Source organism: Ovis canadensis, chromosome 2, assembly GCF_042477335.2.
Source record: "Ovis canadensis isolate MfBH-ARS-UI-01 breed Bighorn chromosome 2, ARS-UI_OviCan_v2, whole genome shotgun sequence".
Classification (NCBI taxonomy): Eukaryota; Metazoa; Chordata; class Mammalia; order Artiodactyla; family Bovidae; genus Ovis; species Ovis canadensis.
Genome location: NC_091246.1, coordinates 99,418,977 through 99,563,155, shown reverse-complemented (window position 1 = coordinate 99,563,155; position 144,179 = coordinate 99,418,977).

Genomic DNA, 144,179 nt, shown 5'->3' with positions numbered 1-144,179 from the left:
ACAGGAGGGCCTAGAGGAGCCATTCCACATTGAAGGTCAGGAAGGGCAGTGGGAGGAAATAGCCCTCATCCAAGGTAAGGAGCAGTGGCTGTGCTTTGCTGGAGCAGCCATGAAGAAATACCCCACGCCCAAGGTAAGAGAAATCCAAGTAAGATGGTAGGTGTCGCAAGAGGGCATCAGAGGGCAGACACACTGAAACCATGAATGAATGGTAGACTTTTCTCTTTTTCTATTTTCTACCAGATAACCCAGTAGTGAATATTCTTAGTGGTAAATTTATTTAGATTAAGTGTTCAATTTAAATGTATTGTACTCATAATACAGAACTGTTTCTTTTAATGATTTTTTAAAATGTGACATTGAACAATTATCAGAAAACAGGAAAAGAACAAAAATGTGCTCAATTTTATTCCTCCACTGCATTAGTAATACATAAGATTCAAAGGGTGACTGATTCTTTGTTTTTCTCTCACATTTATGTTTAGAAAACATGATTTATCTAAGGACATAATAAAGTTAGACCTCCTTCATTGAATTTCCATTTTTTAAAAGAAATCAACAAGCGTGTTCCCTACTTTCATTCTGATTTGTACATTATTGCAATAAAATGGGATACTGGGAATAATTTTAAATCTAGATTTTAGATGGTCTCTTATAAGTCCTTTACTGAAATCAATGGATAAAATGATGGAGATAAAGTAGTACAATTTTTTTATGCTAACAATTTAGTAATTTATCTTATTCATCTTCTGCTTTATTAGATTCTTAGGGAAAATATAAAATTTAAAGCAACATGATCTGTCAGACTCTTTGATCAACTGATCCACTGTTTAGGTTGCTTCATCCTGCAGAATACAAAATGACAGCCCACAGTGATAGAATCCATGATAACCATACTGAATATTGCTTTTGATATGCATGTGGGAGGAAGCTTTGTAAATTTAAATGAAAACATCAATCCTATGTTAGCAAGATTGAAGAACAAAAATCTCCAATAAAGTGCAATATCTTTGTGAGTCCTCAGAATGTGATTTCCAGGCAATCAAATGGCATATTTTTATATTTTATCTGCATTATTCTTTGTTGTTATGACAGGTTTAATATATGGGCCAATGGACTTTAGGTTTCTACACATGAGAAGAATTTTATTGCTGATTTAATCATACAACAAATATTAGCTCAATTTTCTTTTGTTTTTAGTTGTGATTTGGTAAATTGAAAGACAATATACTGGAAGAAGATAAAAGGTATTTTAAACAAATGTTTCTTATACTGCATGAATCAGAAAGTAAAACAAGACTACAGTAATCGTTTAAAAAGACTGGCTCAGTTGTTTACTCCAGTTTTTTCTTAGAAATTACATTTTTCCTCAGAATCCTGAAGTCATTACATAATCCCTTGTATACTGCAGACAGCCTGGTGGCTTTCTCATCCCCTTCTTTAACCTACTGGATGTAGATTCCTATCAGCTGTAGGAGTAAAAATGTAGAACTGTGCTCACTATTGTTACAATTTAGACCTGAGTGATATTGCTGCTGTTACCCATACCACAATGGAATGCTCTTAGAGCAATTCCTAAGACTTCTAACACTGCCACCAAGTTGTCCTCAAGTTTTCCAGAGAGAGAGTTAGTATTGTTCTTGCTGACTCTGCTTTCATTCCTTTTGCGGTGTTCCTAAATAAGTCCATGAGGATCACATGAGAGGTCTAAGGGAATTGATAACCATGTCATGCTATATTAGAATTATGCTTTTCTTCTGGCACATTGTTGCTGAACTGAAATCTGTTCACTGTTACCTCTTCCCACTTAAATCACTTTTGTATGCTTATTTGTTAATTGTGAAAGTAAAATTACTTATTAAATGAAAAATTAAATCCATTGTACTTGATCCTCTAATCATCTTGGTAGATCCAAAGTTTTGCATTACTCATGGTGAAAAACCTTAGGATCTAAATGAGAACTTTTTTTCTTTTTTAATATCTTGTGTCATGAAAGATTGAAATTTAAGCTCACAGTTCTTAACCTAAGTGATCATAAAATGGAATAGAAGTTCCAGTAAAAAAAAAAAAAAGTCATTTTAGATCTTTGCAATTCTTATTCTACTCTCTCAGCTTCTTAGATTCCCTACAGGTGTTTCTCTGCAAAGTTTTCTTTATGAAATTGTGAATTTCATGATGAAACTAACCATATCTTATTTATCACTGAATTCTCAAAAGCCTTGGACAGTTCTTGATTCATGATATACACAAGAAATACGAGTTGAATACATTTATGAAATATTGGAATGGAGCCTCGGTTTGAATTAAAATTATCTGTAACAGGATTTCTCAACCATGTCACAATTGACATTGGGGCTACAGATATTTCACTGTGAGGGGATGTTCTGTGCATTTCAGGGTATATGGTAGCACTTCCAATTTCTACCTAATTACTAAATTTTAGGAGACAAAATCATCCTTAATTGAGAAACACTGATCCATAGATATATTTGCATCAATATATCTATTTATCTACCATGTGTATAGTCCATTTCTACAGCCAAAGTTCACAACTGTCATGATTTCTGCTATTGCTGGTATTATCTTTCAGTCTTCATAATAAATTTATCATCTTTCAGTAATTTTTGTTCATTCTATTTGGAGACATCCTTGGAGATTTTGAAGAAAACAAATAGGATAGCAATCCTGTGTGATAATCTACTTCATAAATTATTATATTTTCAGAAAGAATTCATTAGACCTCTGTTTGGAATAACAAGCTTAGAATAATTCTCTTATTAAAAACAATACTGAAAAACCAATATCAGCAATTATAAACTAGTAATGTGAACAAGAGAGAATATTACATAGAGGATTACTGTACTCAGTAATCGTTATATGCCTGTAAATCTTTAGAATATTTAGTTTATATTAGTTGTAACTGTTATATCTGTCAATCTCTAAATGAATACTCTTTATTGTAGTTAATAGTAAAATCTTCCTTGAAAAGTATAGTTTTTAAATGGAATGATTTTCTGTTTTGTACATTTTCAAGTTTAAAACAGAATATAGTGCAGTGAAAACACTAGAGGATTGAACACTTGGATTAATTTCTTGTTCTTTCACTAGTTTCTAGTTTAGAAAATTATTAATCTTCCTTGGTTATCTATTACGTTTTAAATGTTACAATGATTAAATAATTTAAAGGAGCAATCCCCAACCTTTTTGACATCAAGGACCAGTTTTGCATGGAAGACTGTTTTTTTTTGTTTGTTTTTCTTTTTTTCCCCACAGCCTGGGGGTGAGTGAAGATTTCAGGGTAATTCAAGTGCATTACATTTATTGTGCACTTTATTTTTGTCATTATTACATTGGCTCCACCTCTGATCATCAGGTATTAGATCCTGGAGGTTGGAGGCCTTTGCTTTAGAGGATACTTTTTTCTTTTGAGGTCAAATTATATGACCTCTAAAGTTCTACTTCTGAAAATTAGTGTGAGGTTCTCTGTAGATCACCCTTAAGCAAAACAAGTATAGCTGGTTAAAGTATTGCAAAAAATAAAATTTCTCTGAAAATTTTCTTATGAGTTTATGACAAATAAAGAAGCATTTACTCAAGGAAATCTACTTCAACTTAATAAAAATTGTAAGGGACAGTACCATTGGAACTGTCTCTCTGTCTAAAGTGTGGGTGACATTTAGAGAAATAAGCCACTTTTCTTATCTCTAACTCCAGAGCCATGTCTCAGAGACTTTTTTCTCCAGAGTAGAATATAAGCCTTAAGCTCTTGGGTTTACTTTAAAGGAACTGGTAGTATTTGAAGCAAAGTCTTAGGGAAGTTCAAACCTATAGCTACTCTCAAGAAACAAAACACAAAGATGGGAAGAGGGCTTATTGGGAAAGAATTAAGGGGAGGTTCATGAGAGGGCAGAAAGTAAACTATCAGCCCATTAGTTTAAAAGAGAGGGCCAGGGATATAAATAGCTAAGAAGAACCATCCTGGTTTCAGAGAATCCTACAACATTGTGCACAAAATCGTCCCATGCAAAGGAAACCAAATTTAAGTGAATCAGACTGTGGAGCAATTTATGTCAGGTAATGTCAAAAACATTGGAGCAATCATCTGGTGGTTGGTGGAACCTAACACTGAGTATGATCAGGAAGTGAGATGGTCTAAGAGAATTTTGCTAAGACCACTGTCATCCCAGTCCCAGGTGACAGTGTGCATGGCAAAGGCTGTGCCCAGGGTGGTAGTAGATAATTTTAATAAAAAGAGCCCAGCCTGTCATAAATAAAGAATGAGAGTAAGTTCTATCCAAATGGATTAAAATTATGAAACATGCTATAAGAAAGGGAAGTGTGATACATACCCAGGAAAAGTAGCTGGCAGCAGAAACTGCCAGTAAGAGGGTGCTGATGTCAGATTTAACAGGCAAAGACTCCAAAGGAGCTACTACAAATACATTTTGAAGTACTAAATGGAACCAAACTCAAGGAAGTGAGGAAGGTGTGATGATAATGTCTCATCTCTAAGACTATCCAGAAAAAGATAGGCATTACAAAACAGAGCCAAATGGAAACTATGGAGTTGAAAAGTACAATAACTGAAATGGAAAACTCATTAGAGGATCCCAGTAATAGTTTTTGACCTGACAGAAGAAAGCAATAATTTTATGAAAACTGATGGATATAAGGTATGTAGCCTGAAGAACAGAGAAAAAAAAATGAATGATGAAAAATGATCAGAATCTGAGTACAGCAACATAGCTACATAGTCAATAATGGTGGACGCAGGGAAAATAATGAAGTATCTATTGGCATACTCTAAAATTTCCGTGGAAGGAAACATCACTCTACAGCTAAGTGAAAGGAACCTCAACATTCTCTTTTATTTGAGTACATAGGTCTTGTTTTTTAAATTATAAAAGTGAGACTGTCCTTCAACAATTAAAAATTATGAGAATGCAGCCTAACAGTTACATATTTATTTTAAAATATTAGAAAATAGAAGTAAATATTTTTACTATATCTGGGAAAGAAACACTTTCAATGTGAAAATTGTGTAGCACCAAAATTTTGCCAAATATTAGGAAAGCAACGTTTAGTGCTAAAGAGACCTCCAGTATAACCAATATCTAAGGAAGCTGTGAGGGACTTCCCTGGTGGCTCAGATGGTAAAGCGTCTGCCTACAATGTGGGAGACCGGGGTTCAATCCCTGTGGTTGGGAAGATCTCCTGAAGAAGGAAATGTCAACCCACTCCAGTACTCTTGCCTAGAAAATCCCATGGACGGAAGAGCCTGGTAGACTACAGTCCATGGGGTTACAAAGAGTTGGACAGGACTGAGTGACTTCATTTTCACTTTCAAGGAAGCTATGAGTATATTTCTACAAGCTTTTCTGTGATTAGGGTCAAAAGTTCATTTTTCTCTTACTGTCTTTACCACTAAGCCTTTTAGAGTATTGTTTTTAGTGTAACAATATTCTCTATGATACTTGGTCCATGTAAGGCAAAATTACAGAAATAAATATCCTGAGAAGGAAACTATATGTACTTATTAAAAGAAGACTTAAAGTGAAAAACATTTTCAAAAATGCATGTCATGTGTCAACATCCTATTCATTTCCTTTCAGAATGGCTTGCTACCTCTTACTACAAAATAAGACAGAATATGGACAAAATACAAACAGAATTCTGTACAGAATTTTGCTACCCACAAAATACAGGCAGAATCCCTCTCTATATGGTATTCCCTAGGAAGTTATTTTCTCTTATTTTCATGAATGCTTGGGGACATCAACATTGAATGTTTTTATAAAGTTCCCAAGTTTACTTGTGGTTCTCATTGATAAAGATATTAAAATGTTATTTTGAGAAGATACAACTCAGCAAATGGTACAGAAACATGTAAAATAGATTACAAGAGCCGATTAGCCTTTAATGAAGCCCAGCTAAACTAGATAAGTTGTAATAACATTTCCCTATAGCCACATTTTGAAAGGTTGGGGAAAAGAACTACAATCATACCAAAGCAAAACAACAGATTCAGAGTCACAGTAAATGCCTTAGGAATATTGCTCCTAGGTAAAATTATGCTGGCTACTAGGCTAATTTCAACTTCTCTTCTAGTGTGATTATGATCATGAACTCTGATTTTAAATACAGCATTGCACTCTCATCTCTAATTTATTACTCTCAGTATTTACTATCACTAGTCTTAATTTGATGTCATCCAAAGAAAAATTCTCCTTATTCAGAAAACCCAAGGCAAATTAATTTTCTTTTAGATACAATTTTATTTAAAGATCATTATTTTTGGTTTTGAATTTTCACGTGGGATAAAAATAAAAGTAACAGCAACAGTGAAAACAGTGTCAATATAAATGTAATTCTGTGAATAATGAAAAAGGAATCTGAGTTCATACAGGGTATAACAAGATGCTGTAAAGATCAAGCCACAGGGTCAGACTTACCTGAAGTTTAAATCTCTGTTTTACTATTTATCTACGCTGAGAACTGGGACAAGCTATTTAACATCTCCCATTCATGAGTTTCTTAATTTAGAATGTGTTAATGATACCTACATTACTGGCTTGTTGTGAGGATTTATTCATTCTGTAAATATTTATTAAGAGTCTATTATATGCCTAGTGTAGTTCTAGCTAAAGGGCATATAAAAACAAGTAAATGTAGATCTCAAAGAGCTTATAGTCTCGAGCAGCAAGAAATAAAATGTAAACAAATCTATGAAATAGCAACTATGATTGATATACACATAGGCTCAGTAGATCCACCAAGAAGGGTTCTTTTCTTCTAAAATAGCTTTTCAGAATAAATGATATATCCTCCACAAGAAATTAAATGGGCTACAAATAGAAACCTGCTGAATCGTAGTTGTGCTTGTAAATGACAGTGTTCTTACGGTACAACTTCAAGGTTTTACAAGGGGATGGAGCTGGGATCATGTCGAGATTGTAACCTTAAATTCAGGGAGGAGCATGGGAATGAGGGGAGCATGCAGAAAGAGGACTTGATGCCAAGATTCACATAAGGACTGTCAAGAAGAAAAAGGGATGCAGAAACTTATACCTTATCACAAAGCAAAGGGAGTAAGAAAGAAGGAACATCAAAGTGAAGGTTTGAAAACTAAGGACAAGTAATAAGGTTCAGAGCACGGACATCTCCCCACGTTCCACACACACACACCTTGAAATATTATTAAGGTAGAAAAAATATAAATATGGATGGGCAACAAACATGTAGGTATAGAAAAGTATTGCCACCATAAATCTCCTATGAATACATGTGCAACAGTCATGCTTCTGAGGAAGAAAAATCCAAGATACTGCTTTTAACTAAATGTTAACTTTTGGCTGCCCTAACAGTGAAATTAATCTTCATGCTGTGCTCCTTTATTTAGGTCAGCCTTTTGCATCATCACAGATATGTTGGGAAGAATACAGAGAGATTGCAAAGACTTCTTTCATTTAGCATTTTTATGTATTAGGCCAACAAATCTGGATCATTTCCCCTTGTTAAAGAGAGGTAAACATCTTGTTTTTCAAATAACCTAGCAAAAGGATTTTGATGTAAATGATAATTATCTTTGCAAAGCCTGAGAGCAAAGTAAGAGAGGTCAGTGAGAAAACCTGCAGTAATTCATATCTCCACCTTAGTTTTCAAAAGCCATATATGTAATTGGTGATTCATGTAGGAAAGGACAAAAGATTGTCAATAACTCACTGTCCAAAGCCAAGACTTTGTAAATGACTGTCTTTTTTTTTCAATTAGAATTGTCTTTTACTCTAATGTGAAACAGGTAGATCCAAGTCTGTATTAAGTAATTTAAAGTCACAGAGCAAGACTAAACAAGTAGATTCTAATAAAAGTAAGATTAAATAGCTACGGATTAAATAAAAGATAGATAATATATGTATGCATGCATCCATATATGTATGTAAATATATGTTTTCAAAACAAGGCTAGGGTCCCAGGCATTATGTATAGAGATGCAGTCAGCTCAGTCCTCTTAGTAGTGGCTTAATGGTTTAGTCAGGTAAAACTGCAACATTTCAGTGAAAATTTCAAAGCAGCTTTCATCATTAAAGCCCCAAATGTTACTAGTTTTCGTTGTTTTGGTGCTGGTGGCACATTTTTCCTTTTCCACAGAGATACAGGTGAGTTATTGTTTAGGCGCTAAGACACATCCGACTCTTTTTGACCCCATGGTTTGTAGCCTGCCAGGCTCCTCTGTCCATGAGCTTCTCCAGGCAAGAATACTGGAGTAGGTTACCATTTCCTTCTCCATATTGGTGAGTTATTTAGTGGCTAATTTCCTTTAGATAATTTGCCTTTTTGAGTTTATTTTTGTTTTCCTTCTTTGGCTTACATATAGCATTTTGCTTCCCTTGGTGGCTCAGACGGTAAAGAATCTGCCCACAATGCAGGAGACCTGGGTTCAATCCCTGGGTTGGGAAGATCCCCTGGAGAGGGAACAGCTACTCACTCCAGTATTCTGCACTGGAGAATTCCATGGACAGAGGAGCATGGCAGGCTACAGTCCATGGAGTCATCAAGAGTCAGACAAGACAGAACAACTTTCACTTTTCACAGCATTTGGAATGAAGCATTTTAGGATCAACGCACAGTCTGTGGTTAGCATGTTTGTTTGTTTATAATTATTAGGAGGTTTTATTGAACCCATATGCCTTGACCCTCCTCCAAAAAACTTAGCTATAAATAGTACCTTCATTTGATAGCTCTTTGCAGATCTTAGGAACTTAATTCTTTTGTTATATTGCTTTTGTATAAAACAAAATTATTTTTGTTACTTAAATGTATGTTCTAATTATCATTATTTTTAAGTTCTCAGCTTTACTCTGACTTGCAGTGTTAAATGAGACCTAAAAAGAATCAGTCTGTGACTTTTTCATTGAGTTATAGAAGAGATAAGGACTTTAAATGTGGAAAACAGTGGCAAAGCCACAATGATTCTGATTTTATGAAGAAATTATTCCTTTAGCCCCTGCTTGTCTAATAGATGGGGTTCCCTTGTGGCTCAGTTGGTAAAGAATATACCTGCAATGCAGAAGATGTGGGTTCGATTCCTGGATCGGGAAGATCTGCTGGAGAAGAGATAGGCTACCCATTCCAGTATTCACTGGCTTCCCTTGTGGCTCAGCTGGTAAAGAATCCACCTACAATGAGGGAGACCTGGGTTTGATCCCTGGGTTGGGAAGATCCCCTGGAGAAGGGAACAGCTACCCACTCCAGTATTCTGTCCTGAAGAATCCCATGGGTTGTCCATGGGCTCACAAAGAGTTGGACACAACTGAGTAACTTTCTGCTCTTAAATTACTTTTAGACCCTCAAATAAAAGATTTCTATCATAAACATTGACAAAGTGAAGCATTTTGAAGTTGGATCTTTATCCTCCAAAAAAACTATAGAATCTTTTTCAGTAATGAAGCTTAGATTTTATTTATGTGAGTGTAGTCTAATCGTTGAATTTTAATTAATATTCTTTATAATAAATGAGCATTTGATATATGATAAATTAGCTGAAAACTTCACACAAGTAAGTAATTTTAACTGATGCTGTCTTTTCATGTCAACTTTATTCCACATTAATTTGGATACATAGATTTATTTTCCTTGAGAAATATAGAATATTAGAATTTATATTTTTGAAAGTTCCGTGCCCTTGGTCCACCAGCTTTGACTACTCAATGCTCTCTTCTTCATTTTTGACCTAAAACATCATCTTTAAGAGTTTTAGCATGTTTCTTTTATTTTTGCCTATAGGAAATAGCATTTGCATGGTGGCTGCTGCTGCTAAGTTGCTTCAGTTGTGTCTGACTTTGTGCGACCCCATAGACGGCAGCCCACCAGGCTCCCCATCCCTGGGATTCTCCAGGCAAGAACAATGATGTGGGTTTCCATTTCCTTCTCCAATGCATGAAAGTGAACAGTGAAAGTGAAGTTGCTCAGTGGTGTCCAACTCTTAGCGACCCCATGAACTGCAGCCTATCAGGCTCCTCCGCCCATGGGATTTTGCAGGCGAGAGTACTGGAGTGGGTTGCCATTGCCTTCTCCGCATGGTGGCTATTTTAGGTATAACTATAACTTCTTGTTTTCTACCAATGTAAATTCTAAACAGCTAGGACTTGAAAGTGGATAGCCAAGGAAAAAGATTCAAGCCAGAAGCTAACAATAAGTCTGGTCATACTAATTAAGGTTGGATGAAGTAGAAATTACTGCCTGAGAAGGCCATAGGATCTCATCTATCTTCAGGAATCTCAAGGTCTTAGGCATGGTGTGTCTTGTGGGGCTGTTAGTGCTGGAACTATGAACAGATATTTTCAAGGTTCCTAGGTTAGAAAAGACTCTTTAGCCCTGAATGAAATTATTTTTGACCTGACATAGTTGTCCCAAAAGAGTATTGTTAAAGTGAAGAGATTGTTTTGAAATCCCCTTTGTTTCAAGGACTCTACACTTCTCAGCAAATCTTACAAAACACCACAATTATCTGGGGAACTCCATTGCTTTGACCCATTGAGACCTCGCGTCCTTTCAGAACCAGTTGTTTTGACTTATCTCTCTTCTATAAGAACTGAGGTCTAGTTGCATGAGATTCTTGATAGGTATTTCATGTTGAGTTTCAACGCAAAGAGATAGGGCTAGTAAAAAAAAAAATGAGAAAAAGTATTTTTTCGGTGAGAGGTTAGATGTCTTTCTTCTTGTGTTATATAAGTAACCATCTATGGCGCTTCTAATTTATGTCTAGAGAGTAATTCAAATGCCGTACTTGTACCCAGTAAGAGTCACACACTATGAGAAAAATAAATCATTTTATGCCTCTGTTGCTAATTGATTGCTTTTCCACTGTCCTCTTCCATAACAAAACAAAATGCTGCTGCTAAGCTACCTTTTAACAGGTAGAGGGCTCCCTCCTGTGGGCAAGTAGCTAAAGCGGTATCCATGGCAACAAACTCCAAACCCTGACATCAAACAGTGGCTTAGAAATCCCAAAGTTATGTTAGAAAATTAAAAGAGAAAATGGAAGATAATCTAGGAAAGAGAAAAATGAGCCTGGAAAATAATGGTGAGAGGGACTTTAAAAAAATCAGTGGAATAATTGCTAGAAGGAAGGATGAAACAGGACCAGAAAAATGTATGTCAATTAGATAATAGGAAGGGGATGGAAGGAGAAGAGAAGGGAAGAATGTGGTGACATATTAACATAATCTGTTATAAAATCTGTAACCATGACACAGTCATTCAAAGACATGATAAATATTTAGAAATGTGAAAAAATAGTGCAATGAATACATTAAATATTAGATAATTGCCAGCATTTGTGTAATGCTTTCCACGGTATGGACCACTGTCTCATGCTACCCCATCATATTTCCTCACATGAACTCAGAAGGAAATATTCTCATTTTTATCACTGGTGATATAATCATTGTACTCATTTTACTAGTAAGACTCAGGCACTAAGAATAATAGCAGTGTCTATTCGAAAATGTCATAACAACTGATAATTATTATGATCCTACTATATGTCAGGGACTGGGCTCAAAAGTGGCTTGATATCTATTTAAATCCATGTGACAAGCTAATAGTAGGTAGTAAGTAGAAAGAGTCATATCAAAGGAGCATGTTTGGTATGTTTGATATCTAGTAAGGAGACTTGTGATTAAGAGAAAAGAATGGATGTATACCAGGGAAATAGTTACAGAAAAACAAAGTATTTAAAACAAGTAGGTTTATAGGCCATTGTAAGGTGTTTACTTCAATCTGAGTAACTGTAAAATCTGTGAAAGGTTGTATGAAGAGTAGGGACATGATATGATATACACTTAGAATTTATCCTCTAATATGTGAAGAATAGATTGTAAGGGTCAAATGTAGAAACCTGGGTACCACTTGGAAGAATGCTGAAAAAAATCTTAAGGAATGTTGATGGTACCTTGGATGTGAATAATTTTGGTTGGTGTAGGTGGAGAGAAAGGATAATTTCTAGATGTATTTTCAAAGTATATACAACAAGACATGCTAATGGATTAGATGTGAAGTATGAGAACAAGAGAGAAGAGAGGAATTGCTTCAAAATTGTGGCCTGGAGGCCTTTAAAAATGGAGTTTTCATTTACTAAGATGGGGAAAATAATGTGAATAACAGGTTTAAGGAGACAGTTGTTCACTTTTTTGACATATTAGTCTTCCTGTAATCCCCTGTAGTGCTCAATTGCTCAGTCATGTCTGACTCTTTGTGACCCCATGAACTGTAGCCTGCCAGGCTCCTCTGTCCATGGGATTTTTCAGGCAAGGATACTGGAGTGGGTTGTCATTTCCTCCTCCAGGGCATATTCCCAACCTGGGGATTGAACCCACGTTTTCTGCATTGGCAGGTGGATTCTTTACCACTGTGCCACTTGGGGAGCCTGCTTTTGCCATATTAACTAGTCTCTCTTAGACATCTGCCTTAGTATGGAATGTCCAGTGATCAGAGCCTGAACCTGGTATTTGCATGTTAATACGTTGTTAGGGAATACAATGATTGAGAAGCAAATATGAGGGAGAGAGAGGTAGGAAGGAGCAACATGCATCAGATGCATAACTGAGTTGGCCACCTACTGGATCAAGCATAAGCAATAGCTCAATTGTATAGAATTTCCAACAGGTCAGATATAACAGAACACTAGAGACAGGAAGTCCAGGAGGAGGAGAACAGGAAAGGAATTTATCCACCAAAACCCTGACTCCCATCACAGGTTTACAGGCACTAAAACCACGTTGGTTTATACTTCAGTGTCAGCAGGGAACTCAAGAGTAGAAAACAAAGCAGATCACAAAAGGCAAATGCAAAAGTGCTATCTATCTAGTTTTTCCAGGTGCAGTCTGTTGCCTCAGCCAGTGGCTGAATTAAGATTAAATTTATCCCGTAACCAAGGCAAGACAGTTGGCCAAGGCTCTTCAGTATTCTGGCCTGGAGAATCCCATAGACAGCGGAGCTTGGCAGGCCATGGTCCATGGGGTTGCAGAGAGTCAGACATGACAGAAGCAACTAAGCACACACTGTATACAGGTAAAAGGATGACATGATGTGAAATGAAACACTAGAAGTATTTATGTAATATTCAGTTGTAGATATTAGGCAATTAGAAATATAAGCATGAGGAGATAAGGCTATGTATATGCATTAAAGATAGATTTGACTACATAAACACTAGTCATTTATCTGTGGTTAATATGGGTCAGAAAACAAAGAAATGAGAATGAGAAAAATATTTGCAACAGAAAAGGCAAAGTTTTCATATATAAAGAGACCAAATGAATTAATTGAAAATGCCCCCAGTAGAAAAAAAAACTGGAGAAAAATAAATAAATACAATTTAAAAATAAACACATGAAAAAGATTCATTTGATACCCTCCTGAGGATGTGTGATGTCACCACACTGAGTATTTGAACCAGACACTTAAATGTTAGATTTTAGATGAAGGGAACTATGTGCTTTTATATTTTAAGTAGTGAATAAAATATTGATGAAAAAAGCAATGAATTATGATAAATTACTAGGCATATGGAAAGTTATTTTCTTAAAAATATAGATTCATAGCTCATGCTGTAATATATTTTAAAGTAATTGAATATGTCTCAGTAGCCTTAAGAGTTGTGTGTATGTATGTATGTGTGTGTGTTTTATTTTTGATTCCTGAATTCTCAGAAAGGCTTTTAATTTTGATCCTCAGAGATTTGAGCTTGAAAGACAGCTAGATAATGGCTTTCTATTGCCAATTCATTTTTCTCTTTGTTTCTTTTTTTTTTAATCTTTAATTCTTACATGCATTCCCAAACATGACCCCCCCCTCCCACCTCCCTCCCCATATCAACTCTCTGGGTCATCCCCATGCACCAGCCCTAAGCATGCTGCACCCTATGTCAGACATGGACTGGCGATTCAATTCTTACATGATAGTTTACATGTTAGAATTCCCATTCTCCCAAATCATCCCACCTTCTCCCTCTCCCTCTGAGTCCAAAAGTCCGTTATACACATCTGTGTCTTTTTTCCTGTCTTGCATACAGGGTCGTCATTGCCATCTTCCTAAATTCCATATATATGTGTTAGTATACTGTATTGGTGTTTTCCTTTCTGGCTTACTTCACTCTGTATAATCGGCTCCAGTTTCATCCATCTCATCAGAACTGATTCAAATGAATTCTTTTTAACAGCTGAGTAATACTCCATTGTGTATATGTACCACAGCTTTCTTATCCATTCATCTGCTGATGGACATCTAGGTTGTTTCCATGTCCTGGCTATTATAAACAGTGCTGCGATGAACATTGGGGTACATGTGTCTCTTTCAATTCTGGTTTCCTCGGTGTGTATGCCCAGCAGTGGGATTGCTGGGTCATAAGGTAGTTCTATTTGCAATTTTTTAAGGAATCTCCACACTGTTCTCCATAGTGGCTGTACTAGTTTGCATTCCCACCAACAGTGTAGGAGGGTTCCCTTTTCTCCACACCCTCTCCAGCATTTATTGCTTGAAGATTTTTGGATCGCAGCCATTCTGACTGGTGTGAAGTGGTACCTCATTGTGGTTTTGATTTGCATTTCTCTAATAATGAGTGATGTTGAGCATCTTTTCATGTGTTTGTTAGCCATCCGTATGTCTTCTTTGGAGAAATGTCTATTTAGTTCTTTGGCCCATTTTTTGATTGGGTCGTTTATTTTTCTGGAATTGAGCTGCATAAGTTGCTTGTATATTTTTGAGATTAGTTGTTTGTCAGTTGCTTCATTTGCTATTATTTTCTCCCATTCAGAAGGCTGTCTTTTCACCTTGCTTATATTTTCCTTTGTTGTGCAGAAGCTTTTAAGTTTAATTAGATCCTATTTGTTTATTTTTTCTTTTATTTCCAGAATTCTGGGAGGTGGATCATAGAGGATCCTGCTGTGATTCATGTCTGAGAGTGTTTTGCCTATGTTCTCCTCTAGGAGTTTTATAGTTTCTGAGAAACGCAAACTTTAAACGATACATTAGATCAGTTAGACCTAATTGATATCTACAGGACATTTCACCCCAAAACAATGAATTTCACCTTTTATTCAAGTGCTCATGGAACATTCTCCAGGATAGATCACGTCCTGGGCCATAAATCTAAACTTGATAAATTCAAAAAAATTGAAATCATTCCAAGCATCTTTTCTGACCATAATGCATTAAGATTAGATCTCAATTACAGGAGAAAAACTATTAAAAATTCCAACATATGGAGGTTGAACAACACACTTCTGAATAACCAACAGATCACAGAAGAAATCAAAAAAGAAATCAAAATATGCATAGAAACTAATGAAAATGAAAACACAACAACCCAAAACCTGTGGGACACTATAAAAGCAGTGCTAAGAGGAAAGTTCATAGCAATACAGGCATACCTCAAGAAACAAGAAAAAAGTCAAATAAACAACCTAACTCTACAACTAAAGCAACTAGAAAAGGAAGAGTTGGAGAATCCCAGAGTTAGCAGAAGGAAAGAAATCTTAAAAATTAGGGCAGAAATAAATGCAGAAGAAACAAAAGAGACCATAGCAAAAATCAACACAGCCAAAAGCTGGTTCTTTGAAAGGATAAATAAAATTGACAAACCATTAGCCAGACTCATCAAGAAGCAAAGAGAGAAAAATCAAATCAATAAAATTAAAAATGAAAATGGAGAGATCACAACAGACAACACAGAAATACAAAGGATCATAAGAGACTACTATCAGCAGTTGTATGCCAATAAAATGGACAACGTGGAAGAAATGGACAAATTCTTAGAAAAGTACAATTTTCCAAAATCACAAGCACGGAAATTGAAACGGTAATCAGAAATATTCCAGCAAACAAAAGCCCAGTCCCAGACAGCTTCACAGCTGAATTCTACCAAAAATTTCGAGAAGAGCTAACACCTATCCTACTCAAACTCTTCCAGAAAATTGCAGAGGAAGGTAAACTTCCAAACTCATTCTATGAGGCCACCATCACCCTAATACCAAAACCTGACAAAGATGTCACAAAAAAAGAAAACTACAGGCCAATATCACTGATGAACATAGATGCAAAAATCCTCAACAAAATTCTAGCAATCAGAATCCAACAACACATTAAAAAGATCATACACCATGACCAAGTGGGCTTTATCCCAGGGATGCAAGGATTCTTCAATATCTGCAAATCAATCAATGTAATTCACCACATTAACAAATTGAAAAATAAAAACCATATGATTATCTCAATAGATGCAGAGAAGGCCTTTGACAAAATTCAACATCCATTTATGATAAAAACTCTCCAGAAAGCAGGAATAGAAGGAACATACCTCAAAATAATAAAAGCTATATATGACAAACCCACAGCAAACATTATCCTCGATGGTGAAAAATTGAAAGCATTTCCCCTAAAGTCAGGAACAAGACAAGGGTGTCCACTTTCACCGCTACTATTCAACATAGTTCTGGAAGTTTTGGCCACAGCAATCAGAACAGAAAAAGAAATAAAAGGAATCCAAATTGGAAAAGAACAAGTAAAACTCTCACTGTTTGCAGATGACATGATCCTCTACATGGAAAACCCTAAACACTCCACCAGAAAATTACTAGAGCTCATCAATGAATATAGTAAAGTTGCAGGATATAAAATCAACACACAGAAATCCCTTGCATTCCTATACACGAATAATGAGAAAGTAGAAAAAGAAATTAAGGAAACAATTCCATTCACCATTGCAACGAAAAGAATAAAATACTTAGGAATATATCTACCTAAAGAAACTAAAGACCTATATATAGAAAACTATAAAACACTGATGAAAGAAATCAAAGAGGACACTAATAGATGGAGAAATATACCATGTTCATGGATTGGAAGAATCAATATAGTGAAAATGAGTATACTACCCAAAGCAATTTACAAATTCAATGCAATCCCTGTCAAGCTACCAGCCATAATTTTCACAGAACTAGAACAAATAATTTCAAGATTTGTATGGAAATACAAAAAACCTCGAATAGCCAAAGCAATCTTGAGAAAGAAGAATGGAACTGGAGGAATCAACTTGCCTGACTTCAGGCTCTACTACAAAGCCACAGTCATCAAGACAGTATGGTACTGGCACAAAGACAGACACATAGATCAATGGAACAAAATAGAAAGCCCAGAGATAAATCCACACACATATGGACACCTTATCTTTGACAAAGGAGGCAAGAATATACAATGGAGAAAAGACAATCTCTTTAACAAGTGTACTGGGAAAACTGGTCAACCACTTGTAAAAGAATGAAACTAGATCACTTTCTAACACCATACACAAAAATAAACTCAAAATGGATTAAAGTTCTCTTTGTTTCAAACTAAAATATGTGTAACTTGGTCAAAACCACATTTTAAAATTGCGAACATAGTGAAATTCAGCTCAGTTTAGTTCAATATTTATTAAGCATATGATGTTTTTGGTTTAAATATGTTAGCATTGCTGCCAAAAATTCTTTTAACTTTGGCTTTTGCTATACTAGCCAGGACACTAGCTAATAAGTTACCTCACTTTCTATACTTCAGTTTCCTCATCTTTAAACTCAAAATAATATATACTACCTATGCTTATACCTGGCACAAAGTAAATGATATGAAATCTTATAGATTTTGAATATTTAATGATAATATATATATACTTTATGCCTAGCACTAGAAGATGCTCATAGAATAATAACTTACTATAGTTTTCTGACTTGGGGATGAACCCTATACCACCTGAATTACAGCTATTTTATTGGAACACAGAATAAGGCTACCTAAAGTTTCTTTCCTTGGAGTAGTCTTAAAAACTCAGATTTATAAAACTGTATCTCCAACCAAATGTTGGATTGGTAAGAGTGATGTCATGCAGTATCTAAGTTAAAGAATACTCTAATACTGAATAGGTGCTTATAATGAGGTAAACTAGCTCCTTTCCTTCTCCCCTTGAGATGTATTCTTTCTTTATTTGAAAGAGTAGTACCACTTCCATTTTCTAAAATTTGGTTACTGGCTTTAAGGAAACCAATCCTTACCCACTCATCTTATTTATATAGTGGGGAAACATTGAATCTGTAAGTCTGTGTACTCATTATAAATAGAAACTTAGCCTACATTGTCCTGCCGGGACAAATTCACTATATGGGGTGATTCATATTTGTTCATTTTTATTTGTTTTACTGCTTTGGATATCTTCAGGAGAAGAAAATCTTCCTTGACTCAGAGACAAAGCATCAGAAAATATGGAAGGATTATTTTGAGTGCATCATGCTATATAATTCAAATATTCTTACTTTTCTCCTAATTTGTAGAGTCCAATTAAATAGAAATAACAATAATTTAGAGAATGGAAGAAGAGTATTCTTCTTGCATACTGAAATGCCAGTTTGAGAACATGGAAACTGAGTATTAAATGAGGATATAAGAATATATTTGGTTTATATATGCAGTAAGAAGCAAGTGTATTAGTAAATGGTCAATATAAGGCACTGAAGATTATTTTGGGTCTTGAACAATGCAGCCTACTTTGGATTAATGAGAAATATCAAAGTACCAATGTGGAAGTGTCACCCATTATTGGGAATATAAAAAAAAAAAACACAGAAGAGCATGCTTTGAGGGAATTGTAAGGATTAATATATACAAATCTAGAAGAGAGAGTGAGATGAGAGGACTCCCCACTTAGTAGTACACGAGAGATTTACCTTCCATGACTTTCTGAACCAAGTCAGGAAGGATTTCAGAGAAGATAATGTTCTCATAACTTCATGAGTACGATCAGTAAAGGAGAAATTTTTATTGTTACTGTGTCTCTACTGAAAATTAATTTTGAAGCGTCCTGTTAAGTGTGAATCACTTTTAAAAAATCACAGACTTTCTCATCTTCAGCATTTTACCTTTCTACCTTTGTTTTTAAATAGTAAAATAGTATTCTTTCTGAATTATTAAGCTTTAAAATGAAACAATATTTGGGGATGGAAGAATTGAGAAGTTTACCTCTTATGAGTGGATAAATCAAGAATTACTACTTTGGCCACAAAATTAAGTTACCAGATTTTTAAACTTTGCTGAAAAGGAACTCATCCTTTCCATAGGCAGGTGGTAGGGGTGGGGAGAAAATGTTGGATTCAAAATTCAAATAGTTTGGGACATAGAGAATCCCAACTGACTATGGTTATTCTTTCTTCTTCAAAATCTTATCTCGTGAGTTAGAACAATTAGCCAAGTGAACGGTTACCCAGGTTTGGATTCCTGACCAACTGTAATGGGTCAAATGATATCATAGAAATATTGACCAGATGCTTAGAGAGCACAATACAGTGTCCAATAGCTTGAGCTCATTCATATAAGACATTTATTCAAAGGCTTCAGATTCACTTTATCTTTTTTTTTTTAATGCCTCCTTAAAATGTGCTGCTGATTTCTCTTGGTGAGAGAGAAATTGTTGCCCAAATCATATGAATTTCTAAACACAATCACTTGCTAAAATACCCATTGTTTAGTATCAGAATGATAAGCTTTGATGAGTGATGATGTTATAAAGTTAATACATAATTATTCAATTCTACTTCTACATTGTTTCCTAAGAAGTGTATCATCTTGGGTTTTCAGACCTATGCATAAATAGACTTCCATGGAAGGATGAATAGCATTTTTTTTAAACTTTACAATATTGTATTGGTTTTTCAATACATCAACATGAATCCACCACAGGTATACACGTGTTCCCCATCCTGAACACCTCTCCCTCCTCCCTTCCTGTACCATCCCTCTGGGTCATCTCAGTGCACCAGATCAGAGCATCCAGTGTCATGCATCGAACCTGGGCTGCAATTCATTTTATATATGATATTATACATGTTTCAATGCCATTCTCCCAAATCATCCCACCCTCTCCCTCTCCCACAGAGTCCAAAAGACTGTTCTATACATCTGTGTCTCTTTTGCTGTCTCGCATACAGGATTATTGTTACCATCTTTCTAAATTCCATATATATGTGTTAGTATACTGTCTTGGTGTTTTTCTTTTTGGCTTACTTCATCTGTATAATTGGCTGCAGTTTCATCCACCTCATTAGAACTGATTCAAATGTATTCTTTTTAATGGGCGAGTAATACTCCATTGTGCATATGTACCACAGCTTTCTTATCCATTCATCTGCTGATGGACATCTAGGTTGTTTCCATGTCCTGGCTATTATAAACAGTGCTGTGATGAACATTGGGGTACATGTGTCTCTTTCAATTCTGGTTTCCTCAGTGTGTATGCCCAGCAGTGGGATTGCTGGGTCATAAGGCAGTTATATTTGTAGTTTTTTAAGGAATCTCCACACTGTTCTCCATAGTGGCTGTACTAGTTTGCATTCCCACCAACAATGTTAGAGGGTTCCCTTTCTCCACACCCTCTCCAGTATTTATTGCTTATAGACTTTTGGATCACAGCCATTCTGACTGGTGTGAAGTGGTACCTCATTGTGGTCTTGATTTGCATTTCTCTAATAATGAGTGATGTTGAGCATCTTTTCATGTGTTTGTTAGCCATCCATATGTCTTCTTTGGAGAAATGTCTATTTAGTTCTTTGGTCCATTTTTTGATTGGGTCGTTTATTTTTCTGGAGTTGAGCTGCATAAGTTGTTTGTATATTTTTGAGATTAGTTGTTTGTCAGTTGCTTCATTTGCTATTATTGTCTCCCATTCTGAAGGCTGTCTTTTCACCTTGCTTACAGTTTCCTTTGTTGTGCAGAGCTTTTAAGTTTAATTAGGTCCCATTTGTTTATTTTTTCTTTTATTTCCAGTATTCTGGGAGGTGAGTCATAGAGGATCCTGCTGTGTTGTATGTCAGTGAGAGTTTTGCTTATGTTCTCCTCTAGGAGTTTTATAGTTTCTGGTCTTACATTTAGATCTTTAATCCATTTTGAGTTTATTTTTGTGTATGGTGTTAGAAAGTGTTCTAGTTTCATTCTTTTACAAGTGGTTGACCAGTTTTCCCAGAACCACTTGTTAAAGAGATTGTCTTTTCTCCATTGTATATTCTTGCCTCCTTTGTCAAACATAAGGTGTCCATAGGTGCATGGATTTATCTCTGGGCTTTCTATTTTGTTCCATTGATCTATATTTCTGTCTTTGTGCCAGTACCATACTGTCTTGATGACTGTGGCTTTGTAGTAGAGCCTGAAGTCAGGCAGGTTGATTCATCCAGTTCCATTCTTCTTTCTCAAGATTGCTTTGTCTATTCGAGGTTTTTGTATTTCCACACAAATTGTGAAATTATTTGTTTTAGCTCTGTGAAAAATACCGTTGGTAGCTTGATAGGGATTGCATTGAATCTGTAGATGGCTTTGGGTAGTATACTCATTTTCACTATATTGATTCTTCTGATTCATGAACCTGGTATATTTCTCCATCTATTAGTGTCCTATTTGATTTCTTTCACCAGTGTTTTATAGTTTTCTGTATATAGGTATTTGGTTTCTTTTGGTAGATATATTTCTAAGTATTTTATTCTTTTCATTGCAATGTTGAATGGAATTGTTTCCTTAATTTCTCTTTCTATTTTCTCATTATTAGTGTTTAGGAATGCAAGGGATTTCTGTGTGTTGATTTTATATCCTGCAACTTTACTGTATTCATTGATAAGCTCTAGTAATTTTCTTTTGGAGTTAGGGTTTTCTATGAAGAGGATCATGTCAACTGCAGACAGCGAGAGTTTTACTTCTTCTTTTCCAATTTGGATTCCTTTTTTTTTCTTTTTCTGCTCTGATTGCTGTGTCCTAAACTTCCAGAACTATGTTGAATAGTAATGGTGAAAGTGGGCACCCTTGTCTTGTTCCTGACTTTAGGGGAAATGCTTTCAATTTTTCACCATTGAGGATAAAGTTTGCTGTGGGTTTGTCATATATGGCTTTTTATTATGTTGAGGTATGTTCCTTCTATTCCTGCTTTCTGGAGAGTTTTTATCATAAATGGATGTTGAATTTTGTCAAAGGCTTTCTCTGCATCTATTGAGATAATCATATGGCTTTTATTTTTCAATTTGTTAGTCTGTTATATTACATTGATTGAGTTGTGGATATTGAAGAATCCTTGCATCCCTGGGATAAAGCCCACTTGGTCATGATGTATGATCTTTTTAATGTGCTGTTGGATTCTGATTGCTAGAATTGTGTTAAGGATTTTTGCATCTATGTTCATCAGTGATATTGGGCTGTAGTTTTCTTTTTTTGTAGCATCTTTGTCAGGTTTAAGTATTAGGGTGATGGTGGCCCCATAGAATGAGTTTGGAAGTTTACCTTCCTCTGCAATTTTCTGGAAGAGTTTGAGTATGATAGGTGTTAGCTCTTCTCAAAATTTTTGGTAGAATTCAGCTGTGAAGCCATCAGTGCCTGGGCTTTTGTTTGCTGGAAGGTTTATGATTACAGTTTCAATTTCCGTGCTTGTGATGGGTCTGTTAAGATTTTCTATTTCTTCCTGGTTCAGTTTTGGACAGTTGTACTTTTCTAAGAATTTGTCCATTTCTTCCACGTTGTCCATTTTATTGGCACATAATTGCTGATAGTAATCTCTTATGATCCTTTGTATTTCTGTATTGTCTGTTGTGATCTCTCCATTTTCATTTCTAATTTTATTGATTTGATTTTCCCTTTGTTTCTTCATGTGTCTGGCTAATGGTTTGTCAATTTTATTTATCCTTTCAAAGAACCAGCTTTTAGCTTTGTTGATTTTTGCTATGGCCTCTTTTGTTTCTTTTGCATTTATCTCGGCCCTAATTTTTAAGATTTCTTTCCTTCTACTAACCCTGGGGTTCTTCATTTCTTCCTTTTCTAGTTGCTTTAGGTGTAGAGTTAGGTTATTTATTTGACTTTTTTGTTTGTTTGTTTCTTGAGGTATGCCTGTATTGCTATGAACTTTCCCCTTAGCACTGCTTTTACAGTATCCCACAGGTTTTGGGTTGTTGTGTTTTCATTTTCATTCGTTTCTATGCATATTTTTATTTCTTTTTTTTATTTCTTCTGTGATTTGTTGGTTGTTCAGCAGCGTGTTGTTCAGCCTCCATAGGTTGGAATTTTTAATAGTTTTTCTCCTGTAATTGAGATCTAATCTTACTGCATTGTGGTTAGAAAAGATGCTTGGAATGATTTCAATTTTTTTTAATTTACCAAGGCTAGATTTATGGCCCAGGATGTGATCTATCCTGGAGAAGGTTCCGTGTGTGCTTGAGAAAAAGGTGAAATTCATTGTTTTGGGGTGAAATGTCCTATAGATATCAATTAGGTCTAACTGGTCTATTGTATCATTTAAAGTTTGTTTCCTTGTTAATTTTCTGTTTACTTGATCTATCCATAGGTGTGAGTGGGGTATTAAAGTCTCCCACTATTATTGTGTTATTTTTAATTTCCCCTTTCATACTTGTTAGCGTTTGTCTTACATGTTGCGGTGCTCCTATGTTGGGTGCATATATATTTATAATATTTATATCTTCTACTTGGATTGATCCTTTGATCATTATGTAGTGTCCTTCTTTGTCTCTTTTCACAGCCTTTGTTTTAAAGTCTATTTTATCTGATATGAGTATTGCTACTCCTGCTTTCTTTTGGTGTCTATTTGCATGGAAAATCTTTTTCCAGCTCTTCACTTTCAGTCTGTAGGTGTCCCTTGTTTTGAGGTGGGTGTCTTGTAGACAACATATATAGGAATCTTGTTTTTGTATCCATTCAGCCAGTCTTTGTCTTTTGTTTGGGACATTCAACCCATTTACATTTAAGGTAATTATTGATAAGTATGATCCCATTGCCATTTACTTTATTGTTTTAGGTTTGAGTTAATACATCCTTTTTGTGTTTCCTGTCTAGAGAAGATCCTTTAGCATTTGTTGGAGAGCTTGTTTGGTGGTGCTGAATTCTCTCAGCTTTTGCTTGCCTATAAAGCTTTTGATTTCTCCTTCATATTTGAATAAGATCCTTGCTGGGTACAGTAATCTGGGCTGTAAGTTATTTTCTTTCATCACTTTAAGTATGTCTTGCTGTTCCCTCCTGGCTTGAAGAGTTTCTATTGAAAGATCAGCTGTTATCCTTATGGGAATCCCCTTGTGTGTTATTTGTTGTTTTTCTCTTGCTGCTTTTAATATTTGTTCTTTGTGTTTGATCTTTGTTAATTTGATTAATATGTGTCTTGGGGTGTTTTGCCTTGGGTTTATCCTGTTTGGGACTCTCTGGGTTTCTTGGACTTGGGTGATTATTTCCTTCCCCATTTTAGGGAAGTTTTCAACTGTTGTCTCCTCAAGTAATTTCTAAGGGTCTTTCTTTTTGTCTTCTTCTGGGATACCTATGATTCGAATGTTGGGACGTTTAACACTGTCCTGGAGGTCTCTGAGATTGTCCTCATTTCTTTTAATTCGTTTTTCTTTTTTCCTCTCTGTCTCACTAATTTCTACCATTCTATCTTCTAATTCACTAATCCTATCTTCTGCCTCTGTTATTCTACTATTTGTTGCCTCCGCACTGTTTTTGATCTCATTAATTCCTTTATTCATCATATATTGACTCTTTTTTATTTCTTCTAGGTCCTTGTTGAACCTTTCTTGCATCTTCTCAATCCTTGTCTCCAGACTATTTATCTGTGATTCCATTTTTATTTCAAGATTTTGGATCATTTTCACTATCATTATTCAGAATTCTTTATCAGGTAGATTCCCTATCTCTTCCTCTTTTGTTTGGTTTGGTGGGCATTTATCCTGTTCCTTTACCTGCTGGGTATTCCTCTATCTCTTCATCTTGTTTATATTGCTGAGTTTGGGGTGTCCTTTCTCTATTCTGGCAGTTTGTGGAGTTCTCTTTATTGTGGAGTTTCTTCACTGTGGGTGGGGTTATACAGGTGGCTTGTCAAAGTTTCTTGGTTAGGGAAGCTTATGTCGGTGTTCTGGTAGGTGGAAATGGATTTATTCTCTCTGGAGTGCAATGTAGTGTCCAATAATTAGTTATGAGATGTCAATGGTTTTGAAGTAACTTTGGGCAGCCTGTATATTGGAGCTCGGGGCGGTATTCCTGTTTTGCTGGAGAATTTGTGTGGTGTGTCTTGCTCTGGAACTTGTTGTCCCTTGGGTGGTGCTTGATTTCAGTGTAGGTATGGAGGCATTTGCTAAGCTCCTGTCAATTAATGTTCCTTGGAGTCAGGAGTTCTCTGGTGTTCTCAGGGTTTGGACTTAAGCCTCCTACTTCTGGTTTTCATTCTTATTTTTACAGTAGTCTCAAGATTTCTCATTCTATATAGCACCATTGATAAAACATCTAGGTTAAAGATGAAAAGTTTCTCCACCGTGAGGGACACCCAGAGAGGTTCCAGAGTTACATGGAGAAGAGAAGAGGGAGGAGGGAGTTAGAGGTGACCCAAATGAGATGAGGTGGAATCAATAGAGGAGAGAACAAGCTAGCCAGTAATCACTTTCTTATGTGCACTCCACAGCTGGACCACTCAGAGATGTTCACGGAGTTATATAGAGAAGAGACGTGGGACGAAGGAGACAGAGGTGGCCAGGAGGATAAAAGGGGAGAATCAAAAGGAGAGAGACAGATCCAGCTAGTAATCGGTTCCCTAAGTGTTCTCCATAGTCTGGGACACACAGAAATTCACAGCGTTGGGTAGAGAAGAGAGGGGATAGGGAGGGAACACAGGCGAACTGGTAGAGAAAAAGGAGAGTCCAAAGAGGGAGAGGGCAGTCAAGCCAGTAATCTTGCTCCCAAGTAAAACTGCGTACTGAAGATTGGGTTCTTAAAGGTACAAAATTGATAACAAATAACAAAAAGCAAAGATTAAAAATCTAGAATAGAGTTTGGAATTTCAAAAATATAATATTAAAGAAAAGAAAAAAGGAAGAGGAATAAAAGTCACAAAAATTATAATATATATATATATATATGAAATTTGCTTTTAAAATATAGGGTCTTTTTTTTTTGCAAGGTAATAGTAGGTTATAAAAGTGAAAATTAGAGTAATAGAGGACTTAAAAATTTAAAAAAAAATTAAAAAAAGGAAAGAATGATCATAAAAATAGTAAAAATATATCTTAGACTTTCTCTGGTGTTGTTGTGGATATTGTGGCGTCAGTTCGTTTTCGGATAGTTCCTTGGTCCGGCTTATATTTCTCAAGATCTATAGGCCCCTTCCTATATAGTCGGTGCTAATGACAGGGTTTTAATATATTGCTCCTGTCACTTCCAAGGCAGTTCCCTCTGTTTTAGCTTCTTCTGTTTGCTGGTCTCTTCAGTGTCTGATTTCCACTCTGACACAAAGGGGACAGTGGTGGACATTTTTTTTAGGCTCACTTGTTCAGTTGCGCTGTGGGGAGGGATAGATGCTGCAAACAAATAACACTGGTGTGTGCTCGCAGTGTCTCAGCCACACTGGGCCTGCCCCCACTCACAGCTCGTGTACCCTTCCTAACCACACTGTTCAGACTCTAGGTTGCTCCACCGGGAACCGTCCAAGGCCGGCCTTGGGCTGCATGCACCTCCCAGGTCTAGGCCGCTCATGTTCAGGCACTCGGGTAGTCCTCAAATGTGCAGACTCGGTTGGGCCTTGTTTTGTGCCCTTCCCAGGTCCGAGCAGCTTAGGTGATAAGGTGTTTGGCAAGCGAGGTCTCTGCGACTTATCGCCTCTCCCGTCCCTGCTGCTCAGTTTTCTGGGTGTGTAACCAGTTCACCTTCTCAGGTGGATGTTGACCATCCAGAACCCCAAGAAGTCTTAGCAAGGAAGCCTGCTTACAGTTTTGTAGATAATGTCTCTCTGGGGCTGCGATTGCCCCCTTCCGGCTCTGGCTGCCTGTCACCAGAGGGGGATGGTCTGCAGCAAGCTATCTCTATTCAGTCCTTTGTTCTGTGTGCTGGCCTGGCCATGTCTTAGGTTAGGGCTGGCTTTTTGTGTGGTAGCTATCCCACAGTCTAGTTTGCGAGCCCAAGTTAGTTCGCTCAGTTTGCCCTCGGGGCATTCAGGCCAGATCCTTACTCTAAGCAATGAAGCCTGCACCTCCCCAGCCCAGCCCCCGCTTGCAAGTGGTGGGTGCAGGCATCTGCACTGCTTCTCCATTGAGGGAGTTACCACTGGGGTCATAATTTGTGGGTTTTAATTATTTATTTTTCCTCCCTGTTATGTTGCCCTCTGTGCTTCCAAGGCTTGCCACAGACTCGGCAGTGAGAGTGTTTCCTGGTGTTTGGAAACCTCTCTTTTTAAGACTCCCTTCCCAGGATGGAGCTCCACCCCTACCTCTTGTGTCTCTTTTTTTTCTCTTTTATATTTTTCCCTACCTCCTTTCGAAGACAATGGGCTGCTTTTCTGGGTGCCTGATGTCCTCTGCCGGCATTCAGATGTTGTTTTGTGAAATTTACTCAGCGTTTAAATGTTCTTTCGATGAATTTATGGGGGAGAAAGTGGTTTCCCCGTCCTATTCCTCCGCTATCTTAGGACTGCACCCTGAATAGCATTTCTTTATGAAATACATTGAAAGGAATTTTACATCTTATAGATTTGCTAAATGAGAGTAGGCATACGTGGCTCTAGTAATCACTATTTCTCTAGAGAAACAGGAGGATGTGAGATAAATCTAAAAATAAATATTAAGTAATTTTCTCATGTGATTTTGAAGGCTGGAAAGTCCAAAATCCACAAGGTAGGCTGGCAGGCTGGAGACTTAGAAAAGAGTTGCTATTGCAGCTGGAAACCAAAGGCCATCTTATGGCTGAAATCCCTCCCTCCAGAAAGTCAGGCTTTTTCTAAAGGCCTTGAAACTAATGAATATATGATATAACATACATAACTGGTATTTTATAAATTCCATTCTCAATTTGTTTGTTACAGAGATATATAAATGCCCTTGACTTTAGGTACTGACTTTATAACTTGCTGCTTAATTTCTTGCTAATTCTACTACTAGAGCACTACTGTGAGTGAGTGAAGTCGCTCAGTCGTGTCCGACTCTTTGCGACCCCATGGACTGTAGCCTACCAGGCTCCTCCATCCGTGGGATTTTCCAGTCAAGAGTACTGGAGTGGATTGCCATTTCCTTCTCCAGGAGATCTTCCCAACCCAGGGATCAAACCCAGGTCTCCCGCATTGCAGGCAGACGCTTTACCATCTGTGCCACCAGGGAGGACTAACTAATACTACTAGAATTAAAACACTTTTTGTTAACTCCCTTAGGACATTGTGGTAGATGATTGGATTCCCTGTGATTAGAATCAGTTTTACTTTCTCACTTTCTACACATGTACACACACACAGACACACACACACACACACCGGTAGGTAGGTAGGTAGGTAGGTAGATTGATTCATATAAATTATATACATGATAGGTTTCTCTCCTGGGCATAGGTGAGCTCTCCCTACTATCTCAGGACCTGGAGTGCTCAGATGCACCTTTGCTGTTCACCTTGCTGAATCCCTATTTTCAGAGTGAGCCCTTGATGAAGGCCTGTGGGAAACTGGTAATGAGTGAGCACAAATTCTTCAGAGCATCAGACTCTTCTAGAATCTAAGCACTCAGGCCAGTCTACTCTCAACTTTAAACAATTGTAAAACATTCAGCTAGTTTCTCCTAATTCCTAATGATGGCAGCTTCCTTTTTTCCCCACTGTTTTGCAGAGGACAAAGCAGCAGTGGATCTCTTTTATCCTGGAAGATGATCATTTTTGGATTTTTATTTCTTTACAGTTTACTTAGATTCTTGGAGCTTTTATAGATTTAAGTAAGTCTGTAATTTTAGGTGTTATCTGCTTTGTTCTTGCTATGGTATAAGAGAAATTCCATTTCAACTTACTACTTTGAAAGCAGAAGCAGAAGCATCCTTATATGTCAGTGTCTATTTGGTCTGTCAAAGACCTTTGTGGGCTCTCAGCTGGTAAAGAATCTGCCTGCAATGAAAGAGACCCTGGTTCAATTCCTGGGTCCGAAAGATCCCCTGGAGAAGGGATAGGCTACCCACTCCAGTATTTTTGGGCTTCCCTGCTGCCTCAGCTGGTAAAGAATGTGCCTGCAATGTGAGAGACCTGGGTCTGATCCCAGGGTTGGAAAGATCTCCTGGAGAAGGGAATGGCTATCCATTCCAGCAGTCTGGCCTGGAGAATATACAGTCCATGGGGTTGCAAAGAGTCAGACACAACTGAGCAATATTCATTTTCACTTTGTAGGCCCATTAGCTTTGCACAATAATTCCATTCAGTCTCTTAATTTTTACCAGTGATTTTCTTTTTTTGATGCAATTATATATAATGATAAAAATATACTTGTGTGTGTTTGTGCTGTCACTTTAGTTGTATCTCTTTATGACCTCTATTACTATAAAACAATAAAAAAAAACATTTCAATGTTAAATGAGATGAAATGTTTGATATTAAATGGTATTTGTTATCCCTCATTAAACTGTGAGGTGTTTCAAAATGGATCATATTATTATTGATAGAAGAATAGCATATATCAGCAAAACATAATATAATAGAGACTCTAGAAATAGTATCACTATATATCAGAATTAAGATATCACAAACTTGTTCATGGAATTTTTTCAGAAAATGTTAAGTGTTTAACTTATAGGCTGACTCAAAAAAAAAAAAAAAACCCTCCAAAATTGGAATCCTGAATGTGAGAGACAAGCATAGAAAGAAAAGGAAAAAAAATATGGGAGAGAAAAGACTGTAAACATTCACTACATGTGGCAAGATCATAATTTTGCATTTGTTTAAAATTTCATGTATTTGTTCATATACTAAAAGTATGCTAAACCCACTGAGAATAAGAGTTCTAGAACTAAAAATAAAGGTGGCAGTTCCATAGGAAGTGTGTAGCAGATGTTAGGGAAAGCCAGCTTCATATGAGCAAAAATGGGATTTACATGTATAAGAAGAAAGCTATGAACACAGAGCAAATACTTGGCAAACCAGTATTCAAAACAGGATTCTGTGGTTTCAAACTTGATTGTTTCCATTGCCCTGTACTGTTTGGTACAGATTGTGAAGTGGACTGCTCTTCGATTGTATATGTCTAGCACAGTGACCAGATCCACTCAGAAGGTCTGAGAACTGAAGTCCACAACTAGAAGATCACTGGTTCTTAACAGCTTCTTGGCAGGTGGTTTAGCCTCTCACAGAATTTCAAATATCTCACTTAGAATCACATCTTCCCTGACTGCATCCCTTAAGTTCCTCAGTTCAGTTCAGTTGCTCTGTCATGTCCGAATCTTTGCAACACCATGGACTGCAGCACGCCAGGCTCCCCTGTCCATACCAACTCCCAGAGCTAACTCAAACTCATGTCCACCGAGTCAGTAATGCCATCCAAACATCCTCTGTTGTCCCATTCTCCTCCTGCCTTCAATTTTTCCCATCATCAGGGTCTTTTCTAATGAGTCAGTTCTTCACATCAGGTGGCCAAAGTATTGGGGTTTCAGCTTCAGCATCCGTCCTTCTGAATATTCAGGACTGATTTCCTTGAGGATAGACTGGTTGAATCTCCTTGCAGTCCAAGGGATTCTCAAGAGTCTTCTCCAACACCACAGTTCAAAAATATCATTTCTTTTCCATTCAGCTTTCTTCATGGTCCAACTCTCACATCTATACATGACTACTGGAAAAACCATAGCTTTGACTAAGTGGATATTTGTTGGCAAAGTAATGTCTCTGCTTTTTAACATGCTGCCTAGGTTGGTCATAGCTTTTCTTCCAAGGAGTAAGTGTCTTTTAATTTCATGGCTGCAGTCACCAACTGCAATGATTTTGGAGCCCCCCAAAATAAAATCTCTCACTGTTTCCATTTCTTCCCCATCTATTTGGCATGAAGTGAGGAGGCCGGATTCCATGATCTTTGTTTTCTGAATGTTGAGTTTTAAGCCAAAACTCCTTAAGCTCCTACTACATTGCTAAGTACACTTGGCTGGAGAAAAAAGTAGGGAATTTAATCACACTGAAATTATTGCCAGGTGGTAGCTCAAAAAGTTCAAAGAGATTATGTGTGTGTGTATGTGTGTTGGGAAGTGATATTCTTTGCACAGTGAGGATTATCAGAAAAGCTGTTTTTGTTTATTCATGGGTGGAGTAAGGGGACACAAAGGAATCTCTTTATGAACTCTTAGGAGAAGTAGTCTAGTTTAAAAGAGAATGAGGCAGAAAGACGGAGTGAAGCTTTGAGTGAAATTACAATTCTCCTCTGTTCAGGTAAAGAGTACAATGAACAGACTATTCTCAGATGAGAAGAAGTGGATCTTTAGCATTATTAATTATAAAGCAAGAAACCATTGATCTAGAAACACTTAACACTATTTATTCTATAAAAAACTGTTGCCTATTCATATATGTGGACAACGTGGAAGAAATGGACAAATTCTTAGAAAAGTACAATTTTCCAAAACTGAACCAGGAAGAAATAGAAAATCTTAACAGACCCATCACAAGCACGGAAATTGATACTGTAATCAGAAATCTTCCAGCAAACAAAAGCCCAGGTCCAGATGGCTTCACAGCTGAATTCTACCAAAAATTTCGAGAAGAGCTAACACCTATCCTACTCAAACTCTTCCAGAAAATTGCAGAGGAAGGTAAACTTCCAAACTCATTCTATGAGGCCACCATCACCCTAATACCAAAACCTGACAAAGATGTCACAAAAAAAGAAAACTACAGGCCAATATCTCTGATGAACATAGATGCAAAAATCCTCAACAAAATTCTAGCAATCAGAATCCAACAACACATTAAAAAGATCATACACCATGACCAAGTGGGCTTTATCCCAGGGATGCAAGGATTCTTCAATATCCGCAAATCAATCAATGTAATTCACCACATTAACAAATTGAAAAATAAAAACCATATGATTATCTCAATAGATGCAGAGAAGGCCTTTGACAAAATTCAACATCCATTTATGATAAAAACTCTCCAGAAAGCAGGAATAGAAGGAACATATCTCAACATAATAAAAGCTATCTATGACAAACCCACAGCAAACATTATCCTCAATGGTGAAAAATTGAAAGCATTTCCCCTAAAGTCAGGAACAAGACAAGGGTGTCCACTTTCACCACTACTATTCAACATAGTTCTGGAAGTTTTGGCCACAGCAATCAGAGCAGAAAAAGAAATAAAAGGAATCCAAATTGGAAAAGAAGAAGTAAAACTCTCACTGTTTGCAGATGACATGATCCTCTACATGGAAAACCCTAAAGACTCCACCAGAAAATTACTAGAGCTAATCAATGACTATAGTAAAGTTGCAGGATATAAAATCAACACACAGAAATCCCTTGCATTCCTATACACGAATAATGAGAAAGTAGAAAAAGAAATTAAGGAAACAATTCCATTCACCATTGCAACGAAAAGAATAAAATACTTAGGAATATATCTACCTAAAGAAACTAAAGACCTATATATAGAAAACTATAAAACACTGATGAAAGAAATCAAAGAGGACACTAATAGATGGAGAAATATACCATGTTCATGGATTGGAAGAATCAATATAGTGAAAATGAGTATACTACCCAAAGCAATTTACAAATTCAATGCAATCCCTATCAAGCTACCAGCCACATTTTTCACAGAACTAGAACAAATAATTTCAAGATTTGTATGGAAATACAAAAAACCTCGAATAGCCAAAGCAATCTTGAGAAAGAAGAATGGAACTGGAGGAATCAACTTGCCTGACTTCAGGCTCTACTACAAAGCCACAGTCATCAAGACAGTATGGTACTGGCACAAAGACAGACATATAGATCAATGGAACAAAATAGAAAGCCCAGAGATAAATCCACACACATATGGACACCTTATCTTTGACAAAGGAGGCAAGAATATACAATGGAGTAAAGACAATCTCTTTAACAAGTGGTGCTGGGAAAACTGGGCAACCACTTGTAAAAGAATGAAACTAGATCACTTTCTAACACCGCACACAAAAATAAACTCAAAATGGATTAAAGATCTAAATGTAAGATCAGAAACTATAAAACTCCTAGAGGAGAACATAGGCAAAACACTCTCAGACATAAATCACAGCAGGATCCTCTATGATCCACCTCCCAGAATGCTGGAAATAAAAGCAAAAATAAACAAATGGGATCTAATTAAAATTAAAAGCTTCTGCACAACAAAGGAAAATATAAGCAAGGTGAAAAGACAGCCTTCTGAATGGGAGAAAATAATAGCAAATGAAGCAACTGACAAACAACTAATCTCAAAAATATACAACCAACTTATGCAGCTCAACTCCAGAAAAATAAACGACCCAATCAAAAATGGGCCAAAGAACTAAATAGACATTTCTCCAAAGAAGACATACGGATGGCTAACAAACACATGAAAAGATGCTCAACATCACTCATTATTAGAGAAATGCAAATCAAAACCACAATGAGGTACCACTTCACACCAGTCAGAATGGCTGGATCCAAAAATCTGCAAGCAATAAATGCTGGAGAGGGTGTGGAGAAAAGGGAACCCTCCTACACTGTTGGTGGGAATGCAAACTAGTACAGCCACTATGGAGAACAGTGTGGAGATTCCTTAAAAAATTGCAAATAGAACTACCTTATGACCCAGCAATCCCACTTCTGGGCATACACACCGAGGAAACCAGAATTGAAAGAGACACATGTACCCCAATGTTCATCGCAGCACTGTTTATAATAGCCAGGACATGGAAACAACCTAGATGTCCATCAGCAGATGAATGGATAAGAAAGCTGTGGTACATATACACAATGGAGTATTACTCAGCCGTTAAAAAGAATTCATTTGAATCAGTTCTGATGAGATGGATGAAACTGGAGCCGATTATACAGAGTGAAGTAAGCCAGAAAGACAAACACCAATACAGTATACTAACACATATATATGGAATTTAGGAAGATGGCAATGACGACCCTGTATGCAAGACAGGGAAAGAGACACAGATGTGTATAACGGACTTTTGGACTCAGAGGGAGAGGGAGAGGGTGGGATGATTTGGGAGAATGACATTCTAACATGTATACTATCATGTGAATTATTGAATCGCCAGTCTATGTCTGACGCAGGATGCAGCATGCTTGGGGCTGGTGCATGGGGATGACCCAGAAAGATGTTATGGGGAGGGAGGTGGGAGGGGGGTTCATGTCTGGGAATGCATGTAAGAATTAAAGATTTTAAAATTTAAAAAATAAAAATAAATTAAAAAAAAATAAAAATAAAACTCGTCTCTAGTAAATATCACATTTTATTGCCCAAAAAGTTCTGTACTGCCATAAATTTACTACTGATGAGGGATGTAGGCAATTAGATGCCTTCATTTATGAAGATAGAAATTCCCCACCTACTGCCCAAATTCTAGGTCTTCAAGTAGAGGAACAGCTAGCAGAGACTTCGTATTTTCATCTGTCATTTTTGTTTTGTATTTGTCATTTTAATCCACTTAGAAAAGAAGATGGAAGAGATTGCAGAGGGAGGCAAGAAATCATTCATCCTGACCCTAGCTTCTGTATCTCAGGACAGTAGAGGGCAATGCGGTATGCCTGATATATGTTTACACTGAGGTGTCCTGGAGATTTAAGCTACTCTTTTGCCTTTGCAGTTTTAATGCAATGCCTTGTCCATTTATTCAGTACTGAAAGACACCAATAGAAAAAATAGTTTTAATTAAAGTAACAAAAGAATTATTAAGACAGCATTTATGCATTCATTGTGTCGATTCAAAGCATACTATTTTTTAAATTTTAGTGCAAACAAGAGCCATTTTAATGAATAAATTTACATTTAAAATTCATATAAAACATGTAACTAGCAATACCTGCCTAAAGTAACTCACTGTCTGTGGAGGTAAAGTTTCCAGCAAAACAACTATTTCTCAGGAAAAATAAAACAATAGCCAAGGCAGGAAAGCATTCAGACTGTATTATATAGAAATGTAGTGAGTGTTTAAGGTAGCAGCAATTTAAAAGGTCGAAAATTGGGCTTTGTTCTTAAGCGTGTAGTAAAGTCAGGCTGAACAGATGGAATCCCATCTGCAGGGTGTCTATATATCTGTGGAGGGATGTTCTGTAATGTGCTGATACATCAAAACTATAAATAGAAAGCTCGGTAAATTAGTTCACCTTTTACCCATTTTTAGCAAGTTGAAAATCTTAAAAATCTCAGCTAAATGGGAAAAGGAAAAGGGTATCTATTCTTCTTAAGGTCTGGGGTCTTCTCTGAGAGTTGAATCAAAATGTTTACCATGATCTCTATCGTAGCTTTGTCTGTGAAGTTAAGATGATAAAAGAAGGAAGGAAAAGGGGAGAGAAAAAGTCAGATACTTCAAAAGAGTTAGGGTCAAGAAACTCAAAGTGTCTTCTACCTGGAGAAAAATATTAATTGCAAAACTCTAGTTTATTTATACGGTAAAATGATACTATTTGTTTTAAAATTTTTCTGCCAATTTATGTTATTTTTATTAGGTGGATTGAAAAACCTATTTTCTGTCAATGGATGAGGAATTTATGTTTGCATATAACTCTTAAAATTAAGTATATTCAAAGATAATATTTTTTGTAAAAGATCGCTCCAGTTTCATACAGAGGTAATCTTTGACAATTTTATTTTTTTCTAGGGAAACAAACAAAATGATTAACACATTATAGGAAAACTTACAGTGCAAAAAGATTTCTTTCATATCCTATAATTGCTAATATTACTTATGTGTATCTGCAAGTAGGCTGCATGACCTTGAACAATTTACTTAAGCTCTCTTTATCTCAGATTCCTCAAATGCAAAAAGAAATTATGATTATACTTACAATAATCTCATAAGGATTTTATGAGAATTAAATAAGTTCACATGTGTAAATCACTTAGAACTGCAACTGCTATATAATAAGTGTTCAATGAATATTAGGTATTACAATATAAACAGTTCTCATTGTAGACCAGACAGTAACTTTCCCAGGTGGCTCCCAGGATGGTGCTAGATAGACATTTGTTACCCCTCCAATCTAAAAACTGTTTACTGTATTTAAATATTTTTGTGTAAAGTTCTTATTATAAGACAGATATACCATGGGCACCTGAAATTAAGAATTTACAGGGCTGTTTTGACAGTAATCTTAGCATCTGCTAGTTAGATCCCTGCTATATTCTTGGCTTTCCTTATTACTTTGGCTAAGGGAATAAGAAACATTACATGGTTTTTCCTGGGTTTGGGGGCTTTTGAAAAAATATTATCTTTTCAAAAAATCAGTCTTGCTTCTCTTCCCTTAACGTCCTCCAGTCTCTCCTAAATTTATTAAGTTAACCTTCTCTTTTTCTTCTGTCTACTCTTGATGCCTTTTCCCTTGCTCTTTTACAATAGATTCTTCCTGTGGTCAATACTTTCCACACAACAGGCACAATTATTCCTTTTTAAGGATAAGAAAAATGAGGCTCAGAGAGTGCAAGTGTACTTATAAATTTGAATGTGGGCCTATTTGACTTGAAATTTGTGCTTTGCCAACTCTGTCAATACATGACTACAAAGGACTCTATTATTCTAACCCTATTGAAAACAGAAAGGTTGAGGAATGGGGTTAACTTTATCGTCAGGCAAACCAATGTACTGGGATAGGCATGTTATGTCCCAAATATCTCATTTCTTAAAGTCTTGGGCTTCCTTCGTGGCTCAGATGGTAAAGAATTCACCTGCAATGTGGGAGACCTGGATTCAATCCCTGGGTGGGGAAGATCCCCTGGAGGAGGGCATGGCAACCCACTCCAGTATTTTTGCCTGGAGAAGCCCATGGACAGAGGAGCCTGTGGGCTACAGTCCATGGGTTCGCAAAGAGTCGAACACAACTGAGTGACTAAGCACAGCACACAACACCCTTTCTTAGACAGTAGTATTGAAACTGAGGCTCATGAATGCAAAAAATTATCTTCATTGCTTGTGTATAATGTGTGGGGTAACTGATTTAAATTGTTCAGAAGATCGACTTGAAAATCCATTGGGAATGCTTACATTCAAATGGTAATTAATGTTTTAATAAAAACGTAGAAATCTCTTAGGAAGCCAAGCCATATCTTCCAATTGGTTCCAAAAAAGTAGAGTATGGAAAAGGAGAGATATAATTTGTATTAACCATTACCCTCAAATAAAAAAGAAAACAGCATATCCTAATTTCTGTATTCTATAAAAGTTACAGTGATCCTAAAAATTAGGAAGCAAGAGGAAATTACATATAATACAAATTGAACTATTTCATCCAGGAAATAGTCTCAAACACCTATGGATGGAAGGGACTATGATAATAGGAATTTCTGTAAAGTTTACTTATTCCCAAACTGCACTGAATATGAAATTTTTTCATAGAGCTTTCCAAAAACACAGGTACTCGGTTCAGTTCACTTCAGTTGCTCAATCGTGTCCGAATCTTTGCAACCCCGTAGACTGTACCATGCCAGGCTTCCCTGTCCATCACCAACTCCCAGAGCTGACTCAAACTCATGTCCACCAAGTCAGTGATCCCATCCAACCATCTCATCCTCTGTCATCCCTTTCTTCTCCTGCCTTCAACCTTTCCCAGCATCAGAGTCTTTTCCAATGAGCAACTTTGGAATAGGAGTCAGTTCTTTGCATCAGGTGGCCAAAGTATTGGAGTTTCAGCTTCAGCATCAGTCCTTCCAGTGAATATTCAAGACTGATTTCCTTGAGGATTTAGTGGTTGGATTTTCTTGCAGTCCAAGGGACTCTCAAGAGTCTTCTCCAACACCACAGTTCAAAAGCATCAATTCTTCGGCGCTCAACTTTCTTTATAGTCCAACTCTCACATCCGTACATGACTACTGGAAAAACCACAGCTTTGACTAGATGGACCCTTGCTGGCAAAGTAATGTCTCTGCTTTTTCGTATGCTGTCTAGATTGGTCATAGCTTTTCTTTCAAGGAGCAAGCATCATTTAATTTCATAGCTGCAGTCACCATATGCAGTGATTTTGGAGCCCCCCAAAATAAAGTCAGTCACTGTTTCCATTGTTTCCCCACATATGTGCCATGAAGTGATGGGACCAGATGCCATGATCTTAGTTTTGTGAATGTTGAGTTTTAAGCCAACTTTTTCACTCTCCTCTTTCACTTTCATCAAGAGGCTTTTTAGTTCTTCTTGGACCACACTACAAATCTACTGAATTAGAAATCTTATTTACAAATAAAATTTGTGAACAAGTACATTAAAAAAATGTTTTTAATTGGAGGACAATTGCTTTACATAATTTTGTTCCTTTCTGCCAAATATCAAAATAAATCAAACATAGGTATACAAATGTCCCCTTCTTGATCCGTCTTCCCATCTCCTTCCTCTCTATGTTGTTACATGATTCAGGAAACTCAAACTGGGGCTCTATAACAAGCAGACCTTTGAACAACTGTTCTAGACTATGACTCACTAACATTTTCAAAAATGCAAAAAAAGAATGTTTTGATACATTTATTTCACAACAGTTTGAAGAACAGGATTATAAACTAGATGACAACAATAAATATTTCTGTCATGATATATTATTGTCATACTATGAAAAATATAGTGCATTTTTGAAGTAAGTTTTGGAGAGGTTGGGATGAATGAAAACAAGTGAACTTCAAAACTTAGTGACTAGAATGTTTCAGAGAGTTCATTCAAACATTTTAATAAGTATTAAAGAATGAACACTCATATATTTCTGACTCAAAATAATGCTTAGGTTTTTTCTTTATTATATTATTTGATTGTATTTGGTAAAACATAGATTTGCTCTGATTTCAAATGTCATAGACTTTTACAACACTGTGCATTAGCTGGGAAGTTTCAAGTGTGATTTCAATAAAATTAATTAATTTACTGGACCCTGGCTTAAGTGACAAGATCACAAAACCTTTTGAAAATAGAAAAAAATACATTTCTAAAATCTTATTTATTGGATTCCCTTGATTCTACTGTTTTATTTACATTTTGTCTGAGGCTTGCTCAGAGCTCCATTCAGCTTTGCTAATGAATTACTAATGTCCTTAATCAAGTATATCATGAAAATAGCATCATAAAACAAAATCTCCCTTAGATGATAACTGGCTTCAATTGTTTTAGAAGCAAACATTTATTTAATAAACACAATGCATTTGTTGTCAATATTCACCAAAGCAAATCAAAGGAAGTTGATAAAAGTTTGTCACAAGTTTTCATTTCTATGAAATCCTTCTGTTTTTTTGTTTAGCACAGTGTAACCTACATATAGAAATGTTCATAGAACAAACAGCAGAATTGTTTCACAAAACACTCATGTACATGGTGCTAGTGGTAAAGAACCCACCTGCCAATGCAGGAAACATAAGAGAGGTGGGTTCCATCCCTGGGTTGGGAAGATCCCCTGGAGAGGGAATGACAACACACTCTAGGACTCATGTCTAGAGAATCCCATGAACAGAGGAGCTGATGGGCTACAGTCCATGGGGTCAAAAAAAGCTGAACATGATTGAAGTGACTTAGCATGCAAACATGCATGCAATCACCACTTCAGACAATAAATGAAACATTTGTAGGCAACTTTACTTCTACAATTGCCCCAACCTGGTAACAACATTTCTCTCTAAAGATAATCAGTATTCTGAAATCTATGGTAACCACTACCTTATTTTAATGTACATTTTTTAAACCTATAGATGTTTTATGAAACAATATGGATTACTTTTGACTTGTTGACAGAAAAATAAATAGGGTGCAAGATATTTCTCCAGCAAATATATACTCTCATGGGTAAGAGAAACTCCTGTGGGTAAATTCTTTCACTATGTCCTGAATCTTTGCACTAAAAGCAGAAACTCAGAGAGCTTTGATTTTGTTTTCAGTTCAGTTCAGTTCAGCCGCTCAGTTGTCTCCGACTCTTTGCGACCCCATGAATCGCAGCACGCCAGGCCTCCCTGTCCATCACCATCTCCCAGAGTCCACTCAGACTCACGTCCATCGAGTCCGTGATGCCATCCAGCCATCTCATCCTCTGTTGTCCCCTTCTCCTCCTGCCCCCAATCCCTCCCAGCATCAGAGTCTTTTCCAATGAGTCAACTCTTCACACGAGGTGGCCAAAGTACTGGAGCTTCAGCTTTAGCATCATTCCTTCCAAAGAAATCCAAGGGTGGATCTCCCTCAGAATGGACTGGTTGGATCTCCTTGCAGTCCAAGGGACTCTCAAGAGTCTTCTCCAGAACCACAGTTCAAAAGCATCAATTCTTTGGCACTCAGCCTTCTTCACAGTCCAACTCTCACATCCATACATGACCACTGGCAAAACCATAGCCTTGACTATATGGACCTTAGTCAGCAAAGTGATGTCTCTACTTTTGAATAAACTGTCTAGGTTGGTCATAACTTTTCTTCCAAGAAGTAAGTGTCTTTTAATTTCATGGCTGAAATCACCATCTGCAGTGATTTTGGAGTCCAAAAAAATAAAGTCTGACACTGTTTTGACTGTTTCCCATCTATTTCCCATGAAGTGATGGAACCGGATACCATGATCTTCGTTTTCTGAATGTTGAGCTTTAAGCCAACTTTTTCACTCTCCACTTTCACTTTCATCAGGAGGCTTTTTAGTTTCTCTTCACTTTCTGCCATAAGGGTGGTGTCATCTGCATATCTGAGGTTATTGATATTTCTCCTGCCAATCTTGATTCCAGCTTGTGTTTCTTCCAGTCCAGCGTTTCTCGTGATGTACTCTGCATATAAGTTAAATAAGCAGGGTGACAATATACAGCCTTGACGTACTCCTTTTCCTATTTGGAACCAGTCTGTTGTTCCATGTCCAGTTCTAACTGTTGCTTCCTGACCTGCATACAGATTTCTCAAGAGGCAGGTCAGGTGGTCTGGTATTCCCATCTCTTTCAGAATTTTCCACAGTTTCTTGTTATCCACACAGTCAAAGGCTTTGGCATAGGTAACAAATCAGAAATAGATGTTTTTCTGGAACTCTCTTGCTTTTTCCATGATCCAGTGGATGTTGGCAATTTGATCTCTGGTTCCTCTGCCTTTTCTAAAACCAGCTTGAACATCAGGGAGTTCACGGTTCATGTATTGCTGAAGTCTGGCTTGGAGAATTTTGAGCATTACTTTACTAGCGTGTGAGATGGGTGCAATTGTGCGGTAGTTTGAGCATTCTTTGGCATTGCTAAAGAATGGAAACTGACCTTTTCCAGTCCTGTGGCCACTGCTGAGTTTTCCAAACTTGTTGGCATATTGAGTGCAGCACTTTCACAGCATCATCTTTCAGGATTTGAAACATCTCAACTGGAATTCCATCACCTCCACTAGCTTTGTTTGTAGTGATGCTTTCTAAGGCCCACTTGACTTCACATTCCAAGAATTCTGGCTCTAGATTAGTGATCACATCATCATGATTATCTGGGTCATGGAGATCTTTTTTGTACAGTTCTTCTGTGTATTCTTGCCACCTCTTCTTAATATCTTCTGCTTCTGTTAGGTCCAGACCATTTCTGTCCTTTATCGAGCCCATCTTTGCATGAAATGTTCCCTTGGTATCTCTAATTTTCTTGACAAGATCTCTAGTCTTGCCCATTCTGTTGTTTTCCTCTATTTCTTTGCACTGATCGCTGAAGAAGGCTTTCTTATCTCTTCTTGCTATTCTTTGGAACTCTGCATTCAGATGCTTATATCTTTACTTTTCTCCTTTGCTTTTCACCTCTCTTCTTTTCACAGCTATTTGTAAGGCCAGGAGGCTTCAATTGCTGGAGTTGTGTTAGTCTTCCTTTGGGATCACTTATCTAAAGTGTGAGAGAGCTGATTTGCCAGATTAACTAACTCTGGAATGAACATAATGTCCCATTCCATCCTGCTCCTTTTTACTAGAAAGGAAAAGTCCCAGTTCAACCCATTAGTAAACATAGAGGTAGGAGCCACCTTGGTTGAATCATCATCTGGAGATAAGCCAGAATTTTCTTTAAAACTGATCTGAAATCAATTGTAGTAATTATGTATAGGTTCATCTGATTTTTTGTGCACAAACCTAAACCTAGAGTTTGTTCCAACCAACAGGCTTTGGAAAAGTCCTGGAAATTACTCAATGAATTACCTACTAATTGTGCAAGCTTCATCATGTAGTTAAGATGTCAGGTTGGTCTCCTAGTGTAATGCTGCTACTGCTGCTACTGCTAAGTCACTTCAGTCGTGTCCAACTCTGTGTGACCCCATAGACAGCAGCCCACCAGTCTCCCCTGTCCCTGGGATTCTCCAGGCAAGAACACTGGAGTGGGTTGCCATTTCCTTCTCCAATGCATGAAAGTGAAAAGTGAAAGTGAAGACACTCAGTCGTATCAGACTCTTAGTGACCCCATGGACTGCAGCCTACCAGGCTCCTCCGTCCATGGGATTTTCCAGGCAAGAGTACTGGAGTAGGTTGCTTAATACTAGAGACCTTTCAGGATCTTCCCAATTTGTGATTTTCATCCAATGCTGAGCCTGAACTTCACCAACCAGTGTATGAAATAGCTGATATAAGTCAAGAGAAACCAGGTTGATAAGTTTGAATGACTTTATTAAATTCCTCTTCAAGTCTTTGAGGATCTTCAACTACTTTTGGAAAATCTTTGACCGTGGTTCACAGTTCAGTTTTAGTCCAGACACTATAAACAATTAAGAGTTTAACCTCTGGATCCTCAGAAGACTTCATTTTAAGGAGACAGGCTATGGTAAGTTCAAATGAAAAAGTAGTGGGGACAGTTTCAGAGAACAGGGAAAATTTGGCTGTAGAATTAGTATGAGGTAATTGAATGCATAGAGGAGGCATAGGCAGTGTAGAAGGGGAGGAGGAAAATGGTGTTGGAGGAGGAGTCTGGTCATGAGGATCTAAAGAAGAGAGACAGATGGTAACAGAGGTAGAGCCCGAGACAGAACAAATAAAAGGAAGCTGAAGCTTTGTGAGCCATTTTATCTTTCTTTAATCATTTGCTTGCCTCAGTTAATCTTAAAATATTATTTTGTGTAGAGGCAATTTTAGACTTCTGATAATATTGGGAAACCTCAAAATACCAATAAAAATAAGCATTCCACTTATTACTGGAAAATTTTGAGCTATTTTAGTCAAATTCAATTTTTAGGAAATTAAGTTTGGGTATTTTAAAAGCCCCCTATAATAGTCACTGATATTCAAAATTGCCTTTGGTCAGGTCATTTCATTTAAGTTAGAAATGCATATGAGGAAGAATTATTGTAGACTAAAGTCCCTGAAGGTAGGGTGCCCTAAAAGTATTTAAATAACTGGGATCCCATTTCTTAGAGGTTTATTACTATAGAGTAAAAGAATAGCTTAAACAGCTTACAACTCATACAGCTCAGTTTAAACTGCTTGCAAGCTGATACCACCCAGTTCTAAGGATGCAGCTTGGTCTCAGGGGAGCCAAGTCAAAGGATTTCCAGCCACTTTCTGGAGAATAGCCCCTACTCCAAAGGAATGGGTCAGTGACCGAAAACCTGGCATAGTTTCCTTGAATCAGCCCCTATATCTAAAGGAATCAGCCAGCGGCTTCTCAGCCAGTTTCAGTTGAAATAGTATAATCTTGAAATCAGATCTAAGTCCCTAACAAGCACTCACAGACAGAAAAAACAAAACCTTAAAATAGTCCCTGAATAAAGCCTAGGGAGATTCAAATGCTAAAAGGACACACTCTCAGATGCAAGAAAGAGACATACCATCAAATTTCAGAGTTAGCAAGAAAAATCAGTGAGCTCAATGGGTTCAATTTGTAGATATTTTAGCTGTTTGTTCACCACACCTAGAGTCTTGAGTCTTCTCTGGTCCCCATATGGGCCACCAAAATGTCCTAAAACAGATTGCTGGATATGTTTCCAGCAAAGATGGATTTCTTTGGAATCGGCAGAGACTTGCAATTTGGGTTCGGCAACCATGGTGAGTCATGTTCAAGTCCCACGTAGAAAGGAAGGGAGAACTCTTTTATAGAGGGGAAAAGGAATTGGAAGGGCTATGGTAAAGAAAGAGTCCATGGATTTTCACTGACTGAGTCTTTGCCTGGAAAGAAAAGTCTTTCTTCCTGTTATCATGCTTTGCTATGGCCATAGGGTGTGAGAACTCCCCTTTCTGGCCTCCCAGCTTTAATTAAGGTTTCTCTTTTCTACAGACTGTGTGTGTGTATTGCACAAAAAACAAATTATAATATGGCATGTATTCTTTTGTGATAAGATTCTATCACTCAAAATTTGTGCTTTTAAAACTCAACCATGTTTTCGTATGTAGTTGTAGTTCATTAATTTTCATTGCCTGTATTTCTTTATGAATATAAAGCATCTTATAGTTTGTACTGCCAATAGGCAGTTGGGTTTATGGCTTATGCAGATTTTTACTTTATGAATAATGCTGCTAACAATACATGTCTTCTGGTGCATGCATGGATTAATTTCTCTAGGGAATACACTTAGGAGTATAATTGCAAGATCATGGCATATGCCTACTGCATGGGAATGAGGTTTCGATTCTAACAATAAGCAAGTTATTGTATACCCTGTTTGTTAATGGCATGGAGCTCAATAAGGGTGAGTTCCCAAAGCCTCCCATATCTCTGACCAACTGGCTAGAAGTCCAGAAATGTTTGCACAATCTCAATCAAGTTTGAAAATACACTGATACAGCTCAAAGAACTCAGGAAAGTTCTATATTACAGTGGTAGTTTTATAGTAATGGATACAAATCGGGATCAAATGAAAGGACAAGCAGGACAAGGAATAGGAGTTTCCCCACTGTAGAGCTTCTGTGCCTTCTCACCATAGAATCGGATTGCCTCACCCTCTCAGCACATTGATGTGGTTACCAGGCAGGAAATTCCACTAAACCTCAGTGTTCAGAGTTTTTGTTTTGTCAGTTTTATTATATAGGCATCATTGATTAACTCATTGGCCACATGACTGAAACTGAGCCCCCCTCTTCTCCTCCCCTTCCTGAAAGTTGAGCTGGCTCAAAGCCCCAACCCTCTAGCCATATGGTTGGTCTTTCTGGTCACAAGCCCCATCTTAAATTGGCTGATTATCATAAACTCAGATATGGTTAAAGGGGCTCATGAATAATAAAGAGATTCCCACCAACTGGGAAAGGTCCAGGATTTTAGAAGCTGCACCAGGAACTCAGAACAAAGACCAAAGGGTTTTTTTTTTTTTTTCCATTATTTAACACTTATTTTGTACATAGATTCAAATTATTATTGAAGGTAATTGACCAAGCCACTCTCTCACAAGCTTTTTATGAGTCTTTTCCCTTCATAAACAAAACTTGTTATTGCTTTTTTATTGCTTTTTTTATTTTCTTAAAATTCCACTGATTTATCATAAACTCAGATATGATCCAAAGGGTTCATGAATAATAAAGACATTCCCATCAAAGGTCCAATGGCATCAGTTGTGGTTTTAATTTATTTATGTATTTATTTTTGTTCTTGCCTTATTGCAAATAGTTTTACTTCTATTCATACAGCTGGAAACTTTTTTTTTTTTAACAATTGTATATATCACACTAAGGGCCATATTGATCTTGTAGTCAGCTAAAGGGTTTCTCCGGTGGCTCAGTGGGTAAAGAATCTGCCTCCAATGCAGAAGATGCGAGAGACATGGGTTTGATCCCAGGATTGGGAAGATTCCCTGTAGGAGGGCATGACAACCCGCTCTCCTATTCTCGCCTGGAAAATGCCACTGACAGAGGAGCCTGTAACTCTACAATCCATCCGTTCAGTTCAGTCGCTCAGTCATGTCCAACTCTTTGTGGCCCCATGAACTGCAGCACGCCAGGCCCCCCTGTCCATCACCAACTCCCGAAGTTCACCCAAACCCATGTCTGTTGAGTTGGTGATGCCATCCAACAATCTCATCCTCTGTCATCCCCTTCTCCTCCTGCCCTCAATATTTCCCAGCATCAGGGCATTTTCAAATGAGTCAGCTCTTCGCATCAGGTGGCCACAGTATTGGAGTTTCAGCTTCAACATCAGTCCTTCCAGTGAACACCCAGGACTGATTTCCTTTAGGATGGACTGGTTGGATCTCCATAGGGTTGCAAAAAGTTGAATACGGTTGATGCAACTCAGTAGCCATACACACAGTCAGCTAAAACCCCTGTTTCTCATCAGAAATTCCCTTCTTTTTATTTTCACAGGTGACATTTTGCACTTAAATTCAGGATTTAACAATAACCACTCCTATTTTGCAGATGGAGATGCAGACTCAGGGAAGCGAAGTCTTCCCTGTCTTCTCTGTCTTCATCTCCAGTCTTTTCTCTGCCTCCTTTACATGCTCTTTAGTTTTCTGTTTACTTGTTCTCCTTACTCAGAGTTTTACATTTCTATGCTGGCTGATTCCATTGTGTTCTTTTTCTCTTTTTTTAATTGAAGAATAGTTGATTCACAGTGTTGTGTTAATTTTAGGTGTACAGCAGAGTAGATCAGTGTTTTTGCAGATTTTATTCCATTACAGCTTAACTCAAGCTAGCGTGTATAGTTCCCTGTGCTATACAGTAAATCCTTGTTGCTTATCTATTTTTTATGTAGCAGTTTATATCTGTTAATCCCATATACCTAATTTGCCCCTTCCCCTCCCCTCTTGTCATTGGTAACCACAAGTTTGTTTTCAACTTTTGTGAGTCTGTTTCTGTTTTGATTAAATGCATTTGTATTATTATTGAGATTCCAACTATTAATGATATCATATAGTATCTTTCTCTATTTTCTGATTTACTCCAAAAAGCATAATATTCTCTAGGCCCATTTATGTTGCTCCAAATAGCAATATTTCATCCTTTTTTTATGTCTGAGTAGCATTTCATTGTATGTATGTGTGTGTGTATGTACATACATATATTCTTAAGCTAATTGATGGTCACTTGGGTAGTTTCTGTGTCTTAGCTATTGTAAGTAATGCTGCTCTCTACATGGGGGTGCATGTTAGGGGTACATGTGTCTTTTAAAATTACTATTTTCATTTTTCCAGATATAAACCAAGGAGTGTGACTGCTAAATCATATGTTTGTTCTGTTTTTAGTTTTTAAGGAACCTCAATAATATTTTGTATAATGGTTGAACCAATTTATTTTCCACCAACAGTTTACAAATCGTTGCCTATTCTCCGCACCTTCTCCAATATATTTTTTTTTTATTTGTAGGCTTTTTGATGATAGCCATACAGACAAGTGTGAGGTGACATTTTGTTGTGGTACTGATTTCTTTTTCACTAATAATTAACAACAGTGAACATCTGTTCATGTGCCTTTTAGCCATCTGTATGTCTTTTTTGGAAAACTGTTCAAATCTCTTGCCCCTGTTTTATTGTATTCTCTGTTTTTATGGTATTGAGTTGTGTCAGTTGTTTATCTATATTGAATATTAATCTCTTATCTGTTGTATTACTTGCAAATATTTTCTTCTATCCTGTAGGTAGTCTTTTCATTTTGTAGATGGTTTCCTTTTCTATGCCAAAGCTTTTAAGTTTAGTTAGGTCTACTTGTTTATTTTTGCTTTATATTTGTGGCCTTAGGAGACTGATCCAAGAAAATATTGCTGTGATTTATGTGAAAAAGGGCTTTCCTATATTTGTTTATAGCTGAGGAAATATTCTAAAATTATTGTCAACTAGATGCATTTATTTGAAATTTTGTACATGTCTTACTAAAGCATCCTAATATTTCATTAGAGTGTGATAGGTGGTATGGCAGGCACCTCTATGGAGAAGAAAAAAAAAAAAAAAACATCTGTTACAAATATACTGTTTCACTGTGCTTTCCTCTGAAAGAGCAGACTCTATATTTCCCAGTGTGGTGGATTTTTTTTTAATCCAGTGGGTATTATTTCCTCTAGAATATGTTCTTTTATTTTATCTGATAGTTGAAAAAGTGGATCTTTGGAGGGGGTTCTTTTACAAACAGGATATTTCACAAGGCATCTTTTAAAAAAATTTACATTAATAAACTTGTGTTTATAATATACAGAAGGTTGGAACAGAAACTTAATGGAGCAAAATGTGAATGATAGCAACAATCATAAGTTGTATTGTGAAACTGTGATCAATTTAGAGCTCTAACAACTTCACACTGTGATGTTAATTGTATCACTCTCTAAAAGCATATTGATATGTCTCCAATCGATGATATGCTAATAAATATAATATCTTCTTGTATTAACCCATTAATCATTATTATAATGCTCATCTCTATCTTTTGTTATTGACTTGTTTAACAATCTATTTGATATGAGTATTCAGTTCAGATCAGTTAAGTCACTCAGTTGTGTCTGACTTTGTGACCCCATGAACAGCAGCATGCCAGGCCTCCCTGTCCATCACCAACTCCCAGAGTCCACCCAAACCCATGTCCACTGGGTCAGTGATGCCATCCAACCATCTCATCCTCTATCTTCCCCTTCTCCTCCTCCTCTCAATCTTTCTTAGCATCAGGGTCTTTTCAAATGAGTCAGCTCTTCACATCAGGTGGCCAAAGTATTGCAGTTTCAGTTTCAACAGCAGACCTTCCCTGAACACTCAGGACTGATCTCTTTAGGATGGACTGGTTGGATCTCCTTGTAGTCCAAGGGACTCTCAAGAGTCTTCTCCAACATTGCAGTTCAAAAGCATCAATTTTTCGGTGCTCAGCTTTCTTTATAGTCCAACTCTCACATCCATACATGACCACTGGAAAAACCATAGCCTTGAGTAGGCAGACCTTTGTTGGCAAAGTAATATCTCTGCTTTTTAATATGCTGTCTGGGTTGTTCATAACCTTCCTTCCAAGGAGTAAGTGTCTTTTAATTTCATGGCTGCAATCACCATCTGCAGTGATTTTGGAGCCCCAAAAATAAAGTCTGACACTGTTTCCACTTTTTCCCCATCTATTTCCCATGAAGTGATGGGATCAGATGCCATGATCTTCGTTTTCTGAATGTTGAGCTTTAAACCAACTTTTTCACTCTCCTCTTTCACTTTCATCAAGAGGCTTTTTAGTTCCTCTTCACTTTCTGCCATAAGGGTGGTGTCATCTGCTTATCTGAGGTTATCGATATTTCTCCTGGCAATCTTGATCCCAGCTTGTTGATGCATCCAGCCCAGCTTTTCTCATGATGTACTCTGCATATAGGTTAAATAAGTAGGCTGACAATATAGAGCCTTGACATACTCCTTTTCCTATTTGAAGCCAGTCTATTGTTCCATTTGAAGCCAGTCTGTCAGTTCTAACTGTTGTGAGTATTGCTACCTTCTTTTGTGTCCTTTCATTTCGCATGAAATATTTTTTATTCCTCCATTTTTAGTTTTGGTATTTTTTTGCCCTGAAGTGATTCTCTGGTAGGCAGCATATTGAAGGTTCTTGGTTTTTTACCTAATCAGCCATGCATGTCTTTTGATTAGAGGATTAATTTATTGATATTTAAAGTTATTATTTGTTGGTATATACTTCTTACCTTCTTATTTCTTGTTCTTAGGTTGTTTTGTACAAAGTTATTCTTTCTAAATTTCATCTTTTTTACCTGTCCCTGTTGTGATTTGGTGATTTTCTTTTGTAGTTCCCTTCTTTTTGTATCTATCATAGGTATTTTTAAATTTTATTTTATTTTATTTTATTTTTTAAATTTTAAAATCTTTAATTCTTACATGCATTCCCAAACATGACCCCCCCTCCCACCTCCCTCCCCACAACATCTCTCTGGGTCATCCCCATGCACCAGCCCCAAACATGCTGCACCCTACGTCAGACATGGACTGGCGATTCACCAATACAGTATACTAACACATATATATGGAATTTAGGAAGATGGCAATGACGACCCTGTATGCAAGACAGGAAAAAAGACACAGATGTGTATAACGGACTTTTGGACTCAGAGGGAGAGGGAGAGGGTGGGATGATTTGGGAGAATGGGAATTCTAACATGTATACTATCATAGGTTTTTGATTTGAGATTAATATATGTTGAACAGAGATCGCCAAGATCTACTGGATCATAGAAAAAGCAAGAGAGTTCCAGAAAAACATCTATTTCTTCCATATTGACTATGCCAAAGCCTTTCACTATGTGGATCACAACACACTGCGGAAAATTCTGAAAGAGATGGGAATGCTAGACCCCCTGACCTGCTTCTCGAGAAATCTGTAGCAGGTCAGGAAGCAATAGTTAGAACTGGAGATGGAACAACAGATCGGTTCCAAATAGGAAAAGGAGTCCGTCAAGGCTGTATAATGTCACCCTGCTTATTTAACTTATATGCAGAGTACATCATGAGAAACGCTGGACTGGATGAAGCACAAGCTGGGATCAAGATTGCCTGGAGAAATATCAATAACCTCAGATATGCAGATGACACCACCCTTATGGCAGAAAGTGAGGGAGAACTAAAGAGCCTCTTGATGAACGTGAAAGAGGAGAGCAAATGAGTTGGCTTAAAGCTCAACATTTAGAAAACGAAGATCATGTCATCCAGTCCCCCCACTTCATGGCAAATAGATGACCAACATGGTAAACAGTGGTCAGCTTTATTTTCAGGGGCTCCAAAATCACTGCAGATGGTGACTGCAGCCATGAAATTAAAAGACACTTACTCCTTGGAAGAAAAGTTATGACCAACCTGGACAGCATATTAAAAAGCAGAGACATTACTTTGCCAACAAAGGTCTGTCTAGTCAAGGCTATGATTTTTCCAATGGTCATGTATGGATGTGAGAATTGGACTATGATGAAAGCTGAGCACCAAAGAATTGATGCTTTTGGACTGTGGTGCTAGAGAAGACTCTTGAGAGTCCCTTGGACTACAAGGAGATCCAACCAGTCCATCATAAAGGAAATCAGTTCAGTCCTGAATATGCATTGGAAGGACTGATGTTGAAGTTGAAACTCTAATATTGGCCACCTGATGCAAAGAGCTGACTCATTTGAAAAGACCCTGATTCTGGGAAAGATTGAAGGCAGGAGGAGAAGGGGACAACAGAGTATGAGATGGTTGGATGGCATCACCAACTCAATACACATGAGTTTGAGTCAGCTCCGGGAGTTGGTGATGGACAGGGAGGCCTGGTGTACTGCTGTCCATGGGGTTGCAAAGTGTTGGACACAACAAGTGGCTGAACTGAAATGACCCATATTTATATGTATAATCATAATATATGTTTATATAAATTTATATAAATATTTCACTTCAAATGCATTCTAAAAGTAATTTTTTACTCTTTCCCTCCACATTTTGTGTTTTTGAAGTCATATTTTACATTTTCATGCTTATCTCTTACTGTTTATTACAGTTATGTTTGCTTTTACAACTTTTTGTTGTTGTTTAGTCTATGTACTAGCTTATTTAAGTAATCTTTGATTCTTACTATTTGGATTTGCTATTGATATTTTTCCCTTTCCTATAGATTTGTGCTTATTTTCTGTTTAGCAACAACCCTTCATCATTTCTTTAATGATAAATTTAATTTTTATAATTTCTTTTATTTTTTTCTTGTTGAAAGGATCTTTCTCCTTCTATTATAAATGATAGTTTTGCTGTGTAGAGTATTCTGGGTTGCAGCTTTTTCACTTTTAGGACTTTGAATATATCCTAACACTCTTTTGGGCTTCAAAGTTTCTGCAGAGAAATCACTTGATAGTCTTAATGGGGGTTTCCTTGTATATGACTCTGTTTTTCTCTTGCTGGCTTTATAAATCTCTCTAACTTTTGCCATTTTAATTTTATATGTCTTGGTGTGTGTTATTTTGTATTCATCTTGTTTGGGACCCTCTGTGTTTCCTGTATGTGGATATCTATTTCCTTCTTTCCGTTTGGGAAATGTTCGGCCATGATGTCTTCAAATATGTTTTCTATCCTCTTCTGTCTCTTACTGGAACCCCCTATTATGTTTATTGGCATGTGTTATAGTAGCCTATACATAAAATTTTTTGCTTTCTTTCCTTTTTTTTTAAGTTTTTCTGTCTATGGTTCTGTTTGGATGATTTGCATTATTCTCTCTTCTAGATCTCTCTTCTAGATCACTGATGCACTCTTCTGTGTCATTTTATCAACTATTAATTGCATTTAGATGGTTGCTTATCTCCGAAATGAAATTATCAATTTTTGATTCAGTCATCTTTATAGTTTCTAGTTCCTTGCTGAAATGACCTCTGTTTATATTGATAATCTTTCTTTTCAGTTAGCATTTTTATTCCCTACTCTTAAAATTTAGAGTCTGGTAGACTATCTCTGTGTCATTAATTTTTTTTTTCACACGTTTTCTCTTGGTATTTTGTGAGTATTTTCTCTACCTTTTCATTTTACTTTCCATCTCTATGAATTTAGGTGAAACAGTTATCTCTTATGATCTTGAAGGGCATTTATATGTGGGAACATCCCTATGTGGACTGTGTGTGCCCAATGTCTTTGGTGTGGATGCCAGCCACATCTTCTCTCAGGATGTGTTGGCCACTAACACCTTGATAGGAAGTGTGGTTGGTACTGGAGCTGCTAAAGCCTGAACAAAGTGTGAGAGTCAACTTCCCATCTTTTCCATGTCTATTCCTACCCTTTTGGGGGACACGGTCTCTTTCCCAGTTATTAGAGTATAATCCTTGTGTGTTGGGCTTGAGCAGATTCTGTTACCTGTAAGTGTGGAAATTTTTCCTCTTCCACACTTTGCCCCAGATGAGGGGAGTGCTGAAGTAAGTGAGGATTGTGTGCTCACTGATGTCTGATGTGCTGCCTGTGAAAGTGTCTGTGGCTCCGCTCAAACATAGCCCCAAATAGCATGAGTTTTCCTTTTCCCTGTTATGATCATGCCAGATCCAGTGCAAGATTGTGGCACAGAGTGGGCAGAGTCGAAGTGTTTGCTTAAGTGAGAGTGTGGCTGCTGGAGCTGGAGGACTGCTCTGTTGACAGCAGAGGTCTGGGCTGCCTCTGTGGTGCTATTCGTGTTACCACCAGTAGTGGCCCCCCCTGCCCCACCAAGACCACCCCACACACCTTGACCCTCTCAGCTTTGCCAGATTTAGTCTTTTCCAGGATTTGACTGTCCCAGATCCCACACTGCGCTGTGTCGTGAAATGAGTGGGGCCGGGGTGTTTGCCTGGCTTGGGTTGGGAAATGCGGTTGAACTACAGCATCTAATGCAAAGCTCTCTGTCCTGTCTGTTGGCAAGCCAGCACTTGTGCTTTTCCCCTGCTTACTCTCTAGCATGAGTGTCCATCCCATGCACTCTTCTTTTTGCTTCAGATTCCCTCCCAAAAGAACAGGCGTAAACTTTTGCTTTTTTCCCCTATCCTACCCAGATACATGGCAGTCTTTCTTGCAACCTTGGTTGTATGGAAATTCTGCCAGTTTCCAGTTAGTTTTCCAGGAGAATCATTCCACATGTAGATGTATCTTTGATATGTTTATTGTGGGAGGTGAGCTCCATATTCTCTTATTCTGCCATCTTGATCCCCCTTATATTTTTCTGTTTATTAATGAAATTCTATACCTTTACATAGATTTAATGTCTCTTTGGGTATCTTCTTTCATTTTTGTAGAACACTGATCAAATTTTTTTTCTTCTCATGTATTTGTTCTATGATTTCTGTCTTTTAAGAATTGATTTGCAGGCTTTATATATTGATTATTTTTATATGTCAAATACTCCGGTTGTAAATTATTTTTAAGTTTTGTGTGCTCCAAACATATTTGTCAATACTGAAGGTTAAATTTAACATTGTCTTTAGTTGAACAGAAGTTCTAATTTCAGTATTGCTAAATTTGTTAATTTTTCCTTTTGTGCATTTTGTGATTTGTCTAAAGATGTATGTTCCTAGTCTTCATGCATGGATATAATCCTGTATTTTTTTTTACATTAAAATTGTTTTTTGTTTTACTTTTTACATTAGCATAGTAATAGAAGTAAATATATATATATTACATACATGGTCATGATATTTTTAATATGCAAAAAAAATTATAAGTTCAATCATTCATCAAACAGACCCTGCTCCTCATATCCATGCCGTATCAACTTTCATGATAGCTTTAGTGTCATACATGGATTGCTTTGCTTCTGGTCACTATTTTTTATTCCATTGATTATTTTATCAACACTTTGACTAATGCAGTTTTTTTCTTTTACTTTTTTTACAATTTGAAGATTGTCTTGGGCATTTTTGACCTCTTATTTCAACATAAATTTTAGAATTTGAATAAATTCTAAATATGAATATTTATATGCACAGATAATTTTGAGATTTGGGGGGGGTTTGCAAAAAAAATTACAGCTTTATATTATTGTCTTCTGAATATAAAAATTGAATATCTCTCTGTTTTTAACGTTAAATAATCTTCACTATCCCATTGAAAATTTGAGGTAATTATGTGATTTTTTTTTCAGAATTATCCTTGATTATCTAGGCTTCCATTATTTGTAGCAAAAGTTCCAATCTAGTTCTATAAAATTGTTTGGATTTTAAATACATTTTATACTATTCTTTCTACTCCATTTTTCAAACTTCATTTTGTTGAATAAAAGCAAATCTGGACTTAGAGAAGGGTTGAAAGTAAAAATGTTAGTCTTTCAGTTGTGTCCAACTCTGTGACTCCATGGACAGTAGCCCGCCAGGCTCCTATGTTTCTAGAATTCTCCAGGCAGGAATACAGGAGTGGATTGTCATTCCCTTCTTCAGGGGATCTTCCTATCCCAGGGATCAAACCCAGGTTTTCTGCATTGCAGATGGATTCCTTACTGTCTGAGACACCAAGATGTCCTAGATAAGGAGAGACTTTATTTAAAAGTGAGACTTTTGCAATATAGGGAGAATATATTATCCCTGATATAGGGAGAATGCTGTATCAGAAATTGGCAAGTGTCTCAGAAACAAACCGAAAAGGGTTTTTTGTTTGTTTGTTTGTTTATTTGTTTTTTATATATAGAGAGGGGATGGGCAATGCTTCAGCAGAAATATTTAAAGTGAAGTTGGGTAAGCAAAGGAAAATGACCAGTGGGGCCTAAGAGAAAAAGTATCTCACTGTGGTTAATCACTTAGAATAAGTACACATCGTGCTTTTTTCGTGCTTGCCCAGACTTTGAGGGAAGCAAGGTCCAGCAAATTGTAGTTGAGTGGAAAAGCCTGACTAAGGTTTAAAGTGAAAGTCATTCAGTTGTGTCTGACTCTGTGACCCCATGGAGTATACAGTCCATGGAATTCTCCAGGCCAGAATACTCAAGTGGGTAGCTTTTCCCTTCTCCAGGGATCTGGAGATCCCTTCAACCCAGGGATTGAACCGAGGTCTCCTGGATTGTAGGTGGATTCTTTACCAGCTGAGCCACAAGGGAAGCCCAGGAATGCTGAAGTGGTTAGCCTATCCTTTCTCCAGGGGATCTTTCCAACCCAGGAATCAAACTGGGGTCTCCTGCATTGCAGGCAGATTCTTTACCAACTGAGCTATCAGAGACTAAGATTTGGTGAAGACTAAACAGAAGCTTAAAAAAAAATAGACCTTTGTGAACACCTGGTTGTGTGTGTCTTTCTGATCATTCTTAATAATTATTCATAACCATTCTTCTCTTATAGCATACTGATTTACTATTATTCATTCACAACAGTGTTCTCACCAAGGCAGTTAAGGAAATATCCTGTGTGCTGTGGAATGCAGGGGCAAGCAAAATCTACTCTATTGCAAAGGACTTTTGTATCCTATGGAGAAAATCCATCTGACTTTATCCAGAGTGGAAAATGGGGCAGGGAGGCAGAGCAAGAAGTTGTATAAATGACCCCAGAGATCAGCTTGAGAACAAAAAGACTGAACAAGGTGTATTACTTTCCATTTAGATATAATTATATCTAAACTGCTTCACATTTTCGAAACCACCGTTCTCTCAGTAGACATGTAAGTTAATGTACATGTACATGTAAATCACAGAGTAAAAACAATTGAGTCCAATGCTCTTTAGTAATACAGAATTCCCAGTAAGTGGAGTATCAACAGTCAATGGGCTTTACATGTGTGATGAAGTAATTTAAAGAAGATTTCTTCCCTTTGCTATTTGTAAGTGCTTTCTTAAATTTAATTCAATTCATAAATTATAAATCTCTATATATACATATATATGCTGTCTCCTCTTCAGTTATATTTCTATGATAAAATAATAGGTTATCTTCAAACAAATATCATTTAAATAGCTAGAGTGGTATAGGATTTTGCATTTTTTAACGAATTGGGATTCTAATGATTTATGATGTTAGAAAATAATTCTGTAGCAGTAGTAAATAAATGTTTTTTTCTAACTGATTACCGACCTACTAGGTATAGAAATTCAGTGAAAGAAAATAACATATAGGTACATATTTATGGATTAAGAAACTATATGGTTGGTGGTTTTACCAATCAGGAGAGAACACTGGAAAAACATTGTTTTGAAAGGCTAATAGATTGTTGCAATAATGGACTTAGAACTCAAAAGAATATAAAGGAAGTCAAATAATGGAAAATATGAAATTAACCATGGAGCATAAGTAGTGAAATGAATAAGAATATAAGAAGAAAAAGAGATTGTAGTTTTAGGAAACACTCAAATGTTAGAAAACTGGGGATCTTGAAAGAAATTGAGCCAAAGTCTAATCAGGAGAAAATCAGGAATGCTCTTTTGATTATAACAGACCCAAAGAAGTTCATAGCATCACTGATGAAATTTTTAAAAGGATCAAAGACAAAATAAGGCAATCCTAAAGGAAATCAACCCTAAAGTCATTGGAAGAACTGATACTGATGCTGAAGCTCCAATACTTTGGACAACTGATTCATAGAGCCGACTCTCTGGAAAAGAAACCCTGATGATGGGAAAGATTAAGGGCAGAAAGAGAAGGGGGTGACAGAGGATAAGATGGTTGGATGGCATCACCAACTCAGTGAACATGAGTTTGAGCAAACTCCAGCAGACAGTAAAGGACAGGAAAGCATGGCTTGCTGCAGTTCATGGGGTTACAAGAGTTGGGCATGACTTAGCAACTGAACAACAACATCATCATAAAGTTTCATAACGTCAAGACTCTAAAAATAAGGATTCTGTCACCCAATTGTGGCCAAACTATTATAAAAGTATTCTGAAATTTTAAAATGTTTTATCCACACTTGTTAGAAACTTGACCTTACATGAAGAGATTAATATAGAAGTGCTTAAAGAAAATAAATCTGAAAACAGACAAGTTAATTTTTATAGCGTGAGTGCATATTGACCTATTTCTGATGTGTTTGAGTATCTGAATCATTCTAAAATATAATAGTACTTTGATAGTTGAATAGGTTATTTAGTAATGTTTTGTCTCTCTCTCCCTGAGGTCATATATATTCAAAGATTTCCCTGGATTGCATACATCTGTGCACCAAATTTTATAAAATGTAGCAACGATAATAATTTTTCCAAGATGTTTCTAAATTACTTATATTTTCCCTACTGAAATAATAAAAGACCAAAGCTTTTAAATAAAATCATTTCTCCATTTAAAACAAGGTAATAATATTACACTTGTAATAAGTCATAAGTTGGAGAAAAAATTTTATGCCAGGTCTTCTCTTTTTCAAGCATAGTGGACTGATCTCAATCTGTGTTCTTTTGACTATAATTTATATGTTTCTGATTAGCATCAGGAATGTAGGAAGCAGTTCAGTTCACTTCAGTAGCTCAGTCATGTCCGACTCTTTGAGACCCCATGAATCGCAGCATGCCAGGCCTCCCTGTCCATCACCAACTCCCAGAGTTCACTCAAACTCATGTCCATCGAGTCACTGATGCCATCCAGCCATCTCATCCTCTGTTGTCCCCTTCTCCTCCTGCCCCCAATCCCTCCCAGCGTCAGAGTCTTTTCCAATGAGTCAACTCTTCGCATGAGGTGGCCAAAGTACTGGAGTTTCAGCTTTAGCATCATTCCTTCCAAAGAAATCTGAGGGTTGATCTCCTTCAGAATGGACTGGTCGGATTTCCTTGCAGTCCAAGGGACTCTCAAGAGTCTTCTCCAAGACCACAGTTCAGAATCATCAATTCTTTGGCTCTCAGCTTTTTTCACAGTCCAACTCTCACATCCATACATGACCACAGGAAAAACCATAGAGGACTAGACAAAGTAATGTGTAGTTTAATAAGGAATTATGCCCTCTGAGGTTATATATTTTTCAGGGCTGTTTTTTTGAAGAGAAACCCATTCTTTTCCTGGAGTTACTTCTAGGTTCACTGCCACTGTGTTGAAAAGACACCCTACATTTGTAGCACAGTTATTAAATTTTCATCTCTAATTCCCCATGTTTGTAATATAGGTCAAGGAACCATCACATGTGAGGTCACAGAATATTGTGATAAAACAGCCCCAAATATATCTTGGTCATAAATCTCATCATTGATTTTGAATGATATTTCTAACCAAACACAGAGCACACATTGATTCATTTGTGAGGTTTCTTTAGATTCATTATCTGGCAGGAAGCTGTGCCATACAGTAGGGGCATGTTTGAAGCCCCTTCCTCTCTCCTACAATATATTATTTTTAAATTTCTTTTCTTTAATTTTTATTTTTACTTTATTTTACTTTACAATACTGTATTGGTTTTGCCATACATTGACATGAATCCGCCACAGGTGTACATGAATTCCCAATCATGAACCCCACCTCCCACCTCCCACCTCATATCATCTCTCTGGATCATCCCCATGCACAAGCCCCAAGCATCCTGTATCCTGCATTGAACATATTTTAAAATTTCAAACTTGTTTTGCTATTCCTGGCATCTAAATGATTTGGAGAAACTGCTTATTTATATACAGAATCGCTCCTTAATAATTTTATAAAATTATGTGCTGTGCATCTGCCAGTAAGATGAAGGGTTGGTTTCCTACCGAATGTTCTTCTCCTCTTGATCATGTTATCATAGTTTCATTGCTGCATATTTTCACTTCCATCTTGCAATTTGAAAGAAAATGAAATGACTTTAATAAATAGTTAAAGTAAGACTAGCTAATTTTTCATCTTTTCAATCAGTATAGCAGTTCAAAACCATAATAGACTGTGTGGTTATTATGAGAGAGAGAACTCTGCCATTGCTACTTTCATTTGACCTCACGGTTCTCCAGTGTTCCTACTTACTTCTTGTAAGACATTTGACCTTCATGATATTAGAAGCAACTCACTTGCCCTAAGAATACACCGGAAGTATCCCAAAGCCCCAAATTCTTTCTAAAGAAGGTATCAGTTATACCCATAACTACTCTATCCACTGTCTAATTATTATAACCATTTATAAATACCCAATCTCTCAACTCAGATATTTAACAATATCCCTATAGTAAACATCCAAGCCAATCTAGAATATAAAAGTACTTTAATAGTTGAGTAGGATATTTAGAAATATTTAATCTGTCTTGCATGAGATTATATATGTTCAGTGATCATCCTGGATTGTGTATATCTGTTTATGCAGTAAATTGTATAAAATGTCGCCATAACAATACTTTTTCTAAGATTCTTTTAAATCATCTATATTGCTCACGGTAGATTTATTTATTATAGATGCATAGGCCCAAGATTTATCATGATGCACTCACTTTATTCTACTTTGCTTGTATGATTTATTTCAAGAGTGTGTGAATTCTTAACAGGTATTTTACATTTCTGTGAGCATCATTCTTGCTTTCACATAGGAAATTTTGTAAAGTTTTGAATAAAGGTGAATTTATTAAAAATAAGAAAATCACAAAAATTGTAAGTAAGCCCAACTTGCAAGTAATGCTATAAAGGAATATTAATATATCTCTTTGGAAATACTTTTATAACTGAGAACTATTGTTTATCCATTTTAAAGATGATATAAGGATATGCAATTAATATTTCAATGAAACCATTAGAAACTCTTGCTTTTCTTCTCCTGGTTTCATTTAATTTTGGTAAAGTCAAAATTCTTTGCTTTTTGTTTTTCATGAAAACACTGAATTGTGTCCTTCTCTTTCCTTGTTCCTCTTTAGTCCCTGTTACTCTTTGGTACTTGGAAGTGATCATGTTTATTTCCTGCCATTTGTTTCACCTTCTGCCACTGTTAATTTAAAAACAATTTATTTGATCTGAGAAAATTAAAATTCTCTCCAGTAATTTGTTAACGTCACAGATCCTTTGTTTTCCTCTTATAATTCACATATGCCAGTGTTCAATTTTATTTTTCATTGTTAATTATATCTCAGTAATTCTCAAGATCCAATTAAATCATATATATTATATATTATGAAACTGGAATACTGAGGGGGGCGGTCCTAAGATGGCAGAGGAATAGGACGGGGAGACCACTTTCTCCCTCGCAAGTTCATCAAAAGAACATTTCAACACTGAGCAAACTCCACAAAACAACTTCTGAATGCTGGCAGAGGACATCAGGCACCCAGAAAAGCAGATCATTGTCTTGAAAAACAGGTAGGAAAAAATATAAAAGACAAAAACAGAGACAAAGGAGGTGGGGAGGGAGCTCCGTTCCGGGAAGGGAATCCCGTCCCAGAAAGGGAATCTTAAGAAGAGAGGTTTCCAAACACCAGGAAACACTCTCCCTGCTGAGTCTGTGGCAAGCCTTGGAAGCGCAGAGGGCAACATAACAGGAAGGAAAAATAAATAAATAATTGAAACCAACAGATTACAAGCCCAGCAGTAACTCCCCCAGTGGAAAAGTAGCACAGATGCCTGCATCCGCCACTAACAAGTGGGGGCAGGGCAGGGAGGCGCGGGAGGCGTGGGCTGCAGTGCTTTTTAAGAATCGGGCAGGAACGCCCCGCACATAACCAGAACAAACTAACTTGGGCTAGCAAACCAGACTGTGGGATAGCTACCACATGAAAAGCTTGAACAGAAGACACCGCCAGGACCGTGAACAGAACAAATGACAGAATAGAAATAGCTGGCTGCAGACCATCCCCCGCGGGGGACAGGCAGCCAGAGCCATAAGGGCTGGAAGGGGGCAATCGCAGCCCTGGAGAGACTTTACCTACCAAACTGCAAGCAAGCTTCTTTGCTAAGACTTCCGGGGGTTCTGGACAGTCACCATCTGCCTCACAAGGGGCTCCAGTGGTACACCCAGAAAACTGAGAAGCAGAGATGGGAAAGGCGATAAGTCGCAGCGACCACGCTCACCAAACACCTGAGCTACTCGGACCTGGGAAGGGCACAAAACGCAGTCCCAACCGAATCTGTACCTCTGAGGGCTACCTGAGTGCCGAACCTGAGCGGCTTAGACCGGGGGAGGTGCATGCAGCCTAGGGCTGGCCTCAGATTGTTCCTGGCAGAGCAACGTAGAGCCTGAGCAGTGTGCGCTGCCAGCAGGGGCAGGCCCAGCGGGGCTGAGACACTGTGTGCACAAGACAGTGTTATTTGTTTGCAGCATCCCTCCCTCCCCACAGAGCGACTGAACAAGTGAGCCTAAAAAAAAAAAAAAATAAGTGTCCACCACCGCTCCCCCTGTGTCAGGACGGAAATCAGACACTGAAGAGACCAGCAAACAGAAGAAGGTAAACAGAGGGAACCGCCTTGGAAGTGACCCCACACTGCCCACAACACCAGAGAAACGGCCAGATATATCTTTACTATTTTTACAATCATTCTTGTTTTGTTTGTTTTTTTGTTGATATTGTTGTGTGGTTGTTTTTTCTTCTTCTTTTTTTTTCTAACTTTTTAAAATTGTTAAGTCCTCTATTTATCCTTTAATTTTTATTTCTATAACCTACTATTACTTTAAAAAAAAATCCTATTTTTTTAAAGCAAACACCATATATAGTCTATGTGTGGTTGTTGTTGTTGTTGTTTGATAATTCTTGTGGCTTTTTATTTCTTCTTCTTTTCTTTAATATTGTATTTTTGATAATCCAATCTCTACTCTAGATTTTTAATCTTTGCTTTTTGTTTTTTTGTTGTCAATTTTGTACATTTAAAAACCCAAACTTCACTACCCAATTTTACTTGAGAGCGAGATTACTACCTTGAGCACTCTCTCCTCCTTTGGACTCTCCTTTTTCTCCACCAGGTGGCCTCTGTCTCTTCCCTCCCCCTTCTCTTCTCTACCCAACTCTGGGAATCTCTGTGTGTTCCAGACGGTGGAGAACACTTAAGGAACTGGTTACTGGCTGGATCTGTCTCTCTCCTTTTCATTTCCCTCTTTTATCCTCCTGGCCACCTCTGTCTACTTCCCCCCTCTCCTCTTCTCTGTAAAACTCCATGAATACCTCTGAGTGGTCCAGACTGTGGAGCGCACATAAGGAAGTGATTACTGGCTAGCTTGCTCTCTCCTCTTCTGATCCCACCTCATTTCATTCAGTCACCTCTAACTACTCCCTCCCTCTTCTCTACTCCATGTAACTTAGTGAACCTCTCTGGGTGTCCCTCAATGTGGAGAAACTTTTCATCTTTAACCTAGATGTTTTATCATCAGTGCTGTATAGATGGAGAAGTCTTGAGGCTACTGTAAAAATAAAACTGAAAACCAGAAGCAGGAGGCTTAAGTCCAAATCCTGAGAACATCAGAGAACTCCTGAATCCAGGGAACATTATTCAATAGGAGCTCATCAAACTCCTCCATGCCTACACTGAAACCAAGCACCACCCAAGGGCCAGGGCCAACAAGTTCCAGAGCAAGACATACCACACAAATTTTCCAGCAACACAGGAACACACCCCTAAGCTTCAATATAGAGGCAGCTCAAAGTACTCCAAACCACTGATGTCTCATAACCCATTACTGGTCACTCCATTGCACTCCAGAGAGAAGAAATCCAGCTCCACACACCAGAACTCGAACACAAGCCTCACTAACAAAGAAACCTTGACAAGCCACTGATACAACCCCACTCACAGTGAGGAAGCTCCATAATAAAGAGAACTCCACAAATTCCCTGAATATAGAAAGGCCACCCGAAATGCAGCAATATAATCAAAATGAAGAGACAGAGGAATACTCAGCAGATAAAGGAACAGGAGAAATGCCCACCAAACCAGAGCAAAGAGGAAGAGATAGGGAATCTACCCGAGAAAGAATTCTGAATATTGATAGTGAAAATGATCGAAAATCTTGAAATCGAAATGGAATCACAGATAAATAGCTTGGAGATGAGGATTGAGAAGTTGCAAGAAAGGTTTAACAAGGAACTAGAAGAAATAAAAAAGAGTCAATATATAATGAATAATGCAATAAATGAGATCAGAAATACTCTGGAGGCAACAAATAGTAGAATAACGGAGGCAGAAGATAGGATTAGTGAATTAGAAGATAGAATGGTATAAATAAATGAGTCAGAGAGGAAAAAAGAAAAACAAAAGAAACAAGGACAATCTCAGAGACCTCCGGGACAATATGAAAAGCTCCAACATTCGAATTATAGGAGTCCCAGAAGAAGAAGACAAAAAGAAAGACCATGAGAAAATCCTTGAGGAGATAATAGTTGAAAACTTCCCTAAAATGGGGAAGGAAATAATCACCCAAGTCCAAGAAACCCAGACAGTTCCAAACAGGATAAACCCAAGGTGAAACTCTCCAAGACACATATTAATCAAATTAACAAAGATCCAACACAAAGAACAAATATTAAAAGCAGCGAGGGAAAAATAACAAATGACACACAAGGGGATTCCCATAAGGATAACTGCAGATCTTTCAATAGAAACGCTTCAGGCCAGGAGGGAATGGCAAGACATAGTTAAAGTGATGAAAGACAATAACCTACAGCCCAGATTACCGTACCCAGCAAGGATCTCATTCAAATATGAAGGAGAAATCAAAAGCTTTACAGACAAGCAAAAGCTGAGAGAATTCAGCACCACCAAACAAGCTCTCCAACAAATGCTAAAGGATCTTCTCTAGACAGGAAACACAAAAAGGATGTATAAACCAGAACCCAAAACAATAAAGTAAATGGCAATGGGATCATACTTATCAATAATTACCTTAAATATAAATGGGTTGAATGCCCCAAACAAAAGACAAAAACTGGCTGAATGGATACAAAAACAAGACCCCTCTATATGCTGCCTGAAAGAGACCCACCTCAAAACAAGGGACACATACAGACTGAAAGTGAAGGGCTGCAAAAAGATATATCATGCAAATAGAGACCAAAAGAAAGCAGGGGTGGCAATACTCATATCTGATAAAATAGACTTTAAAACAAAGGCTGTGAAAAGAGACAAAGAAGGCCACTACATAATGATCAAAGGATCAATCCAAGTAGAAGATATAACAATTATAAATATATATGCACCCAACATAGGAGAACCACAATATGTAAGACAAATGCTTACAAGTATGAAAGGGGAAGTTAACAATAACACAATAATAGTGGGAGACTTTAACCCACTCACACCTATGGACAGATCAACTAAACAGAAAATTAACAAAGAAACACAAACTTTAAATGATACAATAGACCAGTTAGACCTAATTGATACCTATAGGACATTTCACCCCAAAACAATGAATTTCGCTTTTTTCTCAAGTGCTCACAGAACCTTCTCCAGGATAGATCACATCCTGGGCCATAAATCTAGCCTTGGTAAATTCAAAAAAAGTGAAATCATTCCAAACATCTTTTCTGACCATAATGCATTAAGGTTAGATCTCAATTACAGGAGAAAAACTATTAAAAATTCCAACAAATGGAGGCTGAACAACACGCTTCTGAATAACCAACAAATCACAGAAGAAATCAAAAAAGAAATAAAAGTATGCATAGAAACAAATGAAAATGAAAACACAACAACCCAAAACGTGTGGGACACTGTAAAAGCAGTGCTAAGAGGAAAGTTCATAGCAATACAGGGATACCTCAAGAAACAAGAAAAAAGTCAAATAGGTAACCTAACTCTACACCTAAAGCAACTAGACAAGGAAGAAATGGAGAGCCTCAGAGTTAGTAGAAGGAAAGAAATATTACAAATTAGGGCAGAAATAAATGCAAAAGAAACAAAAGAGACCATAGTAAAAATCAACAAAGCCAAAAGCTGGTTCTTTGAAAGGATAAATAAAATTGACAAACCATTAAAAGTAGAAAAAGAAATTAAGGAAACAATTCCATTCACCATTGCAACGAAAAGAATAAAATACTTAGGAATATATCTACCTAAAGAAACTAAAGACCTATAAATAGAAAACTATAAAATACTGATGAAAGAAATCAAAGAGGACACTAATAGATGGAGAAATATACCATATTCATGGATTGGAAGAATCAATATAGTGAAAATGAGTATAAAAACCTCGAATGCCAAAGCAATCTTGAGAAAGAAGAATGGAACTGGAGAAATCAACTTGCCTGACTTCAGGCTCTACTACAAAGCCACAGTCATCAAGACAGTATGGTACTGGCACAAAGACAGAAATATAGATCAATGGAACAAAATAGAAAGCCCAGAGATAAATCCACACACATATGGACACCTTATCTTCGACAAAGTAGGCAAGAATATACAATGGAGTAAAGATAATCTCTTTAACAAGTGGTGCTGGGAAAACTGGTCAACCACTTGTAAAAGAATGAAACTAGATCACTTTCTAAAATCACACGCAAAAATAAACTTAAAATGGATTAAAGATCTAAATGTAAGACCAGAAACTATAAAACTCCTAGAGGAGAACATAGGCAAAACACTCTCAGACATAAATCACAGCAGGATCCTCTATGATCCACCTCCCTGAATTCTGGATATAAAAGCAAAAATAAACAAATGGGACCTAATTAAACTTAAAAGCTTCTGCACAACAAAGGAAAATATAAGCAAGGTGGAAAGACAGCCTTCTGAATGGGAGAAAATAATAGCAAATGAAACAACTGACAAACAACTAATCTCAAAAATATACAAGCAACTCCTGCAGCTCAATTCCAGAAAAATGAACGACCCAATCAAAAAATGGGCCAAAGAACTAAATAGACATTTCTCCAAAGAAGACATACGGATGGCTAACAAACACATGAAAAGATGCTCAACATCACTCATTATTAGAGAAATGCAAATCAAGACCACAATGAGGTACCACTTCACACCAGTCAGAATAGCTGCAATCCAAAAGTCTGCAAGCAATAAATGCTGGAGAGGGTGTGGAGAAAAGGGAACCCTCTTGCACTGTTGGTGGGAATGCAAACTAGCACAGCCACTATGGAGAACAATGTGGAGATTCCTTAAAAAATTACAAATAGAACTGCCTTATGACCCAGCAATCCCCACTGCTGGGCATACACACCGAGGAAAACAGAATTGAAAGAGACACATGTACCCCAATGTTCATTGCAGCACTGTTTATAATAGCCAGGACATGGAAACAACCTAGATGTCCATCAGCAGATGAATGGATAAGAAAGCTGTGGTACACATACACAATGGAGTATTACTGAGCCATTAAAAATAATACATTTTAATCAGATCTAATGAGGTGGATGAAACTGGAGCCGATTATACAGAGTGAAGTAAGCCAGAAAGAAAAACACCAGTACAGTATACTGAAACATATATATGGAATTTAGAAAGTTGGTAATGATGACCCTGTATGCGAGACAGCAAAACAGACACAGATGTGTAGAGCAGACTTTCAGACTCTGAGGGAGAGGGTGGAATGATTTGGGAGAATGGCACTGAAACATGTATACTATCATGTAAGAAACGAATCGCCAGTCTATGTTTGATGCAGGATACAGGATGCTTGGGGCTGGTGCACGGGGATGATCCAGAGAGATGATATGGGGTGGGTGCTGGGGGGTGTACATGTTTGGGAACTCATGTACACCCATGGTTGGAGAAGGCAATGGCAACCCACTCCAGTACTCTTGCCTGGAAAATCCCATGGACAGAGGAGCCTGGTAGGCTTCAGTCCATGGGGTCATGAAGAGTCAGACACGACTGAACGAATTCGCTTTTACTTTTCACTTTCATGCATTGGAGAAGGAAATGGCAGCCCACTCCAGTGTTTTTGCCTGGAGAATCCCAGGGACAGGGAAGCCTGGTAGGCTGTCATCTACGGGGTCGCACACAGTCAGACACGACTGAAGTGACTTAGCAGTAGCAGTACACCCGTGCTGTATTCATGTCAGTGTATGGCAAAACCAATACAGTATTGTAAAGTAAAATAAAGTTAAAATAAAAATTAAAAATTAAAAAAAAAGAAACTGGAATACTCAATTATTAGAATATTAGTGTGTTATTAATTATTATAGTTAACTGCTGCACATAATCTGTTCACTAGTCTCAGGTGAATCTCCCTGCAAGAGGTCACTGTTTAAACGAAGTCAGTAGGTAGAGTCACAATAAGATGTGTTACCTTTAGCCTAGAGTTGGCTCGTCTTGTAAAGCAATAAATAGACTGTTTTAGTTTGACTCTGTGTCAGGATCAATTTGATAATTCATAAGTGATCTGTTAATAATTCTACATAGAATTTTACATTCATCTTTATTATCAAATATATATGTATATTTAAGAAAATTCTAGGCAGGGGCAATATTATTATTTATACTTTTTTTCATAATTTATCTTTTAGGGCAGCAAGATAATTTAGGAAATATTTCTTGAACCATGCTGTTTATTAGATTCATCTAGTTTTTTTCTTTCATCAAAATATACATATCCAGGCCCTTTCTTGCCTTAATATAATAATATCAACAACAAAAAACTTTTGCTGTTTTCCTTAGTTTCATATATATATATGTATATGTGCACATATACAAATATATATATATATATATGATATTTTATATATTCACATGTGAAGAGCCAACTCACTGGAAAAGACCCTGATGCTGGGAAAGATTGAGGCCAGCAGGAGAAGGGGGTGACAGAGGATGAGACAGATGGATGACATCACCAGCTCAATGGACTTGAGTTTGATCAAGCTGTGGGAAATAGTGAAGGACAAGGAAGCATGCTGTAGTCCATGGGGCAAATAGTTGGCCAGGACTTAGCAACTGAATAACTATAACTATAACTATAACTATAACTAACTATAACTATATATATATATATATATATAGTAGATTCAGTAACACATTTTCCAAAGTATTATTTATCCGTTTAGTTTTGATTAAGAAATAATGATGTGATTAAGCAATATTGATGTGATTAAAGCCTAGCTTATAGTCATAGCTTCCATGTTACATTCCAGTAATTAATTTACTTTTGCTAGTGACCCTTAACAGTTTCTTAAACTGTTAAACTAAACTTAAGCTTAAATTCTGGGCTGAGAACACCTAACTATGTTATCATCTACCCTTCTCATCTCTTAAGTCAATTAATTCACTGATTTCTGTCAATTTTTTCAACATATTTGCTAAATATTATTTCCCAGTTCCATCTTTCATGTATTCATGCTGACTTGGGCTCTGATAATCACAGGTAGAGTGTATCTCTGAACTCCTCATCTCTAATTTCTCCCCATGATAATTTTCACTGTATTCCCACAGAGGTAAATCTTTCTAACATTTATATTCATGATGTTATTAAATCTTTAGATCCAAAAGTTCAGTGGTCCCAAGCTATCTACTCATGATAGAGCATATGCCTTAATCTTCATAACCTAGGCTTGACTTAACTTTGCTTTTTTTTGCAGTCTTAACCTCCTAGTCCAGCTATTTTAATCTATCTACTTACTACTTCCTAATTTTCTGTGTCAGGTATTTCTTCCACATCTCTGTTCATTTCTCTTTCTTTCATACTCCCAAATTTCCTAAACTTCCTATCCACTGTTTTCACAATTAACAGTTATTGTGTGGGCTTCATAATTGCCCAAATTAAAAGCTGTGATATCTGTCTTGAAAAGAATCATTTATGAAGAATTTACATTTCTTTACTATATTGTTCTTAAATTAAAGCTCTTAACTTCCTTCAAAACAAGCTGTATGGAAATTTAATATCAAGTCTTATAAAGGTGGTTAAGAGGGTGCTCTAAGGTTCATTCTCCATAGTATCTCACAAAATGCTGAGCCTATCTTATGTTCAAACAAACAAACCAAAAAAAAAAAAGGCGGGGGGCAAGCAATTCTGTAGTCATTACTGAATGCACACGACTCTTAAGACCTTAATGCTGCTGTTGAGTGTCGTTCATAGGGAATGAAAATTACAGGCAGGCTGGATGCATCTTACTAGGCTAAGGACCCCTTACAGTCCAATATTTTACACCCCAATTTCTACCCATCTTCACCTCCACAAATTCTGACTTTTGGTGTTCAACTCTTTGGCTTATTATTGGGTATCCCCTCCTTCTGCTCTAGTCTGAAAGCTGCCTTCAACCAATAAGCTCTTTTAATTATAAGATTCAACCTACTATAAATATATTTTTGTTTCATTGCAGTTGTTATTAAAAATCTGTGATCACAGTCATATAAAAATGCAGTTCTGAAAAGAAATCTCATTAATCCCAGGGGGATAAAGCTGATTAGAGAGAGTGGAAATGTATAAACCACATACTATATATACTTAACAAATATACTGCTAAACTGCAAAATGATTTTAATGACCTGGATAACTGATGAGGTAGTTTCATGCTTTGAGTCATACATTCTGCAGTGTGAAATTAAGTCGGCCTTAGAATCACAACAGTTACTGGAGGTGATGGAATTCCAGCTGAGATCTTTAAAATCCTAAAAGATGATGTTGTTAAAGAGCTTCACTCAATACGTCAGCAAATTTGGCAGGGGTGGGGAACTAGTGGCTACAAGACTGGAAAAGGACAGTTTTCATTCCAATTCCAAAGAAAGCAATGCCAAAGAATGTTCCAACTACTGCACAACTGCACTCATTTCACATACTAACAAAGTAATGCTCAAAATCCTTCAAGCTAGACTTCAGCAGTATGTGAACCAAGAACTTCCAGATGTACAAGCTGGATTTTAAAAACGCAGAGGAACCAGTGATGAAATTGCCAACATTCATTGAATCATGGAGAAATTAAGAGAATTCCAGAAAATATCTACTTCTGCTTCCTTGAGTATGCTAAAGTCTTTGCTGGTGTGGATCACAACAAACTGAAAATTCCTAAAAGAGATGGGAATACCAGACCGCTTTACTTGTCTTTTGAGAAACCTTTATGCAGGTCAAGAACTAGACATGTAAAAAGGGACTGATTCAGAATTGGGAAAGGAGTACATCAAGGCTGTATATTGTCACCTTGCTTATTTAACTTATATGTGAGTACATCATCTGAAGTGCTGGGCTGGATGAAGCACAAGCTGGAATCAAGATTGCCAGGAGAAATTTCAAAGCCCTCACATATGTAGATGATAGTACTCTAATGGCAAAAAGTGAACAGGAACTAAAGAGCCCCTTGATGAAGGTGAAAGGGGAGAGTGAAAAAGCTGGCTTAAAACTCAGCATTCATATAACTAACATCATAGCATTTGGTCCGATCACTTCATAGCAAATAGAAGGGGAAGAAGTAGAAGCAGTGACAGATTTTATATTCTTGGCCTCCAAGATTACTGCAGATGGTGATTCCAGCCCCCAAATTAAAAGATGCTTGCTGCTTGGAAGAAAAGCTATGACAAACCTAGAAAAGCTATGATATAACTACACAAAGTATTAAAAAGCAGACATATCACTTTGCCTACAAAGGTCCATAAAGCCAAAGGAATGGTTTTTCCAGTAGTCATGTACGGATGTGAGAGTTGGACTATAAAGAAGACTGAGCACCAAAGAACTGATGCTTTAGAACTGTGGTGCTGGAGAAGACTCTTGAGAGTCCCTTGGACTGCAAGGATCAAACCAGTCAATCCCAAAGGAAATCAACCCTGAATATTCATTGAAAGGACTGAAGCTGAAGCTCCAATACTTTGGCCACCTGATGAGAACAGCCAACTCATTGGATGAGACCTTGATGCTGGGAAAGATTGAAGGCAAAGAAGGGGGTGGCAGAGGATGAGATGGTTAGATAGCATCACCAACTCAGTGGACATGAATTTGAGAAAACTGAGATATAGTCACACAGAGTTGGACACGACTGAAGTGACTTAGCAGCAGTTGAGATATAGTAGAGGCAAGAGGAGCCTGACCTGCTGCAGTCTTTATATCCAAAGAGTTGGATACAACTTTGTGACTTAACAACAACATACCTTACGAAAAATATAAAAGGAGTTTTCTTTGATTTCTGAGCTATTATAGTATATCTAGCTTGTTGATAATTATTACAAAATTCTCAAGTCCTTGTGCAAATTTTTGCATCTTCTATCAAATTATTTTAGATACAGCTCTTCATAAAAGCCTATTATACAGTAAAAAGTGATTGGCTAACTATGGTCATCTGGTTTTGAACATCGCTTTGATTTGCTAACACAAAATAAAAGTGTGTGTTACTGTAGTAGTTCACATGTGTCTACAACTGTGTGCCTTAAGGTAAATACAAATTATTTTAAAAACCTAGTAGTAATATTAGGAATAAAATTTGCTTGCTTCAAGCAGAATAACCATGGCTCTCTCCTATTTTACTTCAAACTTAGACATATTAAAAAATATATACATAAATAAAGTATGTAAAACATATTTTTTGTAAATTTTGCATATTAATATACATATACTTTAATAAGATTAGAAATTACAAAAGACAGAAGACAGAAATTACAAAATAGAAAAAGAATTGTTCATGATTATTTTTACATTGGTTTCAAATGATGTTCATTTACCCAAGATGATGTTTTATTTCACGTCCTAAGAATAATAAATAAGATAATGATATATGCCACAAAATGATTTTTGCCAGTGAAACTTGATTTAAATTGGAGAGTACAAGAAACACAAGATTCAACATGAAAGCAAAAACAGAATTTATGACAAGCTCTTCTATATATAAGAATAAATTGGTCTGTGCCAACTGTACAGAATGTTTTTCATATAAATGATAACGGTGTGAATAAGTAATGGTTTTCTAGATAACTTATGCTTTGTACTGGGAATAGCTTGTATTTATAGTCATTATGTATCAAGAGAAATGAAACAGTACATGCAGTGTTGGTAAATGTGTACAATTTATTAGTTTGGTCATGAATTCAATTTGTTTGTCATATTGACTCAACACAGTATGCTTGGTTTATGCAAAGACTATTAGTCTGGAAGAGAAGCAGGGTATATATGTTCTTTTGAATTTAAGTTCAGAATTAAAACCTTCTATTCTGATCTTTTTTTACCAACAATGAAATATATAACTTCTATTCTTATAGAAAGTTGCCCTCACCATGAAAAAAAATCAGAAAACCTAATGTAAAATAATCAAAATATATTTTGTGAAGACTAATATTAGGCTCCTATATGTAACTATATGCTAATTGGTACTAATTAATAAAAATCACTTTTAAAATGCTGTGCTTTTTTTTCCTCTTTACTTTCTTCTAGTATATGTAGCTTTATTTGCTAATACTTTAAAGTCATTTGAAAATGTAATTCCTTGTAAGAATGAGCCATATCAAGAGGTACCTCAAAAGAATTCAAATCCCATCCTTACTCAATTAAATGAATACTTTGAAGAGTTTTACATCTTTTATAATGTGATCACACATGAAGCAGATCATAAGTCATTTAGATTACAACCGCAAACTTTATCTTTTAATTAATATTCTAGAAATTAGTTTATAAAGAATATTTTGTTTAAAAATAATCTCCTAAATTCTATCAATAAAGTATGAGGGGATTGGAATATGAGGAACAATATATTCAGTATAATTAAAAATAAGCTTTTAGTTCAATTATGGATATTAATTGTAGATAACAAACCTCCATCTGCATTTCAAATATTACCTGAAAATTTTGCTTCTGGTTTGGCTGAGTAGCTCCTATCAAAACTTTTCTGTATATAGCAACCGAAAATCTGGGACTAGGGGACCTTGATGAAGGCACCAGAGAGTAATAAAATAAACAGAAAGTAGAAGAGAGTTACATATCCACCCCCAGGTGGCCCCAGTGGTAAAGAATGAGTCTGCCAGTGCAGGAGACATAAGAGATTCAGGTTCAATCCTTGTGTCAGGGAAATCTCCTGTTAAAGGGCCTGGCAACCCTTTCTAGTATTCTTACCTGGAGAATCTCATCAACAGAGAAGCCCCATAGGTGGACTACAGTCCATTAAGTCACAAAGAATTGGACATGAAGTGACCACGCACAGACACACACACACATACACATATGCCAAAGAGAGTTAACTTTTGACTGAAGAAAATAGCATTGAGTTTCTCTTTTTCATGGCTGTTATTCTGAGAGCAGGGACAAGTGGGCATTATTCGAGGCACTTAAAACTCTAATGGGCAGCCCACAGTCCTGCTGGCTTGAAGAACCAGAGGAGAGAGTTTGAAGCAACTACAACTATAGGGAAAAATAAAACTGGGTGAAATCTCAGCTAGGGGAGTTTCCACAAAAGTGTAAAAGCCAGAGGATGAGAGCAACAAGTCCTGTGCACAATCCCTACTCAAATGTCTAATTTCACCTTGAACCATGCGCAAGTGAGACTAATGTCAAATAGCCCAGGAAAAAGAACTCAATTGCAGTTGGAGCTGCCATGTATCAAAAAGATGTGTTTTGTAGTCTGAATTCAGCCTGTTTAAAAAGTGAATATTATTGGGAAGACCATACTAGAATCTAGATTTTCTACAATATATTATTCACAGTGTCCAAGGTACCATACAGAGCTCCTCAACATACAGAGGGATAAAAAATAAGCAAAATATGGCCCATTCTCAAAAGAAAAGAATAATCAGTAAAGACCAACCCTTCGATAACCAAGATGTTAGAATAAGTTGACAAGGATTTCCATGCAGCTACTGTAATGGCGCTCAACATCAAAATTAAAATATGCTTTTAACAAGTGAAAACAGAGGACATCTCAACAGAGCAAGAAGAAACTATGAAAAGCAGAAATTGTAGAACTGAGAAATACCATATCTGAAATATCAGCCAAGTCAGAAAATGCATAAATCCCAGATCTATTACAGCACCCAAAGCTTATTGTTTCTTCTGATAACAGTAGAAACACTTCATATGATCCCAATTGAACTTTATTAATATGATAACAGTGACAGTGTTAGCCACTCAGTCATGTCCGCCTCTTTGTGACCCCACAGACTATAACCCTCCAGGCTCTTCTGTCCATGGAATTCCCCAGGCAAGAGTACTGAGTGGGTTGTCATCCCCTTCCCCAGGGGATTAATGTGATGAACTTATTCTAAAGTTGCTTTATGGAAAAAATTGCATAAAAAAGGAAAATAAATATGTACTCATGTCCCCTGCATCATTTAGGACAATGAAGAAAGGCAAATTTACCAGTTCTCTGTTTAAGTTAAGTTCATCTGGCAAATAGCTCAGGCAGTCTATTAAGTCATTTTTGCTTCAGTACAAAGAGAAATCTCAGTAGATTTCCTTGCCAAATATTTATCTCTTTTGGCATATGTAGACAACCAATTAGCTGTGCTTCTGCTCCAGGCCATGGCTCTGCTCCTTGTGTTGTTTCATTTTAGGACTTAGCCTAAATAAATTTTAAAAAAAAATTCAAAATTTAAAGTAAAATAAAACATGAGACTGCATGATTGAGGGAGGATATAGCAGATGGTTTTTGAACTGATAGAGAAGAGCAAGCAAAAACTAGCGACAATAGCAAAATGTATCAGAGAAATCCCAGGACTTGGAGTAAAAACCATGCCACCAAATACATGTATCCAAAGATCATAGTATCAGTGCCAATATGAATATCCATGCACTTGGGTAAATAGAAAATTTATAGTTTTTTTTTTCTTCTAGGTCAGAATGTCCTATGTAATTGATGGTGCGTTGAAATAGGTTGCTGATTTTCAAAACAGCCTAGATACAAGCTTCCAGTTTATTATGGTAATGAGACTGAGATTTTGTGAAACTGAAGGGTGTGCTGTATTGTCATTTTTTTGTGCTAGACTAAATGATAGGATGTGTCACAAGACAGACATTCTAAAATTCAGCTAGGCAAACTGGCCCTATCTTTCAAATATCTCCAACAACCACCAAACAAAAGTTAGAGCTGTGATGAATAATATGCTACTTGCAAGGGTCACATAAACCTCTCAGATCAGAAGTTCATAAGTCTTGGCTTTGTCATAGGAGCAGGGTCCCTATTATAAAACTTGCCCTGGATCACAAGCAAATGAAGAGTTTCTCTCCATGAAAGCAGAGAAGCAGTCAGTGTAGTTCTAGGAAATTTTTTCTTCACACTTAATGCGTGTTACCCTAGGGATTTAAGTAAGCCCTTCTCACATATTTGACAAAAAAAGCTTTTCTCTTCACTGATCAACTTGAAAAAATATTGCTTACATCACTTGATTTATATATCCTGTATATTTCTTTAATTATTTTTACAATTCTTTCTATAAAACTAGTATAGAAGCTACTCAAGGGAATATATCCCTTCATGATTTCTATATCTCTCTTAGCTCTAAACAATCATATGCTGTCCAAAACAGGGTAATAATTTGATGCATTGGGTTGGCCAAAAAGGTCATTTGAGTCTTTCTGTAAGATGTTTCATATATATGTAATGTGTATGTATTTATATGTATACATAAAATTAAATATTAGCCAAAAAGAATGGCATTTTACCATTTGCAGCAACATGGATGGACCAGAAGGTATTAAGTGAAATAAGTCAGAGAAAAGAAAAAAAAAAAAAACTTTTGATTTCACTTCTACATGGAGTCTAAAAAACAAACTGAACAAATAAAAACACAGAAACAAACTAATATTTACAGAGAACAATCTGGTGATCACCAGAGGGAAGGGGATTGAACTGGCAGATGAAACTAGGAGAGAGATCAAAAGGTACAAATGAAGGTCATAAACTGGATTAGATATTAGTAAACAATGAAGAGCTCAAAAAAGATATCATTTCTGAGAAAGATGAAAATTGGCTAATATACAGTTAAGAGTTTTTATAATAAGTTAACGATTGAAAGATGTAGAAAAGGAGATAGGCTGGCTTTATAGAGGATGCTATAGTCTGCTACTTAAATGTCATTAACTTTTGTCCCTGTTTTATCAGTATGTTTTGTTTTATCAAGAATCTTAATTTATAACCCCCAAATTCTTTAATTTTTCTCCCATAAGTTAGCTTTGCTTTATAGCCATCTCCTTGACACTGAGTGGGCTTGTGACTGCTTTGAAAAATAGAGCTGTTTGGCAGAAGTTATACTTCTGACATGAAAGACCAGGTAGCTTCTGACTGGTTCTCTTAATGTCCTTGCTCTGGGGAAACACAGCCACTATTTTTAAAGTTTGATTGCTCTGAGATGAACACAGAAAAAGACAAGTACTGGCACTCTTGGCAACATCAGCAGATGAGTCGGGTTGGCCTCAGCTAAGCGTTCATGTTAGGGAGTTAATTTGAACAAGTCTAGACCAGCCTTCAGATGACTCCTGCTCCAGCCAACATCTCAGTGCACCAATAGGAGAGACCCCAAGTGACCTTCACCCTGCTGGATGTTCTGACCCAGAAAATTGTGGTTTCCTTAGCTGTTATTTTATACCTCTACATTTTTGGGTTATTTTTTATGCAACAAAAAAATACCTGGAACTTTTTACCATGCTTTGGATTTAACATTTGTTTCTGCTTTTTTTGTGTACCACCCAGGTGTAACAATTTACATGCAAGGAAACCAAGACAAAAAGAGATTAAGTTACTTATGCAAAGTCTTATAGCTAGTCTAGTACAGGAGCAAATGAGTAATGTACCTAAAGTACTTGTGTTTGATACATAGTAGTTACAAAGTTAGAATTAGGCCATTACTATATCTGTTATTTTATTGATGATGATAATTATAAATAATTATGATTTAAATTGAGGCATTGACATTGGAAAAGAAGTTATAATTGTACATCAGGCTGCAATTGAGACTACTTTGCTGAAAACCTTCAAAAAACCTGGCACCTCCCTTAAATTGTTGAAATAAACAGATAATGGCCTTATGCTATTTGAAATACTTTATAAGAAAATCTGGAAATGGTCCCTCCCTTAACATGCTGAAATTAGCAGACGAGAGGCAGTCAGAGCATGTGTTTCAGTTTGGGCTTTGCCTTTAACTTGGGCGAGTCCCAGAGCTTTGTTGATTCTGGGTTTCTTCATCTATAGAATGAGAGAACTAGATCTCAAGATAATATCGTATCTCTTTCAGTTCAGTTCAGTCACTCAGTCATGTCCAACTTGTTGTGACCCCATGAACCACAACACGCCAGGCCCCCTGTCCATCACCAACTCCCGGAGTTTACCCAAACTCATGTCCATCGAGTTGGTGATGCCATCCAGCCATCTCATCCTCTGTTGTTCCCTTCTCCTCCTGCCCCTAATCCCTCCCAGCATCAGGTTCTTTTCCAATGAGTCAACTCTTCACATGAGGTGGCCAAACTATTGGAGTTTCAGCTTTAGCATCAGTCCTTCCAATGAACACCCAGGACTGATCTCCTTTAGGATGGACTGGTTGGGTCTCCTTGCAGTCCAAGGGACTCTCAAGGGTGTTCTCCAGAACCACATTTCAAAAGCATCAGTTCTTCAGTGTTCAGGTTTCTTCACAGTCCAACTCTCATATCTCTTTAGCTTTTTTTAATTTCCAAAATTGTTTTGAGAGGAAATATTCCTGGAATATAAAGAACATTAAGCCACTTCTTGCTCATGGCTGGTGAATTTTCAGGAAATTATAGGAGCTTTGAGAACCGAGGAAGTGTTGGTCTGCCATTGACAATGGGAAAGAAGTGAAGTGATGCAAAGACAATCCCTAAGAAACACTTTAGCTTCACTGCTTTCCAGTGTTCTGATACTTCTCGGAGCCCTCTGAGTATAAATCAAAATTTCTTGAGCCTGGGAGACCTTGTTAGTGAATTCTACAGATGAAAGTTTTAGTAAAACTATGTTACTGCACAGGTCACAAACCCACAGTCAGCCTTGTCTAGAAGAGAGCACAAGAATATGCCATTTAACCCTCTTACTTGACTGAGATAGGAAGAGAGATCCAAAGATAACTGATTTACTACCAGGGAGTCCGGTAGTAAGGTTCACAGAAAGATCTAGAACCTAGAAATAGAACCTAGGGATCTTTATAACTTGAAGTTATATAATTCTGAAGCAGTGAATCATAAAGAGCTGGCTGGGAGAAAGGCCAAGAAAACTAAAACATTCTACCAGACATCCCAAATGAAAATAGAAAATAAGGTGGGAAAAAGGAGTGAGCTTGCTCTACAAACAAATTGTACTGACAAATGTCCTGTTCCATACATATCCAAATGTATTTATGCCTCTATGACATGTTTTTATAGAATAGGAGTCAGTAATTTTTTTCCCCTTAGGGGCCAGATAGTAAATATTTTTAGCTTTGTGGGTTATATGGTCTCTCTTGCAAATATTCAACTCTGCCTGTGTAGCCTGAAAGCTGCAATAACAATTCATAAGTGAAGGAGCATGGCCTTGTTCCAATAAAGCTTTATTGACCAAAATAGGCAGCAGGACAGATTTGGCCCACAGGCAATAGTTTGCCAATATAGATAGGTTTTCTAAGAATTACATATGGTAAATACCTGATATAACTCAATAACTCATTCTTATCTTATTATCCTGTTGTAGAAGTACAGTTATAATTCGCATTTCATTGCAGCACTTAGCAGATCTTACTTTTTTCTTTTCTTTTTCTTTTTTTAACAAATTGAAGGCTTATAGCTATCATGCATTGAACTACTCTGTCAGAGCTATTTTTTTCCCACTGTATGTGCTTCAGTTCAGTTCAGTTCAGTCGCTCAGTTGTGTCCAACTCTTTGTGACCCCATGAATCGCAGCACACCAAGCCTCCCTGTCCATCACCATCTCCCGGAGTTCACTCAGACTCACGTCCATCGAGTCCATGATGCCATCCAGCCATCTCATCCTCTGTCGTCCCCTTCTCCTCCTGCCCCTAGTCCCTCCCAGCATCAGACTCTTTTCCAACTCTTCGCATGAGGTGGCCAAAGTACTGGAGTTTCAGCTTTAGCATCAGTCCTTCAAAAGAAATCCCAAGGCTGATCTCCTTCAGAATGGATTGGTTGGATCTCCCTGCAGTCCGAGGGACTCTCAAGAGTCTTCTCCAACACCACAGTTCAAAAGCATCAATTCTTTGGCGCTCAGCCTTCTTCACAGTCCAACTCTCACATCCATACATGACCACTGGAAAAACCATAGCCTTGACTAGATGGACCTTAGTCAGCAAAGTAATTAGTCTCTGCTTTTCAATATGCTCTCTAGGTTAGTCATAACTTTTCTTCCAAGGAGTAAGCGTCTTTTAATTTCATGGCTGCAATCACCATCTGCAGTGATTTTGGAGCCCAGAAAAATAAAGTCTGACACTGTTTCCACTGTTTTCCCATCTATTTCCCATGAAGTGATGGGACCAGATGCCATGATCTTCCTTTTCTGAATGTTGAGCTTTAAGCCAACTTTTTCACTCTCCACTTTCACTTTCATCAAGAGGCTTTTTAGTTCCTCTTCACTTTCTGCCATAATGGTGGGGTCATCTGCATATCTGAAGTTATTGATATTTCTCCCGGCAGTCTTGATTCCAGCTTGTGTTTCTTCCAGTCCAGCGTTTCTCATGATGTACTCTGCATATAAGTTAAATAAGCAGAGTGACAATATATAGCCTTGACATGCTCCTTTTCCTATTTGGAACCAGTCTGTTGTTCCATGTCCAGTTCTAACTGTTGCTTCCTGACCTGCATACAGATTTCTCAAGAGGCAGGTTAGGTGGTCTGGTATTCCCATCTCTTTCAGAATTTTCCACAGTTTATTGTGATCCACACAGTCAAAGGCTTTGGCATAGTCAATAACATTTTGGTAATTCTCACAGTACTTCAAACCATTTCATTTTATTATAATTTTATAGTGCTCAGTGACTTTTGATGTTACTATTGTAGCTTTTCTTTTGAGAGGGGGGATAAACTGCACCCATAAAATATGAAAAAAATCAGTAAATATTAATGAGGTTTAAGGAAAGAAAATGTCTCCATAATTTAACATTGCAAGTTGAAGCAATAAGTGCTGATGTAGGAACTGCAGCATGTTTTCAAGAAGATCTTGCTAAGATCATTAATGAAGATGGCTACACTAACAACAGATTTTTACTGTAGTGGATCAGCTATATATTGGAAGAAGATGCCATCTAGGACTTTCATAGGTAGAGAGGAGCAGTCAATACTTAATTTCAAAGAGCAGGCTGACTCTTTTGTTAGAGGTTAATGCAGCCAGTGTCTTTAAGTTGAAGTCAGGGCTCACTTACTATCCCTCAAATTTTATAGCCCTCAAGAATTATGCTAAATCTACTCTGTGCTCTACAAATGGAACAACAAAGCCTACATACATGACAGCACTTCTTTTCTTTTCACACCACAGTTTACTGAATAGTTTTAAGCACATTTTTAAGACCTGATGCTCAGAAAAAAATATTCATTTTACAGTATTAGTGCTCATTGACAATGCATTTGGCCACCCAAAGTTCTGATGGATACATATAAGAAGATTATTATATTCATGTCTTAACAAAATATCCATTTTGCAGCCCATGGATTAAGGAGTGATTTATATTTTCAAGTGTTATTATTTAAGAAACACATTTTGTAACGCTGTAGGTGCCATAGATAGTGATTCCTCTGATGGATCTGAACAGTCAGTTGAAGCATTTCTGAAAAGGATTCACCATTGCAAGATGTTATTAAGAACATTCGTTCAAATTCATGAGAATAGGTCAACATATCAATATTAACTGTAGTTTAGGAGACGTTGGTTCCTACCCCCGAACCCCAGATGTATTTATGGGGTCCAAGACTTCACTGGAGGAAGTAACTGCAGATGTGGTACAAATAGCTGGAGAACTAGAAATAGAAGGGGAGTCTGATAATGTTGCTGAATTGCTCCAATCTCATGATAAAACTTTAACAGATTGTTAAAGTTGCATCTTTTTCTTTTTACACCTGTATTTGTTACAACTTTTAAAGCAGAGTGTGATTTGAGATCTATATTTCAATTCAGCAAACTTGCTCTGAGTTAGGATGAGCAAAGAAAGTGGTTCCTTGAGATGAAAACTACTGGTGAAGATGCTGTGAAAATTGATGAAACTACAAGAAAGGATTTAGAATATTATAAAAATGTGGTTGGTAAAGCAGTAGCAAAGTTTGAAAAGATTGACTCCAATTTTAAATTATAGTGTTGTGTTGTTGCTCCGTCACTAATTTGTGTCCAACTCTCTGCGATCCCATCAGGGGTAGCATGCCAGGCTCCTCTGTCCTCCGCCCTCTCCAGGAGTTTGTTCAATGTTCTACTGTGAGTAAAGGATATCAGACATCATTGCATGCTAGAGACAAATTATTCATGAAAGGAAGAGTCAAATCATTGCATAACACTTCGTTGTGGTCTGTTTTAAGATATTATTGCAGCCATCCCAACCCTCAGCAACCACCACCATGGGCAATCAGCAGCCATCAACATTGAGGCAGTTCCCTCTACCAGCAAAAAGATTGACTTGCTTAAGTCTTAGGTGATACTAAGTATTGGTTAGCGACAAAGTATTTTAAAATTTCTAATTGGAGGATAATTGCCTTACAAAATTGTATTGGTTTCTACTGTATCATGAATCAGCTATAGAAATACATGTATCCCATCCCTCTTCGACCTCCCTTCTGGCTCCCCTGTTCCAGACCTTTAAGTCAAGAAAGTACAAGGTATGTACATTGTTTCTTTAGACAAAATACTATGGTACCCTTAATGTACTACAGTATAGTATAAATATACCTTATATATGCACTGGGAAACCAAAATATTTGTGTTTCTTTATTGGGATATTCACTTTCTTATTGTGGTCTAAACCTAGATCCACCACATCTTTGAGGTATGCCTGTTCAGTTCAGTCACTCAGTCATGTCTGACCCTTTGTGACCCCATGGACTACAGCACACCAGGCCTCCCTGTCCATCACCAACTCCCAGAGCTTGCTCAAACACTTGTCCGTCAAGTTGGTGATGCCATCCAACCATCTCATCCTCTGTCATCCCCTTCTCATCCTGCCTTCAATCTTTCCCAGCATCAGGGACATTTCCAATGAGTCAGTTCTTTGCATCAGGTGGCCAAAGTGGAGTTTCAGCTTCAGCATCAGTTCTTCCAATGAATATTCAGGACTGATTTCCTTTTGGATGGACTGGTTGGATATTATTGCAGTCAAAGGGACTCTCAAAAGTCTTTTCCAACACCACAGTTCAAAAACATCAATTTTTCAGTGCCCAGCTTTCTTTATATTCCACACTCACATTCATACCTGGCTACTGGAAAAACCATAGCTTTGACTAGATCGACCTTTGTCAGCAAAGTATTGTCTCTGCTTTAGCTTTTCTTCCAAGGAGCAAGCAGCTTTTAATTTCATGGCTGCAGTCACCCTCTGCAGTGATTTTGGAGCTCCTCAAAATAAAGTCTTTCACTGTTTCCATTGTTTATCCATCTGTTTGCCATGTAATGATGGGAGTGGATGCCATGATCTTAGTTTTTTGAATGTTGAGTTTTAAGCCAGGTTTTTCGCTCACTTCTTTCCCTTTTATCAAGAGGCTCTTTATATCCTCTTCACTTTTTGCCATAAAGATGGTATCATCTGTGTATGTGAGATTATTGATATTTTTCCTGGCAATCTTGATTCCAGCTTGTGCTTCATCCAGCCTGGCATTTCACATGATGCACTCTGCATATAAGTCAAATAAGCAGGGTGATAATATTCAGCCTGGAATACCACTTTCCCAATTTGGAACAAGTCTGTTGTTCCGTGTCCAGTTCTAACCATTGCTTCTTGACCTGCATGCAGATTTTAAGGCAGTTAAGGTGGCAGTTAAGATGGTCTGGAAAAATAAAAACAAGAGAGTTCTAGGAAAACATCTGCTTTATTGATTATGCCAAAGGCATTGACTGTGTTGATCACAACAAACTGTGGAAAATGCTTCTAAGAGATGGGAAGACCAGACCATCTTACCTGAGATATGCCTGTAATCTTGTATAATTGTCATACACTTTGAATATTTTAAGATGCATTCATTTATACACAAACACATCCACACATACATTTTATTTAACAAGTCTCATGCGTAGAAAATGTAAAGAAAAATTTAAAAATCTATTGTCTCTTTGTATTCAGATAAACAAACAGGGAAAGAATGCAATGCACTGTGTCCTGATGAGAGAGATGCATATCTGACATTAAGTGAAAGACTGGATAAGGTTTAATTGAAGAGATGATACTTGAGCTAGAGTTTGATATTTAGGTAGGAACTTCTCTTAATAACTAAGAATAATGGTATTTTTCAGGAATAGATATCACCATTTATAAATAAAGGAACTTTTGTTATTATAAATCCTGTAAATCTCAAGGCTGATTTGTTGAACTGAGTTGTGATACTTTCCTTGGCTCTATTGTTTTAAAATTATCTTCCTTGTCAGTTTTTGCCAAAATTTAGTCTCATCTTGGTTCCTCATGAAACTCATTTATTCATCATTTCAAAATTAAATAGATTCTGGTGTGGTAGGAAATTCTTTTTTAAATAGCAATTTAAGTTTGGAACCTGGAGAAAGAAATGCAAACCACTCCAGCATCCTTGCCTGGAGAGTCCCATGGACAAAAAAAAGCCTGGTGGACTGCAGTCCATTGGATCTCAAAGAGTCGGGCACAACTGAGTGACTAACACTTCAGTTTGGAAATGCTCTTGACTGAAGCCTTTGAATGAGACAAGAATCATTGATACTATTATTAGTGTCATGAAATACTTTTCTGCATATACCTTACTTGCTATTAATGTACATAAACATCATTATACACTGGGTAGCTGAACTTGCTCTTCCCACTTTATTCAAGCAGTCTTCATTGTGGTGTACTTATGTGATGTTGTAGCATTAGTGATTTCTTTTGACAGGGAAGGGGAGATAGGTTTCATAGCAGATGTTATCACTGATTGTTAGCAGCTATGTGGTTTATTGTCTTAAAATTCTTCTAAACTTTCTCAAAGCTCAGTGATGAAGAATGATTTAAGAACAATTTCACAACAAATGCAGGAAGGAAGAGTGGTAGCAAAGGCTTTCACATTCTTGCAGCTTGTGGTTCACATGCATCTTTACTGTGCATGCACGTTCTCTATTTTCTATTTTTACTCTGTCTTTGATCTCACACAAGGAACAGTGGCTTAGAGTTTCTATGTTTTCACGTGGTTGTATACTTTGGGTACTAATGACAAGAAGATACTTGATAATTGGTAGTACTGGGTTTCCCAAGTGGTTCAGTGGTAAAGAATCTGTCTTCCAATGCAGGAGACACAGGTTCAATCCCTGGGTTGGAAAGATCCCCTGGAGAAGGAAATGCAACCCACCGTCGCAGAGCCGGACACGACTGAGTGACTGAACTGAACTGAACTGAACTGTAGTATTCTTGCCTGGGAAATCCCATGGACAGAGGAGCCTGGTGGGCTACAGTCTATGGAGTCACAAAGAGTCAGATATGACTCAGCAGCTGAGGACATATGCACACACTTCATGATACCACCATGTAGCTTACCAAATTCAAACATCGACTTCTAGCATATTTGTGTTTATGTTAGTTATATATTGACTTATATTCTAAGTAAATTTTTTAAGTCATACCAAGTGAATACTAAATAGTGAATAGTTTTATGTTTGATATTCTTCATAAAACCTCTAGCAGATTTCTTCTTGAATATTGTTTAAAAAGAAAGTTCCAAATCAAGAAGGAAGAAAATACCCTGATATTTGTAGTCAACATGCCAACACATGACATAGGAACTCAGGTAGGCAGCCAATCTCTCACAGGTAATAAATGAAGATAAGCTGTACCATCTAGAGTGTCCCCAGAGGAAGATTGAATGGAAGCATTGGTGGCCCATCTTCTTTAGGTAGGGATTCTGTCTTAGATTACATCTTTACTTTCTGTCTGTTTTATTGGAGCTTTGAATGTCCCCAAGTAGTTCATTTTGAATTTATCTGACTGCCTCAGGAATTTCAGTACAGAATGAATCAAAATCAGTGAATTCATCTAAGTAAATCATGTTCAATCATATTTCAGCTGATAAAAGAGAAAAAGGAGGATCAATGAGAACTTATCTCATAGTCTTAGACCATTCAGTGAAGAAGATTGTAGCTTTCAATAAAGAGCTCATTTTAAGCATGAGCATTTAAGACAAACTATCTTACAGATGAAAAATGCATAGAGCAAGAAAATGTAAGAACCCAATTGGAAAATGTTTCAGGTTTTACTACAGTGCTAAAGTGTTTCAAGAAACATAAGAATGAGTTGTCATCAGTCTTCATTATACTAACAAATAAATTAAACCCTGTGATGTTTATCTATAAGTTTATCATCTTAACTTCTCAAGGTAGTGCATCACATAGCTCTATCAATTTTAAGCTAATCTGATTATACCAGATAATGTTTTTCTTTTCAAGGCATTATTATAAAATTTTAGAATCTTAGGGAAAGAATTTTAGATATTTCATAGGCTCACAAAATATGTACACAAGCTTAAATTTGTTTATTCAGTCTCCCAGTCATGTCTGACTCTGCGACACCATGGAATACAACATGCCAGGCTTCCCTGTCCTTCACCATCTCCCAGGGCTTGCTCAAACTCATGTCCATTGAGTCTGTGATGCCATTCAACCATCTCATCCTCTGTTGTCCCCTTCTCCCTCTGCTTTCAATCTTTCCCAGCATCAGGATCTTTTCCAGTGAGTCAGCTCTTTGCCTCAAAATGGCCATACATTTTCATTATCATCATGAATATAATTTGAACCTATTTGGGCAGGTGTAGTTGTATGTCCCTAAAACTGCCATAGGATGACATCATTTTCTGTTATTGGGTAATAATTTTTGAGGAACATCTCTAGGAATGAGACATTTTGGTTTTGATATGAACAGTGTTGGTATAAAATTTTCTTATTGATCTGTCAAGTAACTTAACCAAAAAAATCCATTTAAGGCAGAAATTTATAGGAGAAACTACAATATATTTTAATTTTTTGTTGTTGCTGTTTTTCCAAGCACATGACACACTATGTGATTGCCTGGCAGAAAATATATACCAATGAAGATTTTTGCAAAGTCCAGAATAAACATTTATTATAGAGATAAAGGTTTCAGGCCCAGAAAAAATTAAGAAAGTTACCCTAAGTGACACTGCATGAAGATTCTAAATTGATTGGAGGAAAAATAAAGATTATTTGACCAAAGCTTTCCTCTATAGTATATTTGACTTAGAAAAATAAATTATTTGAATTAAGTATTCCTAACTACTACATGTGGCTTCCAAGGAGTCACAGTGGTAACAAATCCTCCTGCCAGTGCAGGAGACACAAAGGACGCGGGTTTGGTCCCTGGGTCAGGAATATGCCCTGGAGTAGGAAATAGCAACCCAATCTAGTATTCTTACCTGGAAAATTCCACAAACAGAGGAGCCTCTCAGGCTACAGTCCATGGAGTCGCAAAGAGTCAGACATGACTGAGCACACACACACACGCACACACACACATACACACAACTACTATATGATATCTTTATAGGACATTTTAGCTTTCTTCTTTTTAATAGTCCCAATTGTATAGTGGATTTTATGGCAGCTATCATGAGATAATATTGTTTTCTAAATACGGTAATCCATTTTTCAATAATCAAACTGTGACTGGAAAAATGATCAACTTTGCAGACTTCATTTTTGAGCCATTCTGTTGATATATATATAACACAACCAGGGTCTAAAGAAAATGAAAATGCAATTTTCCAAAGAGTTTAATTATATAATTTAGTATATGACAAGCTATACATAGTGTTTGGATTTCTATCTCTTATCTTACCATTAATGATACTGCCTGAGATGCCCTTTTGTAAAAACACCTATTTTCCTCTTAAGTGAACTAATCTGGAGCAAATCTATTAGATATGTTCAGTCATTTTTCTTTCTTACTGCTGGTTTTGCTGCTAAATTAACCCACTCAATAGATTGCACATATCCCATTCAGATTATTATTCATAGCTTTTGAATTTATTCCTTGGCCTCTGCAGCTTTTATTTTCCTTTCCTACACAGTGTAGGTACTGGTCTATAATTGTATTAGAAACCTTGATGCCCCAGTGGTCATATTGACTGATAATGGTTTAAGAATTTCTGTGATTTTTAAAACATTTCTTTCTGTACATTGAATAGCACTCATATTTGAAAACATTAAAAGACTTGTTTCATTTTGCAAGAGCAAGACTAAAAATAAAACTGTGGCTGATATGAATATTTGGTTGTACTGACTGAAAATTCAAGTACCAAAAAGTTGTTATATGGCAGATCATTCATTTTAATGGCATTAAAACATGTTATCAGATAATAGTCAAAATATTATTATTATAGATTTGATATTGCGACACTACAATACTGAGAGAGTTTGATCCACTACTTGGGAGGGAATGTGGATATATAACTTCTCTAGGGTATGTTTTCTCAGTCATATTTGACTCTTTGCGATCCCATGGATGCGAGCCCACCAGGATCCTCTGTCCATGGAATTTTCCAGGCAGGAATATTGGAATAGGGTGCCATTTACTATTCCAGGGGATCTTCCTGACCCAGGGATCAAACCTGAGTCTCTTGAGTCTCCTGCATTGGCAGGTGGATTTTTTTTTTTTTTTTTTACCACTGCACCACCTGGGAAGCCCTAACTTCTCTAGAGCTAGTGAGAAGAGGAGAGAGTTTAGAGGGAGCATATTATATACCACATGTATTTTCATCATAAATGTCTGCCTTGACCAGAGGAATTATCCATAGCTCAGACAGACAGACAAAGCATGACTTTAGAGTAAAGATGACCTGTACTGAAAACCAGGTTCATCAGGTAATTAAGTGAATGGCTATGGACATGTTTAATTCCATGAGACTATTTTGCCTTTTTATTTTTTTGGCTCTGCTGGGTCTTCATCACTGTGCAGACTTTTCTCTAGTTGCAGCAAGCAGGGGCTAATCTAGTTGCAGTGCATGGGCTCAATAGTTGTAGTTTCTGAGCTCTAGAGCACATATTCAGTAGCTGTGGTGCGCAGGCTTAGTTGCTCTGTGGCATGTGGAATCTTGCTGGACCAGAGACAGAACCTGTGTCTCCTGCATTGGTAGGCAGATTCTTTACCACTGAACCATCAGAGAAACCTAAGACCCAGTTTTATTGTATGTTAGATTGGGATAAATTTTTCAGCATATGGAATTGTTGCTGGTATTGTTATATCTAACATAGAAAGGATTTAATCTTTGATGAGCATCTTTGATTTTTGTTTCTAGGCCAGAGAAGTTTAACATAAAGAGCAATTAAGCTCTGATAAAGAGCAATTAAGCTCTGATAAGGGGATGGGAATACCAGACCACCTGACCTGCCTCTTGAGAAATCTGTATGCAGGTCAGGAAGCAACAGTTAGAACTGGACATGGAACAACAGACTGGTTCCAAATAGGAAAAGGAGTATGTCAAGACTGTATGTTGTCACCCTGTTTATTTAACTTACATGGAGAGTACATCATGAGAAACACTGGACTGGAAGAAACACAAGCTGGAATCAAGATTGCTGGGAGAAATATCAATAACCTCAGATATGCAGATGACACCATCCTTATGGCAGAAGGTGAAGAGGAACTAAAAAGCCTCTTGATGAAAGTGAAAGAGGAGAGCAAAAACGTTGGCCTAAAGCTCAGCATTCAGAAAACGAAGATCATGGCATCCGGTCCCATCACTTCATGGGAAATAGATGGGGAAACAGTGGAAACAGTGTCAGACTTTATTTTTCTGGGCTCCAAAATCACTGCAGATGGTGACTACAGCCATGAAATTTAAAGACTCTTACTCCTTGGAAGAAAAGTTATGACCAACCTAGAGAGCATATTTAAAAGCAGAGACTAATTACTTTGCCGACTAAGGTCCACCTAGTCAAGGCTATGGTTTTGCCAGTGGTCATGTATGGAGGTGAGAGTTGGACTGTGAAGAAGGCTGAGCACTGAAGAATTGATGCTTTTGAACTGTGGTGTTGGAGAAGACTCTTGAGAGTCCTTGGACTGCAAGGAGATCCAACCAGTCCATTCTGAAGGAGATCAGCCCTGGGATTTCTTGGGAAGGAATGATGCTGAAGCTGAAACTCCAGTACTTTGGCCACCTCATGCGAAGAGTTGACTCATTGGAAAAGACTCTGATGTTGGGAGGGATTAGGGGCAGGAGGAGAAGGGGATGACAGAAGATGAGATGGCTGGATGGCATCATTGACCCGATGGACATGAGTCTGAGTGAACTCCGGGAGTTGGTGATGGAGAGGGAGGCCTGGCATGCTGCGATTCATGGGGTCACAAAGAGTCAGACACAACTGAGCAAGTGAACTGAACTGAACTGAAGGGCATGGCCATAAGCTACAAAGACACTCTATATTGTACCTTAGGACTCGGGAAGGGCACCAAAGGCAGGGAAGACTTGAAAGGGTCCCCTCCCAAGGCTGGAGTTCAGACCTTGTTGCAGAGGTGTAGCTCAACCCCTTGGATAGCAGGGACGTTTTCTGGTATCCCCCAGTTAGAGCTAGCTTGCTGTTGCTGGGCAAGCAGAAAGCAGCTCTTGGAAAGTCATGTGGGGCGTAGCCAATCAGGAACTGGTAGCTTAGGTGTGCAGAGAGTCAATGCATAGGAGGAACCATCCACACAGGCCTCCAGAGAAAGAAAAGCTGCCAGAGTAGGCAGGAGGGACTTTATGATGCTGGTGTCCATGTATAGAAAGTGGTGGAAAGGTGATCATCAGGCCAGGCAGAGTTCTTGGTGAACAAATCAGTATTCCCAAGATTTCTCACACTACAACACAGGCCCACTGCACAAGAGGAATCCTTCCTTCTGCCACGTCCTTGTATTTGCCATCCTAAGAATGCTGAGCATTGTGATCACTGTGAAAAAGATGCTTAAAGGGATGCTGTCCATTTGGGAAGGAGAGCCTGCATCTAAGAGGCTAGGTACTGATAACTGGAACTCTAGGAGGTTAATACTTGAATGGTCCTTTTGTACAAAGGAGTGCCTTTAGAATGGCTCTAGTCTAGAAAGACTGAAATTGTATTTAAAGTTTACATATTATTATTACATACTACATATTATTATTTAAATAATATGTAACGAATGGTTTAAATTCAAGGAACTTTGAAAATCCTAATTCTTCCCTTTCCACTAATTTTCCCCACTTAGTTTATCCTCCTTCTTCAGGCTCATCCTATTTTATTATCTTTTGTAGTTGTTCAGTTGTGTCCAATTCTTTGCGACCCCTTGGACTGTAGCACACTAGGCCTCCATATCCCTCACTATCTCCTGGAGTTTACTCAAGTTCATGTCCATTCAATCAGTGATGCTACCCAATCAACTCACCATCTGCCCCTCTCTTCTCCTTTTGCCTAAGTCTTTCTCAGAATCAGGGTATTTTCAATGAGTTGGCTGTTTTACCATCTAGTTACAGCAATTTTTAAACTGTTTAAGCTGCCAAAACCATTTACACTCTTATCTGATTTTCTTAAAAATTCTCCCTGAATAATAAAAGATGAACTTTGCCCCTTGGAGTTTCTAACATGCACAGCCTCAGAGATTATTCTGGAACATGACAAAATGTCAGAAGTATCCTATTTGGTGAAAAGTAAAAAAGAAAGTTAAAATCAGTCATGTCCAACGCTTTGCGACACCATAGATAGTAGCCCACCAGACCCTTCTCATCCATGGAATTCTTCAGGTAAGAATACTGGAGTGGGTTGCCATTCCCTTAAATTAATATGAATAAATATTGAAAAATGGCTTTTAAAGGAGAAAATAATATTTTTATTTGGCAAATAAGAATATAATTATTTAGAAATGGGTGTGTGGAGTTGCTGCTGCTGCTGCTAAGTTGCTTCAGTCGTGTCCAACTCTGTGCGACTCCATAGACAGCAGCCCACCAGGCTGCCCCATCTTTGGGATTCCCCAGGCAAGAACACTGGAGTGGGTTGCCATTTCCTTCTCCAATGAATGAAAGTGAAAAGGGAAAGTGAAGCCACTCAGTTGTGTCCGACTCTTAGCAACCCCATGGACTGCAGCCTACCAAGCTCCTCCTATGGGATTTTCCAGGCAAGAGCACTGGAGTGGGGTGCCATTAGGGTAGTACTAATACTCTTGCTCTGCTGATTGTCTCATTCTAGTTATGCATATGTCATGCTGGGATACAAGGAGAATAAAACATATTCAGAGGATATTGACCAGAATAATGAGTGAATCATGAAACCATGTTAATGTAAAAAATTTACACTTTGAAAATACATGCCAAAACTTTTATTGATAAAAATTATATTCTGTCTGGAATTCACTTCATAAAAGTTAAAGTTGTTTGGATAGGTGATGATATTAATGAAACAGCTTGACCCATGCTTTGTTGCTTCTGTTTTTGAGATAATTTTCATTGGAGTATTTTGGAGCTTTACAATGTTGTGTGAGTTTCTGCTGTACAGTAATGTGAATCAGCCATATGTAAACATATATACCCTCTTTTCTGGATTTTCTTCCCTTTTACATCACCACAGAACATTGAGTAGAGTTTCCTGTACTATACAGTAGGTTCTTATTAGTTATCTGTGTTATACACAGTAGTGAATATATGTCAATCCCAATCTCCCAATTCCTCCCACTCCCCCAACCCTTTGGTGTCCAAAAATTTGTTATCTACATCTGTGTTCTACTTTACAAATAGATTCATCTGTACCATTTTTCTTTATGTGTTAATAAATGGTATGTATTTCTCTCTTTCTGACTTACTTTACTCTGTATGACAGTCTCTAAGTCCACCCATGTCTCTGCACATGGAACAATTTTATCTCTTTTCATAGCTGAGTAATATTCCATTATGTATAAATATCACATCTTCTTTATCTATTACTCTGGTGATGGACTTTGGGTTGTTTTCATGTTCTGAATGTTCTAAACAGTGCTGCAATGAACACTGAAGAGTGGGTATCTTTTTGAATTATGGTTTTCTCTGGGTATATACCCAGAAGAGAGATTCCTGGGTCACGAGGTACTTCTGTTTTTAGTTTTTTAAGGAATCTCCGTAATTTTCCTTAGTGGTATCAATTTACATTCCTACCGACAGTGTAAGAGTGTTCCCTTTTCTCCACACCCTCTCCAGAATTTATTGTCTGTAGATTGTTTGATGATGGCCATTCTGACAGATGTGAGCTGATACTTCATTGTAGTTTTAACTTGCATGTCTCTAACAATTAGTAATGTTGAGCATCTTTTCATATGTCTGTTGGCCATCTGTATGTCTTAAGTTGAAGAAATGTCTATTTAGGTTGTACACCCATTTTTAGATTGGGTTGTTTGTTTTCTTCATATTGAACTGCATGAGATGTTTGTATATTTTTGAGATTAATCGCCTGTCAGTTACTTCATTTGCAAATATTTTCTCCCATTCCAAGAGTTGTATTTTTTCTTGTATATGGTGTCCTTTGCTGAGACTTCCCTTGTGGCTCAGATGGTAAAGGATCCATCTGCAATCCAGGAGACCCAGGTTCAATCCTTGGGTTAGGAATTTCCCCTGGAGAATAGAATGGCAATCCACTCCCGTGTTCTTGCCTAGAGAATACCATGGCCATGGCGTTGCTAGGAGTTGGACTAAACTGCGTGACTATGCCTTCACATTTACTCTGCTGTGCAAAAGTTTTTAGGTTTAATTAGTCACCCTTTGTCTATTTTTGTTTTTATGTTCATTAACCTCGGAGGTGGGTCAAAAAAGATCTTGCCACAACTTATGTCAAAAAGTGCTCAGCCTATGTTTCCCTCTAAGAGTTTTATAGTCTGGCCTTACATATGGGTCTTTAATCCATTTTGAGTTTATTTCTGTGTATGGTGTTAGGGGGTGTTCTAATTTCATTCTTTTACATATAGCTGTCCAGTTTTCTCAGAAACACTTATTGAAGAGACTGTCTTTTATCCATTGTATGTTCTTGACTCCTTTGTCACAGATTAGGAGTCCGTCGGTACATGGGTTTATCTCTGGGTTTTCTCTCCTGATTCATTGATCTATATTCCTGTTTTTGTGCTGGTACAATACTGTCTTGATTACTGACTTTGTTCATTCTTAAAGCCAGCTCTTTGGACCCCAAACTGTTTCCTTTTCTTTTGCATGTATTTTAATATTATTAATTATAGAAGTATTCAAAAAATAAATATTATAATTCAGGAAAAGAATTAAAAGTTAGGAAAATCAGCATAGCAAAGAGGCGATTCTTAGCTAGAGTTGACAAATTTATGAAGGAGTACTTTTAAATTATTAGAAAATTGTCATGGACCAAAAATTAAATAAAGCAAAAGGAATATATTAGAGTCTTAAGTCCAAGGGTAATATCTATGATAAATGAAAATAGGTTGTCAGGAAACAGATTTCAGTTCAATATCATCTATATTTTTTCATTGATTTAGTTGCCAGTCATTTATTGAGTTCAGTTCACTCGCTCAGTCATGTCTGACTGCGACCCCATGAATCACAGCACGCCAGGCCTCCCTGTCCATCACCAACTCCCAGAGTTTACCCAGACTCATGTCCATTGAGTTGGTGATGCCATCCAGCCATCTCATCCTCTGTTGTCCCCTTCTCCTCCTGCCCCCAATCCCTCCCAGCATCAGGGTCTTTTTCAATGTGTCAACTCTTTGCATTCAGTGGCCATAGTATTGGAGTTTCAGCTTCAGCAGCAGTCCTTCCAATGAACGCCCAGGACTGATCTCCTTTAGAATGGGCTGGTTGGATCTCCTTGCTGTCCATGTGACTCTCAAGAGTCTTCTCCAACACCGCAGTTCAAAAGCATCAATTCTTTAGTGCTCAGCTTTTTTCACAGTCCAACTCTCACATCCATACATGACCACTGGGAAAACCATAGCCTTGACTAGATGGACCTTTGTTGGCAAAGCAATGTCTCTGCTTTTTAAGATACTCTCTAGGTTGGTCATAACTTTCCTTCCAAAGAGTAAGCGTCTTTTAATTTCATGGCTGCAGTCACCATCTGCAGTGATTTTGGATCCCCCAAAAATAAAGTCTGACACTGTTTCCACTGTTTCCCCATCTATTTCCCATTTATTGAGTACCTCTTATTTTCTGGAAAAATTTAACTCTCAGAACAGTGTCATATTTATTTGTTAATCAAACATATAGATATCAATAATTCATAATAAAGATAGAACTTGACAACATTTTTGGAAAATAGGTAAATATTTATGACAGCAGCAAGTTTTATTTTATCTCCTTTGTAATGAGGATAAACTAAGATTTCAACTAGAGAGAGATGAGGTCTTAGTCCCATTTTATTTCATTTTCTTTAAACATTGCAGAGAAAGTACAGGATAGCTATGAGGCTGCAGAGCAACCAGATTTTTAGGATACTGTGCCACTTTCCCAAGTAAAATGTATTATGTCCCCTAAACTACAGCAATGACAGATAGGGTGGGTGAAGCATGTGAATATATGAAAACATGAAAAGCAAGAATCAAGGTACTTAGGCACTAAATGAACTGAAAAAATAAAGCAATTCAAACTTTTTTGAATGATTGCATAGCTTTATCAAGACAGGAACCAGAGGGTGAGAGACAGGTTTTTAAAAATAGGAAAAGAAAACAGGTTACTTGGGGATATATACTCATTTTGAGATAACTTTGTGACTACTGGGACAAAACGAACAAATGAGAACATAAACCTCTGAGGAAAATTCCCTAGAAGCACGGTATAAAACTTAGGATAGGAAGGGTAAGTCAGCTTTCAGTCTTCATTCTTTCATCTTTTCATTCAGGAAGCATGATTCCATGTTTGAGTACCCACTAGAGACCACGTGTGCAGAGAGAGGCACAGATACAGAGGCTACATTAGTTAAACCAAGGAAGCACATTGCTGATCCCTATTAGGAGAGAACTCCACAAAATACAGTCTAGTTTTAGGCTGTAATTTGCCCCATCTAGGATTTGCTTCTAGTGTAGAAGTTTAGCAAGGACAGTCACAAGTGGGATTTCTATGACCTCTTCTACACCATTCTGTGAGGTTTTAAAAACCCTAGCAAGATTGGAGTCTTTATAGTAAGGCTCTTACATACAAACCTTTAGGTTGTGAACTTTCAAATATGTGAACGTACATGCCAACCCCTATATGCCAGTTATTGTACTGTACTACACTACTTTTCAAGATACTCTATTGTAAGATTTAAAATGTTTTTTTCTTATTTTTGCTTATTAGGTCCATTTATTTGTGTGAAAATTATTATAAATTTATTACAGTACAGAACCGTGTCTGTGTGTAAGTCACCCAGTCATGTCCAACTCTGTGACCCCATCAACTGTTGCCCTGGCCAGGCTCCTCTGCCCATGTAATTCTCCAGGCAAGAATACTAGAGTGGGTACCCATTCCCTTCTCCAGGGGAATCTTCCCCACCCAGAGATCAAACCCAGGTTTCCTGCATTAAAGATGGATTCTTTACAGTCTGAGCTACCAGGAAAGCCCATATAGAACTGTAGTACAGACAATTGTGTTAGTTGGGTACCTAGGCTAACATTGTTGGACTTATATGAATGAATTGGACTTACAGACTTGCTCATGGTACAGCACTAGTTCATATGTAGGGGACTTACTATGATGTTTTCTTAACTTGATGAAAATGGTTACATCCCATTGTAATGTGCACCTGAGCTGTCTGGTCTGACCCCTGTCAACGCTGTGTTTGCCCATGGATCAAAGCCATGAAGAAAGGCCCTAAAGCTGGGGGCAGAGTTCAGAGTAAATGAGGCACTCGCCCACTCAGACCACTGCAAATCTTGAGCTAATGCCTTTTTTTTTTTTTTGTCACACCCACCTCAACAGTTACAAACCTAGAGATCTTATGGGAGAATAAGAGAAAACATTGCATTAGCCCTAGGTGCTAAAAGAAAATATAAAATACTTTCTATTTTCCTCAACTATCCCTTTGAAAGAGAATTTAATAATACATTTGGGGGCACTTCAAATGTTTTCCCCTCAGGGGAAGATTTAACAAGATGGAGAGAATCATACACCCAAAATTCAAAAGCAAGGCTGTCTGCAAAAGATACCTTCAGTGGGCCATCCAGTGGCCTCAATCTTTATTAAAAGAAAGATGGATCAGAAGGCAGGTGCCTACATAAATCGGGAAACCATCCTAAGCAACAAAACATTTGCTTAAATATGAAATATTTATTTCCTCTTAAATTCAACTGTGCAGTTAAATGATATTTGAGATACTCAAAATTCTATTAAGAATTTCATGTATTCTAGCTACTTCAAGTATCTGTCAAGTAGCAACATATGTAATAGATGATAGATTGAGAAAATAAGCTTTTAATAACGTAATTGAATCTCTATATCATATCACTGTGCTTTCCAGTCTTAAAAATACATGTTAAAATTCAAATGGAAGGAATCTAGGCTTTAACTCAAAAATTATATTACAGAGGTTTCTAGTAGAAAAATAAAAGAACATTTCCCTCCATAATGCCATAGCAATATCTCTTTAAACTTGACCAGTTGTTTGTAACATCTACCTTCTTAATTTATGGGAAAATTAGAAAAGGAAAGGAAGATAAGAGCAGGAAGGTGGGAGGCATATAACAAAGAATCCAATTCTGAGCTGTTTTTTCTGCTCCGGAGCTTTGAGATCACAGGACAATGGAATAGAGAGCATCTGCACCGTGGTTCACTGTACCTGCATTTGTACCCGTTACGTGTCTTATGTTACCTGGTAAAGAATTAGAAAAATGAGATGTGGAAGTAGAAGGGAAAAAAGTGTTTTCTTTTAATCAGACTTTAGTTTTACAATCAGGAACACAAGCAGAATTTGTTTTTTTCCATTGCTTTCTCATGAAGAGACTGATTGGTTGGAATATTACTATTGTTGGGTGAACTACACTGAAATGAAAATGGGATAACAGAGGAGATGGATGGGCTGTGTAGTCATGTAATATTAGCCTCCCAGGTGGCACTAGTGGTAAATTTGCCTGCCAATGCAGGAGATGCAAGAGGGGCAGGTTCGATCTCTGGGTCAGGAAGATCTCCTGGAGAAGGAAATGGCAAACCACTCCAGTAATCTTGCTTAGAGAATCACATGGACAGAGGAATCTGTAGTGCTACAGTCCATGGGGTCACAAAGAGTCAAACATGACTGAAGCAACTTAGTATACACAATGTTAGTGAATGGGAGACCATGTGGGCTCCCATTTAAATGATTTTAAATCTCTCTGGCTGTATCCAAATACATTTTGAGATTTAAATATACCATAAGTTGACAGGGTCAAAATGTGCTGAGGAGAAAACCAGTAAATGATGTAGCAAACTAGAAATAATTTAAGATTCTATTTTTCTTGTCAAGGAAGCATGTGATATGTCAATGTATTTCTTATTCAACTAATTGTTCTTACTCCAGTTATTTTGTGCAATCTGAGTGATGCCTGCTAAGGGATTCAAAAGGTAAACACTAGCTTTTTCACTCTTTTCTCAACTAATATGACCTAATTATGGTCAATGATATTCAAAGAGAAATCACCTAGGGATAGAAGAGAGATCTTCATCTGCTATCCCCAACCTTATCCTTCTTCCTACTTTGTCATACTGCCCTATTGATACAGTACATTTAAAAAGACATCACTATCAAACTGAATGGGATTTAGCAAAAGGATCAGAAAACCCTGGGTTGGCTGCTGACCTTCCCAGTCATCAAACAAAACTTTGGGCTGCCTGCCTTCTAATGTCCTGAGTCATAAAAGCCCTTATTGTTTGATTCAATTTTAGTTGGGTTTTCTATTACTAACTACTTAAACCTGGAGAAGGAAATGGCAACCCACTCCAGTATTCTTGCCTAGAGAATCCCATGGATGGAAGAGCCTGGTGGGCTACAGTCTATGGGGTCGCAAAGAGTCGGACACGACTGAGCGACTTAACTAACTAACTAACTAACTACTTAAAAGCATCCAGTGTGACACAAGTGGTAAATGAATTACTAAAGGAACCTATCATGCATTATCTGGTTGTATCTAATCCTGTATTTGGTAGTTTAGAAACAGGTTGGAATCTAAATTTTATCATTTTAGTCTTCTGAGTGAATCAGACCTCATCTCTTTTCAAATTCTGAGATTTTTATCATTTTATCCTTTTTTCAGAAGGATGGCCTTTTAAAAATTATTTTGCCAGAAAATTCAGGATGGAAGTGGAAACTAGTCACCTTGTCACTAGGTACATGGAAAGATAAATAAAGATCATCTGAATACCTTGTCTCTATGTGCTCTGTCTCTATTGTGCTGATTTTTAAAGAACAAAGTGTATTTCCTCAACTCCTATTGGTCCTCTGATTCTTTACCTTGGGAAAGAAAGACAAGAGAACAACAGTTAATCTGCATTACAAAAAAAAAATGCTGGAGGGTAGATGGTAAATTCTGCTTTTGCTTTAAAGATCAGACTTGATACCCATGTATGCTTCTGTTCGACAGTTTAATAAGAGAGAAACTACTTAAGAAGAAAGGGAAAAAATTAATCAAAAATCCCCTACACCACCGAGAATTGCTGAGCTTAATAGCTGCTCCTTTTTACCTCTAGTTACTTGTGAAGTTGTAAGAAAGTTAAAAAGAGATTTTGATTTTTCTCATATTATCCAGTCCTGTCATGCTATTTTATGGATTAAATATATCTAGACTATGGGGTAATATGTGTTAGAACAATGCTATAAAACACATATCATTTTATATATATGTATGTTGTATGCCTGCTCATTCATGCCCGACTCTTTGTGACCCCATGAACTGTAGCCTGCCAGGCTCCTCTGTCCATGAAATTTTCCAAGCCAGAATACTGGAGTGGGTTGCCATTTCCTATTCTATTTACATACTTGTATGTGTGTGTGTATCTATAAATATAAATCAATGGATAGAAAAATCTTCATACATTTTGAACCTACTTAATTTGGAGTAGCCCCTTTGTGCTAACTGCATTAGTTTATTTGACCCTGGTAACTATCATGTTCAGTACCATAATTGTCATTTTACAGAGGAAGAGACTGAAATTGAGAGAAGTCACACAAGACCAGAGGTCTCCCAACATCATAGAGCCAACAAATAGTAGGATCACATTTTGATCCTATTCAGCCTTTCTTAAAAACCCATCCTCTGGTTCTTTGAACATTCTAATAATTAAACTGACATAAGACAGATTTAAAGAAGAAAAACAAATTTCCTATATATGAGAGTCCCAAAGTCATGAGACCCAAGGAAAATCAGGTGATTGGGGCTGATATGCCCTCCTGAGCTAAGCAGAAGTGGGTAGGGGTTTGGGGCTTTAAGAGGAAGAGAGATAAATTACAGGAAAATGAGAAGAGAAGACGTGTGGTAAACAAATGTTTGTCATGCCAAACAGGTAAGTCTTTCTGGCAGAAAAAAATCATCTTTGATATTAGATCTCCTCCTGGTACAAGCCCTCTGTCTAAATTCTTTTAGGCAGTTAAGGGGAATATAAGCAGTCTTCCTGGGTTACGTGACCTTGGTGGTCTTCCACTTGTAAGAATCCACATGCAAAAGTGGCATATTTAGAGGTGGCCCATTCTACTCCCCTGCATTTTACACACCAGCATGTGTATGTAATTTGTTTCTAACAGGATAGTATCTGATACCACTGTCCAGTCCATGCTCACTAAGTCACTGACATCAACCTGTAACCAGTAAGTAGGAGGCGGGTCTTCATTTTCCCATTTTTTGAAAGAGTTTTTAAATTAGGCATAAAAATATATCTTAAAGAGTTATAGAGTGTGTGAAAAGTGAAGCAGCCAAATACTGATTCCAGCTCTGCAGTTTCTAGATTCTTTCTCCTTTCCTTATAATTTGCTGCATTTAGATTACTTTCTAGAATTTCTAGAATTTCTGCACCTAGAAATTATATTTATCTATATCTATATTATATTTATAATATAACCACCTAGAATTGAGGTTTTGTTCACTTTAAATTAGAGCATGTAAATTACATCACTTATTATGCATATGCTATAATTATATTATGAACACAGTCTTGCAAATGATATAAAAGTAAATGTGATACTTATGTGGTAAGATATAATTTGAATAATTAAGATGTTTATAGGTTATGGGCTAGTTATTGGTTGGCCTTCTCAATTAGCTTTTATATGATTGTTATATATAAGCAAAAAACCCTGAAAGAAATAATGATTTTCTAATTTATGTATACAAATTGTATATAAAATGAGAGAGAGAGATGTATACAAATCTGTTGAATCTGAGAGCTGAGTGCAATACTGTTTCAAAGCTTTATTGGTCATTTGTTGTTTTTGCCTGAGATCACTCCTTTCTCTCTTCGCTTTGTTCCTTTCCTTAGCACACTTTTTCTGGCCAGTGTGTTCTTGATGGAATTACAAATCCAGATGATACCCTCCACTACCATCACTAGCAAAGGTGGAGTGAACTAGCAAACAGTGGTTACTAGCAAACAGTGACCAAACTTAGGCAAATCATATCTAGATATTTGAATTTGAAGAAACATTCCCCAAAGGTGGAAAACTACTAGAACTATATCACCTTTATTTCTGTAAGGTTAACAGACTACTGATTAGTTGCTTCAGTCATGTCCGACTCTGTCCAACCCCAGAGACGGCAGCCCACCAAGCTCCCCCGTCCCTGGGATTCTCCAGGCAAGAACACTGGAGTGGGTTGCCATTTCCTTCTCCAGTGCATGAAAGTGAAAAGTGAAAGTGAAGTTGCTCAGTCGTGCCCGACTCTTAGCGACACCATGGACTGCAGCCTACCAGGCTCCTCCGTCCATGGGATTTGCCAAGCAAGAGTACTGGAGTGGGATGCCATTACCTTCTCTACCTAATCCCAGAAAGTCTCCTGATATTTTTCCTTTCAGAAGCTTATTTGTATAGTTTTATATTTGATTATGAAGTTAGGTTTTCCAGGATAAATTTGTCCAGATTACATATACAAGGAAACTGAAATAAAGATTTAGAATGCATTTCACACAATAGACTCTCAGTGAAATATGGGGTATTTATAATGGATCATGACATTGAAATGCAGGAAATGACACTGAGATTCCCATAACATTCCAGAACTGGAAAATAACTGCCTCAGGCTAATCTGTGGTTTTATAGCTAATTAAATATTTCCCTGTGGTCACCTGGAACCATGTGTTCAACAAGAGCAAGGCTTTGGGTGACTAACTTCTGTCACAGAATGGCACAGAAAGGTCAAATAATCCTGAAAGCAAGGGGAACAATAGTTGTTTCTGACAATATTCAATATTTTTCAAAACAAAAAAAATGACAAGTTCAAATCTTTAAATTCTTACCCTGAGGCTTGGACTGAAACTCAGGGCCTTTCTGTAATTGTGCTGAAAAAAAAAAAAAATCTCTTCCCTTGTATAGCCATAAAGCTGAAATCATCAGAATAATCTTTATAGATTGGTTCTATAGATTACTGAATTATAAATTAGTTGTATTTACAACCTCTTCAGTTTTCCTTTGTGAAAATCAAGCACAGCTTTAGAACTAATACATCCCCAACAGCTGGAATAAGTAGGGCCCAGATTATGGGGAATAAGACCAGCTGGAGAACCCAGGGCTCTCAAATCCTTGTGAAACATCTTTTTCTGGAAAGGATCTATGTTTCTTGTGCAAGAGAAATCTGCATTGTTGAAAGCATACTGGACATAATTGTGAATATGTACAGGGGTTGAAATGCAGAATTAGAATAGTTAAGCTGAGAGTTAATCACAGAAGATTTACAGGAATTTGCTCATTTGTCTAGTCAAAGCCTAGAAATTATTTGTAAGACTGGATTTTGAGAATGCTTAGCCAAGGTTGGAGGAGGGAGACATAGTTTTGGATCAGGCTGGACTTATCAAACTTGTTATTCTCAATAAAGTTTTTATATTTATTGAGCCAGCTTAAGTAGACAGCTGCTGCCTCTGTTTTAGGAAGAGCAAACCTGAATGCAATTTGCTAACTGACATTGAAAGACTTAAACTCCCTGTCCATATCTTTCTAGAGGTACTGTCACAGACTTTGATGGTTGGAAAGCTGGATTGTATCTTTCATGTGCATCTGTTCACTGATTGTGATTATCATAATGTGAGCATAATGGATTGAAAGGTAACCAGATCATGTGGTGTATGGTCTGCATATATACACCACGAACAGCCAGGAGGCTACTAGAAATGAAATACAATTGCTGTAGTGTCTTAATGATAGAGGAACTGTATGCACGTGATACAATCAGATGTACTGTAAGTCCTTCGTCATGTGTTAGTTACTCACTCATGTCCAGCTTTTCGTAACCCCATGGACTGTAGCCCTCCAGTCTCCTCTGTCCATAGAATTCTCCAGGCAAGAGTACTGGAGTGGGTTGCCATGCCCTCCTCCAAGGCATCTTCCTGACCCAGGGATTGAACCCAGGTCTCCTACATTGCAAGCAGATTCTTTGCCATCTGACCCAACAGGGAAGCCACAGTGAAAGAGCTGGATTAATATCCAAAACAATACTGTGTAATGAGAACTAGGTGAAAATTTTGGAAAGAGTTGGGTACAAAATGTACTACTAAGACCTGCTGAAAAGAATGGGGGCTTATGACGGTTCAGTAAATAGAAGAGGCCCAATTCTGACCTCAAACTCAGCCATTTGATTTTTTTTTTTCTTCTTCACATACACTGAGAATGATAACCTGAATAGATATTCTCAGGAAATGGAAAATTATCCACAGACTCTACTGTAAGCATCATTATTGAAGGAATGATGGAGAAACTATTGGAGACTCTTCTCCCTACAAAAGCAGTAACATCCTTGGGAAATTCATGATATTATTACCATCAAAGACCTAAAAATAAAAAATCAAGGTGGAAACATTCATACTATCCCTGTTCAAATCTTTAATTTGATCTGTGAAATTTCCTGATGAGACTTAGAAAATAACAGGACTATGGAAGCTTCATTTTTTAAAAAAATGATTCAGTCCCTGTATACTCTCCTTAATGTTGTAGCCTTATTGGGATAAAGTAATGCTGCTCCTGGCTGTTGGTATCAACTATCAAAGTAGGTTTTTTTTTTTTTTTCCCCAGAAAAATCAATATCCTTATATTGTTTGTGTTAGCTTTCTACTCCTGCTATGGGAGATTGCTGCAAATTTGGTAGCTTAAAACGACAGACTAACTTCTAGTCCATTAGTGGATTAAAACAACAAAAAATATGTTATCAGAAGTCTACAATGTATAAACAGGACCGTGTTCCTCTCTCTAGAGAGACTCTGTTTCTATGCCTTTTCTACCTTCCAGAGATGGCCTGAATGCCTTAGTTAGTGGCAACAAATTGCTCCAACCCCTGTATCTCTCATCATAACTCTTTGTCTGATTTTGACTTTCCTGGTATACTTTTTGTAAGAATTCTTATGATTACATTGGACCCACCTGGATAATCTACCATTGAAAATTTCTTAATCACCCCATGCAAAGATTTTTTGCTATGTAAAGAAATATACTGATCGGCTTTAGGCATTAGAATGGGAACATATTTGGGGACCAGAGAAGGAAATGGCACCCCACTCCAGTACCCTTGCCTGGAAAATCCCATTAATGGAGGAGCCTGGTAGGCTTCAGTCCATGAGGTTGTGAAGAGTTGGACACAACTGAGTGACTTCAGTTTCACTTTTTACTTTCATGCATTGGAGAAGGAAATGGCAACCCACTCCAGTGTTCTTGCCTGGAGAATCCCAGGGACGGGGGAGCCTGGTGGGCAGCCATCTATGGGGTCGCACATAGTCGGACATGACTGAAGCGACTTAGCAGCAGCAGCAGCAGCATTCAATCTGCCACTCTCTTGTATTCCTGTTTTGTGTCTCAATTTAATTCATTCTGTTGGCTTACTTAATGTCACAGTCCTTATTGTGTAACAATGAAATATTGTGATGTTAATGCCCAGAAAATGAGTTTGTACTATGTGAAGATGTTTAAATAAAAGTATCACAGAGTAAGAGAGTACAGCAAAATAGATCTTATGTATTTTTTCTCTCTCTCTCTCTCTTTTTTTTTTTTTTTTGCCTTTTTATACTGTTCAAGAACACTGAAGTAGTTTGCCATTCCCTTCTTCAGTGGACCACATTTTGTCATAACTCCCCACCATGACCTGTCCATCTTGGGTGTCCCTACAGGGCACGGCTCATAGTTTCATTGAGCTAGACAAGGCTATTATCCATGTGATCATTTTGGTTAGTTTTCTGTGATTGTGGTTTGCATTCTGGGCCCTCTGATGGAGAAGGATAAGAGGGAGAGGGTGGGATGATTTGGGAGAATGACATTCTAACATGTATACTATCATGTAAGAATTGAATTGCCAGTCTATGTCTGACGCAGGATGCAGCATGCTTGGGGCTGGTGCATGGGGATGACCCAGAGAGATGTCATGGGGAGGGAGGTGGGAGGGGGGTTCATGTTTGGGAACGCATGTAAGAATTAAAGATATTAAAATTTAAAAAATAAAAAAAAAAGAGGCTTATGGAAGCTTCCTGATAGGAGAGACTAACTAAGGCAGGAACCGGGTTTTGTTAAGGTTGGGGCCATGCTCAGTAAATCTTTAATCCAATTTTCTGCTGATGGGCGGGGCTGTGTTCCCTCCCTGTTGTTTGACCTGAGACCAAACTATGGTGGAGGTAATGAAGATAATGGTGACCTCCTTCAAAAGGTCCCATGCATCCCTCTGACCCTCAAGCAGGCCACCACTGACCCATGCCTCCACTGGAGACTCCTGGACACTCATCAGCATGTCTGGGTCAGTTTTTTGAGGAGTCACTTCTCTTTTCTTCTGGGTCCTGGTGCACACAGGTTTTGTTTGTGCCCTCCAAGAGTCTGTTTCCCCAGTCCTATGTGTGTTCTGGTGGTTCTATTGTGAGGTTAATGATGACTTCCTCCAAGAGGGCTTATGCCATACCCAGATCTGCTGCACCCAGAGCCCCTGTGGCAGTCCACTGCTGACCCATACCTCCACAGGAGACACCCAAACACAGTTCTGATTCAATCTCTCTGGACTGGGCATGCATTTTGTGCCCTTCCCAGGTCTGAGCAGCTCAGGTGACCAGGTGACTGGTGAGTGCACAGTCCCAGGAGGGCCATGTGTCTTAATAACCTCCCAGTCCTGGCTGCTCGGTTTCCCAGGTGTGCTGCAAGAGCAATGTCTCAGGTGTGCCATGTGTCTCCTTCAGAGAGCTGATCTCAGGCTGCAACCCTCCTGGTGGATGTCAACCATCCAGGATCTCAGGAAGACATGGTTAGCAGCTGGGAGCCTGCTCACAGTTTGGTGGAAGATGCCCTCTCTGGGGCCGAGCTTGTAGTAGCCCCTTGCCTTCCAGCTCTGGCTGTCACAAGCCTGCCTCTCTGCCTCTGTGAGAGAAGGGGATGACAGAGGATGAGATGGTTGCATGGTATCACCGACACTAGTTTGAGTAGGCTCCTAGAGTTTGAGTAGGCTCTGGGAGTTGGTGATAGAAAGGGAAGCCTGGCATGCTGCAGTTGACGGGGTCCCAAAGAGTTGGGTATGACTGAGCGATTGAACTGAACTGAATTGATGTATGTTTTACTTCAGGAAAGTTTCTGGGGTTTGTATAGTCTGAAGGTATATCAGGATATTACCTCTAAAGTAAATGAAATGCTGCTCATTTTTGTTCTGCTACTGCTGAAAAGGACAAAGAATATTTGGACGGCTTCTTGGGACTTTGAAAATATTGAAGTGTTCTTCTGTGACTTGCAGTGGGTATTAGTCTCTCAGATGTGTCCAACTCTGTGTGATCCCATGATCTATAGCCCACCAGGCTCCTCTTTCCATGGAATTTTCCAGGCAAGAATACTGGAGTTGTGTATCTAATACACAACTGGATATCCCTTCTCCAGGTAATCTTCCAAACCCAGAGATCAAACCCAGATCTCCTGTGTTACAGGCAGGTTCTTTACCAGCTGAACCACCAGGGAAGCCCCTCTGTGAACTACTTACCAGGTGAAATAAGAAGTTGTGAAGTTTGTGCTTAGAATTTGAGAGCAAGATATAGAAATACCAGGTTATGTTGCTAGTGGTTCTTTGAACTAATTTGAAGATGCAGCCAAGATGACTGTGACAAAATAGATGGAACCTTTGGCAAGCATTATTCTCATAATTGAAGAGTAGGATCCTAAAGTGAAGGAGAAAAGCCATGATTTTTTGGTAATTAGCCTCAAAGAAATACCTCTCGACATGCTACCAGGCTCTGACAAAAATTTTAACAAATGACCATGTGACATAAGATGCTATCAATACCATTTAATTAGGGTACTGGAAGATGTGTGCTATATTCTCTAAGCCATTTATTGATATAGTGCTGTTTCACTTAGAGCCATTATACCTAAGTCTAGGAACCAAAAAGCAGATGTGGGAGTGTTGACTCAGTAAATTCTTGGATCTTTTTAATTTTACTCCCATTTTTGCCATTCTAAGTTCATCTACCAGGGCATACAAGAATGGTCATATTATACTGGAAGTTGATAATGTCTTATCAGCTTTATAAATCTTTACACAAGGCTCTGTCTTAAGGCCTTGTTGTTCAGTCACTCAGTTGTGTCAACTCTTTGTGACCCCTTGGACTGCATCACACAAAGTTTTCCTGTCCTTCACCATCTCCCAGAGTTTGCTCAAACTCATGTCCATTAAGTCAATGATGCCATCAAACCATCTCACCTTCTGTCACCCTCTTTTCCTCCTGTCCTCAATCTATCCCAGCAACAGGGTCATTTCCAGTGAGTTGGCTATTCACACAGATGGCCAAAGTATTGGAGCTTCAACATCAGCATCAGTCCTTGCAATGTGTATTTAAGGTTGATTTCCTTTAGGTTGACAGGTTTGATCTCCTTGCAGTCCACCAGACTCTCAAGAGTCTTCTACAAACCACAGTTCAAAAGCATCAACTCTTTGGCACTCAGCCTTCTTTATGGTTCAAATCTCACATCTGTACATGACTACTGGAAAAGCCATAGCTTTGACTATATGGACCTTTATTGAAAAAATAATGTCTCTGCTTTTTTTTTTTTTTTTTTTAACAATACTGTATTGGTTTTGTCATACATCAACATGAATCTGCTATGGGTGTACTCTGCTTTTTAGTATGCTGTTTAGGTTTGTCATAGCTTTCCTTCCAGGGAGCAAGCATCTTTTAATATCATGGCTAGAGTCACAATCCGCAGCGATTTTGGAGCCCAAGAAAAGAAAATTTGTCACTGTTTCCATTGTTTCCCATCTATTTGCCATGAAGTAATCAGACTGGATGCCATGATCTTAGTTTTTTGAATGTTTACTTTTAACCCAGTTTTTTCACTCTTCTCTTTCAACTTCATCAAGAGGCTCTTTAGATCTTCCTCGCTTTCTGCCAAAAGGGTGGTGTCATCTGTGTAAATGAGGTTTTTGATATTTCTCCTGGCAGTCTTGATTCCAGCTTGTCCTTCATTCAGCCCAGCATTTTGCATGATGTACTCTGCATATAATTAAATAAGCAGAGTGAAAACATACAGCCTTAACGTACTCCTTTTCCTATATGAATCAGTCTATTGTTGCATGTCTGGTTCTAACTCTTGTTTCTTGACCTGCTTACAGGTTTCTCAGGAGGCGGGTAAGGTGGCCTGGTATTCCCATCTCTTTAAGAATTTTCCACAGTTTGTTGTGATCCACACAAAGGCTTTAATGTAGTCGATGAAGCAAAAGTAGATGTTTTTCTGGAATTGTTTTGCTTTTCTATGATCCAGCAGATGTTGACAATTTGACCTCTCTCTCCTTTTCTAAATCCAGCTTGAACGTCTGGAAGTTCTCAGTTGACTTACTATTGAAGCCTAGCTTTTAGGACTTTGAGCATTACCTTGCTAGCATGTGAAATGAGTATAATTGTGGAGTAATTTGAACATTCTTTGGCATTGCCCTTCTTTGGGATTGGAATGAAACTAGCCTTTCTTCAGTCCTGTGCCCCTGCTGAGTTTTCCAAATTTGCTGGCATATTGAGTGCAGCCCTTTACATTAACATCATCTTTTAGGATTTGAAATAGCTCAGCTGGAATTCAATCATGGTTATCCAGGTCATTAAGATCTTTTTTGTATAGTTCTTCTATGTGTTGTTGCCACCTCTTATTAATATCTTCTGCTTCTGTTAGCTCTATAACAACAAGATAATTTAAATCATTGAGAAATAGATTTTCTCTTAGAAAGATGTCTATGAGGCGAATATAAGATCTCTGTGTACTGCTGCTGCTGCTAAGTTACTTCAGTAATGTCTGACTCTGTGAAACCCCAAAGATGGCAGCCTACCAGGCTCTGCCGTCCCTGGGATTCTCCAGACAAGAACACTGGAGTTGGTTGCCATTTCCTTCTCCAATGCATGAAAGTGAAAAGTGAAAGTGAAGTCGCTCAGTCGTGTCTGACTCTTCACAACTTCATGGACTGAAGCCTACCAGGTTCCTCCATCCATGGGATTTTCCAGCCAAGAGTACTGGAGTGGGGTGCCATTGCCTTCTCCTAGATCGCTGTGTGTGTGGTGGGGGGCATTATTTAAACACCTGTAATTTTTAAAAGAAGACCATTGAGTGTAATCTAGGCAGTGTGTGTGTGTGTGTGTGTGTGTGTGTGTGTGTGTGTGTGCTCAGCTGCTCAGTTGTTCCTGACTATTTGTGACCCATGGATTTTATTCTGCCAGGCTCTTCTGTCGTGGAATATTCCAGGCATGAACGCTGGAGTGAGTTACCATTTCCTACTCCAGAGTATCTTATCAGATCTTAAAATAAGATTTTGGCCACATACTCCAATTAGCTGGGTTGTTAAGCAAAATATAGACGAAATAGAAGGAGGAGCACCATAAATGTAAAGTTATAGATATGGACAATTGTAGAAGCAAAATGCTAGTGTTTTCTTAATAGGTTACACTGAAAAACAAAAATCATAGTTTTCCTCTTCTTTACTCTTACTATTAATAAGAGGCATAGTGATTATGGTCATACATGGCATAGATTAGAAGATATTTAGAAAGAAAAAGTCAGGGCAACAAAAAAAGAATGTGAGTCATTCAGAGATCATGAAATTGCCATGGTTAACTTGGTTAGAGTTGCCCCTCTTTGGGGGAGACGAGGAGATTTTTTCATATGTTATATATTTAGATATATTATAGATTTAATGCATATGCATTTATAATGTATATGTTTGTAGGATATGAAAGTGAAAGTGTTAGTTGCTCAGTTGTGTCTGACTCTTTGCAACCCCATGGACTGTAGCCCTCCAGGCTCTTCTGTCCATGGAATTTCCCAGGCTAGAATACTGGAGTGGGTTGCCATTTCCTTTTCAGGGGATCTTCCCAACCCAGGGATCAAATCCAGGTTTCCTGCATTTCAGACATATTCTTTCAGACATCTAAGCCACAGTAAAGGATAAAGGATGTTATGCATATGTTGAATCAGCCGTATGAAATAAAATGTGTTTATGCCGAGACACAAAATAGTGAAATCGACTAGTGTTATCTTTGCAAAGGCACCTTTTATTCCATGTTCCTTTGGTCACAATGCCTCTTATTAGGAAACTACTCTGCCCAGTTCTAAAGGGGTTGCTCCTTGGTCTCCCAGGTACGAAGACTCAAGTTAATCGAATTAGACTGTTACTCTTGCAAAAGTTAATCTTTATGAGAAAGATATAATATAAAATATTTGAAACTGAGCTATTCTGTGGAAACCGAATAAAGAAAGTATATGTGAGTTCTTTTACACATATCATTAGCCTACTCTGTTTTCTTCCTTTTCTTTGATTCCATTATAATTTCTCAGCTACTTAATTTGCTTTCAAATTAAGTTTGAAGGCAAATAGTAATTCCATTGTTAAATGTATGATGGAATTAGCAAAAAATATTTATTCTGCTGTTTAAAAGAAAAACAGCTCTAACTTATATATATATATAGAGAGAGAGTGGGGTTGCCATTGCCTTCTCCATATATGGATTATACCCCCAGCCAAATTATAAAGATATACAGCTTCAGTTCAGTTGCTCAGTTGCAGCACTCCAGGCCTCCCTGTCCATCACCAACTCCCGGAGTTTACCCAAACTCATGTTCATCGTGTCAGTGATGCCATCCAGCCATCTCATCCTCTGGCGTCCCCTTCTCCTCCTGCCCCCAATCCCTCCCAGCATCAAAGTCTTTTCCAATGAGTCAACTCTTTGCATGAGGTGGCCAAAGTATTGGAGTTTCAGTTTCAGCATCTGTCCTTCCAATTAACACCCAGGACTGATCTCCTTTAGGATGGACTGGTTGGATATAAATGGCTTACTCATAAAATATTGTTAATAAAAAATCTCAGTTTGGATAAATTTGAGATTTTTACCTTTTGGACAAAATAATTTTAACTAAGTTGAGTTTTGTGTGTAGTCATTCTCTCTTTCTTTCTTACTCATCATACATGACATGGAGCCAAGGATATTTTTTCTTTGTTTGTTTTTATGCTCCAGGCATTTTTTTAGCTTTTCTGCTCCCTATAAAGTTCCAAACAATCATTCATCATTTAAGACCAAACTCTCTTCTCTTCTTTTTAAGCAAAATTAATTATTCCTTTGTTTGTAACCACTCAAGTATTCTTTACTGGAAAATCCCATGAATGGAGGAACCTGATGGGCTACAGTCTATGGGGTCACAAAGATTCAGACACAACTGAGCAACTTCACTTTCTTGTATACTTATATACAGGATATGCATATAAGATTTTTATAGAATTACATAGTGTGCATGTCTTGTTCACTAGACCCTGAGTCCTTGAAGACTTTACGAGCATATTTTAAATTTATAGTTCTTAACATGTGTGTCACAGAGAGTAGATGGTCAACCTACTTAGGTTCAAAAAAATTGCAAAGCAATAAAAGAAAGCAGTAAAGGAGAAAAAGAAGTGATTTTATCTCTGTTCATCGATATTTTTCATCTCCCAGTAAGAAAGAAAACTAGGGAAAAAAAGAGAAATTTGCCTATACAATTTAGTCAGAGTATATAAGGAAGAGATAAAGGTGAATTACTTTTCATCAGCAATTGTAAGAATTCAAAGCAAGTTGGCATATTTTGATATGTGTTCATTTTTTTCCCTTGCTCTATACCTGAGGGGGAGTGTTTTCTTTCAGAGACAAGAAAGCTATATGGAGACAGAATTCTGTTATTGCTCTTTGGTCTGCTCTTTGCAGGAAGCTAGATTTTCTTCCCAGCCAGTAAAGCTTGTGTAGACAGAGAGGTCAGCAGAATGAAGACTGGAAGAAAGAGGCAAGCAGTGGTGTCATGACCTTGTGACAAAGAGGTCAAGGGGTTTATTTCAGAGCAGTGACCTCCAGAGGAATCAGAAGGTCATGCATGCTAGGGACTATGTGAGATGACCCATTAAAATTAGGAAAGAAAGCACAGTAATAACTTCTATTTATCTATGGATAATAAAGAAATTAAGTTTCATGTATAATTAATGGAAGGCTAGAATCAATTAACTTGTCAAGTGGCCCTTGGTTGAATATATCAACACATGGGAGGCAATCTAAGTAAAGGAACAGAAATCTACAAAACGGGGCTTCAGAGGCTTTTACTTACTGTTTGGTTCTTTTAGTTTATTAGGACATTGCAATTTATAGTTGCCTAATCCTTGGAAGAAAAGTTATGACCAACCTAGACAGCATATTCAAAAGCAGAGATATTACTTTGCCAACTAAGGTCTGTCTAGTCAAGGCTATAATTTTTCCTGTGGTCATGTATGGATGTGAGAGTTGGACTGGGAAGAAGGCTGAGCACCAAAGAATTGATGCTTTTGAACTGTGGTGTTGGAGAAGACTCTTGAGACTCCCTTGGACTGCAAGGAGATCCAACCAGTCCATTCTGAAGGAGATCAACCCTGGGATTTCTTTGGAAGGAATGATGCTAAAGCTGAAACTCCAGTACTTTGGCTACCTCATGCAAAGAGTTGACTCATTGGAAAAGACTCTGATGCTGGGAGGGATTGGGGGGGCAGGAGGAGAAGGGGACAACAGAAGATGAGATGGCTGGATGTCATCACTGACTCGATGGACGTGAGTCTGAGTGAACTCCAGGAGTTGGTGATGGACAGGGAGGCCTGGCGTGCTGCGATTCATGGGATCACAGAGTCGGGCACGACTGAGTGACTGAACTGAACTGAACTGAAGTTAAGAGGAATTAAAGTCTATGTTATTTAATTTTAATTACATTTACCATCACAAAAATGGTTTGAAAATATCCATTTGAAGGCCTATAGCTTAAAACCTAAACAAATATAAATATAAGCAAATAATAATGTAAGAGCAGGATTGACAGTTTTCCTCCTATTCCCAACTATGCCATCAGTAATATTAAGAAGGGGCTTCTCTGGTAGTTCAAATGTTAAAGAATCTGCCTGTAATGTAGGAGACTCAGTTTAACAATGACTTAATCAGTTATTAAAAGTTGAGCTAGAAAACAATTATTAAAAATTAGGAAACTATTAAACAGATATGCACATGAACAATTATACTTCCACATACAAATATTTTACTGATAAAGTCTAGGAATTGTCTGGAAATCATAGGCTTGGAGAACTAGGTGGACTGAGCCAGTTCTCCAGGAAAAAGTATCCAAAGGTGAAATACATAGTGAAGACAGATGAACAGTTTAGAAGAAGAAGAAGAAGAAGAAGAAAAAGACTGAGAAGGGATGTGACATTATAAGAGAAACATGGAGAATAAAATTAAGGTAGTCCTGAGATCAGAAGAAACAACTGACTCAAGAGCAGAAGCAAACAATTCTTTTATATTTAATGTAGCAAAGACCTTGCATAAGACATTATATTGTGGAGTGCATTTGTTATTCCCTGAAAGGTATACAAGAAAATCAGAGATACACAAAATTTTAAAACACTGAGGTCCAAGATTGGGCCTGAGATATTTATTTATTTATTCCTAGCTAATGTATTTTTAACAACAGCCTAAAGAGAAGAGATTAGAGATATATAATCAGAATCAAACCAATCCATTACCCTTGTTCTTATTTGAAGTATATGCTTCAAATATTTGGTAGATAATGCATGCGTATGTGCTCAGTTGTTCATTAGTGTCTGACTGCAACCCCATGGACTATAGCCCACCAGGATCCTCCCTCTTTGGGATTTCCCAGGCAAGAATACTGGAGTGGGCTGCCATTTCCTCTCCTGGGTATCTTTCTGACCCAGGGATCAAACCCATGTCTCCTACATTGCAGGCAGATTCTTTATCACTGTGCCACCTGGGAAGCTCCAGATATGCATGTACCACTATCCAATAACATGATTTGATCATTTTCAAGTACTGTCTTGGATCTGGATTTCCAATGAAAGGAGCCCTATTTTGATGAAGACTAATCATATCCTTTGCATGTGGGAGAATGACTAGAACTCTGTGAGCTACAGTAAACGGTATCTTATGTGGCACCCCATGATAGAACCCATCTTTCTTCATTTCATTATTTTGAGCAAGAAAAATTGAATAGCTACAGAAACTCTATTTCTTAGTTGTTTCTAGAAAAAAGGATATGTTTTAGAATTGTTTACAGGGATGGAATAACCCTGGTGAAGCCTATTGTGTTCTTCAACTTTGTGACATTGTTTTTCACATTTTAATATCTGAAATTGAGCTACATCTTATCCTTTGGTGGTGTAAAATTGAGCTACATCTTATCCTTTGGTGGTGTAACATGGTCTCTGTTGGTCTAGTGACATTGGGATGTAGTTATGCTCTGTTCATGCAGAAACTTGGCTACTATTCCTATTATCTGAGTAAACCAAGACAACCCCGCCATGTTCCAGTCCAGATACAAATGTGAAAGATATAGGAGCTTTGGTTGCTATTTCATAACCTATTGACTGCTTGCCCCTTGCAAGAAAAGCTATGACCAACCTAGACAGTATATTAAAAAGCAGAGATATTACTTTGTCAACAAAGTTCCCTCTAGTCAAAACTTTGGTTTTTCCAGTATTCATGTATGGATGTGAGAGTTGAACTATAAAGAAAGTTTAGAGCCAAAGAATTGATGCTTTTGAACCGTGGTATTGGAGAAAACTCTTGAGAGTCCCTTAGACTGCAAGGAGATCCAACCAGTCCATCCTAAAGGAGATCAGTCCTGAATATTCATTGGTAGGACTGATGCTGAAGCTGAAACTCCAATACTTTGGCCACCTGATGTGAAACACTGACTCCTTGGAAAGGACCCTGATGCTAGGAAAGATTGAAGGCAGGAGGAGAAGGGGATGACAGAGGATTAGATGGTTGGATGGCATCACCAACTCAGTGGAGATGAGTTTGAGTAAGTTCCAGGAGTCTGTGATGGACTGGGAGGCCTGGTGTGCTGCAGTCCATGGGGTTGCAAAGAGTCGAACATGACTGAGCAACTGAACTAACTGAACCTGTTGACATCTCCACAAAGAGTAGTGTCAACAGATAAAGAATCGCCAGAAACTTAGGAGAAAATAACAAAGACAGTGGGACTTCCCAAGTGACACAGTGGTAAATAATCTGCCTGCCAGTGCAGGAAACAAAAGAGATGAGGGTTCGATTCCTGATCCTCTGGAGCAAAAAAATGGCAACCCAGTCCAGTATTCTTGCCTGGAAGATTCCATCGACAGAGGAGCCTGGTGGGCTACAATCTATGGGATGGCAGATAAGTCAGATGTGACTGAGCACATACATTAAAAACCAAGACAATAGTTAGCACTCTTAAAAATGCTGCATTACCAACTCTCTTGGTATCCCAGGGAACAATGCTGTGAAGACCATACAGATACTTTTTACATCAAGTCAAAGAATATTTCAGAAAACTCGAGTTGGATATAAATTTTAGGAATCATTTGATCAGTTATTTTTTCTTTTATTCTTATAGATATCTAACCAAAAGGCATGTGATAAATATCTTTATTAGAATATGTGTAGAAAGCTCTTCCAATGATTATAAAATTTCTAAATGATAAGAAAGTGTTGAGTCAGTAAAGTTGGTAGTGGTACTCATAACTGACACCATCTTAGATTAGATGATGCACAAAATTCAATTTCTTCTCATCAGATATGAAGCACAAACACCTTATATAAGTACTCCGGCACTGTTTTATCATAGTAGTATCTCAATGACATCTTGAAAATCATTTTTGAATTCTCTCCCATGCTGCATTGCTACAGTATTTTCAATTTCTGTCCTTTCATGTGCTTGACTTCTGGACCAGTTGCTTCACATTCCTCCTTTCACTGTAGATTTCTTTGTATATTTTTATAGCAGGATCTCTCAGTATAAATGTGAGGATAATATACAAACATGATCAGGTAGGTACATTAGGAAGGTTGAATTGCACTAAAAGGAAGAATCACACACATTCAGGTAATAAATTTTAAACATAAGCTCTTAAAAAATCAAATTCCCCAGAAAATACACTTTCTTCAGCCTGCAATACAGAAGACCCTGTTTCCTGGGTCCCCAATCCCTGGGTCCAGAAGATCCCCTAGAGAAATGGCTATCCACTCCAGTATTCTTGCCAGGAGAATTCCATGGACAGAGGATCCTGGAGAGCTACAGTTGCCGGGAGCCAGCGTGAGGAACCCCGCCCATGGCAAAGGTCATGAGGAAGGAAACCTGACAAAACGCAAGGGCATGATCAGGCTTCAGGGGTTCCCCCTGGAATTTCCTGAGCATCCACCCCTGAAAATTAGAGTCTGCCTGCTTTACTGTGTTATGCTTTCCACCTACTCTTCTGACATTAACAGGGGGCTATCCCCTCACCACCTTTTTCTGGAAAAAGTTAATTCAGAACTTTTAGATTATAAGTCTCCTGGACATAATACGAGTGTGTCAATCCAAAAACCCCTCTGATGGCTTTCTAGCCTGCCTGCAGGACTCTTACAACTGCTCATGTGATTGTGGCCTCCAGACCACGAGAGGCACAGGAAGCTTAAAACATCCTAGAAATATCGGGGCTTCCAAGGAGGAGGAGTCAAAATCATTAGAATAAAACTGACTAAAGGTTTCATTTGTTGAGCCAATACTTGCTGCCAAATTTTCATATCTTTTACTTGTTGATATAGTTGGTATATAGGAAAAACAAGTAGCAACATTAGATCTTTGAGTTAAGTACCTTCTTTGTTATAACCCACTGTGCCTTTGTTCGATAGGGATGTAACTTTAGTGCTCTGAGGGTGATGCATATTAAAGAAAAACACTTCAGGGGAAACGAGATTAAAATTCATTGAAGAAGAGAGCCATAAAGTGTTAGGCCTCTTGGCCAGAAGATAATGTAAATCACCTGAGACCTTTTGTATACAAAAAGATATACAAAAAGAGTCAGGACTGCTGCCCCTGCATGACTCTGTATCTTCCATTATGTAAAATTTAGGGTATATAAACACCTTTTAAATAATAAAGTTGAGGGTGTTTTTTGCACAAGCCTGGCCTCCCCCTTATTGACTCTTTCTCTTGCTCCCTCTCCCTCCCTCTCCTTTTCAGGCTGATCCCTTGGAATGCGGAGGCTCACCAAGTCTACTTACTTGCCCGGGCTTCTGAGACCCACGTGAGAGGGAGCCCAATGCGGGGCACACTCTGCTATTCAAGCAGGCGCCTGTGGCCCTACATAGACGGTGCAAGTTTCTTGTCTTGAAACTTTATTAGCTTTCCGTGTAAACCAAGGAATATCAGCCTCTTTTCTCCACTAGTTTTCCTACTACACTATTTTTTCCTAATCTCTCTTTATATTTCTGAGTAAATAAGTAAGTTTTTCCTCGCCTACTCTGTCCACCCTTCAAATTACCCTGGATCCACCTGGGCTGGATCCCAGCATACAGTCCATGGGGTTGCAAAGAGTTGGACAGGACTTTGCAGCTAACACTTTATATAGAGAAAGAATAGAGTGACTGAAAAATGTTGTTAAAACAATCTAGCAACACCAGCAATAACTTCTACATATTATAGTATCTTCTAACATTCCTTTCATTAGGGGGTTTATTTTAAAACTTTTCTAATCTTTCTCCCAGAGAAGGCAATGGCAACCTACTCCAGTACTCTTGCCTGGAAAATCCCATGGATGGAGGAGCCTGGTAGGCTGCAGTCCATGGGGTCGCTAAGAGTCAGGCACGACTGAGCAGCTTCACTTTCACTTTTCACTTTCATGCATTGGAGAAGGAAATGGCAACCCACTCCAGTGTTCTTGCCTGGAGAATCCCAGGGACGGGGATCCTGGTGGGCTGCCATCTACCGGGTTGCACACGGTTGGACACAACTGAAGCGACTTAGCAGCAGCAGCAGCAATCTTTCTCCATTCTACAAGAACCTATACTAACAATGGAATGCTCTAAGCTTTAATTATTATAAAATTGGGAAAAGTTTTTCCTCAGTGTAGCCAAAGCCATCTCACGATATCAATTGCAGTAGAAATATGAGCAGAATATTTCATGTTTCTGTTCGCTCTTGACGGTAACACCTTTAGTAATTTCCATATGTCATCTAGTTAATATGACAAACAAAGAAAGTTGAGGATTTCAAGCACAGTAACAGAAGTGAAAGAGTTTGATTGACTGGTACATTATAACTCTTATTGCATACTGTGGACCCAGGATGTTATAATAATTAGCTGTCAAGTCAATTGTTACTCTTCATTAAAAATGACTATATGACAGCAATTAATCTCACAACTTTAGCTTATTAGGACATTTTATTTTTGCAACTGGGTACAGTGCAGTGTCAATCTGAAGGATGTATTATTTTCTAATAGAAGGTTTCACCTTCATTATTTTGATTATGAACTTGAATAGCATAATGTAAGCTTATGTAATAACTGGGTAAAAATTTTGAGTTATTTATAATTTGCCTTTTGAAGTTCATTATAGATACAAGAGATTTTCATTTATTCCTTTTCTTCACCTTTGTCTTATTGAGGCTGCAGACTCAGAATTTCATACTCCTTGAAAATGATTCTATCCTCTGTGAATCATGCCTCTGAAAATACTGACACCCACAAAAATAGGAAAATCTCAAGGACTTTTTTTACAATCCCAAAACATATCACACACACACAAAAGTTAGATCAGAGATAAGTTTTTCTTATACAGTAAATGTTAGATGAGTTATAATAAAAAATTGTCTGTTGGTAATCAGTTTTCAACTTGGACTTTGGACTGACTGTTTGTGATGACTGAAAACAGGCAGGTGAAATTTACATCACAGATTACAGAAAAGATTTTGGTCTTACCCTCTTCATTCTGATGATTTCAAGAGAAGAAATAAATAGCTGAAAATCAGTGCAGCTCTTTTTTCACTGACAAGTAACACCATCAGTTGGAAAATTTAAAGAGAAAGTCTGCACGACTAGCAGATATTAGAGGGGAACGCTGACTCATAGACTAGCATTATAGGGGTGAGCTCTGAATGATGGATTGTTTTGTCAGTCCTTTCATCCTTACTCAAATGCCACATGTGCAGTTCTATATGGGAAATGCCATGATCTCCCTTGAGAATATCCTAAAAGTCTCATTGTTAGCCAAGAGTTACCTTTAATAACCTGACAATACTACTGCTGTTTATGTGAGCCAATGTGGCATAATGGAAAAAAGTGTTTACTTAGATTAAATGATCTATATTTGAGCCATATTTCTACTTCTTTTTGAGTTCATTGAACTTGGGAAAAGTACACGCACTCTTTATTTACTAGATATAAATTTTATCAAATGTATTGGTTTGCTTAGATTTCCAGAAACAGCCTGGCTTAAACAACAGTTTTTGGTTGCTTTTTTTTTTTTTTTTAATGTTGAGGCTAGTAGTACAAGATGAGGGTATCAGTAGGTTTGGTTTTTCCTGAGGTTCTTCCCATTGGTTTGTGTATGGCCACCTTCTTGTTATGTCCTCTTGTCTCTGTGTGTGCATCCTGATGTCCACATCCCTTCTTTTAATAAGCACCATAGTCAAATTGGATTAGGGATCATCCTAATGGCCTTGTTTTAAGTTGATCACTTTTTTAAGGCTCTGCCTCCAAATACACTTACATTCAGAAGTATTGTGGGCTAGGGATTCAACATAAGAATTTCAGAGAGAGATATTTCAGCTTATAATAACCTATAATTATCTAAGTCTTGGATCTCTCGAGGCTTGTTCTTTAGTAAGAATGTATTCCAATAATCGGTATCCATCAATTGAAGGTGGTGGTGGAAAAATGCATTTGAACTAGTTCCCTAGGTTAATCCTGTGTACTCAAAACTTTGTGAACCTATGGAGTAGATCAAGCAGAAAAAAGAATGGGGCATTTATGGAGGCAAGATGATGATAGGCATCAGAATTTACTATTAGGTCAAAGGAAGACATACCAGTCCTTCAAAGAAGTTTATCAAGGGGTAAAAAGAATATGCAACAGACATGAGTAAATCTAGTTTATAGGGCAACCCAAGAATGCCATAATCAGAGCACTAGACCAATAGGTTGTCAGGAATATTTAATCATAACAGTTAGGATAAGTTACCAAGATAAAACATAAGCAGGCACAAACAGTGGTAGTAATGGGTAAATTAGTGAGTTAATAAATAAGTAAACTAGTTACCACTGTGCTAATATTTTTAGATGCATCTGCTTATTCATTTACAGTAAATTTTAAGTGTGGAGTACAATTTCCACCTTATAGATGAAGAAACATTGGCTTAGAAACCCAGACTTCATAAAGCCAGAGTCTACAACTACCTTGCTCATTAGTTATATTCCCAGCACCTAGAAAAAGACCTGACACATGGTGAGTAGTAAATAACCATTCATTGATTGAATCAATAGACTGTTAACTAATTTGCATTGAACGATTAAACTAGGAATTAAACAAAAGCTATGATTTAAGTCAATACAGCAGAAATAGGAAGTAAAATGAAGGAGAATAGCAAAATTAGAAGTATATGTGAAAATAAAAATAAAAACAACAGTAACAGGATTAAACATGCTATCTCCCAAATTTTCAACTTTGTTGTTGTAAAAACACAGCAACATATGCAGAGAACCAAATAGTTTATCTTATTAATTAATATTAGTATCTTATTAATTGATCTAACTTGATAAGTACTCTCTGGGAATTGGTTGTTCATTATCTGTCAGTTAACTTATTTTAACATCCAGCACTTTTTTTTTCTTTTTTGTCCTTTCAGATGTTTTTATACTTGTTCTACAGCCTGCTGAGGTTAAAGCCTAATAATATTAGGGAGCAAAACGCAATGGAAAGATAATGAACATTGGTGCTGCTGTATTCTCTTTTGATGCCCAGCTCTAGTACCTACCAGTTTTGTTACCTTGGGCAAAATCCTTAATGTCTCTGAAGTTCAGTTTGCTTTATCTATACAAAGGAAATAAATATGGTTTGAAGCAGAGATATAATTAGATAATTCATGTAATGTACCACCACCACAAAGTAGATGGCTTGTTAATCCAGTACCCTGACAAACAAGTGAAATGAGTTTTTTACCAGAGTTAATTTTTATATAACATTGTCATTTTCTCACACAGAGCTCATGACTTAACATCAACTGGTTCATCTTTTACAAAATTAAATTTAAAATAGTTGTGTCTTCAACTGTCTCCCTATTGCATTTGACATAGGAAGTCACCCTTCATTTCTAAAGACCTTTTGTCCCATTTCTTGATTCGGACAATTTTTAGATAGTTTAGCTGTGTACTCTTCCTCTTGCTGAGGATATCCATGTACATATCCATATTATCATGAACTTCAGTCAAGATTTCTGGCTGTTTTTAAAAATGCATCCCATGTTTTGGTACATTTCATACAGCATGAGTTGTGCATCCTTAAGGTAGAATTTAGGAAAACCTTGTTGTGGTTTTTAAGCTAAGAAGACATTGTTGTTGTTATTCACTCACTAAATCGTGTCTGACTATTTGTGACCCCATGAGCTGGGGTGGCATGAGTGGCATGCCAGGTTCCTCTGCCTTCAACTATCTCCAAGAGCTTGCTCAAATTCATGTCTATTGAGTCAATGATGCTGTCAAACCATCTCACCTTCTTGCTGCCCCCTTTTTCTTTCACCTGCAGTCTTTCCCAGCATCAGAGTATTTTCCAATGAGTCAGCTGTTTGCCTCCAGGGGCCAAAGTAGATGTGGAAATTAGACTTTGCCAGATCAATTACATCCATTAAGGACTTTAACTGGGAAGTGAGGAACAAGGCTGGCTGAGAATGAAGCTGGAAGCATCCACCCTGCAAGCACAAGACAAAGAGCTCCATCTCCTTGTCTGGTACCAGTGATGCCAATTGCAGTGTCAGAGTTTTTGCTGGTTCATTCCCATGAGATAGTCAGGAAATGTTTGACTCTATCATCTCTAAGCCTGAATCTCTAGAAGTCACCTATAATTTTTTTAGTTTAATTTCTTAATATTTTTCTCCCCTAACTAGCTACAGTGCTTTCTATTATATTGTTAGTAACAGAGATTAGTAAGTGACTGACACAGTGTCCCTCAAAGGTCTAGCCACAGACTATGAATAGTGGAGGATAGCAAAGAGTTGGACATGATTTAGCAACTAAACGTCTCTATTCCAGTCATCTGTAAAACCATTTCACAATTTCAGCAGAAACCTAGAAGTTAATATTTATTTCTGTCTTTGACATCAGACCTTCGATCATTACTCTATTTCTCCACTTATTTGTCATCTCCACATAAGTGTTTACCAAAAGTACTCTAAATGTATTCAAACTGTACTCACCATCTCATAGGCAAAGTCAGATGTATTTTATCAGCTAAGGCAACAAGTTTGTATTTAGTTGATTCTTCATCCTGCTTCTAGATAGGATGAAGTTCAATCTGAATCCTAATTTATCTTCTATAACTCCCCTGTCTAGTACCCATTTTTGCAGTGCTGGAAATCTTCTAAGTCTGTGCTATACAAAATGGTAACCACTAATACATGCAGCTATTGAGCATTTGAAATATGGCTAATAGAAATGAGGGACTGAATTTTTACTTGTGTTAAATTATATTAACTTAAAAAAATTGAAGTTTAATTAGCCACAGTGTGGTTCTATATTATATTCCTTATCTTTGGTTTAATTTGCAGATGTAGCAAATTGTATTTTTATCCAGATTCTACTGGTAGAAATGTTTAAAATAAACTTGAGGCTTTTCCTTTAGAAATAAATTCATCTTAAATTCTTCTAGCCAGCATCTTACACTGAAAATACTTCGGGCATTAACCAGTTATGTGGCCACCTAAGTGTGGTGTCTAGATTATCCTGACCTGTTGAAGTATGCAAAGTTAAAACAAAATCAGTAGGCTCACTGAAGTCAAGATCAATGACATCTGTGTTAGCAGTTGATCACCTGAACCTGCCAAGTATATAAACTCTGTATCAAGTGAAAGAAGAGGTATTTACCTTGCTTCTGAAGGCGTTTATATAGTTCTTGCCTAGAATAAAATTACTGATACCATCCAGATTCGGAGCTGATCTACTTTTTTTTATTAATTTGTGTAACAAAAAAGTGCAGACACTAGGGGGTGAATTACAGGTTCTACTTACTTAGAAATCTTGGGTTATTTGTTCTGTTGAAAATGTTGGAAATTTAACAAGAGATTTGATGATTTCCTCCTCTAAATTGGTCAACGTTGCATGTGCTTTACTATTTTGTATACCAAGAGTAGACAAATTTTTTCTCTAAGCAGGCCGAGAGGCAAAATCAAGTATATAAGGACCTATATGGTTATTTACAAATGTAAAAGCCTGATAATAGCATTAAACAATATATGGTCTCTGTTTGTGTAAGTGTTGTAAACCCGTGTCTATATAATTCTAATCTATAGATAACAGCTGTTAATATCTTATTTTGTTCTTAGGAATATTATGCTCTCATTTTACAGTTTATAGAGCTAATTGGTTTTATTTATTTATTTTTATTTTTGAAAATTCTATGTAGCTTATTTTTTTTATTTTTTTACATTTTAAATTTTTATTTTTACTTTATTTTGCTTTACAATACTGTATTGGTTTTGGCATACATTGACATGAATCCGCCACAGATGTACATGAGTTCCCAATCCTGAACCCCACTCCCACCACCCACCCATATCATCTCTCTGGATCTTCCCCGTGCACCAGCCCCAAGCATCCTGTATTCTGTATCAAACATAGTCTGACGATTTGTTTCTTACATGATAGTATACATGTTTCAATGCCATTCTCCCAAATCATCCCACCCTCTCCCTCTCCCACAGAGTCCAAAAGTCCGTTCTATGCATCTGTGTCTCTTTTGCTGTCTTGCATACAGGGTTATCATTACCATCTTTCTAAATTCCATGTATATGTGTTAGTATACTGTATTGGTGTTTTTCTTTCTGGCTTACTTCACTCTGTATAATAGGCTCCAGTTTCATCCACCTCATTAGAACTGATTCAAATGTATTCTTTTTAACAGCTCAGTATATGTATATGTACCACAGCTTTCTTATCCATTCATCTGCTGATGGACAGCTAGGTTGTTTCCATGTCCTGACTATTATAAACAGTGCTGCGATGAACATTGGGGTACACGTGTTATAGTTTACAGAGCTAATTGGTTTTAAAGACATTTAGAGATTTTCTGTGAGTCTATTAAAACACTATTGCTCTATATTGTTGGTGCCTTCCATTGTTTTCTCAGGAAGTTTGAGAATTTGGGTCTACTTCTGTTGGAAGATTTTTTTGTGCACTATTTCCCTCCTTTGCATTTAACAGTTATCTCTTCATAGATATTGTGGGCACTCTCGTAACTCCAAACACAGACTCAGGTGTTCTATCAGTGACTAAAATGTGTCTCACAGTAATATTGTTGATATTCCAGCTCTAGTTATTCAACCAGAGAGTAACTTGACTCAAGCTCTGCGATGATTTCTACAGCCACAAGTGCACTGATTGATATCAGCTCTAGCCATGGGCAGCATTTTCCACTTATTTTCAGCCTCTGTGGTTCAAGTAGTCAGTCTTGTTTCACACCTCTGCTGCTCATATAAGTTTTTCAATTTCTGCTACCCAAGTGCCCTGCCGCTCCATCTTTAGTTTACTTCTGTGCATTTATAGTCCATGGAAAACTAATTTTTTTTTTCTGAGGCTGTGATGTTTTACTTTATAGCAGGACAATTTATTTGAAATTTTTAATTTGAATTATCATTATTTAGTCATCTGAAAGGAGAATTTCCTAGTGTTTTCACATCCTAAGTTTGATCACAGCCTTAATGAGTTTTCCAAAACTTATCAGAAATACTCATAGACATAGCAATCCTCATTGAATTGCATTCCTTTTCAAATGAACAGAATTTCTTCTCACTAGCTTTCCAGTAATTTATCTGTGACAGTTGAAGCCTTCTTCTCTACATGGCCAACGTGGCTTAAACTCTTCTTGTGTAAACATCTATCATAAGCACTCTGAACTTAGCATACATTGTTGGTGAATTCTCCTACCTTCAAGCCCAGCTGTGCATTAAAAGGTAGATCTACACTGATTTCCTCTGTTTTAAATTGTTATTTTAAAGCAATGATAGATTTAAATGTTGTATAGAAATGTGCATAGTTCTCTGCCTTCTTTGTAAATGTTGCATAGTACTGGATTTTCTTAAGTATTTTTGTTGTTGTTATTGCTATCTTCCATATTCCTTTCTAAATATTTGACATACATTTGTAAATAAAATTAGGTTATCAAAAAAAAAAACACATGGGTTTTCAATGTATTTTTTCTTTAGACACGATCAGGCGCATTCAGGGTGGTATGGCCATAGACAATGTATTTGCTTTAAATTGCAACTTACTCCCTTAAAGTTATCTTTATTTCTTTTTTTTTTCTTTAGTAATACAAATAAAATAAGCAAAAGTTTTGGTACAGTCACTATATAATGATGTTTTTATACTTAGATAAGCAAAATTAAACTTTATATTCATACACATACATATATACACAAACACACACATTTTTCGGGATTTCCACAAACTAATACTTATTATTGCATGCGTGCATGTATGTAGTCAGCCGTGTCTGACTCTTTGCAATCTGCTAGCTCACAAAACTCCCCTGTCCATCTAATTTTCCAGGCAAGAATATTGGAGCGGGTTGCCATTTCCTTTTCCAGGGTATCTTTCTGACCCAGGGATTGAACCCACATCTCTTGAATCTCCTGCAGTGGCAGGCAGATCCTTTACCAACTGTGCCACCTGGGAAGCCCATATTATAGTATAGTGTCTCTCAAAATAAGAGTTACAGTTGACCTTTGAACAATATGAGTCTGAACTATGAAGCACAACTTACTTTACTTACACACATTTTTTTAAAAAGTAAATTCTACAGCATTACAGGATTTGAGGTTTCCTGAATCTATGATTAGTTGACTCTAAGGATATGAAAGCAAATTGCAAAAAAAAAAAAAAAAAAAAAAAAAGGATAAATGTGTGGTGGATAGGTGCCCCTACCCTCCCTGTTGTTCAGAGGCCAACCGTACTATCTTACAGAAGACCTGGGTGATGAAACCACCACCAAAGTTTCATAGACTTTTGAACTAAACAGGATCTCTGCTATCTTTATACTGACGATGGCACTTCCTTAATATTTTTTTGTTCTATATCTTATCATATTTTTGCTCTTTTTTATTATCACTTCCTCTAACCTCTTTCTCTATCTGCTGTTCAGTTGCTTAGTCATATCCGACTCTGTGTGACTCCATGGACTACAAAACACCAGGTTTCCCTGTCTACCATCTTTGAGAGTATGCTCAAAACATGCCCATTGAGTCAGGGATGCATTCCAACCATCTCGTCCTCTGTTGTCCCCTTCTCCTCCTGCCTTCAATCTTTCCCAGCATCAAGGTCTTTTCCAATGAGTCAGTTATTTGCCTCAGGTAGCCAAAGTATTGGAGCTTCATCTTCAGTCCTTCCAACCAATGGTCAGGACTGATTTCCTTTACGATTGGCTGGTTGGATCTCCTTGCAGTCCAAGGGACTCTCAAGAATCTTCTCCAACACCACAGTTCAAAAGCATCAATTCTTCAGCACTCAGCCTTCTTTATGGTCCAATTATCACATCCATACATGACTACTGGAAACACCATAGCTTTGACTATACAGACCTTTGTTGGCAAAGTAATGTCTCTGCTTTTTAATATGCTAAGTTTGTCCCAGCTTTTCTTCCAAGGAGCAAGTGTCTTTTAATTTCATGGCTAAAGTCACCATCTGCAGTGGTTTTAACTTTTCTTATATTCATTGTTAAGTGAATTACTCTTCTCTCTTTGCAGTGCAGTTCCCCTTTACTTCCATCTCTCTCCAAGTTAGCAGACCAAGTATTTAAAATATCATTTATTTTATTCATCCACTAACAGATATAGCTCTGTCAGTTAGTACATACTGTGGTTAAGAAATGAGTCCCACATTAGGCCAGAAACAAATAATTGAGAATGTATTCTGAATATTAGCAGTAGGACTTATGTAGAAACTTCAAAATAGAATGAAAAGAAAAAAATTTCATATTTCAGAATTTCAAATCCAAAATACTGAATTCATTCTCCTCTCAGAATGTATATGACTTCAAAACTCCATTTGAATTTTTGAGAGTTTTTGCTTAATTATCAACTTTAGTCAGTTATAAAAACTGTGTGTTTTTTAGTAATCATTGCTGAATTGTTTCTAAAGGGTCTCAAGATCTCTTACCTCTTTCTTCATGACATTTTCTGCCAATCTTACAGAAGAAGAAAAAAATGGAAAAGATGACAAAAGAAAAAAAGGCAAAGTAGAAAGAAATGAAGAGTGACATTTGATAATTTTTTTAAATGAAGAAAAGTTAGAATAATATATTTTGTTCACAATTGTAGTCCTCAGTATAAAAATTTAATTAAATTCTTTGTTTCCAAAATATAGCAAATAATAAACACTCTTATACATTGTCTTAAGACTTAGAAATATTTAAAGACTGTTTTAGAAATATGACAAATAAAATTTACAGTGAGACACAATTACTCAAAAGGCATATTTAAAACGTGTTTCAAAAGTTACTTTACCAAAATTCTCTTAAAGGTATATATATATATATACATATATATATATATATTTAAAGCATCTCCTAAATGTATAATACACATGAAATAGTTCCCTTTTTTTCATCTTTTTGGTTCCTACAGTCTTTAATTTTTATGGTATTAGAAAGAAATCATTTGCAAAAGGGCATTTGCCCCACCCTCAAAAAAATAAACTCAAAGTATTTATCACAAACAGCTGATAAACATATAAGCTTTTCTTTTATGAAATGTTTAAATTGCCACATGATGTTAATGAATAGAGAAAATTCTATTATGATTGTTTATTTGATTATTTTAGTTCTCTTCTGATCAACTTCTTCTGAATTCATCTGAAAATTTTTCTCAGAACTGTGCAAGAGAAATATTTCTGCTGTTAATTTATTTATAAGAAGGCATTTTTTGATTTTTGAAAATAATATGCCTTGAAAAATTATAAGTATAGTTACAGGTTTTTGCAGTGGCCTTGGAGTTTATATAACACATACACACACAAGATTAAAAATCTCATAAGATCAGCCCAATTCTCTGGGAACATGAAAAAATGTGTAAGAAAGTCTAGATGCATTTATGTAGGACATAGTTGTTACAACAGTGCACATCTCAGCAGTATCCTCTTTGCTGAGGTATAAAATAACCAGAGGCCAGCATACCTCGTATCAATATCTACTGATAATATTTTGTACTTAAAAGAAACTAGAAAAGAATACAAGTGGGTAGAAAATAGGGCCTCAGGTCAATGTTCTTATAGCTATAGTTTCACTTACACCCTAAACTAACCACATTCTGCAGTACATAGTCTACCCAATTTTGTTGCTTGTTTATTTAGACTTATATCCTAAGAAAAAATGGAGAACTAAAAAATAAAGATACAGCTTTTCTGTGTGTTTAGGCCATTTGAATCTTTCCTACCATAAACTATAATCCTCTAAGCTACCTTAACTTAACCCTTCACTATAACCCTTTGCTACCTTAACTATAACCCTCAAAATTACCAATTAATCACTAGGATAAAAAGGATGTATAATGGCCGCATGTGATTTTTCCAGTAGTCATGTATGGATTTGAGAGTTGGTCTATAAAGAAAGCTGAATGCTGAAAAATTGATGCTTTTGAACTGTGGTATTGGAGAAGACTCTTGAGAGTCACTTAGACTGCAAGGAGATCCAACCAGTCCATCCTAAAGGAGATCAGTTCTGAATATTCATTGGAAGGACTGATGCTGAAGCTGAAACTCCAATACTTTGGCCACCTGATGCAAAGAACTGACTCACTGGAAAAGACCTTGATGCTGGAAAGATTGAAGGCAGGAGGAGAAGGGAACAACAGAGGATGAGATGGTTGGAAGGCATCACCAACTCAATGGACATGAGTTTGAGTAAGCTCCGGGAGTTGGTGATGGAGAGGGAGGCCTGGCATGTTGCAGTCCATGGGGTCGCAAAGATTTGGACACAACTGAATGACTGAACAGAACTGATGGCCACATGTAAGAAATGGAAAAGGGCAAGAAATTCAGTTAAGAAAGTATATAAGAAATATCTTCCCTATTCAAGGCCCATATTTCACCCCTGCTATGAGGTAATGACTTATTTTTCCCCTTGAAGTCTCTTTACCACAGTATTCCTTATACTCTCCACAACTGTGGTAACTTTTGAACTATGGTATTGGAGAAGACTCTTGAGAGTCCCTTGGACTGCAAGGAGATCCAACCTGTCCATCCAAGAGGAAATCAGTCCTGAATATTCACTGGAAGTATGTATTGGTATACCCTTATGCCCTCCACAACTTTGGTAACTCAAAGCTTCAAGGGTTTTTAAATGTTCTTTTTCCTCTCCTCTTTTTTAAAAAATCATGATCTATTGATCTAGGAAGTCATTCTAAATTCCAAGCCTGATAAACTTTAAGAAACATTTTTAAAAATTACTTTATACAATAGCATGTTACCCATTAAAACAGAAAAGAAGCCTTAGCTCTCACTGTTTGAAATTTGTTCTCAAGAAATTAGTGAAAATCTTGAGAGTATGCCTCTCACTAAATAGAGCAGAATGACTGATGTGCTCCCAAAACTGTGGTAAAAGGAGAATGAAGACATGTATCTTGATCTTCATCTACAAAAGAGAGTTCAGTTCGTATAATCTTGGGAAGTGCCAGGAAATCATGCTTTTTGTTTACGGTAAGTTATGTCCGGAAATAGATAAAGCTTGTTATATGTTCTTCTGCTACAAATGCCTTTGAGCCTGGCTGGCCAGAGATTCATCTGGACAAGGATGACCATCCTTTCCCATCATAATAAGTTAGATGAATGGAGATCTCCAGAGATCCAAAATGCAGCAGCTGAACCTTAAGTTGATTTGTGAATCGCTCTAGCCCATGTGTAACAGAGCTTCAGGGGTCATGTTCTGAATCTGTAGGAGGTCAAAGGTAAAGTAAGAGGAATGATATTCTGGCAATAGATGGGCCATCCAAACAATTCTTAGAGATCACAAAAGAAGTTTTGTCCTGACTACAGATTGGGACACAGAGAGGGACTTGGAGCACAAGAGTTAACAGTGTATTAGCACCAATCTTTTCAGAAAAGCTGTGTTACTGTGGACCTGTCAGTAAAAAATAATAATAATAATAATAATAATTAAATTGTCAGTTATAGCTGAAATCCAATGCTTAGTTCTGATGTGGCACATGGATGTGGCCAAGGATTTTTGTAGGAAAAATGGGTCACCAGAGGATGTCATGTATCAAGTCTCAAGTGAGTCCCTAGAATGGACTGCCAACTGAGGGCCCTTGGCTTTGAACAGGAAAGAATTCAAAAATTATTGAGAAACACATTCGATAGACAGAATGGGATCCATCTCAGAAAGTGAGAGGGAGCTAAGGTGTGGGGGTATTCGTTTTTATGAGTTGAGTAATTTCAAAGGCTAACTATTTTGAAGAGAGGGCTGGGATTTCCAGGAATTGAGGCAACATCCACTTTTTGGTCTTTCCTGGTGGACCTCTGAACTCTCATGGCACCTATGGGTTATTTAGCACATGCTAATATATTACAATGTACTTATACTAAGGCTCAAGGTCTACTGGGATCCAGATATTCTACCATCTTGGGCCTAGTAGCTTCTAACCAGTTTTGTCTTATCTTCTTTTTTTATTATTTTATTTTTAATTAGAGGGTAATTACTTTACAATATTGTGATTTTTTTTTTTTTTGCCATACATCAACATGAAATGGCCATAGGTATACAAATGCCCCCTGCTCTTGAACCTCCTCCTACCTCCATCCCATCTTTAATACCCCTCCCAGCTTTATCACAGAGCCCAGCTTTAGGTTTCCTAAGTCATTCTGCAAACTTCCAATGGCTCTCTCTTTTACATACAATAAACCACTTTTACCCCATGACAGAATAATTTAAAATTACTGCCAAATTTCAGAGAAGCTGAGAGTGCCTTTCTTTCTGGTTTTGTGGGTTCCATTTGACCTTGGAAACAGTGATACTAAGCCTGTAGGACAGGAGGTCAGCAGGACTGAGTGTGAGGAACTAAGGGGGGCAGAAATAGGAGCTGAGAATCCAGCAAAGTTTTATTCAATCCAAGGATGTCTCCAGGAATCCATGGCCACTCTATTAGTCTTCCTACCCACATAAATATAGCTCATGTACTTGTTATGCATGTGTGTGTGTATATATATATATATATGTATATATATATGTTAAAAATGCAGTTAAATTCTAACATTCATATGATGTAATATTATACAAATATTTTAGTTGTGTGTTTTTGAGCTTTGCACCTTATTTTATTTTGTATTTTATGGATGACACTCTTCTTGTCTTCAATTATTTTATGGACCCTATAAACTGACAATATCTAATGACCAGAAGAGCCTAGACTAAATAAGAATCCACAGCACATTGTCCATGGGAATATTTTATTCCCCTTCCTCCTTTTTCTACACCAGTCCTGTGATGTGAAATTCATGTGTATTCAGCTGTATTTTCAATGGCTGATAAAATTTCTCAGAGATCATGGCAATAAATGGCCTATATATCTGATCTATTAAAAATGTTGTGTGTTTTCATTCTTTTCTATGTCTGCACAAATAGGTTAAGGGGAAGATAGTAGGGGCTTATTATGAGTTGCCCAGTGCTTTATTAAAAATAATTCCTTTTTTTAAAAACTCATTCATCATTCTACAAAGGCAGTCCAATAAGCCTAACTAACAGTTCTTGAGTAGATCCCAGCTTGTAAGTTTTTTTATTCCTTCTTGCCTTGACTGCTGAAACTGTAGTAATGGATATTAGGTAAGGGTTTGAGGGAACAGGAGAGGTGGCAGATGATAGCACTTACAAACGATGTTGGGGACAAGCTGTCTGGATTTAACTCACAGGTTGTTTTGTTTTGTCTTTTTACTTGATGTGTTGGAGACCGTGAGTCATTCTCTAGGGCTTACTTTCTTCATCTGTATAATGATACCTTGAGAATGTGCAATAAAACGACAAAGAAGCAATTAGGACAGCTCCTGGCATAGAGTTTAGGGCTATTATTATTATCTTTGAAACCCAAGGGTATAATATTATACCAATTGCTTTGAAATCTGCAGTCAGCATTTTTATTACATCTTGATCATACTTGTAGCAACAGAGGCCAAAGATACATGCTTTCCTTAGTAAGTTTTCAAATGATAGTAATAATTATAGAAATGAATAAATGCTACAACTTGTGGTTTATTAGCATGGTTTTAAATGTTCCTATTGCTGGGTGATACAATCATTTTGTCAGTGACTGAATATGGCAGTTTAAATCAAAATCATGTTCACAATCAATTAAGATACCTTGTAATTTATTTTGAAAATATTGAAAGATAGAAGTCATGTATATAATTGTCAAGCCTTTGTTGTTTGTTCACCAAACTAATGTAAACAGATGTAAATTTATTATCATTATATCAAATTGTGCTGGCTAGTATGAAAGCAAAACAGGTGGCTTTATTTCATTTTTTCTGTTATTTTTGTAACTATTTTTTGACACAATTTATTTATTTTTTTTTTACTTAACACTCTCCCTTTAGTACTTATACTTTACTCCCCTAATTGCACTCAGCTTGAAAGATGAAAAATACAAAATGAGAGCTCTAAAACACTGAAACTACAGGCTTGTATAGGGCTTCCTAGGTAGCACTAATGGTAAATAACCAGCCTGCCAATGCAGGAGACATGGTTTGGGAAGGTCCCCTGCAGGAGGGCATGGCAACCCTCTCTAGTATTCTTGCCTGGAGGATCCTATGTACAGAGGAGCCTGGTGGGCTACAGTCCATGGGATCACAATGACTTAGCACATAAGCTTGTATATATCATTTTTGAGGTCTAGCAAAAAAAAGAAAATAGAGTCCTTGCCTCCTCAACATTGATAGAAAACTGAAACCAGTGGCATGGAGAACAAAATCCCAAAGTTTACTCTCCGATTTATAACAATACATCTGCATTAGGCAGAGCCTACCCAATTTTTTATGACTTAATTGCTTCTCTCTTTTATAACACCAATCTACTTTCTGTCTTTCAACACACATTCCCAAAGAAAGGAAATAGAAAATAAAGCACATTATTCAGAAGGATTTCACTGTGCACTGAGAGTAAAAGGCAGGCATGTATAAATGGAAATGCATTTGAAAGCCTTCCCCACTGAAATCTGGTAGGAGGTAAAACACTTCATTAGGATTTGTAACATTGATGGCGAACGACTTCACACCAAGTGCTACATTTGCGAATAAGGCACAAAATTGACTGTCAAAGAGATGTAAGACCATAGCAGATTCCAATCCATTTTGCACAAAGTACTCTATAGGAATACTGTACCTCTGCAAATCCAGGATTTAGATTTCATAAACCATTGGTAGAGACTCACCGTTGAATCTTCATTTGGTTGTGAAATAAGGTTTCTCTGTAATGACACTATGTAAAGGGCACAGCTACATCCCCCAAATCAGTGGGCATTTTATTGATGCGCTCAGAGAACTTTACTCAAAAAGCCATCTATATCCTGTAAATTTTAAATAGAGACAATGACACATACTAATGTTATAATGATCATAATTATGTGTCACTTGGCAAAATGTATGGTTAAAGCTAATGTCAGAGTCACTTTTTAGAATTCAGAGTTAGACACTTACAAAGTAAAGCCTCTGATCTTCTGCTCATATCAGCTTCTGTTATTGACAAGCTTATTAACATGTAATAGTATGTTTGCTTGGCTGAATTACAGACACACGACTTGCAAGCACCTTTTAAAACAGATCCTACTCTTCAGTATTTAACTGTCTCTTTACCATCCCCTTCCTCCCAACCACTGTTCTTCCTCCTGGCTGACATTTTTTTCCTAGATAAGAGTCAAAACCATCAGGAGTAACCCTGTCTTTCATTATAAGTACAACATATGTCATTTAATATTCTTTGTATTAAAAAAAAAAAAGCCAAGAGTTAAACTCCTTGCAGTGTCTAAGGTGAGAGAAAGATCAGTTCCACAGGACCTTAGTTTCTCCCTCCTTCCATGAAAAGTATATGATTTTATCTATTTTTGCATTAGATTTTATGAAATCTAGATGTAATTACCATGTTTACACATGGTTTGGATCACATACCCTGGCATGAAATTCTTAATACTTCTGATTTTCCTTTATCTGAAGGATTTTATCTCCATTTCCACATTGATTTCAACTGTCTAGGTAGAGTTTGAGCTCTTCAAGGACAGGGAATATGTCTGACTCTTCTGTATCCCAAAGTGCTATAGTGCCTGTAGAATAAATGCATTGAATTTTAGTTTTGTGACTATTAAAATGTAACCTTTTAGGATTTTTTTCAATTGTGTAGAGTTAAAAGGGATTCAAAGTTTAAATGGCTTGAAACAGATTATTTGAGAAAACTACATAGCACCCTTGTTATTTCTAGATAGTTTCAGCATGGTCTTAGTTTTAAGCTGTCTTGTGGTTTTCAAACTTCCCTGCAGGTAAGACTCACCTTGATATTTGTCAAATATACATATCCTACAGAATCAGAATATGTAAGAGAGAAGTCTGATAATATTAGATTTCAGCTATTGGGACATTGCTGAATAGTGCTTAAAGAGCAATACTGAAATGTGTGATGAAAGATGAAACTGATCAGGAACTGAGGAGGAAATGAAACTCATCACAAGAAGCAACAGGGAGCTGCTGCTTTTAGTAGCATCAGGGATTATATTCCTGGGAATTTTCATTAGAAAGAGGAGCTGACAGACCTTAAACCACTTTGCTAGCCAGGATTCCAGTAGAAACAGATGCAGTGTCAATTTGCAAAAACCATATCATTTGAATACCCATTTCCCATTCTGTATCATTGTGAGTCACTCTTAAAATCTAATATGGGAGTGACTAAAAGGACAAGGCTGAGAAGAGAATGATTATAACCTTAGCAGGACATCTGGAACATAAGAAACCAGATGCTTAGCAAGTACATAACTCAGTCTCAGAATGCTGACAAAGTGGTGATCTTAAAAATATATTAGAGAACTATCTGTATGCAGGTCAGGAAGCAACAGTTAGAACTGGACATGGAACAACAGACTGGTTCCAAATAGGAAAAGGAGTACGTCAAGTCTGTATATTGTCACCATGCTTATTTAACTTATATGCAGAGTACATCATGAGAAACGCTGAATTGGAAGAAACACAAGCTGGAATCAAGATTGGCAGGAGAAATATCAATAACCTCAGATAAGCAGATGACACCACCCTTGTGGCAGAAAGTGGAGAGGAACTAAAAAGCCTCTTGATGAAAGTGAAAGAGGAGAGTGAAAAAGTTGGCTTAAAGCTCAACATTCAGAAAATGAAGACCATGGCATCAGGTCCCATCACTTCATGGTAAATAGATGGTGAAACAGTGGAAACAGTGTCAGACTTTATTTTATTGGGCTTCAAAATCACTGCAGATGATGACTGCAGACATGAAATTAAAAGACACTTACTCCATGGAAGAAAAGTTATGACCAACCTAGATAATAAATTCAAAAGCAGAGACATTACTTTGCCGACTAAGGTCCATATAGTCAAGGCTATGGTTTTTCCTGTGGTCATGTATGGATGTGAAAGTTGGACTGTGAAGAAGGCTGAGCACCGAAGAATTGATGCTTTTGAATTGCGGTGTTGGAGAAGACTCTTGAGAGTCCCTTGGACTGCAAGGAGATCCAAACAGTCCATTCTGAAGGAGGTCAGTCCTGCGATTTCTTTGGAAGGAATGATGCTAAAGCTGAAGCTCCAGTACTTTGGCCACCTCATGTGAAGAGTTGACTCATTGGAAAAGACTGTGATGCTGGGAGGGATTTGGGGGCAGGAGGAGAAGGGGACGACAGAGGATGAGATGGCTGGATGGCACCACGGACTCGATGGACATAAGTCTGAGTGAACTCTGGGAGCTGGTGATGGACAGGGAGGCCCAGCGTGCTGGGATTCATGGGGTTGCAAAGAGTCGGACACGACTGAGCAACTGAACTGAACTGATCAGTAGTTGAATTGATCCATCTGATTCAGTTTTTGTCACTTCGAGATTAAACTCTACACTGTCACTTTTAATTGATGACATTTCTCTGTTGCTTACATGGGAAAACATTCTCTTTATTTCTTTATCCTATGTATCTAAAATAGGTAACAAGATAGTCTTTCTTCCTATTTTCACATTGTCCAATTTCTGAGTCATTCAGTTCAATCCAGTAGCTCAGTTGTGTCCAACTCTTTGCGACTCCATGGACTACAGCACACCAGGCTTCCCTGCCCATTACCAACTCCTGGAGCTTGCTCAAACTCATGTTCATTGAGTCAGTGATACCATCCAACCTTTTCATCCTCTGTTATCCCCTTCTTCTCCTGCCTTCAATCTTTCCCAGCATCAGAGTCTTTTCCAGTGAGTCAGTTCCTCGCATCAGGTATCTGAGTCAAGAAAGTACTGTTATTATAGCTGATACATATTAGGCAACTTCATATTTTTTGTAATATTTACTGGATACCTGTTAACTGACTAAGTCATACTTGGTAGAGTTCTGAAGGGATAGTGACAGAATACAGAGCTGATCACAGGAGTAATCAGGGAAGCTCCTATTTTGCTTAATGTCTTGTAGGTTAGTTGGAGAAATAAATATCAATTACTGTTGTAACTGATAGTACTATTGATGGGATAATATATGGAGTTACAGAGCCATGAAAGAGACCAAAAAAAAATCAGTTAGGTACGATGTTTTATTGGTTATCTATTGTTGCATAATGAAATACACCAACAGAAACAACAGAGCTTCTGTTGGTCAGAAGTCTACACACCATGTAGCTGAATCCCTTACTCAAAATTTCTCCCATGGCTGCACATAAGGTATAAGCTAGGGTTATAATCATTTTGGGGTTCAGCTAGGGGAGAATTCACATCCAAACTCAATCACAGGGTTGTTAGCAGGAATTGGTTTCTTGTAGGCCATTGATCTGAGAACTTCAGGCCTGTGGTTGGTAGTTGGAAGCCAGCCTCAGTCATTTCCATTGGGTCTCTCTATATAGCTCAGCTTACAAAATGTCAGCTAGATTTCATCAAAGTCAGAAGTAAGAGAGTAAGAGAAGGCCAGCGAAAAAGAAACCAGTCTTTTGTAACCTGACTTTGGATGTGACATTTGTTTTCTATCGCTGTATTCTAGTGTTTAGAAGTGGGCCATACACTCTCTTTTAAATGCACTGGGTGGGAGGTGGGGGGTGGGGGGCGCAGATTATACAAGGTCATAAGTACCAGGAATCAGGAAACATTAAGAACCATTTTAGAGGCTGCCTAGTATAGTTACTAATACAGATTTCTTAAAACAGTGGAGCAGTCAGAGACCTAAGTTTTGCTGTGGAATCAGGTGTAATAATGAATGCTAAATATTAGCCAAGATATGAGCTGTGGTGCTGTGCTATGCTTAGTTGCTCAGTCATATCTGACTCATTGCAACCCTATGGACTACAGCCCGCCAGGCTCCTCTGTCCATGGGATTCTCCAGGAATTAATGCTAGAGTGCATTGCCATGCCCTCTTCCAGAGGATCTTCCCAACCCAGGAACTGAACGTATGTCTCCCGCATTGCAGGCAGATTCTTCACCATCTGAGCCACCAGAGAAGCCATGTGGTAGTAACGATGATAACAGTAGCAGCAGCAGCAACGACAATAACAAGTTCAACAATAAAAGTAATCTAGAAGAAAGAAAAATATTTTTAATATTCTACTAATATATCTACTAATTCTGTATTCCAGATACAGCAGCTGGATTCATTTCAGAGGCAGATGACTTGGATATTTTGAAACAACAACAACAACAACAACAACGATATTTTTTGTCATGATAGGTGAGGGATTTCTGGCTTGATCTGGAAATTTTTCTACAGACTGCAAGCCAGACTCACTAGTGCATTGTGAAATCAATTAAGTGGATTGAGATCAGGATGCAGAAGACAGAGAATGAAAACTGTAACTATTCAGTATTATAAAATACCAGGGATATGAAGTCTTACCTAGAAAAGGAAAGTCATATGGGAAAAACCTTGCAAGGAAAATTGACCTAAGGCAAGGTTAGGAAGCTTGGAATTTGATTCTAATATTTTATCACTATTTAAAATTCCTCCTAAGTCCCCATATATTTCATCAGAATTTTTTGCTTGTGTTAGTGGTACATGGAGACAATGAATGAAAATGTGTGTGAGGTGAGTGTTAGGGACAGAAGTCAGCCACATGGAAGTGGAGACCCAGAACTAAGATCTGGGCAAGAAAGCAGGAAGCTGCAGGATCAGCTCAGACTCAGACATGAGACCCAGTCAGGCCGTCATCAATATCTGAGGAGTGAGACTAGAAGCGGCATTAGGTCAGACCTGCACTTCACCATGCTCCTTAGGATAGGAGTAGGAGGCAATTAGATCTAAGAGGCTGTGACTGAAAATGGGACTTAGAACCCAAGATCAAAGTAAAACCTAGTATAATTGGACACAAAATCCTAGTACCTCAAGAGAAGGATGAGACAGTTGTCATTGGACTGGTTCAGGGATAGCAAGGCTGCCATTACTGATGGGGTTCACCAGCACCCTTCCCCTTGACATGGGAAGAATTATGAGCCTTAATAAATCTTCTTCTGGCTTCTCCCTAATAATCTCACACATGCATATGTAAGAAAATGTTTGGAACATTGTGTTCTCCTCATGATCTGATCCATGCCACCTTAAGAAAACAAACAAAAAATTCCATATTTTACTGACAATGATAATTACCATTCCAGACTCTGTTCCTTCTTTTACAGAAATATTTTCAATCTTAAAATGTCATTCATTTTGATAATAACTATTAATATCCGTTATTAATGCTTAAGGAAATTCAAAGTACATATTCTTGTGAAAATCACATGTAATTCTTTTTAAAAAATATCCTTCAGATATACTTATTCTATGGATAGTTTAAGAATAGTTTTACTTAAAATCTCAGAAAAGATGGTTTATAACTGTAATATAATTTATTCTACTTTGTGAGTTTATTATTGTGACTCATTTTATAATAGGCATTCTTTTATATATTTGAATTTTTAAATGTTTTGTTGTAAAAAATTTCCTAAAATATGGGAGCTTGAGGATATTAGCTCCTGCTTTTTGGCTGAAGCAATAATTGGTAAAATGAACTCAGGCACAGTTAGTGGTTTCAAGATACTGGAGAAAACTAATAGAGGACAAGTGTATAATGAAATCGGAATTGACTCTGTTTCTGGGTCTTTTTCCTGCTAAGGGAATATAGTTAGTCGTTCTATGAAACAGGGACATAAAATAGTCTCATATACAAATGAAAGTTATAATATGTTTGTTTGTTTTGTTTTGTTTCAGATTAGCAGTTAAACTGGAGAAGGCAATGGCAACCCACTCCAGTGATCTTGCCTGGAGAATCCCAGGGATGGGGGAACCTGGTGGGCTGCCATCTATAGGGTCACACAGAATCGAACACAACTGAAGTGACTTAGCAGCAGCAGCAGCAGCAGCAGCAGCAGCAGCAGTTAAGCAAAGATAAACATTTATCAGATTGTGAAGAAAAAGGACAACAATGAAAAATAATACTAATTTCAGTGCAAAGATAGAAACAATGAATAGACAATGAATATAGAAAGACCTGAGCTTTCCTATAAAGGAATGAGTGAGAGGAACGATGTATTCAATTTACTAGTGAGGGAATTATGCAAATGTGTACTATATTTTCTTGGTAAAACTTACAATTAGATATAGATTATAAAATGCTGTCAATAAGTGCATTAGGCTGGCATCTGGGAACTGATACTAGTAATTGCAACAGTTGTATTAGCTTTCTATTGCTGTGCAACAAATTATCACAAACTTAAGTGATACCACAAACAACATCTGTTTATTATCTCACGCTGTCTAGGTGGCTCAGTGGTAAAGAATCTGCCTGCCAGTGCAGCAGAGGCAAGAGATTTGGGTTTGATCCCGCAGTCAGGAAGATCCCCTGGAGAAGAACATGGAAAGCAACTCTGGTATTCTTGTCTGGAGAATTCCATGGACAGAAGAGCCTGGCAGGTTCTAGTCTATGGAGTCACAAACAGTCAGACATGACTGAACACAGATGTTATACACGATCTCAGTTTCTGCAGGTCAGAAGTTTGAGTGCTGCTTACCTGAATCCTCTGCAGAGCTCTCACTAGACTTAAATCAAAATGGTAGCTGGGGTTACATTCCTTTTTGGTGTTTAGGGTTCTTTTCTAAGCTCTTGTGGTGATTGGCAAAATTCAGTTTCTTTAACCTAGAGGTCTGATATTTCCTTTTTTTTTTTTTTTGGGGGGGGGGGGCCTGTCAGCTAGGTACCACTCTCAGCTCCAGTCATCCTTCAGAAACTAGCCACATGGCCCCTCCATAGGCAGTTCATGACATGGTTATTTCTTTTCTTTTACATCAGTAAGGGAGTTATTCTTTAAAGTCAGGCCCACTAAGGATGTGCTGTGCTGTGCTGTGCTGTGCCTAATTAATTTCAGTTCAGTTCAGTTGCTCAGTCGTGTCCGACTCTTTGCGACCTCATGAATCTCAGCATGCCAGGCCTCCCTGTCCATCACCATCTCCCGGAGTTCACTCAAACTCACGTCCATTGAGTCTGTGATGCCATCCAGCCATCTCATCCTCTGTCATCCACTTTTCCTCCTGCCCCCAATCACTCCAAGCATCAGAGTCTTTTCCAGTGAGTCAACTCTTCACATCAGGTGGACAAAGTATTGGAGTTTCAGCTTTCGCATCAGTCTTTCCAAGAACACCCAGGACTGATCTCCTTTAGAATGGACTGGTTGGATCTCCTTGCAGTCCAAGGGACTCTCAAGAGTCTTCTCCAACACCACAGTTCAAAAGCATCAATTCTTCGGCATTCAGCTTTCTTCACAGTCCAACTCTCACATCCATATATGACCACTGGAAAAACCATAGCCTTGACTAGATGGACCTTTGTTGGCAAAGTAATGTCCCTGCTTTTGAATATACTGTCTAGGTTGGCCTAATTACTCTAGTCACGTCCAACTCTTCATGACCCTATGAATTGTAGGCCGCCAGGCTAGTCTGTCCATGGGATTCTCAAGGCAAGAATACTGGAGTGGGTTGCCCTGGCTTCCTCCAGGGAATCTTCCTGACCCAGGGATTGAACCCTTGTATGTCTCTTATGTCTCTTGCATTGGCAGGAGGATACTTTACCACTAGCACCACCTGGGATAATCTCCTTCAAGGTCAAAGTCAATTAATTAAAGACCTTAATTGCATGTGAAAAATCCCCTTACCTTTGCCATGTCACCTTAGCATGAGAGCAATATTTCATCAGATCCACACATTTTGTGTACACTCAAGGGAAGATGATAATACAAAACATACACATCAGGTGGTGGGAATCTTGGGAGCTCTATAGAATCCTGGTTACTACAATCTGCCTCCCTGCCCCCCAGAGATGCACATACTTCACAAATGCAGAATATTTCCACTATCTGTCAAAATTCCTGACTCTCATTCTATCACATATTTGGCTTAAAATCCCATATCTTGTCATCTAAGTCTAAATCTCATTATTTTCAACTCAAAGTCTAAAATCGAAGATAAATATCTCTAATTCAATGACCAAAATCTCATAATCAACTGCATAATAATTAATTATTTATTATAATAAATCAGATGCAGTTGTAGCTCCTAGATGTTGTCCTTTAGTACACAGCTCCCAGAGACACTTTCTCTCCATTGATTTTGCCACCTGGTCCCATTCACAGAGCCTATTGAAAATGGAAAATGGCTTCATTTTCCATCTTTCTCCCCTTACTTTGCTAAAGTGATAGTGGTAAATAAAATTGTAGATATTTAAAGTGTACGCTATGTAGATTTGATATGCATGCATGTTGTGAAATGATTAGCATAATCAAGTTAACACAGGTATCACCTCACATAGTTAATTGTGTGTGTGTGTGTATGTCTCAAACACTTAAGATCTATTCTCTTAGAAAGAGAATACTGTCTATAATACAGTATTATCTTAATTTCCATACTATCCATTCAGTTCACTTCAGTTCAGTCACTCAGTCATGTCCGACTCTGCGACCCCATGAATCGCAGCACGCCAGGCCTCCCTATCCATCACCAACTCCCAGAGTTCACTCAGGCTCACTTATAGTGAGTCAGTGATGCCATCCAGCCATCTTATCCTCTGTCGTCCCCTTCTCCTCCTGCCCCTAATCCCTCCCAGCATCAGAGTCTTTTCCAATAAGTCAACTATTCACATGAGGTGGCCAAAATACAGGAGTTTCAGCTTTAGCATCATTCCTTCCAAAGAAATCGCAGGGCTGATCTCCTTCAGAATGGACTGGTTGGATCTCCTTGCAGTCCAAGGGACTCTCAAGAATCTTCTGTAACACCACAGTTCTAAAGCATCAATTCTTTGGCACTCAGCTTTCTTCACAGTTCGACTCTCACATCCATACATGACCACAGGAAAAACCATAGCCTTGACTAGATGGACCATTGTTGGCTCAGACAGTAAAGCATCAGTCTACAATGCGGGAGACCTGGATTCGATCCCTGGGTTGGGAAGATCCCCTGGAGAAGGAAATGTCAATCCACTCCAGTAAAATTGCCTGGAAAATCCCATGGACAGAGGAGCCTGGTAGGCTACAGTCCATGGGGTCGCAAAGAATCAGACACAACTGAGTGACTTCACTTTCACTTTGACTAGACAGACCATTGTTGGCAAAGTAATGTCTCTGCTTTTCAACATGCTATCTAGGTTGGTCATAACTTTTCTTCCAAGGAGTAAGTGTATTTTAATTTCATGGCTGCAGTCACCATCTGCAGTGATTTTGGAGCCCAAAAAAATGAAGTCTGACACTGTTTCCACTGTTTCCCCATCTATTTCCCATGAAGTGATGGAACCAGATGCTATCATCTTCATTTTCTGAATGTTGAGCTTTAAGCCAACTTTTTGACTCTCCACTTTCCCTTTCATCAAGAGGCTTTTTAGTTCCTCTCCACTTTCTTCCATAAAAGGGTGGTGTCATCTGCATATCTGAGGTTATTGATATTTCTCCTGCCGATCTTGATTCCAGCTTGTGTTTCTTCCAGTCAGCGTTTCTCATGATGTATTCTGCATATAAGTTAAATAGGCAGGGTGACAATACACAGCCTTGCCATACTCATTTTCCTATTAGGAACCAGTCTGTTGTTCCGTGTCCAGTTCTAACTGTTGCTTCCTGACCTGCATACAGGTTTCTGAAGAGGCAGGTCAGGCTGTCTGGTATTCCCGTCTCTTTCAGAATTTTCCACAGTTTCTTGTGATCCACACAGTCAATGATTTTTGCATAGTCAATAAAGCAGAAATAGATGTTTTACTGGAACTCTCTTGCTTTTCTGATGATCCAGCAGATGTTGGCAATTTTATCTCTGGTTCCTCTGCCTTTTCTAAAACCAGCTTGAACATCTGAACATCTTGAACATCTGGTTCATGTATTGAACATGGTTCATTTATTGCTAAACCTGGCTTGGAGAATTTTGAGAATTACTTTACTAGCATGTGAGATGAGTGAAATTGTGCAGTAGTCTGAGCATTCATTGCCATTGCCTTTCTTTGGGATTGGAATGAAAACTGACCTTTTCCAGTCCTGTCGCCACTGCTGATTATAATAAATCAGATGCAGTTGTAGCTCCTAGATGTTACTATCTAATGTATAGATCTAATGTAATACTATACATTAGATCCCCTGAACATTTTTTTATTCTGGAGCAGCCGTGAAGAGATACCCCATGCCCAAGGTAAAAGAAACCCAAGTAAGATGGTAGGTGCTGCAAGAGGGCATCAGAGGGCAGACACACTGAAACCATACTCACAGAAAACTGGTCAATCTAATCACACTAGGACCACAACCTTGTCTAACTCAATGAAACCAAGCCATGCCCATCGGGCAACCCAAGATGGGTGGGTCATAGTGGAGAGGTCTGACAGAATGTGGTCCACTGGAGAAGGGAATAGCAAACCACTTCAGTATTCTTGCCTTGAGAACCCCATGAACAGTATGAAAAGGCAAAATGATAGGATACTGAAAGAGGAACTCCCCAGGTCAGTAGGTGCCCAGTATGCTACTGGAGATCAATGGAGAAATAACTCCAGAAAGAATGAAGGAATGGAGCCAAAGCAACAACAATACCCAGTTGTGGTAATGACTGGTAATAGAAGCAAGATCCGATGCTATAAAGGGCAACATTGCATAGGAACCTGGAATGTCAGGTCCATGAATTGAGGCAAATTGGAAGTGGTCAAACAACAGATGGCAAGAGTGAACGTTGACATTCTAGGAATCAGCGAACTAAAATGGACTGGAATAGGTGAATTTAACTCACATGACCATTATATCTACTAGTGCGGGCAGGAATCCCTCAGAAGCAATGGAGTAGCCATCATGGTCAACAAAAGAGTCTGAAATACAATACTTG